The 144,179-nt window shown below is 30.7% G+C and overlaps 2 protein-coding genes across 11 annotated transcripts; one reads left to right on the top strand and one right to left on the bottom strand.

Annotated features, from left to right (window-relative positions):
• Positions 1–19,112: 19,112 nt before the first annotated feature.
• LOC129616354 (uncharacterized) lies at positions 19,113–19,992 on the bottom strand. The gene is made up of 2 exons (XM_055531976.1): positions 19,263–19,992; positions 19,113–19,195 (listed from the first exon to the last, which is right to left on the bottom strand). Exons 1-2 carry the CDS (start codon positions 19,990–19,992, stop codon positions 19,113–19,115), a joined length of 813 nt encoding a protein of 270 aa, XP_055387951.1.
• A 38,104-nt stretch (positions 19,993–58,096) lies between these two features.
• LOC129616356 (uncharacterized) lies at positions 58,097–144,050 on the top strand. 10 transcript variants are annotated; one of them, XM_055531980.1, is made up of 8 exons: positions 58,421–58,584; positions 58,718–59,087; positions 74,947–75,005; positions 82,681–82,777; positions 82,855–84,348; positions 117,247–117,386; positions 136,642–136,817; positions 141,540–144,050. In XM_055531980.1, the coding sequence occupies exons 5-8, from the start codon at positions 82,987–82,989 to the stop codon at positions 141,776–141,778; spliced, it is 1,917 nt and encodes a 638-aa protein (XP_055387955.1). In that variant the 5' UTR covers positions 58,421–58,584; positions 58,718–59,087; positions 74,947–75,005; positions 82,681–82,777; positions 82,855–82,986; the 3' UTR covers positions 141,779–144,050. The 10 variants fall into 10 exon arrangements, with proteins under 10 accessions (XP_055387954.1, XP_055387960.1, XP_055387953.1 ...); XM_055531979.1 differs by lacking the exons at positions 58,421–58,584; positions 58,718–59,087 and adding an exon at positions 58,097–58,413; XM_055531985.1 differs by lacking the exons at positions 58,421–58,584; positions 58,718–59,087 and adding an exon at positions 58,097–58,413 and having other exon boundaries at positions 82,681–82,795.
• The last annotated feature ends 129 nt before the right edge of the window (positions 144,051–144,179 follow it).

Below are 144,179 nucleotides of genomic sequence, written 5' to 3'. Positions count from 1 at the left end.
ATAAGAAAATGTTGTTCTATTGCATTTAACTTTGTACAGATAGCGAATTTTCAAAAAAATATTTTAAATGGAAACTCGCTGATATTGATTTGTAAGGGTGAAGCTTCTTTAATATAACTTTATAATATATCCTATAAGAATATAAGACGTATTATAAAGTTTGTGTTTTTGTTGTTATATTGTCCGTCCGTCTGTCCGTGTATCTGTTTACAAAACTTCTACACTCTTGAAGATAGAAAGCTGAAATTTTACATGTGCATAGATCTTTACTAGAAAGAGAATTTTTACCTATCTCCCCCCTCTAGGAGTTCTACCCTCCCAAAACCCTAAAAATGGCCTTTTTTAACTATTTTTTACAGAAATCATAAGCATTTGTGAAATTTTTCAAACGTAGAGGGGCAGTGGGTTGCTCCCTCTAGTGCAGTATACTATAGTTAAACTTTAGAAAAACAAAATGGCCGTTCAAATATACCGTTATCTAAAGTCCTTTTTTTCCAAATTTTTGATTTCGTTTTTCTTCTAAACCCCAGCCTGTAGAGCTTGAAATTTTATGGGCTTTTAGACATTAATAAATAGTTCATTTCGCTAAAAGAAAATTTTTTTTCATCTTCACTCCCTCTCAAGTTATCGCCTCTTAAAATTTGTAAAATTTCAATTTTTGACACATTATATATCCGAAACTGCAAGCTTTTTCAAACATTTATAACCACAAAAAGCTAACTGTAACTTCCATAACATTAAAAGATATAATTATTTTTCTTAACTTACACAATTAACCCTTAAAATCGAGCATTATGTTAACCCCACTTTATATTAATTTTTGCTTTATTTCAAAGACTGCATAAATCGCTCATCCTAACTATATGCAATTCTAGAAACAATTTTGTATATGAATGAAAGTAATTTCAATAGTGTGGTATACAAAGAAAGGAAAAGTGCTACAATACAAACCATTGGTTTGACTCAACTTTCTTATAATATTGCTATCATTTTCACTCTGCAATTTTATATTTGTTTAAAAGTTCTGTGACATTATTGTTACGTTATATTTTCTTTACGAAACTTATCATCCAGCTTATCTGGGTTCAACTAAATTTTTAAAATTTAAGCAATCATCATAACAACAAGTTATAACGTTCCAGTCTTTTATAAACCGACCGAATTATACCCTGCACGTTAGCAATCTGAGTTTAAAATTTGTTTTTGAAATATTTAGAATTAGTTCTCATTGTTATATACCAAGTATTCGAACCTGTCAAACCACTGTAAAGAAACTGCATGGATATGTCCGACCTATAATTGGAAACACAACTGCCAACCTAGTTTCATGAATCTTACTCTATTATTTTTTGGAATATTTTAAATTAGCTTTTGGAGTTTCATGGCAGCTACTCAAACCTGTTGTGCCATTCCATCAAAACTTCAGGGGTATGTGTGGACTGATATTGGACACACGACTGCGAAGTTTCATGAATCTAATTGATTAAAATTTGCTTTTGGAGTTGTATGGCAGCTACCCGAATCTGTCAAGTCATTCCAACAAAATTTCAGGAATTTAGAAATAGCAAAAATGACGCTGCGAAAACTTGGAACTGCATAAATAAAATTTTGTATAACTCAGTGAAAAATTATAATGTATTAAAATTGTTAAGAGACACAATTGAACTAAAGGCTGTAAATATAATTGAAGAAATTAACGTACATTTTGCTGCAGTGGCAGAAAAATTAATTAGTAAAATCAATAAAGAAATATTGTATGAACAAACCAAAACTGCCAAATTATTTAAATGTCAAACCATAAATAAATTTGAAATAACTCGCATAGTTAACGCATTAAAGAAAAAAAATTCTATTGATTTACATGATATGAAAACCTTTAGCGACGATAATCAACAAGTCACTTAATGAAGGTATAGTTCCTAATGTGATTAAAAAAGGAAGAATCGTGCCAGTTTTTAAGTCTGGGGCAAAAAATTATTTTAATAATTATAGGCCTATTTCAGTAATATTTAAGAATTTGGAGAAAGATGTCTATTAGCAAATAACAGAGCACCTACGCAAACATAATTTGCTATCGAAGAAACAATATGAGTTCACAAAAAAATCTGGCATTGGTAGGGCAATAATTGATATATTGACTAAGGTACAGCTTTTGAAAGATAACTCTAAAATAGTACCTTTGGTTTTATTGACCTTTCAAAGGCTTTTGATATGGTCAATCATACCATTCTGTTAAATAAACTGTTTGGATTTGGATTAAAGGGTATTGAATATAAATGGTTTAAATCATATTTGGAAAATCGTTCGCAGTTGATTCGAATTGATTCTTTCGAAAGTAACTATAGCAATGTTGATAGTGCCACAGGGTAGTATTCTAGGACCGCTTCTTTTCAATTTATCAATTATTAATATTAAAAAAACTAAATTTATGGTTATTGGAACAATACAGGCTGAATTGAATGTGTATCTTAACAATCAAATTCTTGAAAAAGTATCAGAGCACAAATATCTAGGACTATGGATTGACTGTCAACTGAGATGGAAAGTTCGTATAACCAAATTAAGCAAAAATCTTTCTGGTGTAGCTGGGGTATATTAAAGAATATCGATACTAATTTCAAATAAAATCGGTATATTATTAGTGGTTCAATAGTCATATTAATTATGGAATAAAGTTGTGAGGTACGTCAACTAATGAAATGATTAACTTGCTTCAAACCATACAAAGTAGAGCCATCAAAAATCTTTTTAATTATAATTGGCGTGAAAGTTCAGTGTTAATACATCGTTTAAATGGTATACATGTACATGAATTAAGTAAATCGGAAATTCATTCTGCAACTAGATTAGTTCGAAGAAATGAAATCGATACGATAAATACGAGAAGTTGAAATTGTATACAATGGAACCGTAAAAGTACAGTATACTATGGAACGGCAACGCCTGTGCCTATGCGAATTACTTCTTAATATTTCTCAAAACTTCTTAATACTTTTGAACTTAAAAAGGAATTATTATATATATATATAGCTACTTGTGAGGTACCAAAAAGTACAGGTACTTCTAGAAGGGCTAGAGACATGGAACAAAAGGCATTAGATAGGATTTTGCCTCCAGTGTCCCAGAAAAAGCTGCCATTAGTCCTATTTTAAGATTTTCTGAAAAAATTTTTGCATAACAAAAGCACCTTTTTCTTTTATACTTTATACTACTAGAAACGCAAACCAACAAATAAAATAATACATTTTGTTATTAGAAACACAAACCGAGAACGAGAAATAAATAATATTCGAAAATATAATGATCTCACATATATTTTAAGTTCGAAAAATCGAAATAAACTTAAATAAATGTCAGGTTTTATAAAAGACATCAACTGTTTTGTGGCAACTGAATATTAATGCTTCATTTGTTATTGTTTTGAATATTATGTTTCATCAGCAAGCTTTAAAAAAATATACGTACACAATTTATGTACGTATGTTATGTATCTACCTAAAATTTTATTTTTATTGTTCGAGCGAAAAACTGTGAAATGCTAAATTCTAATACATTCATATGTACATACACATGTTTGAATAAAATTATTATTTTGTTTTTGCCTAAACCTTTTCTTTATTTCAAAAATTCAATCCTATATGTTCACCCACAGTTTTAAAAAAACAGGTATACATTCATAATTATGTATGTTTGTATTTATAATTTTATTTCTAATTGTTCAAAAAGAAAATTTCAAAATTTTCAATTCTAATACATTCATATGTACATACGTTCATATATGATACGTATTACTGTAGTAAACGTTACTATACGTATACATACGTATTACTGTAGTAAACGTTCATGTTAGAACGAAAAATTATAAAATCTTCAATTCTAAAACATTCATATATACATACATATGTATATGTAAATAAAATTATTATTTTGTTTTTCACTAAACCTTTTCTTTATTTGAAAAATTAATTTTTGTACGTTTACCCCCATGATTTAATAATTATGCGTTTAAAATTTATTTCTATATAGCAAACCACAGTTTTGAATATTATTCAATTCATATAGAAAGTTTAAAAAAAAATACTCAGGAAGCTTTAAAAAAAAAATATACATACATACATATTTATGTACTTAAAATTTTTGTGAATTTTTCTATTAACTATTATAACAATATTTTTTTGGAAATGTTTTTTAAACTTTATGATAACATTTATCTGTTATATATTAAAAAAAAATAAAACAAAAAATTTAAACAAAATAAAAAAAAAATTTAAAATAATCCAAAAAAACATAAATACGACAATATCCAGGCAAGAATCGATCTAATAACCTTCTGGCTATCAGACTACCACGCTAACCAATATCCTACGCAGTACCTTGAATTTCCTTTTATAATTCTGTTTTTTATTCATATTTCATATAACTCTTCAAAACCCTTCCTATTTTACATTAAATATATATAGCTACTTTTCAGGTGCCAAAAAGTACGGGTACTTCTAGAAGGGCTGGAGACATGGGTCAAAAGGCATTATATAGGGTTTTGCCTCCAGGGTCCCAGAGAAAGCAAGAATTCCACCCGCGCTCCCCCTTCACCCCGTCCCATGATGCTATGATTGTTTACTTTTGTTGATATAAATATTGTATGTAAATTCATATTTGGAAGTGTGAGTTATAACAAAAAGTGAACACTTTCTTTAGAAAATTGTAGAGTGTATATTAAACGTCTTGACAATATATTTTTTATAAGAATATGTTTTTTAATTCTATTTTGTTAACCTTTTTGCAAATAGGGTATTTTCAAAAAAAATATTAAGAACGGAAACTCGCTGATATTGATTTGTAAGGGTAAAACTTTTTTAATTTCATTTTAAAAAAATAAAATAGTCAATAACAAAAAAGTTCATCTGGCATATCGCATATTTGAGTTTCCGAACTTGGGACTTTTTGCATAGAAATCGTATGCTATACGCATACCTGTATACTATTACACTATATGGAATTAGTATTAACTAATTATATTATAAAATGCAAATCCATACTTGCATGGATTTTAGTAGCGAATTATTTTATGCGTATGCGGTAATTTATCGCTTAAAGCGCTTGTTGTCAGAGGTATTTTACGATTTTTTGCGACATAATTCAAAGCGAGATTCTAAAATAAATTACTCAAAGATATTAGATCTCAAAGGAAATAATTATTTGTTTAATTATGTACTTTTTGGTAACTATTTTTAAGAGCATTTCTTACTTTAAGTTTTATCATATAAAATATTAGGAAAAAACATATCTATATAATGTATTACGGGTGTGTTTTTTAAGAAAAAAAGTAAACTTAAAATATCTCACACTGAATGAAACACAATTTTAAAACTACAGACATAATACTTGCAAGGCTTGTATTATGTCTGTAGTTATATAATAGAAGATTAAAGAAATATTTTGATCCACAGACTCATGGAATTGTAAATTTTATTTTTCTATATTTTATTTGAACTATTGTTTTTTTCTGTACAGAACTAATGTCGTTAAATATTTTTTGTTTTGGTTTTATTTTCTATGTTTAAAGTTTTGGAGAAGTCACACTTAGAATTAATGTTTTTCATCAGAATGATAATTTGTAATTAATTGCTTCTAATAGGAAAAGAAAATTGAATATGTTAATTACTTCATCTTGTTTCTTTTTATTTTTACTTTTGGCTCTGCATTATATACTTTTTTTTTGTTTTTTTCTTTAGAGGTTTCTACTTTCCTATATTATATAATATTAAAATTATTAAATGTATAGTTTTTGAATTTTATAATAAATATATAATATATAAGCAGCATTACATTGTATGGATAATCTTAACATAAGAGCAAATAAATGCGTTCTCTTTTATAATAATAAAAAAAAAATCTGATGTGGTCAGCACATAACCGATCGCATTGTGTATTGTCTAGTTAAGTGAAAGTGTTACGGAATATTATAAAAATGTCTGCTAAATATTTCTTTCCAATTTTTAGGGCATTAGTACGCTTATAGTTAGCATACCTAGAAAAATGTAAATTTGGCTCTTAGTAGAGTTTCGCTTTACCGAATTTCGGTAACAACCAGAACTCAAATATCAAATTTCAAGAAATTCCATCAATTCGTTCCGTAGATATGGTGAAAAATGTAAAATCGGCCCGCAGATCAGTTTTTGAGCCCTGATCTTTCCAAAAAATTTAAATGTTCATCGTTTTAATACGAGGAATTCATATGTTAAATTTCAATGAAATCGGTTTATTATTTCTGTTTATATGCACAAAAATGTATATTTGGCCCGTACTAAACGTCTAGTTGCCGATGCCTGATTTCTTCCAAAACATACGAATTTTTGCGGACGGTCGAGCTGAGCTTATATATAAAATTTCAAGTAAATCGGTTGAATATTTTCTTCAAAATATTCAAAAATGTAAAACAGGCCCGCTAAAAGGTGCAGTTCCCGAGGCCTGATATATACCAAAAGTTGATCAATCCGTGCCATGGTGGAAATAAACTTACATATAAAATTTCATCAAAATCGGTTCAGCCGAACTTGAGATACACGCGTGCACACACAGACCGACAGACCGACAGGTTGCTAAAAATAGTTTATTTACACTTCCCTACTATGGAAAAGTACGTTCCCACCGAAAACTCGATATGCGAAATTTGTTGCCATCACATAACCTACCTATTGTTTACACAATACGGTCGGTAAAAAAAAACAACAAAATATGTGAACAACAATTGGACACATGACTGCCAAGTTTCATGAATCTAGCTTTATTATTTTTGGAGTTATATGGCGGACCAGTGCAGCCATTCCATTAAAACTTTCAGAACATATGTAGAGTGTTATTGGACACATCTTTGCAAAATTCGATACTGATATCTGCATTAGTTTTTGAAATGTTTAAAAAAACCTCTTTGAGTTTCATGGCAGCTCCCCGAACCCGTTGTCCGAATCGGCCCAGTAACAATAGCACCCGTCGTTTGCGCAAAAGAAGCAACTTCTGAAAGTTTGGTGCCAATTGCTTTATTCGTTTTTGAGTTATCGTGCGATCGGACGGTCAGACATGTGTAAATTAACGAATTTTACGCTGAGCAAGAATATATATATATATAGGTCCATACCGCAGACGACTCCTTCAAATAGTTACAAACTCCATACCAAAGTTAATATACTCTTCACAAAATGCAGGGTATAAAAAATGATGTTTGGTATAAATAAGCAATAAGCAAATTCACAATCCTTAAAATCAAGGCAACTTGTATGAAACAGCTTCCACACCTACCATTGCCAAATATAAACATATTTGACTTTTTGCACATTTCAATAATTTTTTTTTTTAAATTATACGAGTAATTTTATTGTTCAAATTTGCAAAAAATAACAAAGAAGTCAAATTTAAGTGAAATAAATATTTTTTGTGCTTTTGTTCTTTCTTTCTTTCAGTGGAAATCAAGAAAAACAATTTTAAGAAATATTTTGGAAGAGGATACATAACTTCCTTCTCGTTAAGCCTGATGTCCTCATCACTTTTTCCTGATACGGTTGGTATTGGCTATTACTTAAATTTTTAATTCAGTGCATTTTGATTTCCTTTGTTTTACAAAATATAAAATTATTACGATCAATGTTATAGTCATAAAAATTTATAAATCAATGTTGTAGTCATATAAAATTTTATTATTATTTTCATATAACATTTTTATTTCTTCAATGTTTCTATACCCGTACGAACATATGTACGAAGGATATACTAAATTTGTCTTACCGTTTGTAGCGCTAAGAAATAACGGTCTTAAATATAGATTCAAGTGTATGTTTTTGATCAGCGTCTGAGTTGATTTAGCTTTATCTGTCCGTCCGTCCGTCCCAACGATAACTCAAAAACTAAATAAGCTAAGTTCACCAAATTTTCCCAAATGATTTATTATAGTAAGTGCCAGAACCCTATGTAAATTGGACATGATTGGCTCCTTCTGGTTGCTGCGGTACAACTTCCAAAGTTATTTGGCTATATCTCAGAAAGTATAAGAGCTGTAATATTGATATTTCACACAAACGTATCTTGTATTATTATACAAAAATGAATTAATTTTTCTTAAACTCTTTTTTTATAACGAACTAAAAAACATAAAAACATTGTGTATTAAATATCATAATAAATTAATGTAATGAATAATAACATGTGCTCACATGTATGTATGTATGTAATTGTATAATTCAGTAAGAGAATTAATTCTGATTAAAATAAAATGGACTTAAACAAACTAATGAATCTGTAAATTAGAATAAATCTTTGAACCTTATTTAGATCAATTGAATTTTAAGAAAATGCAAGCAATAATTATAATAATTCGATTAGTACAAATATCATTGTAAAATATTTGTAAAATTAGTGTTAATTGTTATTCTGTCTTAAAAAGATATCCAAATAAGTCTCATGTTAATTATATTATAAGAATAATAAATCCAGTGCTTTAGCAACACAACTATTGTTTTTTTAAGCACTTTTCCAAAAAATTTTTGAAAGAAAGTGCTTATTAGTTCACTCTGCCCGTTCGCCCATCCGCCCGTCCGTTCGTACGACCGTGTGACCATTCGTGGAGATGTTTACAAAACTGCTACACCCTTGAAAATAGAAAGCTGAAATTTTATATATACATAGATCTTTAATAGAAACTTATTTCCGTAGAAGAAAATTTTTATCTATCTCTTCTCCTCTAGAAGTTATACCCCCCTAAACCGCTAAAAATTCCAGTTTTTTACTATTTATTGCAATGGAACTATAGCATTTTTAAAATTTTGCAAACACAGAAAATCAGTGGGTTGCTTCTTCTATTACGGCATACTATATTTGAACTTTAAAGTTAAAATTTACGGTAATCTAAAATCCGGTTTTTCCAAATTTTTGTTGTCGTTTTTTTTCTAGACCCAAGGTTATAAAAGTCTGAAATTAAATGCTTTTAGGCACTTATAAATAGTTCATTCCGTTAGATGATAATTTTTCCCACCTCCACCCACTTCCAATTTATTGTCTCTCAAAATTTGTAAAATTTGACTTTTTGGAACCTTATATTTATCAAACCACAAGCTTTTTCAAGTTTCTATAAACGCAGAAAGCTAACGGTAAGTTCCATGCCATTAAAAAAATAATTGTGTTTCTTAATTCACACAATTAACCTTCAAAATCGAGCATTATGTAAAAAAACTCTTTAACTTTATTTTTCCTTTATTTTCATAAATTATTCAACCCAAATGTATGCAATCCTTGAAATAGTTTCGTATATGAATGATAGAAATTTTTATAGTGGAGCAGGTATACACAGATTGTTTTTAAAAGCGGTATTTTCACTTGTTAAAGGGAAAATTGCTACATTTCAAACCACTGGTTTGACAAAATTTTATTATTCATATTTTAAACCATAAGTATTAACATTCATATTTTTTAATATCAAATAATTTTTGTTTAGTATAAAAGTTATATTATTCTTCTTCTTTCTTAGCTTCACAGTCCTCGATGGACCTGGGCTTCCGCTACAATCCTTTTCCACTTATTACGATCATTCGCCAACTGTTTGTAATTATTGATGTTCATCGCCTTCAAATCCTCTTCTACTGAATCTATCCATCTTCTTTTAGGCCTTCCCCTTCGTCTATTGCCTTCCATTTTATGAAGGAATATACGTTTTGTTGTCCTTGAATCAGGCATTCTGAGGACATGACCCAACCATCTCAATCTTTGTGATTTAATAAATCTTGTTATACTTTTTTGATCTATGAGGCTCTCAAGCTCGAAATTGTACCTTGCTCTATACGTTCCATCATTATTTCTTATTGGGCCATATATTTTTCTTAATACTTTTCGCTCAAAGATCTCCAGTTGTTTGCAATCGGATACTTTTAGAGTCCAGGATTCACATCCATACACTAACACTGGCCTTATAAGAGTCCTGTATATTCTGAGCTTAGTATTCTGTGACAAAATTTTTGAGTTCATAAGTTTAGAATACGTAAAAAGATATCTGTTAGCCGCTTGTATTCTTTCTCTGATCGCCAGGGTTGTGTCCTCGTCTTTGCTATATTCTACACCCAAGTACTTAAATTGTTTTACTGCCTCAAATATATAATTTCCAACCGTCAAATCCTGCGATGATACGTTTGCTTTACCTTTTACGAAATATTTAGTCTTATCTTGATTTATAAGAAGGCCTATTTCTTTTGCTCTATTTTTTAAGAGAGTAAATGTCTCTGTAAGATTTCTTACATTCTTTGATATTATAACAATATCATCAGCAAATGCACATATTTGAATAGATTTAATGAATATTGTCCCACCGGGATCTATATCTTTAAGTACGTAATGCAACATAAGATTAAAAAGAAGAGTAGATAGTGCATCGCCTTGTTTGACGCCTGAATCGACAGCGAAAGATTCCGTGAGTACTCTATGGATCTTTACTTTTGCACTTGTATTTGTTAATGTAAGCTGTGTGAGTTTTGCTAATTTATGTGGAATATCCAATCTCAACATTATACCATATATCCTTGATTTATCAATACTATCGAATGCCTTCAGGAAATCTATGAACAGACAATACACATTTTGCGAATATTCACTAAATTTTTCTAATATTTGACATAATGTAAAGCATTGATCTGTAGTGGATCTGTTGTCCCTGAAATCGCACTGATAATCACCAATCACCGTCTCAGCTATTTGCTTGATACGGCCATATAGTATATTAGAGTATACCTTGTACGCGACATTTATGAGAGATATACCCCTATAATTATTGCAGTCCTTTTTATTACCTTTTTTATGAACTGGTATTATGACACTCTTTTGCCAATCATTTGGCATAGTTTCTTCATTCCAAACTGATCTGATAAGCTCATACAATTGTTTATGTAAATCTTTGCCACCATATTTTATTAGTTCGGCTGTTACGTTATCTTCTCCGCTGGCTTTTCTATTTTTTAATTTTTCAATTGCAATAATCACCTCTTCCATCGTAGGATCTGGAATGTTATTTTCCGCCGTATACATTATTTCCATTTCTTGGTTGTTATTACTATGTGCGCTAATGTTATTAAGCAATTCATTATAGTATTCTCTCCATCTCGTCATTATTTCTTTTTCTTCAATGAGCAGTATTCCTTGTTTATTTAAACATGCGTTTATTTTCGGTTGATACGATGATGTTTGTATTTTATATTATTGTAAAATTTTCTTACATGTCTTATAGAATCATTTTCGATTTGTTCAATTTGATTGTTTATAGCACTCCTTTTCTTTTTTCTCAATAATTTATCTGCTTCTTTTCTTCTCTGTTTGTATATTATTTGGTTAGCTCTTGTGCTTTGTCTCAACAGCTTATTTCTTGCTTCATTTTTCCTTTTAATTATCTCCATGCAATCTTCATCAAACCAATCATTTCTTCTATTTTCATTTGCCTAAGTATGACTTCTGTTGCTGTAGAAATCAATGCTTGCTGTATTTTCTGCCATTTTGTTTCAATGCTGCTTTCCGGATTAACTGAATTTTGCAGCTTTTGTGTCATCACTGCTTGATATGTTTGGCGAGTATTTTCATTCATCAAAAGTTTTTCTGTTTCCCATCTTTTATTTCTGGCCCCTTTTTTTATATTTACTACAGAGATTCTTTGTCTTATTTTGGATCTTATTAAATAATGGTCGGAGTCGCAGTTTGCGCCCCTACAATTTCTGACATCTAACACTGAGGTGGCATGCCTTTTATCTATCAGTAGATGATCTATCTGATTAACCCCCCTTTGTCCTGGAATTTTCCATGTTTGTTTGTGAATGTCCTTATGCGGAAACGATACGCTACTTATCCACATATTATGACTTGCAGCAAAACTAATAAGTCGCATTCCGTTTTCATTCGTTTGGTCATGTAAAGAATGATTACCTGCCACTTGCTTGGTAAAGTTTTCTTTTTGTGCATTAAAATCTCCCATTACGATCACCATATCATGTTGTGGTATTACGCTGCATGTTCTTGTTAACAAATCATAGAAAGTATCTTTATCTTAATCTGCGCTAATTTCTGTTGGAGCATATACAGATAATAGCGTGATATTTTGGAATTTACCTTTGAGTCTGATCCAGCAGATTCTATCGCTAACTGGATTAAAAGATATAAAGCTTTTATGTATTGTTTTATTAATATAGAATCCAGTTCCACTTGCTCCTGATTTCTTACCTCCACTATAATAAATATAGTAATCTTTTTTTCTTATGACACTTTGATCTTTATATCAAAGTTATATTATTAGTATAAATATAGTTATATTATTAGTAGAGGTTTTTACAGTTAGTTTTCTGCATTTTTACTAATACAGTGTTTTACGATGTTTCGATAATGTTTGAAATTTTTTCAATTTTTTTACTATATTTATTAATATTAGAATTAATTTAATTTTGATTACATTATCAGCAATTTTTTCATATTTTAACATACAAGCTATTTTCATCAATGAAAAGTTTTTTTGTGTGTAATGAGATTCAAATTTATTAGAAAATTTCCTCAAGTTAGGTGTTTGTAAGATTTCTCCATTCTGAATAATTCCAGCTCGATCATCATTATCCATAGTACTGAACAACCATTTTAACGTAGAACCCACAAAATTAATGAAACCTCTTTTGTTTTGTGTAAAATAAGTGCTTTTATGTAATGAAGTTTTATTTTGATTTAATTTGATTTATTTATTTGATTGTTTCATTATAAGGTATGAATTCTAATATAAATTACAGAAACTAATATAAGTCACTTAAAATTAGTTAAAAATATATAATAAAACAGGATAATGCTCAGGGAATATGTTTTAATTGTATCCACTTAAATTGCTACTAACGATTTAGTCATATCAATAAATAAAGCCGCTGTTATCATATTATTATTGAGACCAACATATATTTCTTCACAAAAATTTCAACAAAGCGTCTTTCGTAGATCTACCTCTAAGAAACTCAAATTGACGACAACTAAAAAAATTGATCTTATGAAAGAAAGACTACCCGGCGGATAGGACCACGAAAAATCCGCAGTAAGGTATGTTTGTGACAAGAGTTCACTAAAATCCAAGTAGAAATCCAGACACGACGGACGGCTCTCACAATGAGTGGTTCTTTGGTCTGCGACTGAGGGACGGCAGAAATTATGTGTGAATTGCACGAGGAAATTATTCTCAAAAGCTGAGAAAAAGTCTAATGGGTTTGCAGAAGACAAAAAAATGAAAATATAAGAGGATATTACCCTCTTAGAAGGCATCTTATACAGGAGAGTAAATTGGATACTCAGGACTCGAGAATAACTGAGTTGGAGAGTCTTTGTAAGGTGCTACAAAATCTGCAAATTACAGGCAGAGAATGTACATTTAAAAAATCAAATAAAATCTGCATCAACAGAAAAGAAAAACACAAATGCGGAAGTTATTGTTGTAGAGGAAGAACTGGCTTGAGAAACTGACTGGATCTTAAAACCGAATAATGCAAAGAAGCGAAAAATGGAAAAGTCTCCTGAAATAAATTCAGAGAGGGCAGTTAAAAAAAATTATGAAATCAGCCCTAAAATAAAAATGACGTGTCAAACTATTGTCCTATAGCTAAACTGTCGGCAATCCCTAAGGTTTTTGAGTTGATGGTATATGACAATATTTATTTCCATTGTATGCCATTCATTAGTGCTCGTAAGCACGAAACCACGACAGTTTTCTCAAATAATATGAAAAATGGGTATCAGACGGACGTAATTTACACTTTAGCAAAGCCTTTGACATACTAGCACATGAAAATATTATTTTAAAATTGAAACTATTAGAATTCCCTAACAACTTCTTAGCCTGGGTAAAGTCATATCTCTCTGGCAGGACCTACAGAGTCCTCTTTCGTTCAGCAATTTCCTCGCCTCTCTCGTCAAATTCTGGTGTTCCCCAGGGTAATCACTTAGGTCCACTGCTGTTCATAATTTCAATTAATGATGTTGTTTCCAATTCTAATGCAGAGTGAGGTACTAATACATGCTGATGACATGAAAATTGAAAAAAAAAAAAACTCTACAAATGTTGTCTCCAGAATGATTTTAACCGCTTCTACGGCTGGTGCTCATGTAATACCCTAAACATCAATGTAAGTAAATGTGCACAAATGTGCTACTCTAGGCAAAAACGGCCATGTTTTACAAACTATACTTTGAATGGCCAAGCTCTTAGTCGAGTTGAGTCAGGGGCCCAAAACCGCACTGTCAGCTCCTAGTGGTGGGCCCCGGTAATGGCGGAGGATAAAGGGGTGATTGAAACGATCAAAGTTACGTTCGTGTCGTGGTCATGTCTCGCGGCGAGCCTCTTGCTTATCTATACGTCAGCTGACGACAGGCGTCCCAAGTCAAGGTGGAACAGTATATGCCGATGACTGCGTGGCTAAGGGGGAGCTTAGTCGTTAGTATGCGGACTCTGAATACCAGGCGCCCTCCAGTTTAAACGAGCCTTCCCATGGTATGCCGGGCTCTGCCATGGGTGACTTTACTTTCCCGCGCTACTCGTGGGACCAGAAATGGGAAACAACAACAACGATAACAACAGTGGCAGTTGCAACAGCAACGGCAATACTAAGGACAACATACAACCACTTAGTGCTCAAGGGTCTTCGGAACCAGAGCTTCTCTTGACTGACGCAGAGGAGGAACTCCTTCTCACGCCAGTGGAGGAAAAGGCGGCGCCTCCGATGGAGACGGATAATCAGGATCCTCTTGGACCTATTATCCAAAAAACTGAGGAGGACCTGAAAAGGTTGGACATCAGGGGAAAAAAACAATATTTCTCTGGTGCATCCAAGCGGCGTATCGCGGCTTATATCAGGGATGGCATGTCCCCAGAGGAAGCTCGCAGATATGAGAAGGAAAGGCTGGAAAAGCTGAAGGCCTGCGGATCGGGTGTTGTGGCCGACCATCGCCAAAAGAGGGAAAGGTCGGAAAGCAACACCCCTGATGCAGGGCCCTCAAAGAAGAGGTCGATGAAGGGCAATGTTGAGGAAAAGGTCCCTGGGAACATTCCTCAACAAAACCCGAAAATGACTTCTTATCGGGATGCAGTAGCACAGGTCAAGGTGGCCATCACTCATAGACTGCATCCAGAGGAAAGTCTATCCGAAGTCCAGATGGGGAAAATCAAAGTAGCCATCATGGATGAAATGGATAGGGTTGTGGACTCTCATCCACAATTCACTGCAGCGTTGAAAAGGGACGGATGGATATCCGTAACATGCAACAATCAAAACACCAGGGAGTGGATTATGGCTTCCTGCAGTATTTTGGCAAGAAGACCATTTTATATTTTTATTTTATTAAAAATCGCAATGATTTTATTTTAAGTTGTAATGTTCTTTATTATTAATTTAGTTTTTAATTATTAATTAATTTATAATTATTATTATTACATTTCACGTATTTTTAATATTCAACTTGAAACACTTATAATTATTTTATTTTAAATAACACTTGTTTTATTAAAATTAACTTAACTGCACTGTGACCATTTATCGAATAGGAATATAAGTATGGAATTTCAAATCATTGGAATATAATGAGAGAAAAATGAGTATGGAATATAATGAGAGAAAAATGAATTTTACAGTTAATTCATTTTTCGAAATTTAACTAAATTACTAATGTGTAAGTGAATCATTATGTAGGTAAATTAAATATATATAATTAAGCCAAGTTTAAGAGAGTATGATAATATTCAAGAAAGTGTTTTTCAAAAATTTAAAAATCAAGTCAGGAGTGTAGAACCTTTTGTGAGAAAGATCTCAACATCACCCTCCCCCGAGATTTAACGTATTTAAAATGAGATAAAAAAAATTTAATATGATTCGAATTAAAATTTGTAGTATGAAATATGAAAATTAAAAGTAAAAAAAATGATAAAGGTAAGAAAAATTTATCTATCTCCAAGAATTATTTAAACTCAACGTGACGTGGGTCTCTGTGACTATTTGATTCCGACGCCAAAATGCTAAATGCAGGCTTCAAACGGTCAATTGAAATAGAAGAATTTCGTCCGTTAATATCTATCACAAAATGTTTTCTAAATCTTCTAATGACCTTGAATGGTCCGTCATAAGGAGGTGTTAATCCCGTTTTTACTTTATCAACCCGAACGAAAACGTGTTGACAATTATGTAAATCTTTTGGAATGAAAACTTTTTGTTCCGCCTCTCTCGGTGCCGCTGGAATTAGATTACGCACAGTTTCGCGAAGCCGCGTTATGACAGTGTCGCAGTCGTTAACATCTGGTTTTTCATCGACAAAAATCTCACCAGGTAAACGGAGATTTTGTCCGTATACCATTTCTGCTGGGGAACATCCCAAATCTTCCTTAATTGCGGCCCGAGATCCTAAAAGCACGATTGGGAGCTCGGAACTCCAATGCACCGTGTTACCACGGGCCTGTAATGCAGATTTAAGTTGTCGGTGAAATCGTTCTACCATTCCGTTCGACTGAGGATGGTAAGGGGTCGTGTGAATCTTTTGAATACCGAATAAACTCGTTAGTTTTGCAAATAACTTAGATTCAAATTGTGAACCCTGGTCCGTGGTTATTCTATATGGGGTTCCGAATCGCGGAATATAATTTTCGGCGAAAGTGCGCGCGACTGTCGACGCGGTCATGTCCCTGATAGGGTAAGCCTCAGGCCATCGCGAAAAACGATCGACAATTGTTAAGATGTATGAATTGCCACAGGAAATCGCTAAAGAGCCTACCAGATCCATATGCATATGCTCGAATCGGCCCGAAGGTAGGTCAAATTTCCCGAATTGTGATTTCGTATGTCGTTGAATTTTTGATCTTTGGCAAGCCAAATAAGCTCTAGTCCATTTCGCGACGTCAACATTCATCCTCGGCCAAAAATACTTATTCGTTGCAAGCTTACGCGAAGCACGAATTCCCGGGTGAGAAAAACTATGTAAGTGTTCGAAAATACTGCGACGTAAAGGGCTTGGAATGTAAGGGCGATATCGCGAGGTAGAGACCTCGCAATACACGTCCAAACCAGGAAGCGAAATTTTTTGAAGTTTGAAGCTCGATGACGAGTCAGAGAGAAGGGTTTTTAACTCCTCGTCAGTCTCCTGAGCTTTGGAAAACCTTCCAAGATCGACAATGAATTTGCTGGAAGAAGAATCCAAACTATCTATTCGCGCTAAACCATCAGCGGCAACGTTATCACTACCACGAATGTGACGTATATCCGTCGTGAACTGCGAAATATAATCTAAGTGCCTGGCTTGCCGCGGGCTTCGCTCGGTTTTGGTGAAAAGAGTCGTTACAAAAGGTTTGTGGTCGGTAAGTATTGAAAATTCACGTCCTTCTACGAAATACCGAAAATGTTTTATAGCTAAATAAATAGCAAGTAGCTCGCGATCGAAAGCTGAATATTTTTGCTCGGCGGGGATGAGTTTTCTCGAAAAGAATGAGAGTGGTTCCCAGTTGTTATCACGCTGCTGCTGCAAAACAGCGCCGACGGCAATATCAGAAGCATCCGTAGCGATACTAAATGTTCCATTCGAAAGTGGGTGTGCCAAAAGAGTGATCTTGGCAAGAGCGTCCTTAACTGCCGTAAACGCGTCATTGAGACTTTCAGGCCAACTAAAGTTTTCAGCAGTTTTTGGCCTCCTAAGTAACTCAGAGAGATGAGTGTAAATAGGAGAAAGTAATTTAGCAAGATCGGGTACGAACCGATGGTAATAGTTAACCATACCTATAAACCGTTGTATTTGGCGGACTGAATTAGGTACCGGGAAGTTAACTATCGCCTCTACGCGATCCTGTGCAGGAAATATACCAGCACTAGAAATCTTGTGACTCAAGAAATCCAATTCCGAAACACCGAAGACACACTTAGAACTGTTAATCTTAATATCATATTCGGACAGACGCTTAAAAAGGATTTGCAGGTGTTGCTTATGCTCAGATGGAGTAGAACTGGCGACCAAAATGTCGTCGATATATACAAATAGGAAATCGAGACCGCGAGTGACCTCGTCCATAAATCGTTGGAAGGTTTGAGCGGCATTTCGAAGTCCGAAAGGCATATGACTAAATTCGAACATGCCGAAAGGAGTAGTTATTGCAGTTTTATGCATGTCGTCTTGGGAAACAGGGATCAAGTGATATGCCCTAACAAGATCGATTTTTGAAAAGATACGCTTGCCAAATAAATTCATGGAAAAGTTTTGAATGTGAGGAATAGGATAACGATCTGGCACCGTGACAGCGTTCAGACGCCGGTAATCGCCACACGGCCGCCAATCGACGTTATTTTTCTTCCTAACCATATGGAGTGGCGACGAAACGGATGACGAAGAAGGTCTACATATCCCAATGCTGACCATGTATTCGAATTCTGTTTTAGCCGTTTTATGACGCATTGAATCAAGTCTACGTGGAGAGGAAAAAGAAAGTTGTCCCTTGCTTACGATGTGATGAACGACCGAATGTTTAACAGGTGCGGAATAATCTGAATCCTGAGTAAGGGTTGGATAATTTTTAAGAATTTCGCCGTATTCACTTTCCACGACATAATGCAAAGGTGTAACAACGTCCACATTAGCCTGCGAAACTTCAACCGACATATTTGTGCTTTGATCTACATACCAATCTCTTGTTCTTAAGATCGACCAATAGCCCGAAACGTTCCAAAAAATCTGCCCCTATTATAGGTCTACCTACTGATGCAATGATAAAAGCGTGTGAAAATTGCCTGCGCAATCCGATGTTTAGTTGAAGTAGTTTAGTACCGTAAGTTTGTATAGGAGTGCCGTTTGCAGCAGAAAGCAAGAAGTCCGAAGGCCGATTTTTACATCCAATGTTTCCCCGATTTGGTATAACAGAGACGTCAGCGCCCGTGTCGACAAGAAATAAAATGTCGTTGTTGACGTCTCTTACAAATAAGCGGCGTGAAGAGTAATTCCCATTATTAGCCGAAACAATAACGGGGCGCTTTAGTTTGGGGAGTTCGTTTTTGTGGAAGTAGCATTCGCCCTATGAAAGGAGGCAAAGAATCTACACCGTCCTACACATTTCAACGCGTCACGCCCGTATTTTTTGTGGTACCAACACATGGGTTGTCTAGAGGCGGACCTATTTCGACTGGAATTCCGAATTCTAGAACGACTTCGAAAAGTTGATCCCGTATTGAGTTTTGCTAACATTTCTTCAATCCTCGACAAACGGTTTTCAAAATTAGACGAAGTGTCGGTGAGTTTACCCGAAACTGGAGAGCTAGCGCATATATTCGCGTTGTTCGTTTTCGAAACTGCATTTAAAAGCGCGGATTGAGAAGCCTCATATATTTTATCTGCTAAAGAAGTGAGCTCATTCATAGGCTTATCACACACGGCCAGTAAGGTGATGTAAATGTTGCGCGGTAAACGACGAAGCCACAAGTTTCTGATAATACTTTCATTAAATGAGCTACATGCTAGCATCCGCATGGACCTAAAGACTTCGGATGGCCTACGATCACCGATATCTTCTCGATCCAGGAGAGATTCCAATTTTTTAATTTCGGAGAGTGAATGTCTTTCTATGAGAGCCCCTTTTAGAGTTTCATATGGCTGCGAACTTGGTGGATTATTTAAAATATCGATCACGGAATCTAGAGTATCTGGAGGTAATGCAGACACAGTTAGACAGTATTTGGTATCACTACTGGTTATTCTATAAACCGTAAATTGCGCTTCCGCCTGAATGAACCAGGTCGCCGGGTTGGCAGACCAAAATGGGGGTAAACGAACGCGCACAGAGTCTACCTCGTGTTTTATCTCGGTCGCAGGACTGAAAGGGTTTGAGTCGGCATTTGTTTCTTCCTCCAAAGCACTAGGATTCGCCCGAAAAAGGTCGGAAGCCGGAGGCATCAAAGGATTTGTAGAATGGTTCTGTTTTAGGTATTTTCTCGTCATTCGACATATTTAAATTGATTTTATGAAATACAAAATTTAAAACAAAGAAAAATTTGTATCAAATTAAAATGAAATGTTTAAATGAAAAAAAAAAAAAAAAAATTTCGGAACGGTAATCTAAACTACGAAAAAAGAAAAAAAAAAATTGAAGAATTTTCAATTGAACTTTGATATTAAATAAATATTTTTAATACTTCTAAAAATAAACGAATTGTATTAACAGGGCTCAGTATACACTTAATAAGTCGGTAAGTGTATAAAATGGTAAAATAGTTAAATCATAAAAATTTAATAGTATCGATGCAAAAATAGCTATTGCAAATTCAAAAATCTCCTCAAAATAATTTCATAAAAATATATGAATCCTCGAATCATAAACTTAAAAAAAATTTTTAAAATGGTAAGAAAAACTTGGTTTAATTTAAAATTATTTTCATTTAAAATTCATTAATTAAATTAGCGTTCAATAAAAAATGGTTTTACTGTATTCACCGAAAAATGAAAAAAAAAGTAAATGTATGATCACTTCAGGTAAGAGAAAAAAAAATATATCAATATGAAAGGTCACAATGCACTTAAATTTTACAATATATATGTGCATACCCCAATGTACATATATGCGTGTTAAAATTGATATTAAAAAAAAATTTCGATATTAAAAAAAAAAAATTAAAATTCATTAAATACAATTCCTATATATGCGTATGTAAGTATGTACTTAAATGGGAATATGTAAAAAAAATTTTTAAAGATGTAATTTATATTTAATAATTTTTTTTTTATTTTCTTAGATATTGTTAGAACATTTTTCATATTAAAAATTTTTAAATTTTTAGAAGTTAAAATTATAATGTATATGTTATTTTAAAATTTAATTAATTAAATAAAATAATATTTGTATCACTAATTAAAAAAATTAATTAACAACCGAACATTATAATTGAAAAATTTTGATTTTATGTCTTTATGATGCTAGGTAAACGTCTTTTTGACCTAGGTGTATTTTTGAGAAAAAAAAAATTTTCTTTCAAATAAACAAACATACATACAAATGTTAAAGAAAATAATATATTTTTAATATATTCTAACTATTGCAAAATTTTAAATGAAATAATTAGATGTAATATACATAATTTGATTTTAACATTATAGTATTAAAATCATATTAAAATTTAATATATTATATACATACGATATATCTTGTGTTATGTATTTATGTATGCATGCTTTTTTAAAAAAAAATTATTTTAGTTTATTATCTAATATAGTAAAAAAATTTTTGAATTAATTTAAGTTTAAGTTTAATTAAAAATAAAAAAATGTAATGATTTCGGTTGGTTAATTAGTGAACTATTAAGTTTACTTACTATGTAATTCTTTGAAATTTTAATTTTTATTCTTAATTTTTGAAAAACAAAAACTTTTTTTTAAAAATGTATTTTAATTATTCTTTTTTTAAAAATAAGAAATGTAAGAAATAAGGAAATTAATAGAACTTATCTTAATATTCATGATGCTTTCTGGTTGATGAAGTGATGGATAAGTATAGATGATGTTGATTCCGCTTGATGTTGATGAATGATTAGTTGAACGCAATTGAATAGTTGAATGGTTGAATGCAGGCGCGGTTCTGATGTATTCGTCGCCCTAAGCGGTTCCTAAAAAGTGCGCCCCCCCCCCCTTCAACCTTTTCACCTATTTTATTACTGTGAACAAAATTTAATAGGCATTGCACATTGTGCATCATAAAGCAGTTTCTTGTAACCTTATTGTGCTGAATTATAGAATTAAAGTCTGGAACTAAACTTTCAATTTTTTGTTTTATAAATTCAAAAACAAGGTAATTTATTTAACTGTACGTTTTTTTATGAAGTTATGATTAGATTTATATCAATCACTTAAACTTGATTTTTTGATTTTAACAACCAAAAAATTTACTTTTTGACGTAAGTGAAACTTATTGTAAAAGGTTCTATGAAAATTATATCAAATAAACTTTTTCAAAGCTTATTTGAATATGAAAAAAAGTAAAAAATTATTTTTATTTTTATTCGTAATTTTATTTTTATTTTTATTCGTAAAATTTGGCTTTTTATTTCACAAATCGCCTGAGAAATGAAGCAGCGTATAAAAAAAGTTTCGACTTGCATTCAAAAATTTAAGGAAAATCAAAGTTTCGTTCTAAAATTTATGACTTGAAAACTAAGCTTTTTATGAACATTGGTACAAGCTTTTATGCTGTTCATTAAATTTTTTTGATTTTATTAAAATAAATCCATTTTTAATTTTGGAGTTAAATGTGTGAAGCAAATTATGCGCCATTTCATTTTACTCTTATTTTTTGGATGACTTACACTACATCAATTCAGCATAAAAATTCTTAACATTCACTTGATTATTAAACAACATTTTTTCAATTCAATATAAGTAGTAGATTTTATCAATTAAAATTTAATTCTGTGATTGATAACAGTTTTTTCAAAAACGAAAGCAGAACATAGTAGTAGAAATTCATAACGATCATGTAATTTTAAAATTCATTCAAAATTTTTTGTTGTTAAACAAAAACAAAATATTGGTATACACAATCTCAATATCAAGCTATGCTTTCCATCATTTAAGAATATTGCTCTCATTCTCTTTTTCTAATTTCTTTCTATTCTCATTCTTAATTTGTGTTTTTTTTGTTTTGTTCTTGTTGTTTACTAATGCAATAGTATACAGAAAAGTAATACATTATAATAATGTGTTTGTTTGTTTGGTGAGTGGGCGACAACTAAGCAAAAATAAAATTTTGCATGTATGAAACAATTTAAATATAATGTGTACGAACGAGTGTAGCCACTAAGCATAATAAAAACATTGCTTTGTGATATAATTATATGTGTACGAGCGAGTGTTGATAGGGAGCAATCTCAACAAAATAAAAATTTTGCTTTATGAGATAATTATATGTGTACGCATGAGTGTTGATCTTATTCATATTAGACAATATAAATTATATGTACATGTGTATTTTTGGATATTTTTATTTGTTGCGTACATTGCTTCTATATATGTATGTATATTATATGAGACGATTTCACTTATATATATGAACGATTGAATGTATACAGCTGTGTGAAATAATATTCTGTGTTTATAGGCATATACAGTACATAAAAAATAAGAATGAAAGAGTAGTGTAGAGTAAAGAAATGTATGAGTAATTTTAATTCTGTGAACATTTTTTGTTATATGGTGCAAATAGAAAATATGTGTAGGAACAAAATATTATGTTTGCATGTAGGTAGATTTTATTAAGTTAATTTCGCTATAAATTGATGTATAAAAAAAAACTTGGAATCCTTTTTTTTGGGTGAAAATTTTTTTTTTTTAAATTTAGGGGTTTTTTAAGTTTTCAATGGCGCCCCTATTTTTTATCGCCCATTGCAAATGCATACTTTGCATGTATGATAAATCCGGGGCTGGTTGAATGTGCAATTGTTTGAGAAATTATATATGATTTTGATGATGTTGAAAATTCTAACATTAATTTTAACTGCATGTGAAGCACAGCAATGTATGTCCAATAAAAATTTTTGAAATTTTTGATCGCTGAGTTGTTATAGCTGTTTGTTTTCAGCATAAGAAAAATCCAATTTTTGAAAATTGGATGCATATGTATAGTTCCAATATATATATACACAATATTTTTATGTTAACACAACATTAAAATTAAGTTTAACAATTATATGATGATTATATTTTTTTGTGTTGTAATTGTTTTATTTATAAATTTTATATTAGCGTTTTGATTACTATTAATATTAGTGAACTTTTATTTTAAATACAAAATTTTATTGTAATTCATTTAAATTTTTTTGAATGTGTAATAAAACATATATTACAATTTTAGTTTTAATAAAAACTTTTAACACATTGTTCAGTAGGGGTCACCAATATGGCTTCCTGCAGTAATTTGGCAAGAAGACCATTTTATATTTTTATTTTATTAAAAATCGCAATGATTTTATTTTAAGTTGTAATGTTCTTTATTATTAATTTAGTTTTTAATTATTAATTAATTTATAATTATTATTATTACATTTCACGTATTTTTAATATTCAACTTGAAACACTTATAATTATTTTATTTTAAATAACACTTGTTATACCCTGCACTTCGTGAAGGGTATATTAACTTTGGTATGGAGTTTGTAACTACTTGAAGGAGTCATCTGCGGTATGGACATATATATATATTCTTGCTCAGCGTAAAATTCTGCGTCGATTTAGACATGTCCGTCTGTCCGTCCGTCCGTCCGTCCGTCCGTCCGTCCGTCCGTCCGTCCGTCCGTCCGATCGCACCATAACTCAAAAACGAATAATGCAATCGACACCAAACTTTCACAAGTTTTTTCTTTTGTGCTAAGGACGAGCCCTATTGTTATTGGACTAATTCGGACAACGGGTTCGGGTAGCTGCCATACAACTCAAAGAGTTTATTTTAAATATTTCAAAAATTAAAAAAGCTATAAATATAAAATTTTGTATACATGTGTCCAATTATATTCTACATATGCTCTAGAAATTATAATGGGATAGCTGCACCGGTTCGGGTGGCTGCCATACAACTCCAACAGCAAATTTTTTATATTCGGCAAAATAATAAAGTCAGATTCATGAAACTTGGCAATCATGTGTCCAATTATAGGTCAAATATACTTCTGAAGTTTTAGAGGAATTGCTTTACAGGTTCGGGTACCTGCCATACAACTCCAGAAGCTAATTTTAAATATTTGGGAAAATAATAAAGTCAGATTCATGAAACTTGGCAGTTGGATGTCCGATTATAGATCAGATATATTTGTGAAGTTTTAGAGGAATTGCTTGACAGGTTCGGGTACCTGCCATACAACTCCAGAAGCTAATTTTAAATTTTTGGAAAAATAATAAAGTCAGACTCATGAAACTTGGCAGTTTTGTGTCGAGTTATAGGTCAGATATATTTCTGAAGTTTTAGTGGAATTGCTTGACAGGTTCGAGTAGCTCCCATACAAGTCTAAAAGCTTATTTTAAAAATTTGGAAAAATAATAAAGTCAGATTCATGAGACTTGGCAGTCGTGTGTCCAATTATAGGTCAGACATATTTCTAAAGTTTTAATAGGATTGCTTGACAGGTTCGAGTAGCTCCCATGCAAGTCTTAAAGCTTATTCTTAATATTTGGAAAAATAATAAAGTCAGATCCATGAAACTTGGCAGTTGTGTGTCCGATTATAGATCAGATATATTTGTGAAGTTTTGATGGAATTGTTTGACAGGTTCAGGTACTTGCCATACAACTCCAAAAGCTAATTTTAAATATTTGGAAAAATTTTAAAGTCAGATTCATGAAACTTGGCAGTCGGATGTCCAATTATAGGTCAGACATATCCGTGAAGTTTCTATAGAATGATTTCACAGGTTCGAGTAATTGCTACACAATAACGAAAGGTGCAGGGTATAATTCAATCGGTTTATACCGACTGAAACGTTTTTACTTGTTTTATTAAAATTAACTTAACTGCACTGTGACCATTTATCGAATAGGAATATAAGTATAGAATTTCAAATCATTTATACATATTATAATGAGAGAAAAATGAATTTTACAGTTAATTCATTTTTCGAAATTTAACTAAATTACTAATGTGTAAGTGAATCATTATGTAGGTAAATTAAATATACATAATTAAGCCTAGTTTAAAAAGAAGTGATTCAAGAAAGTGTTTTTCAATAATTTAAAAATCAAGTCAGGAGTGTAGAACCTTCTGTGAGAAAGATCTCAACAGATAACCAGTGTCTGCAGGAAGATAAAGCCTTGGGACGGTTGCGATGTCGTGGTATTGGATGGCGACGGCATGCCCAAACAGCATGTCTGCGTAACCTACGTACCAAAGGACGAGACAACCGTCAGTCTCTCCAGGGACAAATTTCTAAGTAGGATAGGGAAGCAAAATCCCAGCCTCAAGATAAGTTCCTGGAGGGTGCTGAGGATGGATAAGGAAAAGGACGGGGCTGCTCCATCACCTTTTCCGTGGATGATTCCGGATTGGAAGATCTACGGAAAGCGGAGTTCCGACTTTTCCTGAATTTCTTCCGTGTTACCGTTCGGGTTAAAGGAAGAAAATCCTCTCAAGGTGCTGGCGGCAGGGCAGAACAAAATAAAAAACCAGTGCCCACCGCGACAACGACGAGCACTTCAGGCCAACCAAAAGAGCCAAAACTCATTGGAAAGTCTGAAGTCGCTCCGAAAATGGCGGCAAAGGAAACGGAAGGACCATCGACCAGCACGCCAAATACAAGCATCCCGGGGGAACCAAAAGGGCTCAAGCCCATTGGGAAGCCCGGAACTGCTTCCGTATTTGCTGTTGGAGGGGCTAGCGTGGCACCTGGGACGGCAAAACAGGCTGTGGCAGGGCAGGCGCCCACCAAGATGTGTAAAAAGGCGGCAATGGGAGGTAAGGCTCATGTAAAGCCTTTGTCTAAAGGGCCAAAGCCCATAGACAAGAGCCGGAGGAAATAATATGGCTGTGAGGTGCATCCAAATAAATCTACAGCATGCTAGGGCATCTACTGATGTTCTGGCTCATAGATTTATGAAGGATCACCTCGATATCGCCCTTATCCAAGAGCCTTACATAGTGAAGGATCAGGTTAAGGGCCTAACAGGTGAGCTATTGTATGATAATACAACTGGGGGCAGGCCTAGGGCTTGCATCTTGTTTAGTAAAAGGCTAACGTATTTTCCCATTCCAGATTACTGTTCTAAGGATCAAGTAGCTGCGTTGGTGAAGGTGAAGTCCTGCGGGGGCTGGACAGAGTTCATTGTGTGCTCATCCTATCTCCCGGGGGACTGTGCCCACCCGGACGAACAACTGAAGGATCTAGTGGACTTTTGTGGAAGGAGGAACTTCCAACTTATAATAGGAAGTGATGCCAATGCCCACCACACCGTCTGGGGAAGCAGCAATATAAACAAAAGAGGTGAGTGCCTACTTGAATTTATATATAGCAATAAATTAATGATTATGAATGAGGGCAATAGGCCGACATTCATAAATGCAATTAGGGAAGAGGTCCTTGACATCACCCTTTGCACTGAATTTATCGGCAGTAGGGTTGGTGGATGGCATGTCTCAAATGAGACATCCATGTCCGATCATAGGCAGATTAGGTTTGATATCATGGTCTCCGGGGGCCTGACAGAAGAAATTTATCGGGTGCCCCAATCCACAGATTGGAGTCAATTCGAAACGCTCCTCATGGATGGGATTAGATCCGTTCCTGCTTCTGTCAGAACGGTGATGGATATCGAACTAGCCAGCGAGGCCCTGACGGCGGCTATTACTAATGCCTATCACGGGAGCTGCCGTGCTAAGCCGAGGCGGAGCAATAGGAAGTGCCCGTGGTGGAATGAAGAGCTTTCAAGGCTTAGACTAAAGACCAGAAAGCTATTCAATAAGGCCAAGGCGTCAGGTTCGTGGGAAGAGTATAAGGACTCACTCACAAAATACAATAAAGAAATTAGGAAAGCGAAGAGAATCTCGTGGAGGGCGTTCTGCGAGGGCATTGATGAACTCCCTAGCAGTGCGCGTCTTCACAGGGTGCTTTCCAAAAAGTATGCTAGCGGGTTGGGCCTAATGGAACGTCCTGATGGCTCCATGACTGAGAACGGAAAGCAGACGTTGGAGCTTATGGCGTCAACGCACTTTCCTGACTCGGAGATTCTTCGGAATCACTCAAATGCAGTCATCGAACCAAGGGCATCCTGGCCCAGGAGAGATGACTGGCAACGATCCCGTCTAGTCTTCACGATGGGCAGGATTAGATGGGCTGTTTTCTCTTTCAGGCCCTTCAAATCTCCAGGTGATGACGGGATATATCCTGCATTTTTGCAGAGGGGTGTCCAACATATCACTAGAGCACTGTTGGAAATTTTCCGTGCCAGCTTTGCGTGGGGTTACATCCCTCAGGCTTGGAGGGTGGCTAAAGTGACGTATATTCCGAAGGTGGGTAAGCGACCAAGCAACCACCCAAGGTCTTTCCGTCCAATCAGCCTTACTTTTTTTCTATTGAAAGCAATGGAAAAAGTGATTGATAGATTTATACGGGACGATGCACTGGGAAGCAATCCCTTGCATGAATCTCAGTACGCCTATCAGTCGGGAAGGTCTACTGTACTCGCTCTGCAGAGTCTGGTGGGGGTCCTTGAAAACTCACTGGAAGTGCGGGAGGTGGCAGTTGGCTGCTTCCTTGATATAGAGGGAGCTTTTGACAACACCCCATATCATGTCATCTGTGAGTCGTTGCACAAACGAGGGATTGATGCGACGACTAGCAGATGGGTTAATCGGATGCTACAGGATAGGATTATTAAGTCCACCATAGCTGACGATATGGTCTTCATTTCCGCTGCAAAAGGATGTCTGCAGGGCGGGGTTCTTTCGCCCCTCCTGTGGTCCATTGTAGTGGATGATCTAATCGCTGCTCTCAGGTGCTCCGGGGCGCGTGTCTGGGGATACGCTGACGATGTGGCCTTCGTCGTGCGGGGAAAATTTGAGAGCACTATTTCTGATCTTCTACAGCAAAATCTACGTGTTGTGGAAAGGTGGTGCAAAGGCGTTGAGTTAAATATAAATCCAAGCAAGAGCACTTTGGTCGCCTTCATCAGACGCAGAAGCAGGGACAGATTAACGAGCCCAATTCTGTTTGGTGAACGTATTAGTTACTCGAGGGAGGTGAAGTATCTGGGGGTAACCCTGGATGATCGTCTCTCTTGGAATACCCATATCGATAGAGTTACCGGGAGAGCTACGGCGGCCTTGTGGACGTGTAGGAGCTTCATCGGGGGGACCTGGGGAATTAGTCCCAGAATAGCACTGTGGCTATATACGTCCCTTGCTAGGCCCATCGTCACCTATGCGTCGATTGTGTGGTGCCGTAAGGCTCATCAGGCGGGTGTGCGGGCCAAACTGGAAAAGCTACAGAGGCTGGCCTGCCTGGGAGTGACCGGGGCGATGCGGACGGCTCCCACCGCTACATTGGAGGTGATGATCGGATTGCCGCCACTGCACCTCCATATATTGAAGGAAGCTCGGCTGGTGACTTACCGACTTCTCTCTGGCGAGGACGGGGCAGGGCTAAAGTTGGCCCACAGAACTCACAGAGACTTCATTGAGGGCGATCCGATTCTAAGAATAACCATGTCAGATACCTGTTTGCCGCGGTACAACTTCGACCACAAGTACAGGGTTCTGTTTCCCGATCGATGGACGTGGGATCGGGGTGGTTCGGTACTTAGCTCGGGTTCGAGCGTGTGGTATGCGGACGGGTCCAAAACGGAATCGGATGTGGGTTCGGGCGTATACGGACATAGACATTCGTATATATGCGACCCTTGACCCGCATTGCACAGTGTTCCAGGCCGAAATACATGCAATAGGGATCTGTCTGAGAATCAATTTGGAAAGGGGGTATAGAAACCGCACCATCTATGTGTTCTCAGACAGCAGGGCTGCGCTGCTGGCGCTCCGTTCAGCTCAGGTTACATCCAAGCCGGTCTGGAGCTGCCTTGCTGCACTTATGGAATTGGCATCGGAGAACAGAGTGATGCTCATTTGGGTGCCGGGCCATAGTGGTCATGCGGGCAACGAAGTTGCCGATGAGTTGGCGCGGAGGGGATCTGCGGCTGCCTTTGTGCAGCCGCTGCCTTTCTGCGGTCTGCCTTCTTCCGCCGTGGGGGCCAGGCTTGCCTGCCTACTCGCGGCGGAATGCGGCCGTCACTGGCGGGACACGAAAGGGTGCCGTCATGCGAAGGTGTTTCTTCCGGCGTGCTCCGGCGGATTCGCCGCGGAGTTGCTGGGGATGAGCAGGAGCCGGGCTCGCACTATTGCGAATTTCTTCACGGGGCACTGCCCGGTGAAGTACCACCTGCATAGGCTGGGGAAGTCGGGCTCCCCCCTGTGCAGATTTTGTGGGGGTGGCGATGAGACCGCCGTGCACATTCTCTGCGACTGTCCGGCACTGGCTGTTCGGCGCCGCAATTGTCTTGGACAGGGGTCCCTAAGTGTTCGCAAACTGTTGTCCAACTCCCTTAGGGATATCTCCGGATTTGTGATTGGGACGGGGATATTATAGACGGGAGAGTGGGGTGGCTACAATAAGTCAAAAATGGCTGCGGTGGCTTGGGGGGATGCTCCTGTCCCACTCGGTTCCCTTTGAATCTACAATCTACAAATCTAGTCGAGTTGATTCAAAAATGGACTTGGGTGTTTGCTTCGATAGTAAGTTATCATTCTTAATCACTACAATCATATCATATGCAGATCAAGTTCGATGTTAGGTATCATTAAATGCTGGTCAAAGGAGTTTAATGATCGTTATGTCTTAAAATCGCTCTACACATGCCTGATCCGTCCTCATCTAGAATATCAAGGATTGAGTCTATTCAAAAAATTTTTTTGACGTTCGCTATCCACCTCGTTCCTTGGGAAGACCTTATTATTCTTCCACCTTACGAGCACAGACTCAAATTAATTGACCTACCCACACTGGGTAAAAGACTTGACGTCGCCGATCTGTTATTCATATTTCAGCTTATAAAAACTGAATTAATCTCTCCCGACGTTTCAAATAAAATTGTGATTAACTCCAACCCTAGGTCTCGTTCCCTTGATCTTTTCATGGCTCCTTTTCATAGGATCAATTATAGGAAACATGAACCTGTCAGCAGAATGCTGCGTTTATGTAACAAACACAAACACAGACTTGACTTTGCACTGAAGAAAGACGCGATGAAAAAGCCTCTATTTACTTAAAGTTAAATATAACCCTTTTCTTTATTTTAACAAATTCTTGTTTTAGCTTTTCATTGTTTATATTTATATTTAATAGAGTATTGTTACTAATAAATTTTATTTTGTATAATTTTTAAATTTAATTTTTAAGTCAAAAATTTGTTCTGTCTAAAAAACATGTATCTGTATATGCATTCCTCAGTTTTAAGTTATGTAAAATGTTTGAGCTAAACAAAAATAAATAAATAAATAAAGTGCGGACTGAAAATCCAAAAAAGTACAAGCCTCCTCCGGTTGTATTGAGCAACATTAAAAACTACTCCCACATATGAAGATATTAAAACAAGAAAGAATAAACGTTAGGGTCAATATGATGAATAATGATCAATTAAAAATAAATGTAGAAAATGAAAATAATTACAGTTAAAGTTATGGGTAGAAATCACCATCCATCGTGTGAGCCAGAGGATATAAAAAAAGAGCTCATTAGCAAAGGCTTTAAATGTCTCGATATTGTAAATAAAATCAAAAAGAAAAAAGAAAATGGAAAATATATTTCAGTAAAACTTCCGCTCCTTATGTTATCTTTTGATCATTCGGAAAGATAACGAAGATCTATAAAATAGAATACTTGCAGCACATGAGAGTAAAAATTGAAGCTCTTCGAAGCAGTAAAACCATTCCGCGATGCAAGAGATGCCAGAGATTTGGACACACACAAAAGTTTTGCCAAAGAGAGGCTAGATGTGTAAAATGTGCTGGTAATCATATGACATCAGAGTGCAACAACAAGGATAATTTTCAGCCCAAATGTGCGAACTGCAATGAGGCACACCCTGCTAGCTATCGGGGTTGTTTGGTTGCAAAAGAATTGCAAAACAGAAGATTAAAAAAGAATAAAATCAAACAAAATCAAGTTAAATTTAATGAGCAAAGAGCTCCAAAAATATCCAGAAAAACGACACCTACCAAGGTGTTAAAGGGAGTATCGTATTCACAAGCGCGTCAAAACAAAACCCCACAAAACAGGAAAAATAAGGAACCTGAGAACAAAACTCCACAAATAAATAGAACTGAGATGTAAACGGGGATACCAAAGAAATTAAGAAAAGGTGTACGTAAATGAGGTACGTATAGTAACTTGGAATGCTAATGGTGTTCTTAAAAAGAAACAAGAATTGGAGATTTTTCTCAAAACGAGAAATATGGATATTTATTTGCTGTCGGAGGCTGATTTGACATATTATACGAGCCCTAAAATAAAAGGCTATGATTACTATAAAGTGGTACATCCCAGCAATCAGCCAAGAGAAGGTGATACAATACTAATAAAAGAAAGTATAAATTATTAATAGAAAGTATTATTTCGATAAAAATTAAATTGACTAGACGAGACTTTACGGTTGGCGCTGTATACTGTCCACCAAATTGCAGCATTAAGAAAAATACTTTTAAAGATCTCCTGTACAAACATGGACACACATATCTAATAGGAGGTGACTATAATGCCAAACATACAGATTGGGGTTCTAGAATCACCTCAACTAGAGGAAGAGAGCTAAAAAAAGCTACTCAAGAACTAGGTTGTTGCTATCACTCCTACTTCTTGACCTACTGACACTAACAAAATTCCTGATGTTATTGCTTTTTTTAAACAAAAATTGACTTCTTAACCAAAAAACATCAGAAAATTTTCTAAGCCTTGAAGATAATCATGACTGCTGTCATATTAGAGAACTAAGTGCAAAAATAAATAAAACATATTGGGCGACCACTACAGATTGGGCGAGCTTTAAATACGAAATAATAAACAATATTGACGTAAATATTAATATACAATCAAGAGAACAATTACATCTGGAGTTAGAAGGATTTATTAAAATCATACAAAAAGCAGCATGGAACAATACAAAAATGTCAAAGTACAAACCGACAGCAAATAGCTATCCTGGAGAAATAACTGATTTAGTAGGTGAAAAGAGAAGGGCCAGACGTAGATGGCAACGTTCGCGTCACGCTGAAGATAAAACTGTTTTAAACAGACTTTCCTAGGTGCTTAAAAGAAAAATCCAAGAATATAAAGCTGTAACATATGGAAATTATGAAAAGCACTTGTCAGCTACGAAGGAAACGAATTATTATTATAAATGTTACCCAAACAAATTTAAAATTATTGTTAGCAGCTAATTGCTTAGTTTTTTGTGGAGATTCCTCATATATGGCGTTAAAACATGTTTTATATAAATTTTTATACCTTTGTGTTTGTCATTACTGGTGGTACCTGCAGCTGTAGCTCTTAATTTTGATTTGAACATATTCTTATTACGTATAAATCTCAGCTTGGTCGAGAAAACAATATTCAAAGTGACGTCACGATTTTTCTTAACATGTTTAACATACAGCCTTGAATGTTGCTGTCTACAAAATTGCTATTTCAGAAAAAGCAGAGAGAATTTTTTCATTTACATTGTTTTTTTCAACATCTGGAAGGCCCACAATGTCAATACATGTAGCTAGCTTTCTTTGCTCCAACATATTAATTTTCCGCTATGTTTAATTTATTTAACAAAGATGTATTAGACTATTCCAATATAATCAACCTTATAAAGGGCATCATTATTTACATTTTTATTATTTATAATTTCAGTCAACTCAACGCCATTAAGTTTTTTTCCCACTTCAACCAACTTATTGGATGAAGCTACATTGGATTTTCCGAGTAGTAGCTACATTCTCTACATAACTTTTTTGAATTCATGAATTCAGTATGAAGCATTTCCAGCTTCACATAATTTCCATGTTGTTTGTCCAAATTAATTTGATTAATATTTTTATCTTTTAACATACTGCCACCAATACAATCACCAATACGATTTACGTGCATAGTGCTCCCAACAGCAGTAGTACGAGGAGAATTTATTGGTGTGTTGTCATGAATATTTGGGTTTTTAGAAAAACTAATACATTCAAAGTATTTATAACTTTTTTCAATAATTTCAATTTCTCGCTTTTTAATATTGGCGCATTTTGCATGTACAAACTTTTTGCATAAAAGACATCGGAATTTTCCCGCTGATGTTGTGGGAAAGTTGATAGAGTTGATTCACTCTATCAACTTTTAGTGAACAAAATTTGCATTTCATGATCAACTGTGATGAAATTAAATGAATATTGCAATATCAAAGTAATCGTTCAAAATTTGTACAAAAATAATTAGCAAAAAATTTGTAACAAATCTCAATGCATGTGAACTGCAATAAGGTCAAAATGAAACTGATTTATTTCGGTTTCTAATTATTTGGAAATCCTCCTTTAGTGTCTAGTACATATTATACTAGTAAATAGTGTCTAGTAAATTTATGTACATTCGAGACATTCTTTCAAGATCCCCACTTCTAGAATTTGTTCTTACGGATATGGATAATGATATTAGTTTACATGTTAATTTATTAATTTCAAATTTAATTATTACAGTTATAACGTTATTACAGATCTAAAATCTGTATTCGCTAGACATGGCATTCCAGAGCAAAAAATTTCTGATAATGGACCGCCATTTAATTCAAAGCAATATGAAAGGTTCTGTAATGAGTGGAATATTCATAATATCACTTCAAGTTCTTATAATACAAAATCTAAGGGCTTGGCAGAAAAATCTGTGGGTTAAAAATTTACTAAGTAAGTGTGCTGAACCTAATTCGGACTCATACATATCCTTGTTATATTATCGAACTACTCCTAAGAGTGGTCTCAATTCCATCACAATTACTCATGTCAAGAAATTCGCGGACAAAAATTCCAACAAAACACAAAATATACTGCCTCAAGTTATTAATTATGAAACTCACAATAAAAATTTTCAAAATTATCAGCAGAACTGAAAATTAGCAGTGCCAAACTGGACATTCCATGATCTTATATTGTATTTGATGAATATGGTAAATCGTACCGCCGAAATAGAAATTTGATTAATTAAACCGCTCTCAAATGGAGAAAAACGATAGTCCATTGGGTTCACCACGTGAAACTCCTCTTTCTAGTCCAGAAAGTGGTACCGCAGATGAATTTAAAAGTAGTTCTAGTGCACCAGAATCAGACGGAGCTCAACAGCATGGCTTGATGTCTAGATTTGGTAGAATTTTAAAGCAAACTGATAGATTTAAATTTTATTCACCTAAATTAAAAATTGAAATTAAATTTTCCATTCCCTAAAAATTAAATTAAAAAGGCGAAGATGTTGTATTCATAAACAGTTAGATTATAGTAAATCATAAACACATTATAAACGAAATAACATTTTGGAATACGGGTCTAATTATGTTTATTACATAATAATTTTAGTACTACATTCTATTAATTGTTATATCTACATTCGAATAAGAGATCAGTCTGAAATTATATTTAATAAAGATTACTAGCTATAAATTAATGAAATAAATTGAAATATAAGTTTAACTAGAACATTCTTTTAATTTTACCTGATAACAAAACATTTTGTAATAATTTTTAAGAGCTTTTCTTATTTTAAGTTCTATCTTATAATTTATTAGAAAAAAACATATCTATATGTATATTACAGGTGTGTTTTTGAAAAAATAAACTTAAAATATCTCGCATGCAGAATGGAATACAATTTCAAAATGACAGACATAATATTTGCAATGGCTTGTAATGCAAGCACACACAACTAATCTTATATATATACTTGCTTGACATAATTCCATAGTATATAGTTCATGCCTATATAGGGTTTATTACTTGCCAATATAGAAACCTAAGCAATATATGGTTTATTAGAATTCTAGATTTTCATCAATAGTTTTCTCTATATTTCTTTTCTAATTATACTATTTCTTGTTAAAATGTTCTTTCCATCTGAGCTTAAAATCCAGAGTCATAGCTTTCTATTTCACTGCGTTTTGGATTATAATTGCAGCACCATTCAAATTTAATTAAGGTAGATTGTCATTTATTTGTCTGTTTAATTACATATATTATTGCATGCTTCTGGTAATTCTAATTACTGCTAACATAGCTGTGCCTTGTAAAAGTAGCCATTGTTACATTTCCCAGTTTTGCGAAATTGGTTGAAGAAATTAGGTTTATTATAGGAACCCAAAGTCTGCAATAAATTCTCTAAGTGTAGAGCATTCCTCTTTTTGTTTAATTCGAAAATGTATGATTCAAGCAACTGCATAATATCAATCTCTTAAGTTTAAATATCAAACTCCTATTTATTACATTTATATTTCTAGCAATGTCATGTTTGAACTTACCCAATCTGTGCTGAAGTCGTTTTTGAGTCCCAATCAACATGTCATCTCCTAGTAAGAATCTATTTTCTGTACATAGGACATTCTTAAAAAACCTTTTATTTACATTTTATTTTGCTCAGTCTAAGAACCAATTAATTCCGCATATAACTTTTCAATCGTAGTCGATTATGGGAAATTAAAGAAAATCATAACGGACGATAAATTTCCAATCCCAAGTATGGATTAACTTTTCAAGAATTTGGGCAGAGCAATACTTTACCACTTTGGATTTGACGAAAGGGTTCAACCAAATTTTAGTAGCCGAAAAATATACTTAGAACTTTTCGTATGCCCTTCAGTGCGAAAAATGCTCCTGCTTCTTTTCAACAGGTCATGGACTACGTTTTAAGACACTTAATAAATAAAATTTTCGTAGTTTACCTAAACGACATATTATCTAGACGACCAAGCGACGTATTCTCTACAGAAGAATTTGGAAGCATTAAAAATTGTATTTAAACGACTGAGACAGCAAAATTTAAAAGTATAAATCGGCGATTATTGTAATTTTTTTCGAAACGTACTAAGTATTTACGCCATTCTCTTACCACTAATGGCATAAAGCCTAACGGAATAATGTAAAGGTTATCAAAGAACTTAAACTATCTACGAATAGAGAACTGATAGAAGTTTTGCTTGGCATCTCAGCATGGTACCGTAACCATTTGAAGTTAGAATTCTTTTCGAAATAAACCTTTTCTCCTTCGCGTAAAGAACATTGTTTTTTCAAGCCTCTATTATAATATTCTATCGTACGCTGCTGATAATTTTGAAAATTTTTATTGTGAGTTTCATAATTAATAACTTAAAGCAGTATATTTTGTGTTTTGTTGGAATTTTTGTCCGCGAATTTCTTGACATGAGTAATTGTGATGGAATTGAGACCACTCTTAGGAGTAGTTCGATAATGTAACAAGGATATGTATGAGTTCGAATTAGGTTCAGCACACTTACTTAGTAAATTTTTAATTGTACCCACAGATTTTTCTGCCAAGCCCTTAGATTTTGTATTATAAGAACTTGAAGTGATATTATGAATATTCCACTCATCACAGAACCTTTCATATTGCTTTGAATTAAATGGCGGTCCATTATCAGAAATTTTTTGCTCTGGAATGCCATGTCTAGCGAATACAGATTTTAGATCTGTAATAATGTTATAACTGTTATAATTAAATTTGAAATTAATAAATTAACATGTAAACTAATATCATTATCGATATCCGTAAGAACAAATTCTGGAAGTAGGGATCTAGAAAGAGTGTCTCGAATGTACATAAATTTCCTAGAAACATATGAAACTGTGAGATTATAAGCCTGCAAACGAAGCATAATTCTTTGCAAATGAGGCGGAATACTATCTAATGGTTTATTGAAAATTGAAATAAGTGGCTTGTAATCTGTTTCCACTTTTTTTTTTGACCATAAATATATCTGTGAAATTTTGTGCATCCTAAAGGAATTTTCCAATAGCCCCTTCTTTATTTGAGCATAATTTTTTTGTGTACTAGTTAAAGTAGCCGAAGCAAAAGCAACAGGATTTGTTTCGTGAAAAATTGCAACACCCAGTACATTTTGAGACGCATCGACAGATAATATAATAAGTAAGAATTGGTGAACTAACCAATAATTGCTTTAATTTATTAAATTCTTGAGAACATTTATGATTCCAAGACCAAACAATATCCTTTTTTAGTAATTGACTTAAAATTTCTGTATGACAAGCCAGATTAGGAATATAGGAACCCAAATAATTGACCATTTTCAAAAATCGTTGTAACTCAACCGTCTGGTTTAGCACCACTGGAATAGAAAATGTGACCTAGAGATTTAACTTCCGACTGGCATATTTTTGACTTAGTTATATTAAGTTTTAAACCTACTTCTAAACCATTTCTAAAAGACCATTCCTAAACGCATGTCGTGTTCTGCTTTTGTGGATCCAAAGATTAGAAAACCATCTATATAAATTGTTAGGGCTGGAATATTATTAAAAAGTTTTATTATTTCGGCATGAAAATTTCGGGAGTCCCATTAATTCCGAATGGAAGTCGTAGAAATCTATAACGACCAAAAGTGTTATAAAAGTGCGCAATTTTGATGAATATTCATCAAGAGGAATGGTCCTAAAGCCCGAGTTAGCATCAAGAATTGAAAAATATTTTGCGTTATATAATTGACTTTTAGTATCCTCCAATGTAGGGAAGATATAATGCGACCTTAATATAGCCTTGTTTAATTTACGAGGGTCCAAGCATAGTCTCAACTTTCCATCAGATTTTTTCACCAATACAATTGGATTGACCCATTCCGTTGGTTCTTCAATAGGTTTTATGACACCAAGAGCAACCATTCTATCTAGTTCATCCTTTAAAGGCTTGTATCATTTAAACGGAATACTTCTAGAACACTCAACCAGGGTTTTATGTCTGCATTTAGATCTAATGTAGAATTATTTTTTAGACAACCCAGACTATTAAATAGAGTACTATATTTCTGCAATAATTTATCATTATTATTTTGATTAAGAGAGCAATTTTTTTTATAAGATTCAACTGGATACAAGTAGGCAAACCGAAAATAGTTTGACAATTTAAATCGACAGTAAAGAATTCAATTTCATATTTTAAACAATTAACTATGCACTAAATGAAAGAATGTTAATGTTAGACTTTTGAATATCTTTAGAATTTAATTTTAATCCTTGAAATGTTCTCATTGACATGATATTGGTTTGCACGCCTGTATCCAATTTTACATTAAAATTCTTTTTATTTACTGGTACTTGAATATACCAAGAATTTTTTGTAATAGCATTTATTACTCCAATAAATAAATTATGGCTAACTGGACTGTTATTTGCTTGTAGTAATCCATTTTTTTTCGATTTACACACACTAGCGAAATGAGGTTTACCATTACATTTGTAACAAGTTACTCCAATAGCCGGACAGCGCTGACGATGCACCTGATCACATTTTCCACCTTCACTATTTTGATTAAATTTCCCTGTATTTTGATTATGTTGAACAATTTTATAGAAATTTTTTGATCCTTTATTATTAAAGCTTGTCTTTTTATTTTTAAACGCATTATAATTTTGAAGCGTACCAACATAAGGCTCATTTTTATTTTGCTGGTTCTCTAATTGTTGAGCCTGTGAACGAGTTACTCAATAGACGTAGCAATGCTAATAGTTTTGTCAAGAGTTATATCTCCCTCATGTAATAATTTTTCTTTAATGAATCTGAAATTGTCTGTTAAACTGTAGATGAAATTATCTCCGACTAAATTTTCTCGTAAAGTATTAAAACAACAATTTTGATTTGATTTCAATTTGAGGCTCAGATTTTTTAACACAGTGACATATTCTTCAATTGATTCGTTTTCACCTTGCGTCGAGTAAAAAATTTATGGTGTTCCATTGCCACATTTGTTTTTGGTACAAAATAGTTTTCAAACTTTACAACTAAATCATTGTATTTCACTGAATCTTAATTTAAAGCGAAAGAATTAAATACCTGAATACTTTCTGTACCCATGTGATGCAGTAATAATGACACTTTACGACAATCACTTTGAGACTCCAAATCAGCAGCTCTTATAAACATTTTAAATTGATCCATCCGCATTTTAAACGCGATTGGAAGATTAGAATTTTAAAATTAAGCGGCTTCATCATAAATCGTAAGCTAGATGATGAGCTATTATGATATTATGATGCTTTCTTCTTTTTTCGACATTTTTATAGTTAAATAATATAAATGCTGTGTATGACAAATTATCAAACACGTGTTTGGTTTTGTATAAAAAAAATTTTTGTTTTAAATTTCTTTTACCGGACTATTATTTTTGTTCACTTCTGACACCATGTTTTGTTATCAGGTAAAATCAAAAGAATATTCTAGTTAAACTTATATTTCAATTTATTTCATTACTTATAGCTAGGTAGTAATCTTTATTAAATACCATTTCAGATTGATCTCTTATTCGAATGTGGGTATAACAATTAATATAATGTAGTACTAAAATTAATATTTAATAAACATATTAATTTTAGTATAATACATTTATAACTTTACAATAAGCACTTTAAGCGATCAATTACCGTATGCACATAAAATAATTCGCTACTATATTCCATGAACGTGTGTTTTTGGATTTTAAAATACATGCGAATAAAATGCGTGAATCTATAATTGGTTAATACTAATACCAGAGACTTTTTTATAGACTCAGCAATTCATACAAAAAAACATGAACATTTTATTTTTCTACTTTTCAGTTTTTTTGGATGGGAAATTTTTACTTTTGAGTTTTTAAGAAAATTATAAAATATATGAAAATTATAATTTCAAATATTAAAATAATAATTTCTTATGTGAACCAATATTCTTTTTATAAAAACTGAAAAATAGAAATTTCCGTTAAAAAAATTTAAAAGTGTTTCTATGTGTGCGTATATTTATGAAAAATACAAACGCAAATACAAATATTTTTGTTAGAAATACACATCGCCACATACTTATAATAAATAAAGCGTACATAATAATTCAAAAATTTTCAAAAAATTTAAAAATCTTTAAAATCTTAAAATTATTTTATTCAATTCATATGATTTGATTTTCAACATTTTTTTTCAAAAGGACATTATGTTTTTTTTTAATATTAAAAGTACTGACAGCATTAATATGTACACATTTTGTCATAGTATGTGTAGACATTCACACATAGATATTTGTTTTTTACTAACAAAATAAATTATTTACAAATCGAAAAGATTTCTAATTTCTATAGCTAACAAAATTAATAAAGTTGGTTAAATTTAGATGGTTTGTAAAATAGCAATTTCCCAAGTGAGAATACTGCTTTCAAAAAAAATGGAAGCGTTAACATAATTCTCGAACTCAATGGTTGATTGCGTCATATATTGTTAAATTTCATTCTTAGAAATTTGAAAAAACTTGCAGTTTCGGAAATGTATGTTGCTAAATATGCGACTTTTACAAATTTAGAGAGGCGAAACCCTGCGAGGGGGTGTAGTTGAAAAAAAAAAAATTTTTAGTATTTAAAAGTTAGAAAAGTTTAAGACTTCTACAACCTATTTTATTAAAGAAAACCGATATCAAAGTGCTAAGTTTCGTAAGTTCTATTAATATATTATAAAAAAAGTTAAAGTGGTAAGTTCCTAGTAAAGATCCATTAATATATTTCGAAATTTCACCTATCTATCTTCAATGGTGTAGAAGTTTTGCAAACGGGTCCACGGAGGTATGGACGGACAGAGGGAAACTATAAACAGATGTTTTCAAAATTTTTGAAGAGTCCTAAAAAATTAAATGCAAATAAATATAAAGTTGGGTCAAACCAATGGTTTGTATTGTAGCACTTTTCCCTTCAACAAGTGAAAATTTTGCTTTTTAATACAGTCTATGTATACCTATAACACTATTAAAATTATTTTCATTCATATACAAAACTATTCCAAGGATTGCATATATTTAGGATGATGCATATATGCAGTCTTTGAAATAAAGCAAAAATTAATATAAAAAGGGGTTAACATAATGCTCGATTTTAAGGGTTAATTGTGTGAGTTAAGGAAAATAATTATATTTTTTAATGTCATGGAATTTACCATTAGCTTTTTGCGTTTATAGAAATTTGAAAAAACGTGCGATTTCGGAAATATAAGGTGTCAAAAATTCAAATTTTACAAATTTCAAGAGGTGATAACTTGAGAGGGAGTGGAGATGGAAAAAAATTTTCTTCTAACAAAATGAACTATTTGTTAATGTCTAAAAGCTCCTAAAATTTCAAGCTTCTACAGGCTGGGGTCTAGAAGAAAAACGACATCAAAAATTTGGAAAAAAAGGACTTTAGATAACGGTAAATTTGATCGGCCATTTTGTTTTTCTAAAGTTTAACTATAGTATACCGCGCAAGGGGAAGCAAGCCGCTGCCTTTCTGCGTTTGCAAAATTTCAAAAATGCTTATGGTTTCATTGCAACAAATAGGTAAAAAAGACCATTTTTAAGGTTTTGGGGAGGTATAACTTCTAGAGGGGAGGAGATAGGTAAAAATTTTGTTCTACGGAAGTAAGTTTCTAGTAAAGATCTATGTACATATAAAATTTCAGCTTTCTATCTTCAAGGGTGTAGAAGTTTTGTAAACAAAAAAGTGTCCACGGACGGACGGACGGACGGAAGGACAGAGTGAAACTAATTTTTTTAACTAATTAATAAGCACTTTTTTCAAAAAATTTTTTGGAAAAGTGCTAAAAAGACGAAATAATCAACATCATTAGCATCAAATTCATCAACATCATTTTTAAAATTATTTAAATATATTTAAATAAAATTTGAATTTTTTTTTTAAGTTTTTTAACGTTTTGTTTTTATTGCTTTTGTATTTATTTTGTGCCCAAAAGAAAAAAAGCCCGTTTTTAATTTTCATTTTCTCAAAAATGTGATTTCAATTCAGTATCTCTTACTTATTTCTGCTAATACTATATAGGGTAATGTATATAGCATACGATTTTTATGCAAAAAGTCTCAGGTTCCAACCCTGAAAAATGCGATTTGTCAGATGAACTTTTTTTTATTGATAATTTTATTTTTTTTTTGTTTTTATTTTGAAATGAAATTAAAAAAGCTTTACCCTTACAAGTCAATATCAGCTAGTTTCCGTTCTAAATATTTTTTGAAAATCACTATTTGTAAAAGTTTAATGCAATAAAATAACATTTTCTTATTAAATTTTGTCCTAAAAATATAATGTCAGGAAATTTAATGTACACTTATGTTTTGCTTACTAATACATTTTGCAGATCGCCAAAAGAATTCATAACTAAATGCGCACCTCTATACTTATTATGAAACAATGTATTAACTTTAACAATTTTCTTGAGGAAGTGTTCTCTTCTTAGTATAATTCACACTTCCAAAACACAATTTATACAGAATGCTTACACTACCAAAAGTAAATAAAAATTAACTCTTCAGGATATAGTACCATTTTTTAAAAAGCGGTCACAAGGCATCTTGAAAGGGATGAAGGGGGAAAGTGGTTGGAATTAATGTTTTTTCTGACCCTAGAGGCAAAACCTTACTAATGCCTTTTTTCCCATGTCTCTAGCCTCTCTAGAAGTACCCATACTTTTTGACACCTGAGAAGTAGCTATATATATAGATATATAATGTAAAATAGGATGGCTTTTGAAGAGTTATACGAAATAGAAATAAAATATAGAATTATACAGGCAAATTAAAGGTGCTGCGTAGCCTGGTGTGTAGTCTGATAAGCAGAAGGTTATTAGATCGATGCTTAACTGGATATTGTCGTATTTTTCTTTTTTTGAATTATTTAAAAATTTTTTTTTATTTTATTTCGTTTAAATTTTTTGTTTTATTTTTTTCTTAATATAATATAACAGATAAATATTGTTATAAAAGTTTAAGAAAAATTTCCAACAAAATATCGTTTTTCATAGTTTGGAAAAATTCGCAAAAATTTTAAGTATTTAAGCATATACGTACGTATATTTTTTTTAAATTTCTTAACTAATTAGCACTTTTCTAAAAATTTTTTGAAAAAAGTGCTTATTAGTTTCACCCTGTCCGTCCGTCCGTCCGTGGACACTTTTTTGTTTACAAAACTTCTACATCCTTAAAGACAGAAAGCTGAAATTTTATATGTACATAGATCTTTACTAGAAACTTACTTCCGTAGAACAAAATTTTTGCTTATCTCCCCCCCTACAGAAGTTATACCTCCCCAAAACCCTAAAAATGGCCTTTTTCAACTATTTGTTGCAATGAAACCATAAGCATTTTTGAAATTTTGCAAACGCAGAAAGGCAGCGGCTTGCTTCCCCTAGCACGGTATACTATAGCTAAACTTTAGAAAAACAAAATGGTCGTTCAAATTTACTGTTATCTAAAGTCCTTTTTTTGCAAATTTTTGATGTCGTTTTTCTTCTAGATCCCAGCCTGTAGAAGCTTGAAATTTTAGAGGCTTTTAGACATTAACAAATAGTTCATTTTGGCAGAAGAAAATTTTTTTCCATCTCCACCCTCTCTTAAGTTATCGCCCCTTGAAATTTATAAAATTTGAATTTTTGACACCATATATTTCCGAAACCGCAAGCTTTTTCAAATTTCTATAAACGCAAAAAGATAACGGTAAATTCCATGACATTAAGAAATATAATTATTTTTCTTAACTCACACAATCAAACCTTAAAATCGAGCATTATGTTAACCCCACTTTATATTAATACTTGCTTTATTACAAAGACTGCATATATGTATCATCCTAAATATATGCAATCCTAGAAATAGTTTTGTATATGAATGAAAATAATTTTAATAGTGTGATAGGTGTACATAGACTGTATTTAAAAGCAGAATTTTCACTTGTTGAAGGGAAAAGTGCTACAATACAAACCATTGGTTTGACCCAACTTTATTTTTTTTTAGGCTTTCTATATGAATTGAATAATTTTAAAAACTGTGGTTTTGCATATAGAAATAAATTTTAAACACATAATTATTAAATTATGGGAGTAAACATACAAAAATAAATTTTTCAAATAAAAAAGTTTTAGGCTTAAACAAAATAATATTTTTATTCAAATTTATGTATGTACATATAAATGTATTAGGATTGGACATTTCAAAATTTCTCGTTCGAACAATTAGAAATAAAATTTTAAGTACAAACATACATAATTATAAATGTATACCAATTTTTTTAAAGCTCCTAACGAAACATAATATTCAACTTTGTGTGTGAACTTATGGAATTAAATTTTTCAAATAAAGACAAGGTTTAGGCAAAAACAAAATAATAATTTTATTCAAATATATGTATGTACACATAAATGTATTACAATTTAGCATTTTAGATACACAATTATGTAGCACGTACATAAATTGTGTATCTATATTTTTTTAAAGATTGCTGACGAAACATAATGTCCAAAACAATTACAAATGAAGCATTAATATTGATGTCATAGAACATCTGATGCTTGATACAAGCTGACATTTATTTACGTTAAGATTAATTCGATTTTTCGAACTAAAAATATGTGAGATCATTATATTTTCGAATATTATTTATTTCTCGGTTTGTGTTTCTAATAATTAAGCGTATTATTTATTTCTTGGTTTGAATCTATATGTATACATATATAGCTAGAAGAGAAGTAGCTATACATATATAAAATACACAAACATTTAAGAACAAGATTATTCGTAAATGGTGGTTGCCCCCTGGAATGTAGGCAATAGTGCCATTCGTAAGGATTTGGGTGTCCCTGAAGTAAGTGATAATATAAGAAATAATGCTATGAAACATAGGAGAGGTTATTTGGATAGAATTTATAGAAATGTCGAACCTGATTTAGATTTTAATTAATAAAAACTGTCGTTTAAACAAACTTCGAATTAATACATCCATAACAAAATATTAGCAGCAATTGCAAATAATGGATAACAAATGAAAAAGTATAACAATTAAATATCTTGGCCTGAATAAGAGATAGAAATGAAAGAACTAAGTAATACATAATAGCATGATACGTAAAAACCTACCGAAACGATAAACGTCAGATATTATACTTCAGTATTCAGGTTACATTAACTCCAGAGGATTCCTCTCCTCATTAAATGAATAAGTCGTTACAAATTCTCAGGAGGCCACGAGCTTTTGTCGAACAAAAGTTGTAGAGATTTCGAAGACCTTCTTATCAATTTGATTCCTCTACCGAAAACTTGTACTGGATATATCGGTTCTAATAGGCTAATCTCTCTAGTTTTTAATATCGATTTGCGTGCACGAAAATTTAATGAATCTTGGCCGAATTCCCAGCCTCTAAAGCGTTGAATTCTTAGATGAGCTCTTCAACATCAGAAGTCGTTAAAAATTGAATATATCCTTTATAATATATAGACGCGTATCATTACTATTCTTACCCTCTAATCAGTACTTAAAGTATTATGAAAAGCTTTACAATTTTTTTTTGGAATTCAGTTTTGGAAACTGAAACTTTGATAAATTCTTAAATAGTGGAAATCTCACTAAAATCGGGCCTCCTGGAAAATGTAAGGGAAAATACAACTCAAGTATTCATATGCATCTTATATATAAATATGCCGCGCAGAATAGATTCTTTACTTTAAAATAAGTTTATGAAGTTTAAGTAAAATTTTATAGTATTAAAGTACATAGTCAACTTTTTGAATATGCAACATAGTGAAACATTGATATATAGAGATATTCAATATAAAATTAAAGTTTATAATAATAAAATAAAGTGTATAGTTTATTAGAAATAATTTTGAGTCAACTTACAAAATATTAAGTCCTCACACCATTTTTTTTTGGGCCACGAAATATCTGCAGTAAGGTATGCTTGTGGCAAGAGTCCACTAGAAATCTAGATACGACGGGCTCACAATGAGAGAACCTCTGGTCTGCGACTGATCGCTGAGGGACGGCAGAAATTATATGTGCTGCCTTGCACTAGGAAATTATTCTCAAAGGCTAGGAGAAAAAAACTCCGAAATAAAACAAAACACATGCAATTAACAAAACACAAGTATTGTATACCCCAGGTAGTAATCCAGTAATGCTGGAAAATCCACACTCTTCGGAGGCTGGTCTCATGGATTCTGGGGGAGACAACTTATTGCATAATAGATCAGCGTTGATGAACCCATTTTATTTTTATTTTATTTTATTCAATATATAAACTCAAAAAGAGCGTTAGCTCGCAAAGAGTGTTTACATTGTTCTACATTTATACAATGTTAAATAAGATAAAGAAATTTAGTTATGAAAATTCAAAGTATAAAGCAAGTTAACTAACTAAAACTAATTTTTTGTTTATAAAAAAAATTTATAATTTATAAATTTAAATAATATATAAAAATTTAAAGTATTAAAATATAGATGAATTCATAATTCGGACAACGGGTTCGGGTAGCTGCCATACAACTCAAAGAGTTCATTTTAAATATTTCAAAAACTAATATAGTTGTAAATATAAAATTTTGTATACATGTGTCCAATTATATTCTACATATGCTCTAAAAATTATAATGGGATAGCTGCACCGGTTCGGGTGGCTGCCATACAACTTCAACAGCAAATTTTTTATATTCGGCAAAATAATAAAGTCAGATTCATGAAACTTGGCAGTCATGTGTCCAACTATAGGCCAGATATATTTCTGAAGTTTTGGTGGAATTGCGTGACAGGTTCGAGTAGCTTCCATGCAAGTCTAAAAGTTTATTTTAAATATATATTGAGCAACATTAAAAAGTACTCCTACATAGTTAAGATATTAAAAGAAGAAAAAATAAACGTTGGAGTCAACATGATGAATAATGACCAATTGAAAATAAATGTGGAGAATGGAAATGATTACAGATTGCTAAAAAAAGCTATAAATATGGCTAAACTGGAGTGACACACATATGAATATAAACTGACAAGGCCAGTTAAAGTTATGGCTGGAAATCTCCATTCACCTTTGAGGCGAAGGATATAAAACATGAGCTCATTAGCAAAGGCTTTAAATGTCTAGATATTGCAAATAGAATCAAGAGAAAAATATGTTTTGACCATTCGGAAAAGGTAACCAAAATCTATAAAACAGAATACCTATAGAATATGGAAGTAATAAAGTTGGGTCAAACCAATGGTTTGTATTGTAGCACTTTTCCCTTCAACTAGTGAAAATTCTGCTTTTAAATACACTGTATGTATACCTATCACACTATTAAAATTATTTTCATTCATATACAAAACTAGTTCTAGGATTGCATATATTTAGGATGAACGATTTATGCAGTTTTTGAAATAAAGCAAAAATTAATATAAAGAGGGGTTAACTTAAGGCTTGTTTTTATGGGTTAATTGTGTGAATTAAGAAAAATAATTATTTTTTTAATGTTATGGAATTTACCGTTAGCTTTTTACGTTTATAAAAATTTGAAAAAATTTGCGGTTTTGGAAATATAAAGCGTCAAAATTTCAAATTTTACAAATTTCAAGATGCGATAACTTGAGAGGGGGTGGAGATAGAAAAAAATTTTCTTCTAATGAAATGAACTATTTATTAATGTCAAAAAGCCCCTAAATTTCAAGTTTCTACAGGCTGGAGTCTAGAAGAAAAACGAAACCAAAAATTTGGAAAAAAAAGACTTTAGATAACGGTAAATTTGAACGGTAAATTTTGTTTTTCTAAAGTTTAACTATAGTATACCGCGCTAGGGGAAGCAAGCTGCTGCCTCTCTGCGGTTGCAAAATTTCAAAAATGCTTATGGTTTCATTGCAACAAATAGTTAAAAAAAAAAAATATTTTTAGGGTTTTGGGGAGATATAACTTCTAGAGGGGGGGGGGGAGATAAGTAAAAATTTTGTTCTACGTAAATAAGTTTCTAGTAAAGATCTATGCACGTATTAAATTTCAGCTTTCTATCTTCAAGGGTGTAGAAGTTTTGTAAACAGACACACGGACAGACGGACGGACGGACGGATAGACGGACGGACGGACGGATGGACGGACGGACGGACGGACAGAGTGAAACTAATAAGCACTTTTTTTCAAATATTTTTTGTAAAAGTGCTAAAAATTGAAGCTCTTAGAAGCAGATAGTCTATTCCGCAATGGAAAAGATGCCAGAAATTTGGATACACACAGAAGTTTTTGCAAAGGGAGGCTAAATGTGTAAAATGTGCTGGTAATGAGAGCAGTGTTCAGCAACAGAGATAATTTCCAGCCTAAATGTGCGAACTGCAATAAGGCACACCCTACAAGTTATTGAGGTTGTTTGTTTGCAAAAGAATTGCAAAAAAGAAGATTAAAAAAGAATAAACAAAATCAAGTTAAACTTAGTAAACAAAGAGCTGCAAAAATAGCCAGGATAACAACACCTAGCAAAGTGCTAAAGGGAGTAACATATTCACAGTCACGTCAAAACAAAACAGGATATAAGAATGACAATAAGAAACGTAAAATAGATAATTTGAGGTGCATACGGGAACACCAAAGAAAATAAGAAAAGATGTACGTAAATGAATTACGATACATGTAGTAACTTGGAATGCTTAATAAAAAATAAGAATTAGAGATTTTTCTTAAAACGAGAAATATATACGTAGATACTTGTTTGCTGTTGGGGGCTTATTTCACATATAATACGGGCTTTAAAATAAAAGGTTATGGTTGCTATAAAGCAGTACATCTCAGCAATCAGCTGAGAGGTGGTAGTACAATACTAATAACAGAAAGTATAGAACATAATGAAGAATTCAAGATAGAAATAGTTGAAATTCAACTTATTGTGATGAAAATTACATCTACTAAACATGACTTTAGCGTTGGTGCTGTTTACTGTCACCAGATTGCAGCATTAAGAAAAATACTTTTAAAGATCTCCTGTACAAACATAGACATAGATATCAAATAGGAGGTGAATATAATGCCAAACATTGTGGTTCTAGAATCACCTCAACTAAAAGAAGAGAAATAAGGAAAGCTATTCAAGAACTAGGTTGTTGCTATCACTCTTACATATTGGCATAAGTAAAACTTATTGACAAATAGCGCTTCAGATTGGAAGACCTTCAAATACTGAAACTACAATAAAATATTGACGTAAATATTAATAAACAATCAAGAAAACGATTACAATTTGAGTTAGGAGAATTTATTGTATGTTAATCATACAAAGAGCTGCATGGAACAATACAAAAATGTCAAACTACAAACCGATAGCAAATAGATATCGCAAATAAATAACTGATTTATTAGCTGAAAAGAGAAGATACCCTGACGATAAAACTGTTTTAAACAGACTTTCCCAGGTGCTTAAAAGAAAAATCCAAGAATTTAAATCGGCAACATATGAAAATTATATAAAGAACTTGTCAGCTATGAAGGAATGAATTATTTCTTATGGCAAAGAGCAAAAAAAGGTCGATTAAGCATGCCCCACCACTGATAAAAGCAAATGGCAGTTGGGCGAGGAGTAGTATAGAGAAAGCCGAACTATTTAGTATTTAGATTTTAGTAGAATCTATCGGAAATGAAGCAAGAAACGTAGATCCACATACTCGCGCGAGAGAGAAGATCCCTGAAGTTGAAAAAATTGCCAGGTTTTGATCTTATTACTGCGGATGTACTGACAGAGCTGCCAGAAGAGGAATTGAAGCATTTGATGAAAATCATGAATGCAGCTATAGATTTTGAGTATGTTTCTTGTGCTTGGAAATTGGCAGAAGTAATTATTGCGCGCAAACCCGGCAAATCCTTGAGGAAAACAAAGTCTTACAGGTCCATTTCACTGTTACCAATATCGTCTAGACTTTGGCGATTGAAGCCAATAATAAAAAATAGGGGCCAAACCATCACTTTGGATATAAAAGAAACCATTCTAAAATAGACCAGATCCATAGAAAAACGAATATTATAGAAAAAAGTTTAGAAAGTAAAGAAATCTGCTCTTCTATACTTTTAGACGTACCACAGGCATTCGATAAGGTATGGCACAAAGCCCTTATATTTAAGAGAACAAATTGTACCATCACCATTTGTAGCGATTTTGGAATCTTACTTAACTGATAGATTATTTAGAATAAAACAAGACGCTGAACACACCATGCTAAGAGAAATAAACACAGGTGTGCCGCAAGGCAATATATTGCGCTCAACGTCGTATTGGTTTTACACGAGAGTTATCTCGTTAACTTCAAATAAGGGCAATTCGAAAGACGATACTTCATTTCCGCCATCTTTCTTTTATAAAGTTTAATAAAATTTTCCATAAGTTAAAATAATGCCATTTTTTCTCAGAAAATAAAATTTCATAACATTCCTATTTTTGTTTTTTTTTATTAAAATTCCTCAATATCTAAAAGCTCAAAATCAACAGTAATGATTTTCACATAAAATTATTTTCAAATAAAAATTAATATATTGAATTACTTAACAAAAAATAAATAACACACTTAAAATAATTACTGCTGGCCAAACAGTTTTATACTTCCAAGTAACTAATTTTAGTAAATTAATATTAAGTCAATAAAAATTATTCTTAAGCTAAACTTAGAGTCATTAACAACAAACTGTTAGCCCGAAGAATAAAGTTAATTAAAATACAGAATTTAAATTTTTATTACGATAAAATAACTATAACGTAATTCGAGTGATCTACTTTATCTGACGATAGTGCAATATTGGCAGCAGGATCGAACATTGATCATTCGACAAAAAAATTACAGGAAGCAAGCAAAAAAATAAGCCAGTGGACGAAAGATTGGAAAATGAAGTTGAATGAAGCAAAATCGGTTCACATAAACTTCACCAATCGAAAAATAGTGAATCCATCACAAATTATTTTAAATGGAGCGAACGTAGCGATGCATAACTCAGCAAAATACCTAGGAATGACTTTAGATGTGAAGCTAGGGTGGAAAGAGCATATAAAGAAGAAACACATAGAATTAGAAAATAAATATAGAGAAAATTATTGGCTCCTAGGTCGTAAGTCCAACTTGCCAAGTGATAATAAAATATTGATTTATAGCCAAATCACTAAATTAATATGGCTATATGGCGTTCAACAGTGGGGTTGTGTCAAAAAGACAAGACAAGAATAAAGTGAAGACATTCAAGAATAAAGTTATACGGGACCAGGTAAATGCGCCATGGTATATATGTAACAGTGACATCCACAGGCACTTAGGAATTCCTTTGGTTGTAGACGAAATTAGGAATTGTGATAGAAAACTATTAGTAGTTCGTGTTAGAAGCAGCTCGGCTGCTAGACACTGGAGTTATGGCAAAGTATATCTATTAATATGTAATTCGACTCATTCCATTCCGTTAGTTTTAGTTTGCATCTTGCTTCCAAATTCTTAAAATATTCCATTTTGTTTTAGAAAGAGATGGTAATAAAAGTTGTGTAGGCGAGAAAGAAACAAAATATTGTAAACAAACGAGTGTATAAAAAACATTGAACTGAAATAAAATTAAATTAAGTTAAGTAAAAATTTTGTTATTTTTATTTTGATAATAACAAAATTTATTTTTCATTTTATTGAAGTTAGGTAAAAATTTCGAATGTATGAAAGCAAAAGAGTTTGAAATTTCATGTATGAATGTACACATGCATGTACCTGGTACAGTATATACACAGTATCAGGTAGTGTAGTGACATAGAAATAAAGTAATTTATAAAAAAAAGGTGTACGCGTACTGGATTAATACTTTATGAAATATAATTATTGCCGATTCATGGGAAATATATTCTAAATTTATTAAGATTGAAATAAAAATAAAAAAATTTAAAGATAATTTATATATTTTATTTATTAATAATTATTAATTACAAATGCTTGACATTATATATTTAAAATATTTTCAAAAGTTCATATTTACCTCTCCACATCTTTTGGCAACAAATGAAATTTTCGTGTCGGCTATTACTTATCCTAAACACTTCAAATAATGTTTACCCATTATTATAAAAAAAAACTATTTTTTTCACAACTATTTAAATTTTTTTTTTAATATTATACATACGTCTTTTCAAAATTTATTTTTATTATTTTTCAAAATTATGTTATATAAATTATAATTTTTTTAAACACTTTTTTTCCGCTTCGCTTTTATAGAATGAATACACATTTTTTGCCACCTTGTACTGGAATAAGTTACAAAAATAAAACTCCCGCCTTTAAAATTGTTAATATTATTTCCTATACTTTATATAGGGAAAAATAAATAACTCCTGCTTTTAAAAATACATTATAAAAAAACAGGAAGATATCTATTGCGTACTCTTTTCCTCTCCCAAAAATTATTATGTGTATAAAAATGCAAACAAGAAGGTATACTGCTTAACTCTTTTAGCTAAGAGAATTTTTCGTATACAAATATTGGTGAGTGATTGCATTAGTGTGATGTAAACGGAGAGTCGAACTACTTATTAGTAGATATACTTTGGCGTTATGGCAGAAATAGTTAAACGAACAAGACCTTTTATTTAAGATTTTAAGTAAAAGGAAGATATTAACACCAATTTCCTTATGGAAGTTATTTAATTTCTGTACGGAAAAACCAAGTTAGCGCAGAGGTAGATGTAGGACCAGTTTTATTCGTTTAGAATTTAGATGATTTTTTAGGGTAGATATCACGCCCACTGTTGGAGGAAAAAGGCAGGTAGTGCAGTCCTTCTTCGTCTTTCAGGATTTTTTCACCTAGTAGAAAAAAAACGCCATTTTTTTAGCAATTCAAAAGCACATTATATTACTATTAATATAATTCTCTTGCTACAACTTTTTCATTCCATAAATTTAAGAAAAAATTAGAATAACCATTTCTAAACAATTTATAATAATGTAATAATGCTTGAAATTTATCGCTCACAAAGCTATTACAGTGATTAGGATATAAACTTTAAAAAATCGTTTAAAAATCTCTACAAATTATAGTAATTCTTACTGCAATTAATACATTGTAGAATATATCATTAAGGAAAAAATCATATAAAATTACTGCAGTATATAGTGATTTTTCTCTAAAAGAGAATAATTCTCATATATGAAGTTTAAAATTACTTCAAATTAGAGTACAAATTACTTTTTAAAAGTGGTTTTACTTATTTGGGAAGTATTTTTTGACATATTACTTTTTTTTATTTATTAATTTAATAGTAAAATTTTTTGACAAGTCATAAATTTTAGCACTTTTCCAAAAATTTTTTGAAGAGAAGTGCTTATTAGTTTTACTCTGTCCGTCCGCCAGCCCGTCCGTGGACACTTTTTTTGTTTACAAAACTTCTGCATGAAAGCTGAAATTTAATACATATATAGATCTTTACTAGAAACTTATTTCCACAGAACAAAATTTTTACCTATCTCCCGCCCTCTAGAAGTTATACCCCAACAAAACCCTAAAAATGGCCCTTTTTAACTATTTGTTTCACTTAAATCATGTGCATTTTTGAAATTTTGCAAACGCAGAAGGCAGTTGCTTGCTTCTCCTAGCGCGGTGTACTCAGGCGCGGTCCTCATGTATTCGTCGCCCTAAGCGGTTCCTAAAAAGTGCGCTCCCCCCTTCAACCGTTTCACCTATTTTATTGCTGTGAACAAAATTTAATAGGCATTGCACATGCATCATAAAGCACTTTCTTGTAAGCTTATTATGCTGAATTATAGAATTAAAGTCTGGAACTAAACTTTCAATTTTTTGTTTTATAAATTCAAAAACAAGGTAATTTATTTAACTGTATGTTTTTTATGAAGTTCTGATCAGATTTATATCAATCATTTAAACTTGGTTTTTTGATTTTAACAACCAAAAAATTTACTTTTTGACGTAAGTGAAACTTATTGTAAAAGTTTGTATGAAAATTATATCAAATGAACTTTTTTAAAACTTATTTGAATATGAAAAAAAGTAAAAATTGATTTTTATTCGTAATTTTAAATTTATGAATAAAATTTGGCTTTTTATTTCACAAATCGCATGAGAAATGAAGCAGCGTATAAAAAAAGTTTCGACTTGCATTCAAAAATTTAAGAAAAATCAAAATTTCGTTCTAAAATTTGTGGCTTAAAAAATAAGCTTTTTATTAAACAACATTTTTTCAATTCAATATAAGTAATTACCAATTAATATTTAATTCTGATTGATAACAGTTTTTTCAAAAACGAAAGCAAAACATAATAGTAGAAATTCATAACGATCATGTAATTTTGAAATTCATTCAAAATTTTTTGTTGTTAAACAAAAAGAAAATATTGGTATACACAATCTCATCCATTATTTAAGAATATTGCTCTCATTCTCTTTTTCTAATTTCTTTCTATTCTCATTCTTAATTTTTGTTTTTTTTTGTTCTTGTTGTTTACTAATACAATAGTATACAGAAAACGTAATACATTATAATAATGTGTTTGTTTGTTTGGTGAGTGGGCGACAACTAAGGGCATATATGAAACAATTTAAATATAATATGTGCGAACGAGTGTAGCCAGGGAGATCACTAAGCATAATAAAAATTTTGCTTTGTGACATAATTACACGTGTACGAGCGAGTGTTGATAGGGAGCAATCTCAGCAAAATAAAAATCTTGCTTTATGAGATAATTATAAGTGTACGCATGAGTGTTGATCTTATTCATATTAAACAATATAAATTATGTGTGCATGTATATTTTTGAATATTTTTATTTTTTTGCGTATCTTGCTTCAATGTATATTATACGAGACGATTTCATTGTTGTTGTCAACATGTATATGTTGGATTGAATGTGTACAGCTGTATATTTTCTGTTTAAAGGCATAATATACGAATTTATTCTAGTATGTACGTAAAAGGAAAAATTAATAATTGCAATTCTGATGATTCATACATTGAAAAAAATATTTTGTGTACATTCGTACAATAAATAAAAGTAAAAGAGTAGTGTAGAGTAAGAAAATAAATCAATAGTTTTCATTATACGAACATTTCATTGTATGGTGCGAAATTAAAATATATGAAGATCAATACTTAGTGTTTTGCGTAACTGACCGTTCTTTTTCATGTAAATTTTTTATATTATTAGGAATAAAATATTATATTTGTATGTACGTACATTTTATAAAGTTAATTTCGCTGTAAATTGAATTTAAATTTTAAAATTTGTATTAAAATTTTTTTTTTTTAAATTTATGGTTTTTTAAAGTTTTTAACGGCGCCCCTGCTTTTCTGTCGCCCACTGCAAATGCATACTTTGCATATATGAACCGTCCGTCCCTGGGTATACTATAGTTAAACTTTAGAAAAGCAAAATGACCGTTCAAATTTACCGTTATCTAAAGTCCTTTTTTCCAAATTTTTGATGTCGTTTTTCTTCTAGACCCCAGTCTGTAGAAGCTTGAAATTTAGGGGCTTTTAGACATTAACAATTAGTTCATTTCGTTAGAAGAAATTTTTTTTCCATCTCCACCGCCTCTTGTAAAATTTGTAAAATTTGAATTTTTGACACCTTATATTTCTGAAACCGCAAGCTTTTCCAAACTTCTATAAACGCAAAAAGATAACGGTAAATTAAACATTAAAAAATATAATTATTTTTCTTAATTCACACAATTAAACCTTAAAATCGAGCATTATGTTAACCCCCCTTTATATTAATTTTTCCTTTATTTCAAAGACTGCATAAATCGTTCATCCTAAATATATGCAATCCTAGAAATAGTTTCGTATATGAATGAAAATAATTTTAATAGTGAGATAGGTATGATAATTTGAATAAATTTATAATAAATATAACTTGCAATTTTAGAGCAATCTTTGAATGAAAATATGAAAAGCTTGAATTTATGAATGCATTTGAATATATTTTAAAAATATTTTTTAAAAAATTGAAAAAAATGAAAAAAAATTGCTACTTTTTATGTAAATATAAAATTTATTAGAAGCCTCTAGTGCAAATCGTACTCATTTCAAATATGTCGAAAAATTTAAAAAAATAACACGTTGAGCTCCTTGAACATAAAACAACTTACGGTGAGTTCAATTGTGTGATCGGTGAGCACATTTAGAAGGGTTCGTAAAAAAAAATTCATTATAATTCTCTATATTACAGGTCCAATCCTTCAATTTAAGGAAACAAAACTTGGACAAGTAGAAATTTCATGAAGATTCAAAAAAACTCGTTAAAAATTTCCGTATCTCGGAAAACCTTGAGATTTGGCACCTAAACCGGAACAAAAGTTTTTCCTATTCCAGTGGGTATATCTAACGTGTGGTATATGTTGTTACATATCTCTCTGGCTAATCCTATATATGTAAAAGTTTTATACATATACAGGATATCTTGTAACAAAGCTCACTGTTATATTCCATTGTATTATATCTCATGAGTTCGCAAAATTTTTGTATGGAGACGATGTTCACAGTTTAACATATTCGGAATTATAAGGGCTTTAAGTCAATTTAAACTGAATTTTTTACTTTTTCATATTTTAACTATAACTCGGTACCTGTGTCAAATAGGCGCATTAGTAGATATGATTTGGAAACCTCAGAAAATTGCTTTTTTTAAGGAATATCTAAATTAGTTATAATGTGTTCAGATTTTGGAAAAACATAATTTTAAAATTGAAGAATCTGAAATTTTAACTTTCCACTTTTGAAAAATGTTAATTTTCTGCATGACTACGTATATTGTTGTTATATATTTCTGAATAATAAGGAAGGCAGACAAAAATACCTACTATCTGTAATTAGAGAAAAGCTTTTAAATATAGTATCATATTTTTTCACTATGTTCTTCGTCAAGGTTGTCAAAGCTCTGTGCTTTGTAAAATCGACATGCAACACATATATTTAAAAAGGTACGATATATTAGAAAATTCTTTTGAAATTTTATTGCACCTCTCCTGCCGTTATTAAAAAGAAAAAGAATTCCTTAACATCAGCTAAAAATGGATGATGGGTACCACCAAAATATTCTTTATTTCTGTAGATTTCTGTAAATATTTTTTTATGTTTTTATATCATAATTTATATGTAGCTGTAATCATAATTTCAGGAAATTTGTTTCTAAAGAGTTTTTAAATAAAATTTTATATTTGTGTATAAACATAAATATGTTTATGTAAGATTTATGAACATAAATATATGCACTCATATAAAAATATGATATTTTTATTTTTATATGAAATGTATTATTCTTAAAATAAATGCTTGCGTTCTAAGGTTTGTTTATTATCTATTACTATTCAGTAAAAATGTAGTAAAAAAAACACCAACATAAAATAACGAATATAGCACAACGAAAGCTTTTATTTGGTTGTCATTTAATCGGAAGTCAGTAATTTGCCAGTGTGATTTTTTAGACAAAAGTGATTGGAATTCTGCTTGTGAAATATTTAGTTTTTATAAGCTTTTGAACTATATAGCAAATATTAAAAGGATATTTCATATACAGAATAAAATAAAAAAATTATCGATATTGAAAAATTTGAAAAATTTTATTTTTTAAAATATTTATAGCTTAGTAAAAAAGAAATTACTAAAAAATTTAGTGAAAGTTGAATGCACAAAAAGTATTTAATTAAACTTTGTACAAAATGTACCGCAAATTATACATACAATTAAAGGACTAAATGAAAGAAAAATAACAAATTAGAACTAGAATGGAAAAAAATAAAAAATTTGTCTTTAAAAAACCTAAAAGACTTGTCTAAATATAATACATAACACATAGGTACATATATACGAGTACATATATACATATGCATATATATATATATATAAATATATATATATATACATATATATATTATATAAATATAAGTATAATAGTGTATTTAAGTACCAACTTAATATATATTTAATATAAAGCTCATCAAGCTAAGTAATAAAAAAGAGCAAAAAGGTATTATTTAAGTTTTTTGATTACTAATATGCACTAACTTACAAATAAAGAAAAATTAAACCGAATTTATAAATTGGCGTTAAAGATATATGAAAAAAATTTCAATGGAATATCTTATTGAACGCTATTTCAGATGAAGACGAATATATACATCGAAATTAATTTTTAAATTTTTGTGCAGATTTTTATTAGTTATATAATGAAAAGGTCCTGGTGGATTGAAAGAAAACAGAATATACAGGGTGTTTCGCATAAGGACATTTTCAGAGATGATTCTTTGATCAATTTCCTGCAAAAAATTGTATGGGTGGTGCAGATATATTCGTTTTCGAGCTTCAGCCTGCTGAAAAAAAAGGCACCAGATTTCTTCTGCATACAAATAAATGCTTATAACTTTGGAAACATGCAACATACTGTTATCATTGTTCGCTTGTTTTATAGGCGATTGATCGTTCCTTATTTTTGTGCTTACAATTGAGTTGATTTGAGCTATAGTTTTCCAGGTATGTCAGAATTTTTGTTTTCTTTTTGAAATTTTCTTAAAAAACTCAAAATTTCTCGAAAATTTTTGTTATTTTTAACGATTTTCGGCAATACGATAAAATCTAAAAGTTAATCCATATATATAATTTTCCTCCATCTCGCATATTTTTTCCAGTAAAACGTGTTACACGTGCTCAAAAACATGCGAAAAATCCATTTGAAAATCTGGTACCATTTTTTATCAACAGGCTGTAGCTCGAAAACGAGTATTCTATACTCCGACACACATCCAATTTTTTGCTAGAAATTGATCAAAAAATTGCGCTTGAATTTATTTACCATCTTATGTGAATCACCCTGTATAGATTATTGCTTTTTGAAATTTGTTTTCATACCACACAATATATCGTTTTTGTAATATATGTATGTGTATTCTAAAAAGCAGCGGTGCATCAAATAAAGTGGTGGCTCTAAGCGGTAAAAATATCTGGACCCTTATAATCAAATCATACAAAAAGTAAAAAAGTTTTCCTGAATCAGGTGACCATAACTATATTACGGATTTATTATATCACATTTAGAGATTCCCAAAAATATGAAAAAAAAACTCCATGTTTCCAGGTTTATGTAAAACAATTTATTCAAATTTTGGTTTTTTTAAATAAAAAATTTAATTCTATATTTTGCATAAAATTTAGTAAAAGGTAGTTCATTTAGTAAAATTATTCAAAAGTTGATAACAAAATAATACAGAAACTTGGCAAACCAATTTACTTGAATCTCGTTTCATTTACGATTGAAACGTAACTTTAAAAGGTTAAACTAAAGAAGCTACGAAATTAATAAAATAACGATTTTTTATATAAACTCTTTTTCTAAAAAAAATACCTTTCAGAAATATAAAATGTGCACAAACATACACATTACTTAAAAACAAAACAAAGGAAAAAACAAACATTTTAGAGCACAAAAACTTGTATGATATATTTAGATTTGTATAAAATCGCTATATCATTTAATGTGTCTTCTCCCATAGTATTTCTTAGGCAATTTTTCATACGTTTCAGTAAAAATTTATTATGATTTTTCTAACTTAATTTTTGAAAATTTATTTACTGAGAATAAAATAATTTACAAAAAATTTGTATTTTCTATTTTGCAAAAATTATGTTTTTGAAAATTAAATATGCAAAATTAAAAATGTTATAAAAAAAGATACAAAAAACCAGAATGCAAAAATAGACCTGGTATTCAAATACAAATTTTAAAAAAATTTAAAAAATTTGTTTAAAAATAAAATCCTTAGCACTAGAAAAACCTTCTCGAGCCCCTAAAAGCTTGGGAACCCCCGCGACCGCTTAGTTCGCTTATCATATAATCCGCCTCTGTATATAAGTTTTACTTTTGATTTTTGAACATAAAAAAGCACATATTTTAATATGTACAAAAGATTTAAAAACATGTAAAGAATAGTGAAACAGTTGAACAATTTTTAGGATTTTTCAATAATAAATTAAAAGTATCAGCGTGCAATTTAGTTCAAAGAAATATAAAATTTTTATGTATGTTTCTCCATAATTTTTCGCTCACACAAATATCTCTTTTTGAAAAAGAAGAAGGATAAAAAACTTTTTTTGTTTCTTTTATTTTTCAAATAACAATATTCATTTATTCGACACGTATAAATGTGTTCTACTTTTAATTACTTAAAATATTTTTCCAATTATTTTTTAACTTCTAATAATTTTTGTGTTGTGCAGTAGTTGAACTTAAAAGTAATGTCAACATAAATATCTTCAATTTAAATGAGAATAAAATTCTTCATTTCGTTTTGTCAATTTTACGTTATTGTTGAACGATGAATAAACAAATCTAAATATATCATACAAGTTTTTGTGCTCTAAAATGTTTGTTTTTTCCTTTGTTTTGTTTTTAAGTAATGTGTATGTTTGTGCACATTTTATATTTTTGAAAGGTATTTTTTTTAGAAAAAATTATACAAGAAATAAGAAAAGTTTAATAAAAAGGTGTTTTTAATACAATATGCTTTCGCATTTCTAATTTAGAACTTAAATAATTTAGAAAGAAAAGGCGCATCTACAAAAGTTACAAATTTCTCGTTATCATATAAAAAACTTTTACTTGTGAAAGTCTAAGATTGTTCAGTTGTGGAAAATTTGACATTGTTTTTTATTTTCTTTAATTTATTTGCTTAATAACTTTTTGACTCATATAAGACATTTTAGACATAATCGTGCTCCGCGTTATCATTATGCCTAAACTTAAACTGGTTGGCTAAGAGGATTTAATTGATTCAGTTCGGTAAATGTTTTGTTGTACGTTCAAAGGTGAAGCTTTAACATTTTGCGTATAGAAATGGTATAAATAACGTACACCACGAAATGCTTTTGAGAAAAAAGGGCAAAATCCAATAATTTTCAATTATTTTAAATAACCAACTCTTTAACTTTTCTGCAAAAATAAGACTTCTGTTGGGCAGGATACTGATTTGGGTTATTTCTAAAACAATCCGAATTTTGATTGGTGCTATTTCGATCATATTATTCAATATGGCTATTTTGGCCATTATTTATTTTGACTAAACCAACTTTTTTGTTAAACTTTTGTACGAAGTCATTTTGTTAAATTTTTGGTTCAATTTTTGTTTTTTCAAACTTTAAACTTGATTTACTAAAATTTGATTTTCGATTTCGGTGCTTGGTTTTTTTAAGTATTTATAAGATTGACAAAATTTCAAATAAAAAAATTTTTTAAACCACATGAAATGAGATTACGCGGGTTATGTTTTTATGATCTTATTTTTGTTAAATTTTGTTTTGTTTTTCCTTTTATTCACTTTAAAATTTTTTATTTTCTTAGTGAAAATAAATTTTTTTTTAACTGAATTTTGATTTATTTGTGTTAGAATAGTTGAAAGAAATAATATTTGTTCCATTTTTTTACTATGTTTAAGTAAAACATTTGTTGTTTTATATTTTGTAGAATGATGTATCTTTACGATTTGAATATTTTTCTCAAAATATAAAATGAATTAATTCGCAATTACAAAAATTTACTAATTATTAACTGAGTTCTGGGTTGCCGTTTGGTTTAAGACTTTTAAAGAACAGAACACATAGGGCTTTCAAAGACCTCCTTGGTGGGTCAATGCGTGCAGATATGTGCGGTCACCATAGTGTCAAACTTCTTTCGGTCCCGGGAGACCATAATACACCGGGAAATGAAGGGTGAATCAACATCTAGCCAGCTCATCCATGGACATTTCCGTGGCGGAACTGGTTTTCGATCTCATTGACACAGTAAAAACGTAGATATAGAGATGTTATTTATCATGCAGCGACCGCAGGTGGAAAGCCTTGCCCACATGCGCGTCGATAAGAAAAATGTGACCCAAAATGTGTGAAATCGGATGGGCTCCTGGCAATGTCTCGGTGGGATATTGCCAGTCTAATGGCAGTCTACACAGGACACTGGCCATTGAGGCCAGACCGGCTGGGCTAGGATTGACTTTCAACACAACGTGTCGCAGCTACTAGGAAATGGATAAGGAGGAGACCATTTTTCATTATCTGTGGCATTGAGGATTAAGATAGTTTCCTCAAGAGAACCGGGTGCCTTAGATAGGCCCTCTGTAATCGTACCGTCAATGATAGCCTAGTGATCACGGGATAGGGGTAGCAACGGCAACGTAATAGCAAATTAGGTTGCGGTGGACTTGATGCACCTGCCACGTGAATCAACCAATTATGACGGTGTCCAGCGTTAAATTAATGTTGGTTAAACGATAATTGTCATCCACCGCGACGTTGTTTCATCCCCTGCAAACCACTGCGATTAAAATAGTCAGATTTTTTGTATGAATAACTACAATTAATGAACCAAAATATGCTAAACTAGTTTTTCTAATAATTACTTAAAACCAATCAATTTTCCAAAAAAATTTTGAAAAAAGTGCTTATTAATTTCACTTTGTCCGTCCGTCCGTGTGTCTTTTTACAAAATTTCTACACCCTTGAAGATAAAGAGCTGAAATTTTATTTGTAGATAGACCTTTACTGAAAACTTATTTCCGTAGAACAAAATTTTTACCTATCTCCCCCTAAAATTGCCATTTTTTAGCTATTTATTGCAGTAAAAGCATAAGCATTTTTCAAATTTTGCAAACCCAGAAAGCCTGGGGCTTGGTTCTCCTATCGCGGCATACTATAGTTAAACTTTAAAAAACGAAATGGGCGTTCAAATTAACCGTTATATAAAATCGGTTTTTCCCAAATTTTTGATGTCGTTTTTCTGCTAGACCACAGGTTGTGGGACCCCGAAACTTTGGCAACTTTTAGACAATAACAAATAATTTATTTCGTCAGAAGAAAATTTTTCCCATCTCCACCTCCTCTCAAGAGAAGATCTCCCGGAATTTGTAAAATTTGAATTTTTGGCACTTTATATTTCTGAAACCGCAAGCTTTTTCAAATTTCTATAAACGCAGAAAGTTAACGGTAAATTCCACAACATTAAAAAATATAATTATTTTTCTTAACTCATACAATTAATCCTTAGAATCGATTATTATGTTAACCCTTCTTTATATTTATTTTTGCTTTATTTCAAAGACTGCATAAATCGTTCATCCTAAATATATGCAATTCTTAGAATCGATCATTATGTTAACCCTTCTTTATATTTATTTTTGCTTTATTTCAAAGACTGCATAAATCGTTCATCCTAAATATATGCAATCCTAATAATCTTAGCAAATCTAGCAAATAGTTTCGTATATGAATGAAAATAATTTTAATAGTGTGGTAGGAATACATAGACTGTATTTAAAAGCAGTATTTTCACTTGTTGAATGGAAAAGTGCTACAATAAAAACCATTGGTTTGACACAACTTTATATATTCCAATCTTAACCTACTTTCTTTTACATTATTTATAAAAAATGAATCACGCTAAATTTACTTGAATGTTAATCTTAAACAATGAATTACGTTAAGTACAAAAATATGCAAACTAAACAAGTTAGTATTCAAAGTTAAATAAAAAATATTTTACTAAGATTTTGATATTACGTGCTAAATATGACTGCAATAATTATATGAGCGAATATGATACGGAATACATTAATACGGAAATTTAAATTTAAATTATGTGATAATGTATGATAATGACTTATAATAAAGGTTTTCTTACGTAATTGGTTTTTACTTTGTTTATTATATGTTTGACTTTTTTTGCACTGAACATTCTCCCCGGCGTTGAGGCCAACAGCACCAAGAAAAAAGTTTTCTGTCTTAAGGGTTAGTTTAATGTCAAAATTTTGTGTAAATTTAGTTTAATTTTCCCATATTCTGTCGACATTTGATGAATTTTTCCCAGATCTTGTTGACATTTTTGACAGGCTCAATTTTCTTTTCCATTTCGGAATTATTAATGTTTTGTTGCTCTGATTGTATAGATTCTGAGTCTAATGTTTCGATGGGTAATACAGTTATAGCTCTCTTATAGATTTGTATAGCTCTTATGGATTCCAGTTGCGATCTTCACTGTACTCGAACTAGTCCGTCATATACCTTGATGACTTCTTCATTTCTTCATCCATTGACCATTTAAAGGGGAGGTTTTTATCATTCTTAATGATAACCATCATCGTTGGGTAGACATTTTTAATAGGTGTGGTTCATTTATTTCTTTGGTGAAGCTGGGTTAAATATTCCTTTGGCCAGTATTTACAAAATTCTTGACGCACAAATTGTTGATAACTGAGTCAGATTTTTGATGATTCATTCTATGGACTTGGTACTGACTTGGTTCTGCAACCAAAAAATGCCTTGGAGTTGAGACTGCTTAGTTGTTTGGACTTTATGACGTAGGTGTCAAAGATCTGCAGTATAAAATCGCTTCAGACAAAAGTGTCAAAGTAAAATCGCTTCTGCAACGATAGTACGTAGTCCTTCGAGTTTCAGTGATAGCGAAGTCAAATTCTGTTATAACAACTTCTTATCTGTAACTACTCATTGTAAGTGCTGCCTCCCAGTATTCCAAACTGAGGGAACCAAGGTGGTATAAAATGAAATTGGACTCGTTTTGTAGTACAAGTTTTTATTATTCTTTCTTTTTCCTCTTTAGCAAACAGAAACTTTCTAATTCTTTCAGCTTATTACTTGCACCTACAAAATGTGCTGCATTATCACAATACAATTCGTTGCACAATTCCTCTCTACGAGCCATAAAATGTTATAAAGTCAAAATAAATGCATCGGTTGTCAGATCAGAAACTACTTCCATGCGAATAGCTTTTGTTCGAAAACACACGAATACTGCTATGTAGCTTTTTGCTGGTCTTATGTCTCTAAGATGATAGTGAATCCAAATCAGACCACAAAGGTGATAAGCTTTTGAGCTTATTGCTCTTCTCAACTTACATATTCTTTTTTTATTGGTTGATTTCTTCTTTGAAATGTTTGCATTGATTGTCTTTGACGATTTCAACCGTTGCCGAGTTAAGCTCACTCACGAATAACCATTTTTGTAGCAATTTTTCTGTCCTTTGTTTTTTAAGCTTGTTTATTGCTCTTTTTAAGTCTGCCTATTTACATTGATCTCTGCAAAAATGTGAAGGAATTATGATGTTTTATTCAATCAGTAATACAACCTTCTTTTCTCAATCATGTAGTCTAAGAAAATCAATTTCTCTACTTGGTCATTCTTTCAAGGGGAGTTTACTTCTGTCCTATCGGGACCCTAGAACCATAATTCCGAATTTGGGAATATTCCTCATGATATAAAATAAACTTGATTGTCTTTCGATTTTACATAATTCCATTATTTTTCTTGTCTTGAATTGGCTATCCTATTAGCGACAAATGTTTCAAAAACAGCGGGTTCTCCATTATTCCAGGATAAAATGACTAAGGAACCGCTTCACAAATAAACTTTTTGCCTTTAATGTATTTGTTTCCTTTTCTACCAGCTCAGTTGCTAGAAAAGCAGCACGATGTTCAGCAGTTGGGAAGAGTTAATACCTTTGCTGGAGCAATCGGTTTAGAGCATAGTAACTTCAAGATTATATTGCCTCCTATATATTAGAAAATGAATTTATTCGAAAATGATGCGTTTTTCCTAAATGCGTTCTATACCTAGCGGGTACGTAAAGTAAAAGTATATTGGGTATCGAAAAAATCGAGAACGCTTTTCTTATTTATGTCATAAAATAACTAATTAAATAAACAAGTAATTTCAGCAATAAAGTGCTACTTATTAATTTTTTTTTAATGCAGCATAAAAATGCTGTTTTTAATTAATAGGTAATAGGTAACCTTAGCTTTAAAAAGAAATTTTCAAACAAACGTCAGAGTATGTATTATTATTGTAAAAATTGTATTCCAAAACGTAAAAGCTTTAGCAGCTTTTTTACAATGCAAAGGTATTGAAAGCTCTGAGACGGTAGTACAATCGTATTAATACCGTAATTAAACTTTGTACAATGTATTATTGAAGTCAAGGCGACTATTTTAATATGTATCTAAAAGTTCGAGAATTTTTCCCGAAACTTGAATAATTTTTTTTTTGTGGTTTATATTCGTTTTGTTGAATTATGTATCTCGAAACTCGAATTTAGAATATTAGGTTCGATAAAAAAAATTGCAAATGGTGATATATGAAAATACAATAAAAATTAAAAATGTAAGTATTTTTCGATTTTTTTTGTTAAAATAAAATAAGTAACAATATTAAAATAAAATGTATGGTTATGATAAAAGACATTGGAAATAATTAAATTTTATTTGAATTTAGGGAAAAAGTCGACCTATACTAAAGCAGTTCAGTTTGGAATGATGGATGTTTCATCAAGTTATCTAAATGCTTCTTTATTTCATCTCAAGTTCTTTATGAAGCTAGAAATAAAATTTTTGCTAACATTAGAAACAATGTATTTATTTTATTGGCTATACTTTCCTCGGTGCCATTTTAAGGTTAATATTATCACAACACTACCCATTTTAACGTTAATATTATTTTAATATGAAAATTGTATAAAGATACTACTACTGCTTGACAATTTAAATTTTGAATTTTTCACGTCTCGATTTTCGAGTACAACTCTCATTAAAAAGGGGTGGGTTTTTTGGATTCAAAAGTTTTACATAATTTGAATTTTTTTATGCGAATATGATTTTCGAATCGATTCGAATTCGAATAAGATATATATAATAGGTCACCTGTATCTAAAGAGATAGCCGCTTCTCCAGGCCTTTTCTTTTGCATCTCCAAATGCACGCAACTCAGTACGTATCGTGGGATGAATTCCAAATATGTGTCTATTAACTTTAAAATTGTTTACTTCTATCAAATCTTCTTGGAAATTTCTCTGTTTTGATTTTAGATTTTCATTTAGAACATCATCCCAATCTATCTTTAATTTCCATAATTTTTTCATTACGACCACTGGATTGATCAGGTTTAGTGAATCGAAAAGTTGAGCTGCTTCAGACACAAACTTTCGCTTTGTTAATTTTTCGATATTACTTGTCATTGCTGTTTTCAAAGTGAATCGATCGGTAGTCGGCTGTCATACTAAACCTAAAGTTTTAATGTATTCAGGTTTCTCCTACTTGAATATTTTTTTTTCTTTTCTGTTTTTTTCTGTCATACCTGATTTAATTTTTTCATGATTTGAACCCCATTTTCGTAATTTGAATTGGCCGGATTGTACCAAGCCCATTAATTGTTTTTTATTTCGACAGCTTCTTTCAAAGAATGGGCACTTTTTATGATTACATCTACATAAAATCTTTGATTTCTAGTGGATTTTTGGTCTCCTTATCAGCAGCTAACTAGATCTCTTCAAGTTTATCATCTAGCGATTCCTATGTTAAACCAGTAAATTTGTTCTCTTTGTGCGTATCTAGAGAGGCCTTGCCAATTACTATCATATTAAACATTCTTTTTTGTAGTATTGGCATATTTGGGTTCAATCTAATTTGTACAGCTCTCATCAGTTCACCGAACTTTTCTGCTATATCAACTTTTTGTGGCTTTTTGAAGTTATGGTCAGCTAATTAATTCATTTCTGCTTTTTCTGGCCTCTATCTGTTTAGAAAAACTTGATTTAAGCTCGACATGAACTCTATATTTCAGTTTACTTGGGTTTCTCCTATCTCCAATACTTGCATTCTTTATACTCTATGTGTTCATTTAAATTTTTTACTCAGTTTTTCTGTTTCAAATTTATTTGTAAACCTAAATCGAGGACCATTCTACAGGTCACGGCTCCACTATTTTTTCCCAGAACGGTTCCCAAAATTATCCTTAGGAATACATAAGCACATTTTGTTTTGTCTTTAACCAGGTGTTATGATTTTGAAAGGTTCAATTTGTCAGAACTCTGCTGCTTCCAGTCTGGATCATGTAGTAAACTAAGGTGATTGTCCCTACATTTTTTGCGACCTTTTGATTAAAATTTTGCCATGTGAGGGCCATTTTTTAAACATTCAAAACATAAGACCAATCTTTTTGCTTCTTTTTTTCGTTCAGCGTGTCATAGCCCCAAAAATTTCCAGAACTGTATATGCCATGAACCTTTTTGCATATGACACAATTTAGTTTCGTTGAACTAGATTCTCAAATGTTTACTTGTATACATGATGCCCCTCTTGTAATATTTATTTTCCTTTTGTTATTAGCGATTTGCTGTTTTTTTCAAGATACTCTAAAGATTGGTATCTTTGCTCTAAAAAGTTTATAAATTCTTCTAGGGACTGTAGTTCTCTTGACGTTTTCAAAGACTGTTCCTAGTATATATGGCAGTTTTTATTTAATATCTTTAGATGAAGATGTAAAGTAATTAAATCCCATTCACTATCAATATTTTCAGCATTAAAATGTATTCTCTTGTTGCGTCTTGTAATTCTAATCGCCTGCTTGTCAACAGTTTGGGTGAATGAATTTGGGTCATGAAATTGTTTCCATTTTTTAAAACCCACGCCAAATCTTGGCATGGTAATGATTGGCAGCTTTCATTGTTTTAATTGGGCCTTTGGCGTCATTCTGCAGCTGCGAATTCACTTGCTTTTCTTTTAAAGTTATAATTATATTTGCGCTTTAAAATTTATTTCTTGTGCTGCCGAAATATCATAACCGCTCACGTGCGAGTCTTCTTTAGCCATAAATATTTCGATATTCAGTTGTTTCTATATTTTTGAGCTCAATTTCTATTCTGTTTATTATTGCTTCAAAAAATTGATCAGACTGTTTAACGTCTTTGTTTTCCTTTAAAAATCAATCCCTTTAAATTCTCTTCATGGTTTTTTACCTTTTTGATTGACATTTTGAATTCCGTATTTTTCTAATTCTTCTACTATTGTGTTTTTGTTCAAGCTATTTTCTTGGCTGGTAAGTGCTTTTTAGTCTTTTGTGCAACGTGTCCTTCAGTTGCGTATATCTTTCTTCCACTTGTTATATTATTTCGTTGACTTACAGTAATACGGAAATTTAAATTTTAAAATATATTATAATGACAATGTCTAACAATAAAAGTTTTTATACATAGTTGGTTTTTGCTTCGTTTATTTTATTTTTAACCTTTGTTGGACTGAACAGTTATTATTACTGTAAATTGCTTATTATCTAATTTTAGAATACAACTTTCGAGAACTGATTTGTTTTGTTGGTCAACCTACAGTACTGAAATTTTGCACAATAAAATATGGTAAAATAGCAGCTATATTCATTAAAAGTTGTTGAGATCTCAGATCTAAGTTGTTGACTGGTGATAGCTGCCATACAACTCCAAAAGTTATTTGGCATTTTCAAATCTATACCTCAGAAATTATTAAATCTATAATATGGAAATTGCGTGAAACAAGTGCATTATTAGGACTGTTATGTGTGATAAAAATGGTTGAAGCTTCTTGATTCCTTGTGGTAGCTCCTTTAGACAGCTGTTGCATATTTATTCGACAATAGGATAGCAAATTCCTACGGGTATTATAGAGTTGACACGGTCAATATTTTCTCATTTTAATTGTAATATTGGATATTAGGTTGCTAGTACTTGACATAATTTTCAAAGTTATCTGAACAGGCCTCTGAAGGACCAGTCGCATAACCACTTTACCATTGGTGAAGTATGATTCTTCTTAAGTAGTAAAGTTATACCAATTTGTAAAGTGATTTTAGAATTTTTTTCCTGGTATGTGAGATGTTAGAAATTCATATATATCGCGAGTTGTGATTTATAGTGTACTTTTTTGCAGTATATGGAAATATTAAATGGTTATTAGTTTACAATACGAGTATGTCTATAGTTTTAAAATTTTTTCCACTTCATGTTAAATAGTTACGTCTGTCCGTAAATGAATGCAATTTCGCTTGCTAACTTAAAATTGGAAATAAGTGATGTTTCATTTTTGCTCTTTATGGCAACTCTTGTAAATGTCAGACCTAAACAAATCACAATGTATATGGTTCATATGCTTATTCTTATGGAAAACCCTACAAATTGGTTAAAATTGGAAAAGTAACAAGTTTACAAGTATGAATAGTATCAATTTACATAGGTCAAATTTAGTATTATAATATTTAAAATGCTTTTATAACCACCAGAATATACCGAATAATACCAAATAAAACCAGCATTAATTCACAGAGCTAAATTTTTACACCTCGATAATAATAATGATAATTTTTGCAAAAATAGTAATGATTTTTTGTAACTTGGCAGGGACTCCAATCACAAAATATGTTGACAGTGAGATGTCAAGCAAGCATGATTCAAGAAAGGTATTCTTTGATTTTGTCAAAGAAAAGTACAATAGTTAAAGACCCTGCCCTAAAGGTAGGGTCCATAAGAATGGTGCCACCTTTTGGATTTGTTTTTTGTTTTTTAAATTCATTAGAGGATCAAGGAGTACGCTTTTGAATGAAGTCGATAGTTGGGTTCCAAAGATGTAAGAGCTCCTCTAGGAAGGACAAATTTCGCATATAAAAATTTAAATTTCTACTGTAAGTCCACTTTTGCATAAACAAATATGTACTAAATACTAATAAATATGTACTAAATTAATCGGGTGTTAAAATAATTCCCTTCAATTAGAGTGTATTCAGTTACAAAATATTTTTGCTGCGCTTTCAATACTTCTGCTAAAAATTAATTGATACACAAATTCTGCATCGTCAGTATACAGTGAATTTCGTCAATATTATCGACAAATTTTCCGCTAAAAAAATCGACAAATATTGTAATGACTGCGCGATTTCGTTTTGCTGAATGTGATTGCTTTACTATACTGTAATAATTTTGTTAAAGACACTCAGCACTCATCAATTGGATTTTGTGCCTTTTTAATTCTTAATAAAACTTACTGATCTCTTTTAACGACGATCAATTTCCTTTTTTATTTAGGGGAAAAAAATTCCTTTTTTTTTTCTAAAGTTCACTTAAAATTGTGTATTTATTAATTTTTGAATTTTGCTGTTAGGGATAATTCTTACAATTTATAAAAATTTCGAACTCTTTTTTTTTAATTTCGCATGCTCGTTTCATTTCTTTTTTCATTCTGTAAGACATCCTATCCATTTCTGCGATGAATATTGTATGTAATCAGACTAAAAATAAATTTTTGAATTTTATTGCATAACTAAAAATTCGCAATCAGATTATCTTAAATTTTAATTATATTTAATTTAAATTATTAATTAAATTGAAATTGTCTTAAAAAATTAAATTCAATAAAAAAATTAAAATCAATAATAAAACTAATCGAATACAAATCGCTAGATACACAATACTCGTATTTCGCAGTTAATAAATTATTTCAAACTTTTTGCAAAAGATTAGTAATTTCATATTTTTTAAAGTTTTTAATTTTTCACGCCATTTTCTCGATTATGATATATGCACTCTTTAATGAAAATGTGGCAGTCAGTGTAATTTTTAGCACTTTTCCAAAAAAATTTTGAAAAAAAGTGCTTATTAGTTTCACTCTGTCCGTCTGTCCGTCCGTCCGTCCGTCCGTGGACACTTTTTTTGTTTACAAAACTTCTACACCCTTTAAGATAGAAAGCTGAAATTTCATACGTACATAGATTTTCACTAGAAACTTATTTCCGTAGAACAAAATTTTTACCTATCTCCCCCACCCCCCCTATAGGTGATATACCCCCCCGAAACCCTAAAAATGGCCTTTTTTAAATATTTGTTGCAATGAAACCATAAGCATTTTTGAAATTTTGCAAACGCAGAAAGGCAGTGGCTTGCTTCCCCTAGCGCGATATACTATAGTTAAACTTTAGAAAAATAAAATGGCCGTTCAAATTTACCGTTATCTAAAGTCCTTTTTTTTCAAATTTTTGATTTCGTTTTTCTTCTAGACCCCAGCCTGTAGAAGTTTGAAATTTTGGGGACTTTTAGACACTAACAAATAGTTTATTTCGATAGAAGAAATTTTTTTTCCATCTCCACCCCCTCTCAAGTTATCGCCCCTTGAAATTTGTAAAATTTGAATTTTTGACACCTTATATTTCCGAAACCGCAAGCTTTTTCAAATTTCTATAAACACAAAAAGCTAACGGTAAATTTCATGACATTAAAAAATATAATTATTTTTCTTAACTCGCACAATTAGACCTTAAAATCGAGCATTATGTTAACCCCACTTTATATTAAGTTTTGCTTTATTTGAAAGACTGCATATATGCGTCATCCTAAATATATGCAATCCTAGAAATAGTTTTGTATATGAATGATAATAATTTTAATAGTGTGATAGGTATACATAGACTGTATTTAAAAGCAGAATTCTCACTTGTTGAATGGAAAAGTGCTACAATACAAACCATTGGTTTGACCCAACTTTATTTCACTCTCATTTTATTTCACTTTTTTCACTACTAAATAGAGTAAAAGTCTGTTACATGACGTCATAATAGAGACATACCTTAGTTTAGTTCATTGGATTAGTTGGGCGAGTTACTAGCATGCCGAAGGTTTTTCTTTTTATTATATGTATATTGAAAGTTGTCTACACAGTTTTTTTTTTATTTAATTTTGTTTTATTATTGTAATATTATGAGCATACAGCAATTATTATACCCGTACGAACGTATGTTCGAAAGGTATACTAAATTTGCCTTACCCTTTCTAACGCTGAGAAATAATGGCCTGAGATATGGACTTAAGTGTATCTTTTTGATCAGCGTCGAATTCTCAGTCGATATAGTTTTGTCTGTCCGTTCGTCCTTCCGTCCCAGCGATAACTCAAAAACTAATTAAGATAAGTTCACCAATAATTTATTGTAGTAAGTGCCAGAACCCTATTTAAATAAAATGAACATGATCGGGATACTGATTCGGGTAGCTGCCATACAACTTTAAAATTTATTTGAGTATATCTTAGAAACTACGAAAGTTGGGGTATTGAAATTTCGTACAAGTAAATATGTTAGCATGACCAATGTGTTTTACAAAAGTTGTTGAAATTGCTTGGATCCTTCTGGTAACTGCTATACAACTTCGCAAGTTATTTGGCTATATCTCAGAAATTATAAAAGCTGTGATATTGAAATTTGCCACAAACGAATATATTAGTAGGACCAATGTGCTTGATAAATGTTGTGCTTGACAAAAGTCATTGAAATTGTTTGGCTCCTTTTGGTAGCTTCCATTAAACTGAAAAAGTTATTTGTCTATATCTTAAAAAGAGTTCAACCTACAGTACTGAAATTTTGCAAAATAAAGTCAAGTAAGATAGCAGTTTTATTCATTGTTGAATATAGCTGCTATGAAATTTCAAAGTTGTTGAGAACTCATGGGCACTTGTGATAGCTGTTACACAGCTCCAAAAATTATTTGGCATTATCTCAGAAATTATTGAATCTGTAATATAGAAATTTCGTGAAAACAAGTGTATTATTAGGGCTGTTATGTGTGATAAAAAGGATTGAAATTTCTTCATGATTCCTTGTGGTAGCTCCCATACAACTTCGGTAGTACTTTGGCCATAAAAATTAATATAGATAATACGGCAATTTAAAGTCATAGTCCGTCCTTGAGTCAGCTATGGCATATTTACTCGCACATAGGATAATAAATTCGTACGGGTATCACAGAGTTGACACGGTCATTTTTTTCTCGTTTTAATTGTAATATTGGATATTAGGTTGCACATACTTGACATAATTTTCATAATGACCTGGACAAGCCACTAAAAACTAAACTCAAGACCCTTCGTCTGAAGAACCAGTCGCATAACCACTTTACCATTGCTGAAGTATGGTTCTTCTAAAGTAGTAAAATTATACTAATTTGTAAAGTGATTTTACAATTTTTTTCTGAAATGTGAAATGTTAGTAATTCGTATATATCGCGAGTTGTGATTTAAAAAGTACTCTTTTTGCAGTATATGGAAATATTAAATGGTTATTAGTTTACAATACGAGTGTGGCTATAGTTTTAAAATTTTTCCCACTTCAAGCTAAATAGTTACATCTTTCCGTAAATGAAAGCAATTTCGCTTGCTAACTTAAAATTGGAAATAAGTGATGCTCCATTTCTGCTCTTTATGGCAACTTTTGTAAATGTCAGACCTAAACAAATCACAATGTATATGGTTCATATGCTTATTCTTGTGGAAAACCCTACAAATTGGTTAAAATTGGAAAAGTAACAAGTTTACAAGAATAAATAGTATCAATTGAGCTCAAATTTAGTATTATATTTAAAATACTTTTAGAACCACCAGAATATACCGAATAATACCAAATAAAACCAGCAATAATTCACAGAGCTAAATTTTTACACCTCGATAATAATAATGATAATTTTTGCAAATACAGTAATGATTTTTTTTAATTTGGCAGGGACTCCAATCACAAAATGTGTTGACAGTGAGATATCAAGCCGGCATGATTCAAAAAAGGTATTCTTTAATTTTGTCAAAGAAAAATACAATAGTTAAAGACCCTGCCCAAAAGGTAGGGTCCATAAGAATGGTGCCACCTTTTGGATTTTTTTTTTTGTCTTTTAAATTCAGTAGAGGATCAAGGAGTACGCTTTTGAATGAAGTCGATAGCTGGGCTTCAAAGATGTCAGAGCTCCTCTAAGAAAGATAAATTTTTTATCTAAAAATTTGAATTTCTATTGTAAGTCCACTTTTGCATAGAAAAATATGTACTAAATAAGTTTATACTTATAAATTTGAGCTAAATGGGTTCGAATTATAGTAGAAAAATTAATTTTTACGTTTTAATGAAGATTAGCCATTGTTAGTGAAGTTCTAATTTCTAAAGAACCATAACTCCTTTCAACTTAACATACCCTCAAAAGTGACCCACGCCAAATTTTCAAATTTTTTTGGTTATACTTAAATTATTTATTAAAATACAGGAATGCGATTTCGAATCACGTCTGTCCAACTTCTGATTTCTAAGATTTAATAAATGATGGTACTCTTCTTTGTTTTTGAGTACCTAGTATAAATATGATTGAAATGAAGGTTTTTGTCTGTTTTCATTTTAATAAAAAATTTAGTCAAACCTTAAAATTTCTCGTCGAAATTTTGGAAAATTATTAAAAGTTCAAATTTCAACTCGGAATTGAAGTTATGATTATTTTTTTTAAATCTATTGTTAAGTCTTACAAGATATACGGAGAACTAAGAGCAACAAATGACTATACACAGAATAAAAAGAATTGCTTTTTTTTATACTTTTTGCATACACAAATTAAAATAAATTTCAAAAATTTTTTTTTGAACTTGAACCACTCCGCAAAAGTTAAGTTTTTAATTACTAAAGATCTACATTGTATGCAAAAAAATATTTTTAAGGTTTCAGTTCGAAGAACTGAATATTATAAGAATTTCATTTTGATTTCCGTATATTATAGAAAAAGGAGCAATTTAATTAACTTTAATTGCTCATTTCTCTTATAATATACGGAAAAAAATGAAAAAATATTAAGTAAACGAAAAGGACCTAATAGTTCAATAGTTTTTTTTTTCAAATTAAAAAATAATTTCCATAGAACATAAATTGAGTAAAAAATACGAGTTACATCGAAGTTGACCCGATTGAATCATTTCGAAAAATTTATTTAGGGCCACCGCATTATTTTAATTTAGAATTTAAGAAAAATTAAAAAATTTTTTCCCTCGAACTGGACTCGAACCAGTGACCTACCGCTTTCTTTATAATTGCAATTATAAAAAAAATTTAAAGCTTTGAATTTATCATTAAAAAATTATAACCAATATTACTATTGTATATGCATCTATAACGATCTAATTTAATCATCTACTATTTTATAAATCGTCACTTAAAATCATTCCCAAACCAACAGTTTAAATGTATTCGCAATTCATATAAAATATATTAAGGGGCTAAAGGGGTTTATTGTTTTAAAATTTAATTAACCTTATTTTATTAATATTGTTTTTTAACAAATTGTATTTAAGGTCGTTAGCATAAGGTAGCCAATAATTTCAGAGATGATTCTTAAATCAAATTTTACAGCAAAAAATTATATGAGTGGCGGTGCAGATATACAATTTTTTGATCATAATAATCTACAAATTATTCTTAATTGATTGTTTTTAATTTTCGGTTCTACAATCGGTATGGTCTGTGTGATATAAGTATATATATTAGTAGTACTTGAAATTATCACAATAATGTTACACTACTGTATGGTATGCATATACTCATACCTATCTTCCTCTTGCTATGTTAAGGTACTTTATTAAGCTGGACGAAAGAATGATATAAAAAACAATACAACAGCCTTGTGCCTATCATGATAATGACAATTGTTAATAAAATTACAAATCATTATTCCTTGAATATAACGGTTGAAAAAGTAACATTAAATAAAAAAAATTTTCCTTTCGGTCAAAGTAATTTAAATCTTTAAAGATTTGAATTTTTATTATTGTTAGAATTTTATGAAAAAATTCCGTGAAATAAAATTACTAGAAGAATTATGAAAATCAAATTGACCACGTAGAAAACCGAAGAAGTGTTTAGCATTTTTTATAAGCGGTAACAAGAAATATATTAAAAAAGTGGAAGAGCTGAAAGTAAAGGTGGTAATCTGGGTGAAAATTAGAAAATTTTCGACCAGAGCTCTACAATATTTCCGGCAGCAATTGCATTAACATCAAAACGTGCAGCGGTCCAAGTAGCCATTTTCCTGAATGCCTGCGGATCATTTGTTGTTGAGGTTTTAAACACATTCAAACTGACCCCGGATGAAAAGAAAACCCTTTCAAAAATGCAAGAAGCATTTGAAAACTTTTAATCACTGAAAAAAAAAATGAAGTGTAGCAGACGTTTTTTTTTGGAACAGGTGTCAAGGAAGGTGAGCTATTTAACGAGGTTTTGATGAACATCAAAAAATTAGTAAAATGATGACAAATATAAAAGAAAGCTTCGCGATACAATTATATTGGGCGTTAACAGTTACAAACAGGTTATAAGAAGGAATTGGAGATACAGTTAATAATCTACAAATTCCAACAACATCAGAGGTATATTTGCTAGAAAATAAAAAAATTATAACAGTAATAAAAAATATAAAAATTTTTGGCAATTATTTTAGCATAAGCAATAATAAAAATGCGAAAATAACTAATAAAATTGACTGTGAATACAGTAGCCGAAATCAAGATTATCGTAAATTCCAAGCGTTAAAATTCAAATTTAGCCACCAATGTCAGCTTTTCTCATAGAGTTAATTAGAATGTACCCGAAAAACTGGTGGGAGATCTGTTATACGAGCTGTCTAGAAAATAATTAGAAATTAATAATAAATGTACCAAAATTAAGTCACAAATTTATCCAAACGTAGAAATTTATATACAAGCAGATAGGAGCAAGGATGAAACAAAAAATGATCCATTATTAGCAAAGTCAAAATAAATTGTATTATTAGGATGGCAGTATGTTGCATAATTTAAAATCATTTAAGAATTAACTAATGATGGAAACTGATCTCGTTTTCTTTAATAAAAAAATTTTTATTCCTTTTTCTTTACGATACAATATCCGTGACTTCAATAATGCACTTTCGACGCAAACTTTACAAAGTATCACATTCTAAAAAATTTAACAAAAGCCCTTCACATTGTACATTTTTCCTAAATGCGTTCTATACGTAAAAGCAAATTTGGTATCGAAAAAATCGAAGATATAAATCTTATACAATGTAAAGGTATTGAAAGCTCTGAGACGGTACTGCAATCGTATTAATACCGTACTTAAACTATTTATGAAGAATTATTTAATTCACGGTACGTTACAGTCCTAAGAATAGGGCTAAACAGTTTTACATACCAGGTATTAATATTCTATTATTTAGTTGCAAAATGGAAAATTTGTTAATCATTTAGACGTATACTACAAATCGTAAAAAGTTAATTTACAAATCGTAAAATAGGGACGGATACTTTAAGTTCAAGAGAAAAGATTATATAGTCATAATAGATTATTCCTCAAAATATTTGAATATTAGGTCTTTAAAAAATAAAACACCTAAAACCATTATACCAATTTTAAAGGCTTTTTGTAAACAAAAATATTAAAATTTTAGTTATTTGTCCGATGGTGCATTGGCAAAGGTACCGGCCCTTCAACCAAAGGATTCCGGGTTCAAATGCTAGGCAGGTCATATCCAATATCGAATAATCTATAAAATTAATATTTAATAAAAAAATTTAAAAAATATCCAATATTAGTATAACATGGTGACAAAATAAAATTACCTTGGTAAGTCAAATTTTAATAAGAACGTGATACTAATAACCAATAACAATAATTCGTCTCGTATAAGAAAGTTTTAAAAAACTTTGAGAACTTTATAAATTTTTTGAATGCGAAGGATCTTTTTGAACAAAAATGAGAGAAAGTGAAGTTTTCATTTTCTCAATGTTTAAAGTTTTTCAAGTTTTGTAAAGCAAAATTTAGTGCTTTAAAAACTTTTAAAATCTTACAGCTGCCGAAACCTTTGTTTTTTTTATTATGTCTTAAGGTTCAATTTTTAAAAAATAAATTTTTTATTAACATTAATTTTTTTTCAAAACTTTTCAATTAAAAATAAAAATACGAACAAAATGGGTTCACAAATGTATGTTATAAGTTTCACACTTATTTATAACAAAAAAACCAAAATTTTCGGTTTTTGATATAACCAAACAATATTTGATTATGTTTGATAAACACTCTGAAATTTGACTTTTATTATATATTTATAAAGTTTTTAAAAGTTTTTTTCAAGTTTTTCCTCTGGTTTATTTTTTTTAAATGGGATTTTTTTTGTTTTTGGAAGATATTACGTCACTGTTTCTCTTTTTAAAGTTTTTTCAAGTTTTATCCCAGATAACCCCAAAACAATGATAAGAAATATAATATATGATTACCCACATCCGTCATGGCAGTACATAGTTGTGTTGTATTAATCAACCTCGCAGCAATTGCAACACGCAAAAATAATTGATAAGCCTATCTACTTGCCGATAGCTGCCGCTAGAGCAAAATATTATTAGGCATCGAATAGAAAGCTGCACTGGCCAATCGCTTTTTTAACGAGTATAATAGATTCATGAAACCAACACACAATCATGGATAAACAAGGAAAATACTGTAAAGACACTCGGCATGATGCGTAGGGTAAGAATGAGCCAAAAAGCGTCGAGATCTTAATCTTGGCTCTAAATCAGGTAGAGAGAGAAACAAATAGGTATTCTCGAAATAAGCGAAGTAAGATGGTTTGAGTATGGCGAAATAGTTACATCTTCAAGCAATATACTGAAGGAATCAAGCAGGAGTGAAATCTCAGGAAAAGTATAGAGTGGGTTTCATAATTTGCAAGAAGTTTAAGAGTAGTCTGCTATTATAGAAACCTATATCAATTGGAATAATAATAAATAGATTCAAATGTAGTATTAGTATCAGTAGCATAAGCATAGTACAATTTTACGCCCACACTGAAACATCAAGTGAGGATGCGAAAGATGAATTCTATGAAAAACTTCATGTGTAGAATCTCTAGAGGTGATATAGTTATTCATATGGGCGACCTCAATGCTAAGATGGGAATTAGACCAAGCTGGTCGATGATTGCAGCTCACGGGCTTGAAAGCAAAAATTACAACAGAGGAAGACTTGAATCCCTGTTTGAACAGCAGGACCTGGTCATTGCAGGGTTAATGTTTTCCCACAAAAATATACACAAATTGGCCTGGGTATCTTCAGATGGCCGCACTCAAAAAAAGTAGACTATATTTGCATAAAGCGTATTTTAAAACGATCTGTATATGAGAAAACGAGATGTTAAAACGTGGAGGTGGGCATATGCGCAAAGCGATCGTGTGCTAGTCACAACAGATATCTAGATAAAACTGGTGGCTATCAGGAACATCAAAACTAAAAAAGACGCCTAAACACGTGCAAGTTACAGACAGAAGAAACAAGAAGAGAATTCGTGGAAAAACTAGGAGAAAAAGCAAGAGAAGGTCCTACAGCAGAATTAAATATACAAGACGTATAATGAAAAGGAAAAACAAGGGAGCAACTCTTGGGGACAGCAAAGCCAAATAGAAAAGAAAGCACTATTGAACTAAGCAACCAATTATGAAAAAAAAATTTTACAGATGAAAGTATGGCAACAAGATATAGGCACAGAGAAACATGTAGAAAGGTTAAGAAAGTGGCCATAGGAGATAAGAGGGCATACTATAGCACAATAGTTACCCGGGATGAACAAGCCACTGATTGAAGTGATATTAGAATGCTACTCAGAGAGATCGATACCCTATCTAAAGTAAAGAAGTTATTTTCAGTGTTTGGCATTTGGAGTAGGAAAAGTTTTACCAAAAACAAGCAGGGCGAATTACTAAAAACAATACAAAAACAAATAAATAGATGGGGAGAATACTTCGAAGAAATAAATCAATCTAATGAGCCTATTGAACAGAGCAGCAAAATAACAGAAGACAAAACCATAAATCAGAGATTTATCATCATATCAAGGAGAGGAATAAGTGATGCCATTATACATTAAGAATAATATTAAAACAAACAGTCAGTACATTAAGATTAATATTAAAACAAACAGTAGAAGAGACAAAATATCGACCGCGCTCAGGCGAAACAGGATTCCCATATGAATTCAAAAATTGTCAATACGATAAAGGTACTCTATCACAACCAACGTGCAGTTTTCGCCCATTAAAGTTGGCGTAAGACAAGAATTCATCACCCCTCTAGATGGGTGTATGTGAAAAGTAAACAACATACATAACGGCATACTATGGCGGTTGATAGCTAAGCCGCAGGATCTGGATTATGCAGATGACATAGCTTTGCTCACACACTCTGTATTAAATATGCAAGATGCGATAGCGAACTGAAGTAGTAGGCCAGAAAGACAGGACTCAACATAAATAAAGAGAAAACCAAGCTAATGAAGGTAAACACAACAAGCCAAAACCACGTAAATATATATATAGATGACACGTCAACAGGAAAGGTAGATAAATTGAATTACCTATACAGCATTATAACAACCAATTGCGGAACTAAGTGCAATGTTGACAGCAACGTATCTAAGGCTAGAAGTACATTCGCTGGGTTGTGGCCACTGTAGAAATCAACCCACATTACCAGGCATACAAAACCTAGAATCTACGACGCGTGCCTTAAATCTGTGCTGCTATATGGAAGCGAAACCTGGTTAACAACAAAAGCAACATCACAAAAAATACAGGTTTTCGCCAACAGATGCCCTAGAATAATATGTGGGATTTTCTAGGCGAGAAGGATTACAAATGCAGAGCTACAGCGTATGGCACAACAAGATCCGACACGTGTCAAAAGAAAAGTGGGAAGACCAAGAATGACTTGGAAAAGATCGATGCGGAAAGAAATAGAATGCACGAACAAAAGTTGGTCAGAAATTAAGAACATGGCCCAAAATAGAATGAGGTAACGCGTCTATGTGAAGCCCCTATATTCCCCAATATTATAAAGAAAAAAAAATTACAGTTACTCTAAGATATCCCCGTTTGAATGGATTCACTGAAAGGGTTGTACAGTTGAAAAAATAAATAGAAAAAAAGTACAGTTATAAATTTTCGACAAATTTCGATTTCTTTAAAAAAACTTCAACAAGAAAACAAAAATTCTTACTTTGACGAGCTTTATTTGGAAAACTATCAGATAAAATTGATTGCAACACTGAAAATAAAGAACAATCAATTGCGTGCCAAACAAGACCTCGAAAACTGTATGTTGCGTGGTTCCGAAGTTATAACCGTTTATTTATATACGACACAGATCTGGTACCCTTTTTTTCAACAGTACAATTTTTGACGGAAATTGATCAAACAATCATCCCTGAAACTATTTGCATCTTACATCTATTTGAGATGTAAGATATTCTATTAAACTTGAGATGAAAGTCCAACGCTTGTTTGATCAATATATATTAATATTTTTAGTCCAAATTTACACAAAATTAATAGGTTTGAAAAATTAGCAGCATTATTTTCTCTCATTTAATATACAATAAATTAAAGAACTTTTCTTTTATGTTTTCAGACTGCAGAATTTCTTCTTAATTTAGACTTTGTCATTTTGTTCTTCAATCAAGTTACGGAAACATCAACAATATAAAATACTTGTGAAGTTATAGCAGGTATTCTTTTTTTTAAATGTACACCATTTTTAAAGTTTTGTACATATATGGAATTTAAAAAAAAACTTGTGTTGCAGATTAGCATTCGCATTCCAATAGTGGTAGTGAAATAAGGCACTCTCATGATATACAAACGTTTAAAATATCGTTATCGACTTGAATTTTTATTCTTATTCATATTATGTGTTTGTACATGAAATTTGCGTGCTATGTTTGTGATGCTGCCTGTTCTTTCTCAACATACCGTTTATGAACGGCTAAGAGTCTTAAGGACGACAAATATTATAACTGTTTTATCAACAGCACTTACAACAGACAATACATCGTTCAGGTTAGGAAAAGTTGCAACGGTAAATAGAAACGGTATTTTATTAAAATTAAGAATAATTGTCCAATTGAACCAAAAGCCGTCATCAATTTTATCTTCCTCTATACTTCAAAATGGATGTAAAAATTTAAATACAGTGTTAATCACAGAAAATAATGTGAAAATCTATTTCCAAACGATAGTTTTATCGAAAAATTGTGAAAAAATTAATAAAATTGATAAAACTTTGAGAGATAACGCTATTAAAAATGTTTTGTATCGAACAAAATATGATATTCTGAATGAAAACTTTTCACTACAAATACCGCAAGGAACAAAAGTGAATATTTTTGAATTCGTAATTAACTTGGATCTAGTTATATGGTTTGGCTGCAGGGATTATAACAACACTAAGATAAACATTTTAGTTTATTACTTTAATACAAAAACTCATGAAAATTGCAATGAATTTATTATAAATTTTAAGGCAGTTGCACTAGTGGAATCTATTTTGGAAGTTTCCCGATATTATCAAGATTTTCGATGCAAAAGAAACAACAGCGATAAAAATAATTCTAAAATTTATAATCACGGTTATAATATTAATAATATTAAAATTAAAACGAATATTGATAGTAACTACAAAGATGTAACATGCAATATCATTTGTTCTATAAGAAAAACTATCGAAAACAAGTATTACTACAAAAAAGATATTAGAGAAGATATTCATAACAGTGTTAAAAAAAACATTTTTTATAACAATCTTAATAAAAGTCGATATAATATTTGTGGTTTTAGTAATTTTGACAAACAGAAAAACGGTCGCTATAGTGAAATTCTTTATCAGAGCAAAAAAAAATGCTTCCATGTGAATTGTGCTGGATTTAATATCAAAATTAGTAATAAATTAAAAAATGTTGATTATAAAATAACTAAAATATACTGTCAAATACTTAAAAATGAACATTTGATAATATTTTTGAAAATTAGTTTAAATGATATTCGCATGTGGAAAACAAGACAATCTGAGAAAATTAACGTGCAGTGCATAAATAACGAAAAATTAAAAATTCTTAAGCGATATAAGGTTAACGATTTCTACTTTTCAATAACGAAAGAAAAAAAAAATATAAAAAGCAATAGAATCGCTAGTGATTGTTATTTCTCATTTTATAACAAAATAGTAACAACCATCAGGAATAACACACAATTTTTTCTACCCGAAAAATTACATTATCTTAAAAATATTTGCGTTAAACAGGTACTAAAATTAATGGAAATGGTGTTTGCATGTATTTATTTATTACATTATTATAATTATTTGACGCAGTTTAAAATATGACACTAAATAGCAAATATCAGGGAATTCAAATTTGTTTTACCGCATTTTAATTTCTCTAAGCTTCTACATACTCCGTTTTATAGACACGCTGTTTTGAAATCTTTGCAACTTATACGTACATATAATGATAAACAATTGTAGTAAACAATTTATTGACACTTCTAACTAAAATTAAAATTATTTGCGTTCAACTTACTCGATCAAACTAGTCATAAGTAACCAAAACTGAGCAGACTATCTCGAACAAACACGTAGATTTATTGTGTATACAATAGGTAGATTATGTGATGGCAACAAATTTTGCATATCGAGTTTTCAGTGGGAATGCACTTCTCCATGGTAGGGAAGTGTAAAAAAACTATTTTTAGCAACCTGTCGGTCTGTAGGTCTATCAGTCGGTCGGTCTGTTGGTCTGTGTGTGCAGGCGTGTATCTAAAGTTCGGCTGAAACGATTTTGATAAAATTTTATATGTAAGTTTATTTCGACCATGGCACGGATTGATCAACTTTTGGGATATATTAGGCCTCGGAAACTGCACTTTTTATCGGGCCTGATTTACATTTTTGACCAATTTGAAGAAAATACTCCACGGATTTACTTGAAATTTCATATAAAGCATCGCTCGACCGCCCGCAAAACCTTCTAACCTTTGAAAGAAATCAGGCATCAGCAACTGAACGTTTACTCCGGGCCAGATATACATTTTTGCGTATATAACGGATAATAATCATCCGATTTAATTAAAATTCAATATTTCAATTCTTCGTATTAGAACAATGAACGTATAATTTTTATAACGGACCAGATATACATTTTTGCGTATATAACGGATAATAATCATCCGATTTAATTAAAATTCAATATTTCAATTCTTCGTATTAGAACAATGAACGTATAATTTTTTTGGAAAGATCTGGGCTCGGAAACAGGTCTGAGGACGATTTTACATTTTTTACCATATCTACCGAACGGATTGATGGAATTTTTGAAATTTAATATTCGAGTTCAGGTTGTTACCAAAACTAACCGGCGAGCACAAACGGGTACCAAAAGTAAACGTGTAGCACAAAGCGAAACTCCACTAAAAGCCAAATTTACATTTTTCTAGGTATGTTACCTATAAGCTTACTAATGTCCAAAAATTGGAAAGTATTTACAGACATTTTTATAATATTCTGTAACACTTTCATTTAACTATGTGTATTGTACATTGCGGTCGGTTATGTGCTAACCACATCAGATTTTTTAAGTTCAGAAAATTCATAAAAAAATGGGTATAAGAACTTTTAACTAAAACTAATTTTATAAACTATTTTTTTCTAAAAACCACATTGTTTCTTCAGTTTCTAAAATTTTTTTCATATTTTTTTGACCTAATTTTGAACTAATTTATTTTCTTACAACTCTTGATATTATTCGATAATGTGTTAAATATCCTTATTGCACTGCACTTTAAGCCTTTTAACTTCATAGATATATTATGAATTTTACTAATACAACATCATAGTTGCGGAATTAATAAGAATGTGCTAATTACACTAATAATTTAACTTAATAGAAATTTCTTCATGCAACTGCAGAGCAGATGGATGACGTAATCAAAGGAACGAGTTAAAGGCAGAAAAATTCATTAAAAAATTTTTCTCCTCGAACTGGAAATGAACCAGTGACCTACCGCTTTCTAGGCGGACGCTCTACCAACTGAGCTACAGAGGCATGAAGAAATTGCCGACGAAATGTTCTCTACATTGCTTTATACTGTAATTCACATGATTACTAAGTATTTGTTTTGTTCACATTGATTTCTACATACAATCTACTATTGAAACACACAATAATAAGAACATATATATTTATAGGATTGTGCCTATTCCACTAATTATATTATGAATTTTACTAATACAACATCATAGTTGCGGAATTAATAAGAATGTGCTTATTACACTAATAATTTAACTTAATGGAAATTTCTTCATGCAACTGCAGAACAGATGGATGACGTAATCAAAGGAACGAGTTAAAGGCAGAAAAATTCATTAAAAAATTTTTCTCCTCGAACTGGACTCGAACCAGTGACCTACCGCTTTCTAGGCGGACACTCTACCAACTGAGCTACAGAGGCATGAAGAAATTGCCGACGAAATGTTCTCTACATTGCTTTATACTGTAATTCACATGATTACTAAGTATTTGTTTTGTTTACATTGATTGCTACATACAATCTACTATTGGAACACACAATAACAAGAACATATATATTTATAGGATTGTGCATATTCCACTAATTATATTATGAATTTTACTAATACAACATCATAGTTGCGGAATTAATAAGAATGTGCTTTTTTGGTTTTTAAAATATCAAATAACTCGGCTTTTAGCCATTTTTACAAAGGCCATTATAGTTTAGCTACCGTGATATCTTTGCTTACCTTTTTATAACCTGCACTTGATGAAGGGTATATTCACTTTGGTATGGAGTTTGTAATCATTTGAAGTAATCGTCTTCGGTATGAACATATATATATATATATATATATATATATTCTTGCTCAGCATAAAGCTCTGCGTCGATTTAGACAGGTCCGTCCAATCGCACGATAACTCAAAACTGAATAATGCAATCGACACCAAACTTTCACAAGTTTTTTCTTTTGTGGCAACGACGGCTGCTATTGTAATTGGACCATTTCGGACAACGGGTTCGATAGCTGCCATACAACTCAAAGAGGTTTTTCTTAAATATTTTAAAAAGTAATAAAAATATTAATATCAAATTTTACAAAGATGTGTCCAATTGCATTTCACATATGTTCTAAAAATTTGAATGGAATCGCTGCACTGCTTCGGGTAGCTGCCATACAACTCCGAAAGTTAATTTTAAATCTTTGGAAAAATAATAAAGCTAGATTAATGAAACTCGGTAGTCGTGTGTCCAATTTTAGGTCAGATATATTTCTGAAGTTTTGGTGGAATTGCTTGACAGGTGCGGGTAGCTTCCATACAACTCCGAAAGTGAATTTTAAATGTTTGGAAAAATGTATTACCTAGATTGATGAAACTCGGCAGTCGTATGTTCAATTTCAAATCAGATGTATTTCTGAAGTTTTGGTAGAATTGTTTCACAGGTTCGTGTCACTGAAATACAACTAAGAAAGTTATTGTCCAATTTCAGATCAGATGTATGTCTGAAGTTTTGGTAGAATTGCTTGACAGGTTTGTGTAGCTGCCCTACAACTCCGAAAGTTAATTTTAAATATTTTAAAAATATGAAAGATAGATTAATAAAACTCGGCAGTCGTGTGTCCAATTTCAGGTCAGATGTATTTCTGAAGTTTTAGTAGAATTGGTGGAAAGGTTCGGGTAGCTGCCATAGAGATTCGAAAGCTAATTTTAAATATTTCGAAAAATACTAAGGCTAGATTCATGAAACTCGACAGTCGTGTGTCAAATTACAGGTCAGGCATAGTGTTGGTGAAGTTTCCATTAAGCAGTTTGACAGATTCAAGTAATTGCCACTTAGCAATAAAAGTTTTCTCTAAATATTCCAAAAACAAAGTTTTAAACTCAGATTGTCAAAGTGCAGGGTATTATTGAGTCGGTTTATACCGACTTAAACGTTTTTACTTGTTTTTTTCTAATTCACTCATTGTTTTTATTTTTGATATGAAGCTTTAATTTCAAAGATTCATAACGTATAAAATACAATTATTTCTTTCATATAAAATACAATAGATTATTGATTTCATTTTATGTAAATACAAAAATTGTCCTAGTAGAGATCCCTATGGTACACCCGCGTTTACGAGCAATTCAGCGCCTTTCGTGATTTTGATTCACACACTGTGCATTCTAATGGCTAAGATCAATACGTAATGAATTATTAACCTAATCGCTTGCACACGATTTCCTACTACTTAAGTATACAAAATAATAGTTTCATAAACTTCTTCAATTAATATATCTATATATCCAAATATATTAAAAAAATATTTATACTAAGCGTATTATTTTCATTCATTCCGCAATAGCAAATTTTATGACTTATATTAAAAATATTTCCAATTTTAGCTGAATTTACCAAATAATTTACGATATTTTTTCGTTGACTTGTACATTTTCTGAGTTTTTTTTAATATATCATTTACGGTTTGCCATTCCAATAATTTAGAGTTACCCATATGTTTTGAAAGTTCAGAACTATAATAAAGATTTTGCGCCTATTTTATATTATTATTCAGTTCCCTGCAAATATCTTTAAAAAGAGTTTCTGAGTTTAACATTTTTGAGCTGATTCACTAACAACTGACTCTGTTTAAATTATTACATTGTACTTATTACATTGATTGTACTCTTCGGAGCGCCTAATCTTTAGTAATTGTAAGAGCAATTCACATAAGGGTAATTACTGCTAGACCTCATAATCTTATAATTGGCATGCCTTTCGTAGTTATTTTTTTATTGAATTCTATTTTTGGCTATTTGCCTGCACATTTTAACATAATTGATGTTCTAACTTTGGGTATTATTTTAACGCATCTTTTTCAATTCGGCACTTACCATACCAGATTTATAATGATGCAGATATACACATATTATCATAAACTTTCGAGTTTTCAAAAAAAAATTAAAAAACAAAAGCAAAATTTTGTCTTTGACGAGCTTTATCTTCAAATCTATGCTAAGATCAAATTGATTAAAACAAATTGATTAAACCGAAAATGAAGAACAAGCAATTGTTTGCTCCTCAAACCGGAGGCTTGTTTGCTTGTTTGATGGTTATCCAATGTCGTATGCTTCCGAAGTTATAAGAAGGAAAAATTTGGTATTTTTTTTCTGGTATATTGAAACATGAATATAGCATATGTAAAGTACCAAAAATTTACAAGGTTTTGAAGTGCATTACTTTGCACAAAGTACATTACGTATTTGCTGTGACATACTCGTAATATAGTCAATTTAATTTCCTCAATAAAAAAATATCATATGCCAGAATATTCTGTCACTGAATATAATTATATCTTTATCTATGAAATAATTTATAAATAAAGATAGAATTATTCATACAATTGTTGAAAATGAATTCTTGTTGAGTTAGATTTTCAAAAATATCTGGTTTCTTATTTAAATTTTAAATAAGAAAACGTGTTTAGTTCCCTATTTAAATTTTAGATGCCAGTTTTATTAAAATTATTTGTTTTAAAACCTATCGTTTCAAGTTTGGCTCTTGAATAGATTGTACCGTTTTAATAGTTAATTATCTTGATGTCACTAATACCCATTTTTTTACCTGGCGTTGCTTAGGTGAAATCAATACTATTTTCTAAATTTGACCGCCTCATGTACATACAATACATCTTCACCGTCTGACACTAATTTCTCATTCTTTCAAAAATTTTGCATTCTTCTTTAATCAACTCTAAAGCTGAAATACAACTAATTTTTGAAAAAAATGAGTTTTTTGTTTCGGATACCAGATGCCTATGTGAACTATATCATTATATTTTTTGGTATTCCAGAAATTTCAAAGGGTATTTTAAGTGCCATTCTCCTGCGTTCAGCGTTTTTTACACATCACTTAGTTATTAATTATTTTTGTTATTTCTGTTAAAGTATTTGAGTAACAATATTTTTTTGCTTGGAAAATTCTTCCGTTGCACCTTTATGATTTTGCATAAATGTTCTAATGAATTAATATTCAAGAGTTTTTTTTGTTCTCGGTAATGTCAATAAATTTTATCGATTTTAAAATCTCAACATTTTTGGTCGACCAAAAATACTTTAATGTATTTCAATGAAAAATCTTGAATTGAAATGAACACGAAAAAAATAAAATATAATTCTATATATGCCATGTCCTTTTTTAAATCCTGTATCAATATACTAACGCTTTGCAACAATACATTTTTATTGAAATAAGCTACTATTTACTTGTTCTATTCACAATTTATTCTATATAGAGTGATTCAGCAACAACTGAGGGCTCATACACTCGGGCAAAAGTTTAAAAATGAGTAAAATTTTTGCTCAGAACATAGTGTTAAATCAAAGCCAATTTCGATCTACAGGAATTTTAAGAAAATTGGCGAAATTTTAACACTTCTAAGTTTTTTGCCGACCGCATTCCATACAATAAAGGAGGTTGTGATGGCAACAAATTTTGCATGTCGAATTTTCGGTGGGAACGCACTTCTCCATAGTATGGAAGAGTAAACAAACTATTTTTAGAGAGGCGTCGGTCTATCGGTCTGTCTGTGTGTGTAGGCGCGTATCTCAAGTTTGGCTGAACCGATTTTCATGAAATTTTATATGTGAGTTTGTTTTTTCTATATTACGGATTGATCAAACTTTGGAATATATCAGGCCTTAAAGACTGGACTTTCTTTCGAGGCAATTTTAGATTTTTACTTATATAAGAAGATTAGATCTTAAATTTGTTAAAACAATGAACATATAAATTTTTTTGAAGGATCAGAGCTCGGAAAACAAACTGGGGACCGATTTTACACATTTTACCATATCTACTGAACTGATTGATGGAATTTCTTGAAATTTGATTTTTTAGCTCTGGTTGTCACAAAGCAAAACTCTACTAAGAGGCAAATTAACATTTTTCTAGGTATGTTAACTAAAAGCTTACTAACACTAAAAATTAAAAAGAAGTGTTCAAAAGGCATTTTTATAATTTTCTATAACACTTTCACCTAACTAGACAATACAATTGCGCTCGGTTATGTGCTGGCCACATCAATTTTTTTGTTTATAATAACGTAATGGCAAAATCAACTGTTTAGTATTTTGGAAACAGATAATGAAATAAAAACCACCTTAATTAAAATTTGCTAGCATAATATAATGTTGCACTAAGTAAACAAGAAGAATAGAATGGAGCACAGTTACTATACTTTCTCTTCTGGCGCTAACTCCCATTGTCAAATTTGGCCTTCTTTACAATTTGCCTTCATTATAGTCTGTTTTCTGCTTTTCTTTTCAATTCGCGAACTCCTAGTGTCCGTAAATCACTTTCAAAGCCGTCCAACCACCTAGCCCGTGGTCTGCTCCTTCCTCTACTTAACAATGGCTTATACTCAAAGATTTGCCTTTGTTTGCGGTCCTCAGTCATCCGTGCTAATCCGTGCTTGTGCTAGCCCATCTTATTCTTTGTAATTTGATGTGTTTTACAATATCTTCACCATGCATAAACTGATTCATTTCTTCGTTCGTTCGTATAAGGAATGTTTGATCTTCAAGTTGCTTGGGACCAAAAATCTATTTAATATTTTCCGTTCGAATATTCTTAAATTATTTTCGTCAACCTGAGTTAAAGACCATGCCTCGCATCCATATGTCACTATCTATAAATCTGTTAAAGATAATATTAGCACAATAACTATAATAGCTACATATCTCTTTGCCTGATCATGCAATATGTCTAATTTTTAATTTTTTTGTTGTTTTCTGTCACCTTATTTTGCTTACTTTATTTATATAATGTACATGTCGGCTGAATGCATAATTCGGTTAAACCAACTTTGATGAAATTTTATATGTAAGTTTATTTTAACTATGGCACGGATTGATTAACTTTTGGGATACATCAGGGCTCGGGAACAGAACTTTTTAGCAGGCCCGTTTTACATTTTTGATGATTTTGAAGATAATATTCAACAGATTTACTTAAAATTTCATATATAAGCTTCATTTGATCGTATGCGGAACGTCTTAAGAAATCAGGCGTCAGCAACTGCACGTTTACTACGGGCCAAATATACATTTTTGCGTATATAAAAACAAATAATCAACCAACTTCATTGATATTGAAAATTTAAACTCGAGTTGTTAAAACAATAAATCTATAAAATTTTGGAAAGATCAGGACTCGGAAACTTTTTACCATATCCATTCTAGAAGTTCAAATCAAGCAAAGAATTGAAGTAAAATGAATGAAAAACGCATTCCTGAAAAATTATTGTTTATCTTAATGCATATATCTTATTTTGAATTCTATTTTTCCAACACAAAATTCTCATATTTTACACTGAAAAAAAATTTTGCTGCAGTAGCTATATTTTCGCCATGCTATTTGCAAAAAAAAATAGCTCATATCGCGATAGTGGCGTTAAATACTAGATTTTGCTATAATTTATAACTTAAAATTATTTTAAAAATTCCTAGTAGAAAATGTGTTTAATTCTTATGTAATATATGGAATTTTGCAACATTTCTTTCAAATTCTAAAATATGTCATATCAAACACTACCATAAATTACATTAGAAATATTGACATATAAAATATAATATATAATATATTAAATGATATGAAAAAAAGTTGAAAAAACTCACAAAGAATATATTAACTTTCTCAATTATTATTGTTTATTTGAACTTTATAACATCATCAAATTTGCCGAGTGAAATTGCTACTTTTGCAATGTACTTATATTTAAACGTAAAAAAATATATTAAATTTTGGAATAAGAAAGTTTATAATTGTCTTCTGCTATATAAAAAAATTTATTAAAAGGAAATGTAATTTTTGCAAACTTTGATTCTAAATTGTGCTATGTCGCAATAGCTTTTATTCATATTTTAAATGTGAAGTTTCAGTAAGAATTGAAATTAAAGTTGAAAGTAGATTGGAAATTGAAAGTAAAATTCTCAACAAGCTTTCAATTAATATACGAAAAATCACTTAGGGAATACTTAAAATTTCACAGAACTTTTTTATATACCTCAAGAACGCTGAAAAAATAAAATTTCAAATTGAAAGTATGCATATATATTTTTAAATCCATTTATTTAATATTAAAAAAAGGTGTTTATTTTATTTATTACATACAGATCTCAATTATATATTATCAATTAATTATATCTATATCCTAATTTTATTTATGATTCAATAATTTTTAATATAATAATTTTTTAACTTATTTATTTAGAAATAAAAAAAAAGTATTGCTACACAAAATTAAAATTTGCTAATTAAAGAAAATTTTGTAATATTAAATTTTCATTTTTAAATTTAATTAAATTATATAGTTTTACATAATCATTAATTAAACAATTGTTTTTTATTGTTGTATGCTCAAAAGGTTAATTTTTCGAAATCGCGGGTACTTTTCATCAGAATCTAAACATTTAAATATCGAGCCAATTGAAATTTACCTATTTATAAAATTGTAATTTGTCGGAATTTAATTTTAAACAGTATTGTTGAGATATCTCAGGTAATGATAAACTGGTAAAACTACATCTCAAAAACAAAATTTAACTGTTTTTATTAAATATAAAAATTGTTTAAATTGAATTTATTGTAAAACAACTTAATTACTTATAAATTCACGTATTTAATTTAAATATTTTTAAGTTCACTTTAACTTATTTTTTTTCACTTACTTTGAAACTATTTTAATCAACACTTTTAAATAATAAATTCAAAAATTTTTCAAACGTCTGTTCGCAATGAATTCCCAAACAAAATTGTTCTTACTAGCTCTGAATTTAATACCGCAATGCGTTTATACATGTCAAACTTTGAAAAAAATGTATAAGTTGACTTGTTTTACATAGCTGAATGCGTTATGCAATATCACTAAAATTCTATTATGAATTTACAAAATGATGTACATACAAAACTTTGCTATAAAACATAGCTAAAACTGCCATTTTTGCTGCACAGGATTTGCTATTTTATAATAGCAAATATTATCATGTAATTAACTGATTTACTACTATAAAACATAAGAACACTTAATATTTTAATGTGGGAAAATTTACTACGTAGCAATGAACGGCACGTCATCTACAAACAACACAAATTGCGATACTAAAATGCTGTTGTAGTTATAATTTTTAAGAAAATTTACCATAATTTCTAATAAAGTTGGGCCAAACCAATGGTTTGTATTGTAGCACTTTTCCCTTCAACAAGTGAAAATTCTGCTTTTAAATACAGTCTATGTGTACCAACCACACTATTAAAATTATTTTCATTCATACATAAAACTATTTCTAGGATTGCTATATTTAGGATGACGCATATATGCAGTCTTTGAAATAAAGCAAAAATTAATATAAAATGGGGTTAACATTATGCTCGATTTTAAGGGTTAATTGTGTGAGTTAAGAAAAATAATTATATTTTTTAATTTCATGGAATTTACCGTTAGCTTTTTGCGTTTATAAAAATTTAAAAAAGCTTGCGGTTTCGGAAATATAAGGTGTCAAAAATTCAAATTTTATGAATTTCAAGAGGCGATAACTTGAGAGGGGGTGGAGATGGAAAAAAATTTTCTTCTAACGAAATGAAGTATTTGTTAATGTCTAAAAGCCCCTGAAATTTCAAAGCTCTACATTATGGGGTCTAGAAGAAAAATGACATCAAAAATTTGGAAAAAAAGGACTTTAGGTAACGGTACATTTGAACGGCCATTTTGTTTTTCTAAAGTTTAACTATAGTATATTGCGCTAGGGGAAGCAAGCCACTGCCTTTCTGCGTTTGCAAAATTTCAAAAATGCTTATGGTTTCATTGCAACAAATAGTTAAAAAAGGCCATTTTTAGGGTTTTGGAGGGGTATAACTTCTAGAGGGGGGGAGATAGGTAAAAATTTTGTTCTACGGAAATAAGTTTCTAGTGAAGATTTATGTACGCATGAAATCTCAGCTTTCTATCTTCAAGGGTGTAAAAGTTTTGTAAACAAAAAAAGTGTCCACGGACGGACGGACGGACGGACGGACGGACGGACGGACAGAGTGAAACTAATAAGCACTTTTTTCAAAAAATTTTTTGGAAAAGTGCTAAAAAGGGGTTACATAATGCTCGATTTTAAGGGTTAATTGTGTGAGTTAAGAGAAATAATTACATTTTTTTATTTCATGGAATTTACCGTTAGCTTTTTGCGTTTATAAAAATTTGGAAAAGCTTGCGGTTTCGGAAATATAAGGTGTCAAAAATTCAAATTTTATAAATTTCAAGAGGTGATAACTTGAGAGGAGGTGGAGATGGAAAAAAGTTTTCTTCTAACGAAATTAACTATTTGTTAATGTCTAAAAGCTCCTAAAATTTCAAACTTCTACAGGCTGGGTCTAGAAGAAAAATGACATCAAAAATTTGGAAAAAAAGGACTTTAGATAACGGTAAATTTGAACGGCCATTTTATTTTTCTAAAGTTTAACTATAGTATATCGCGCTAGGGGAAGCAAGCCACTGCCTTTCTGCGTTTGCAAAATTTCAAAAATGCTTATGGTTTCATTGCAACAAATATTTAAAAAAGGCCATTTTTAGGGTTTTGGGGGGGTATAACTTCTAGAGGGGGGGAGATAGGTAAAAATTTTGTTCTACGGAAATAAGTTTCTAGTGAAGATCTATGTACGTATGAGATTTCAGCTTTCTATCTTAAAGGGTGTAGAAGTCTTGTAAACAAAAAAAGTGTCCACGGACGGACGGACGGACGGACGGGCACTATAGGACTTTTAACTATAGGTTACGTTAAATTTAAGCAACTAAAATTATAATATGAAATACGAATAATTTTGGATTCTTTTACATAATTTCTTTACATAATTTTGGGTTCTTTTTAACTAGTAGTTACGTTAAATTTAAGCAACTAAAATTATAATATGAAATACGATATTCTTTTATATAATATAGCTAAAATTGTAATTTTATCTAGACATAATTAGCCATTTTTTATTAGTAAAAATTACGCTTCCGTAACTGGGATTCCACTAGATAAAGACAACAACGCCTAATATTTTACTATGCCAAAATTTGCAATGTTATAAGGAATATCGTGCTACCAAAACTTATTAAATTGCCATATGTGACATTTCAAGTATAATAAATTAACATAAGTTGTGATTTAAAATTGCTGTTTCAGCTATAACTTTAGTGGAAATATAAGTATATTATTTATTTTCTGAAAGATTGATTATTAATTTCAAATTTTCTTTTAGAAATATTACAAATTTACGTTTTTTTTCAGAAAAAATATGATTTTTCTTGTTATACAATGTCATTATCGTTTTGTAATACATTATATTGCAAACTAATAAAAGTTAAAACTTTTCATGCTAATATTCTTACAATTTTAGTTTTAAAAACAGTGAAAGAATGTTGTAATCGCATTTGGATTTTTTATTGCAAATTCTGTAGATGATTTTTTTTCAGTGTATCATTTTATCAGTTTTATTTATAATATATGTATAGTTATTACGAAATAGTTTTTATTATATGCTATCATCCGCAATCCTATCATACTGCAATATTTACAAAAACAAAGTTTTTGATGTGTATGCTACATATAGTTAAATTTTACATTCATGCCGTACTTTGTAACATTACTTGAGATGAATGAATTTTGCGTTAATAAAAACTACAAACTTGCAGAATACCAATATGTAAAATAAATAACGTACCTATCAAATTAAAAAAAAATTTTGATCTTGAAAAGTTGACATGCATTTTTCGCATGTTTTTGGAATACATTTAACGTTTTACTGGCCAAACTATGAGCGATAACTTAGCCTGATGGGTAGCGTGGTAGTCTGATAACCAGAAGGCTATTAGATCGATGCTTGCCTGGATATTGTCGTATTTTTCTTCTTTTTTGGATTATTTTAAAATTTTTTTTTATTTTGTTTAAATTTTTTGTTTTATTTTTTTTTTTATTAAATTTATAACAGATAAATATTGTTATAAAAGTTTAAGAAAAACTCGCAAAAATTTTAAGTACATACATACATAAATACATAAGTATGTATGTATATTTTTTCTAAAGGTTCCTATCATAACCGTCTTAATATAGAAATCAATTTTAGACAAATACAGAATTAGAATTATGTGAATAAGCATATAGAATAACTTTTTTCAAAAAAAAGTTTAGGAAGAAACAAAATATTAATATTATTCAACTATAGATATGTATGTACACCTATATTTATATTATACAAGGCAAATTCGATGACCCAACCACTGTGTTTTCGCTTATATTCTTCATCTTCAGAAGAGTAACATTGAAGGAGAAAACAAAAAAAAAGTATTCTAAATTCTCCCAACATTTTAGTTATGTGTATCATATTATAAATTTTATTTATAATACATATATATTATATAATAAATATAATTAATAATTATAACAGATTTCTTGCAGAACTTTTTTATTTTTCGTGTTATGTTTATTTTCCCATTAGTTTAATAACAATGTTACTCAGCAGAAGAAGCGATAACATACATTTATGTACCATTTAACCTAATATTAGGTCTGTTTGGTATAAGAGAGTTTTTTTTGTGTTTGAAAAACTTTAACAATCTTACAGCTGTCGAAAAATATATACATATGTTCGTATGTATTTTACTATTTCAAACTTTTTAATTTAAAATAAAAACAAGTAAAAACGTTTCAGTCGGTATGAACCGATTGAATTATACCCTGCACCTTTCGTTATTGTGTAGCAATTACTTGAACCTCTAAAATCATTCTATAGAAACTTCACGGACATGTCTGACCCATAATTGGACATCAGACTGCCAAGTTTCATGAATCTGACCTTATAATTTTTCCAAATATTTAAAAATAGCTTTTGGAGTTGTATGGTAAGTACCTGAACCTGCCAAGCAATTCCACCAAAACTTCACAAATATATCAGATCTATAATCGGACACACAACTGCCTAGTTTCATGAATCTGACTTTATTATTTTTTCAAATATTAAGAATAAGCTTTTAAACTTGTATGGGATCTACTCGAACCTGTTAAGCAATTCCACCAAAACTTCAGAAATATATGTGACCTATAACTCGACATACAAATGCCAAGTTTCATGAATCTGACCTTATAATTTTTCCAAATATTTAAAAATAGCTTTTGGAGTTGTATGGTAAGTACCTGAACCTGCCAAGCAATTCCACCAAAACTTCACAAATATATCAGATCTATAATCGGACACACAACTGCCAAGTTTCATGAATCTGACTTTATTATTTTTCCAAATATTAAGAATAAGCTTTTAAACTTGCATGGGAGCTATACTTGCTGTCAAGCAATCGCACCAAAACTTTAGAAATATGGCTGACTTATAATTGGACACACGACTGCCAAGTCTCATGACTTTGACTTTATTATTTTTCCAAATATTTAAAATAAGCTTTTAGACTTGTATGGGAGCTACTCGAACCTGTCGAGCAATTCCATCAAAACTTCAGAAATATATTTGAGCCATAATTGGACACATGGTTGCCAAGTTTCATGAATCTGACTTTATTATTTTTCCAAATATTTAAAATTCGCTTCTGGAGTTGTATGGCAGGTACCCTAACCTGTCAAGCGATTCATCTAAAACTTCAGAAATATATTTGACCTATAATTGGACACATGACTGCCAAGTTTCATGAATCTGACTTTATTATTTTGCCGAATATAAAAAATTTGCTGTTGGAGTTGTATGGCAGCCACCCGAACCGGTGCAGCTATCCCATTATAATTTTTAGAGCATGTGTAGAATATAATTGGACACATGTATACAAAATTTTATATTTATACCTTTTTTTGAAATATTTAAAATAAACTCTTTGAGTTGTATGGCAGCTACCCGAACCCGTTGTCCGAATTAGTCCAATAACAATAAGGCTCGTCCTTGGCACAAAAGAAAAAACTTGTGAAAGTTTGGTGTCGATTGCATTATGCGTTTTTGAGTTATCGTGCGATCGGGCGGACGGACGGACAGACGGACATGTCTAAATCGACTCAGAATTTTACGCTGAGCAAGAATATATATATATGTCCATACCGCAGATGACTCCTTCAAGTAGTTACAAACTCCATACCAAAGTTAATATACCCTTCACGAAGTGCAGGGTATAAAAAATAAACAAAATGGATTCTCAAATGGTTTTTCTAAGATTCTCACTTTTATAAACCAAAGTCAAAATTTTTGTTTTTTGGTATAACCAAAAAAAGTTTGTTGATGCTTGATACTTTTAAATTTGATGTTTATCAGATAGTAAAAAAATTTTAAAAGTTTTTTCAAGTTTTTCTCCTGCTTTATTTCGTTTTTAAATGAAGATTTTATTCCTTTTTCCAAAAAATTACGTAATTGCTTCTTTTTTAGCACTTTTCCAAAAATTTTTTGAAAAAAAGTGCTTATTAGTTTCACTCCGTCCGTCCGTCCGTCCGTCCGTCCGTCCGTCCGTCCGTCCGTCCGTCCGTCCGTCCGTCTGTCCGTCTGTCCGTGTGTCTGTTTACAAAACTTCTACACCCTTGAAGATAGAAAGCTGAAATTTTGTACGTACATAGACCTTTACTAGAAACTTATTTCTGTAGAACAAAATTTTTACCTATCTCCCCCCCTCTAGAAGTTATATCCCCCCAAAACCCTAAAAATGACCTTTTTTAACTACTTGTTGCAATGAAACCATAAGCATTTTTGAAATTTTGCAAACACAGAAAGGCAGCGGCTGCTTCCCCTACCGCAGTATACTATAGTTAAACTTTAGAAAAACAAAATTGCCGTTCAAATTTACCGTTATCTAAAGTCCTTTTTTTCCAAATTTTTGATGTCGTTTTTCTTCCAAACCGCAGCCCGTAGAAGCTTGAAATTTTAGGAGCTTTTAGATATTAGCAAATAGTTTATTTCGTTAGAAGAAAATTTTTTTCCATCTCCACCCCCTCTCAAGTTATCGCCTCTTGAAATTCGTAAAATTTGAATTTTTGACACCTTATATTTCCGAAACCGCAAGCTTTTCCAAATTTTTATAAACGCAAAAAGCTAACGGTAAATTCCATAAAATTAAAAAATATAATTATTTTTCTTAACTCACACAATTAAACCTTAAAATCGAGCATTATGTTAACCCCTTTTTATATTAATTTTCGCTTTATTTCAAAGACTGCATATATTCGTCATCCTAAATATATGCAATCCTAGAAATAGTTTTGTATATGAATGAAAATAATTTTAATAGTGTGGTAGGTACACATAGATTGTATTTAAAAGCAGAATTTTCACTTGTTGAAGGGAAAAGTGCTACAATACAAACCATTGGTTTGACCCAACTTTATTTTTATTTTAGTTCGAGATGAAGAAACTTTGTGTATCAAGATGACATAAAACACTTCGAAATGGAGAAAATTTCGAGTTAGAGAGAGGTTCGAGTTAGGAAGACTAAAATATATGACAACAAATTTCAAAATGCTTAGGAAACATAAATAGTTCGTGCTAAAGAGAAGTTCATCTTATAGACAGTACGTGATAGAGAAGTTTGACTGTATTTGAAAAAGTATTTTATTCCAAATAAAAGGAAGTTTTCTTTTCATACCAATAAAAAAAAATTATATTTCGGAAAAATTATCAACCATTGAAGAAATTTTTTGAATTTAAAACATTATTTTTTTTATTCTCTTTACACATTTACAATTTGTTTAAAAAAATTAAATAATTTCAATATTTTCAGGCATATTTTTATTTGAATAAAATACATATTATAACTATTTAAAAACTATTTAATATTACCTATAACTAAAACATTTTACAAGAATGAAAAAAATGCAAAACAAAACAATAGAATAAGCTCTACATATACTTAACTTATATATTTCGATTTTAAAATTGTAACTTATAAATTTATATATTACTTCAAACACAACCTTAATCTGATATCTCTCAATTTCAATTAAGAAAAAATTTAAAAATGATAAAAAATAATAGTATGTTAAAAAATACTTCGTAAAAATGAAAAATCACTTCCACAAAGTAAATTTTACTCTACTTTGAAGTAGTGTTCAACTTGATATATTTTTATTACTCTCTTTTAAAGTAAAATCACTATACAGGATTAATTTTGCTCGATTTTGTCCAATCGAGTAAGATTTAATATGCCTTAGCGTATATACTGCATTAATTGTAGTAAGAATTATTCTATTTTTTAGCAATTTGGCATAAATTTTTACAGTGTGTTTAATCATTTAATTTTTAAAAAAAGTTTAAAAAAAAAAAAATAATTAGTATTACAGTAAATATTACGTACCGTGAAGTCTTTTTTTTAATTTTCTGTTCTTTATTGTTGAGTGTTAGACAACACCGGCGGCAGACACCTTTTTGTTGGTAGTGATAATGGTAATCTTTTATTATGAGTTGTTCTTATGTTGTAGCTTGTAAAAACCGCTTTGCTTCATGTGATGCTTCTTTGACTCTTCTTTGATAATTATTTTTGAAAAATTTTTTCATATGAAAAATATAATTTCTGAATAAGACAAAAAATTTTTTTGTAATGTTTAAAAAGTCGTTGACAATACCTTGACTGACGAAATTATGTACATATATTTTTTCTCCTAATTTAAAAGGTATCACCTATCTTTTTGAAGTCAAGTTAATCAATTAGCCAGTTAAAGTTTGAAATAACCAAACTTAGGAAAATTCGTCGACATCAGCAGATGAATTATGTTTGTATAGAATTTTTTCAATAGAATATGCATTTTTTAAATTAGAAATTTTCAAATTTCTATAAACGCGGAAAGATAACGGTAAATTCCATGATCATTAAGAAATATATTCATTTTTCTTAACTCACACAAGTAATCCTTAAAATCGAGCATTATGATCATTATAATCCCTCTTTAAGTTAATTTTTGCTTTATTTTAAAGACTGCATAAATCGTTCATCCTATATATATGCAATCCTAAAAATAGTTTCGTATATGAATGAAAATAATTTTAAGGGCAATTAGGAATGTGCTGGTGTGCTCAGATAGGACTATCAAGATGGATTCGATTGGGTCATGCATTATCTACAAAGAAATACCTGTTCGAAGGGGTTTCCCCGCCAGAATGTCCTTTCTGTGGCGAAGTCCTTTCGATGAGGCATGTCTTTTTTGCTTGCGGTAGAACACAAACAATACTGCAAAGGTATTCACTAACGGTGTGGGAAGTCTTAATTCCGACCACTGGTAATATTGCAATAGTAGAGGAAATTCTTAGAATCTATAATCCCTGGCATGGTATTTAAATTAAACGGCGTAGAGTTCGATTTCGAGAGTTCATTCGAATTGTTGCAATTGTTTCTCTCTTGGTATTAATGCAATTAGTCTCTTCTATAAAATTTAAATAATCATTTTCATTAAAAACAATATCTGTATAACGATTAAAACAATAACTTAATTATTGCATCATTTTTTAGATATGACTTTATTATATAAAGATAAAAACCTATATATATTATGTAACCTCCACTATTTTTCTTATGGTTATTCAAAATTTATAATGTGCATGATGTTATTTTTCTAAGCCCAGAATGGCCCTAGTAGCCGAGGGTGTAACTAATATATCCATATTTATAAGTTATATTACTCGTAGATGTAAATAAATAAATAAATAACAATTTTAATAGTGTGCTAGGTACACATAAATTGTTTTTAAAAGTAGTACTTTCACTTGCTGAAGGGAAAAGTGCTACAATACAAACCATTGGTTTGACCCAACTTTATTTAAAGTTTTTCCAAATTTTATCCCAGACAGACCTATTTCAGTTTTGTTATACATTTTCTGCAAAATGAATAAAATCAGCAAAGAAATATAATTCGAGTATGAATCATAATGATGCGTATGAAATAAATAAAACAGAGCAACACTTTCACTTTGTTGCTCTAGAGCTAGGCAGACCCCTTACATATTATAGAATATATTTACGTGCTATGTAGGTACATTGATTATATTTATATATTATCGCGTCTTGTTGCAGTTTTTACTATTCGCATTACATACAATCGGTATATGGTCTACCTGTGCAGATCTGTATCTCAATTTCAGCTGAACCGATTTGTATGATTGTAATTCAAATCTATTTTTACTTCTGTTATGTCACAGTTTTATCAATTTGTAGAACATGTCAGGTTTCGGGAAACGGATCTTTAACATACTGTTAAAATTTAAAATAGATTTTCTTGATATATCAATATATAAGCTTCGTCTGATAGTACGAGAAGGAATCAAGTATCAGCAACAGGACTTTTAATACTTTTAATAAGTTTACATTTTGGTGCATATAAAGAGAAATATTCATTCAGTTTCCGTGAAATTTAATATTTACATTCAGAGTGTTAACACCATGAATTTATAAATTTTTTGGGAATGTCAGAACTTGTAAATCGAACCAAGGGCCTGGAATTAATTGATGGAATTTCTTGAAATTAAAAATTTAAATTCTGCTGGCTACCAGAACTAACTGACGAACTTTTTTTTGGTTAACATAAAGTGAGCCTCTGATAAGAGCTAAATTTACATTTTTCTAAGTATGTTAAGTGAAAGCTAAACTAAACACGCACATTACATTTTATATAACATGAATTACATTTGTGATACAGGGACATTTGTGATACAGGGACAGGGACTTAAATCACTCACAGGTGATTTGCTCAAAAGTTCCACGATGGAACTAAACGTAAGTATTTTTTATATTTTTTATAGTCATGAAGCTATTATATAGAATATTTTTTATAGTCGTGAGTGTTAATTTTGTTTTAATGTTTTCAAAAATATTTGAAATTAGTGCGATTCGCACTAGAGAATCTAACATTTTAGAATATTTTGTTTGAACACTAAAAATGAATTTTTAAGTACATAAATACATGTGTATGTAAGTATGTATGCATTTTTTTTTAAAACTTTCTAACGAAACATAATATTTAAACCTGTGGATAAATATATAGAAATATAAATAATTTTTTAAATATAAACGAGGTTTAAGCATAAATAAAATATTAATTTTATTCAAATATATGTATGTTCATATATATCTACTCTAAATCGATATACATCGAAAAACATCTGGTGTGTTTGACAAAAATTAACATTTATCTAACTTGTTCTGGTTTCATCCCAAAAATACGTTATGTAAGATCACTATATTTTCATAATAAATATAATTTTAAAATAATTTGATTTTTTGTTTGTGTTTCTGATAATATAAAAGTATAAAAATAATATGTGTTTTTGTTATACATATAAAAATACGAGTATACAATAATAAATATAGTCGGAAAATGTTTGAAAGTGAAAAAGATTTTGGGGGAATATTTTATTTCAATTATCCTTTTTACCGACCGTATTGTGTATACAATAGGCAGGTTATGTGATGGCAACAAATTTTGCATATCGAGTTTTCGGTGGAAATGCACTTCTCCATAGTAGGGAAGTATAAATAAACTATTTTTAGCAACCTGTCGGTTTGTCGTTTGTGTGTGCACGCGTGTATCTCAAGTTCGACTGAACCGATTTTGATGAAATTTTATACGCAAGTTTGTTTCGACTATGGTACAGATTGATCAACTTTTGGGATATATTAGGCCTCGGGAACTGCACTTTTTAGCGGGCCTGTTTTACGTTTTTGGCAACTTTTAAGAAAATATTCAACTGATTTACTTGAAATTTCATATATAAGCTTTGCTCGACCATCCACGAAAATTCCTAACTTTTGGAAGAAATCAGGCATCAGCAACTGGACGTTTACTACGGGCCAAATATACATTTTTGTGTATACAAAGAGATACATTTTTGTGTATACAAAGAAATAATCAAACGATTTCATTGAAATTTAATACTTGAATCACTCGTATTAAAACAATTAACATATAAATTTTTTGGAAAGATCAGGGCTCGAAAACTGATTTGCGGGCCGATTTTACATTTTTCACCATGTCTACGAAACGAATAGATGGAATTTCTTGAAATTTAATATTTGAATTCTGGTTGTTACCGAAAATAACTGGCGAGCATTTTAGGGAATTCGGGTAGCACAAAGCGAAACTCTACTAAGACCCAAATTTAAATTTTTCTAGGTATACGAACTGTAAGCTTACTGATGCCCTAAAAATTGGAAAGAAGTATTTAACTGACATTTATATAATATTGCATAACACTTTCACTTAAATAGACAATACACAATGCAGTCGGTTATGTGCTGATCACACCAGATTTTTTTTGATTTTTATAGGTTTTTCGAATATGTGAAAAAAATGGCATTTATGCGTTGTTCATATTATAGGTGAAATTTTTTTTATTATTTACTTATAAGACAGATAATGCAAAAATAAAGATATGGAAAATATTTGAAAAAATGTGGTAAATAAAAAAAATGATATATTAAAAAAACTTTTTTCTATAAATTGTATCATATGAAAAACACTATTGCACATAATGTAAAAAATAGCTATATAACTAACTAGTCGTGTTTTTTAAATTTCTATAAACGAAAAAATCTAACGGTAAATTCCATGACGTTGAAAAATATCATTATTTTTCCTAACTCGCGCAATTAACCCTTAAAATTGAGCTCTTGGTATTAATTTTTGCTTTGCTTCAAAAACTGCATAAATCGTTTACCCTATAAACGATTATAAATAGTTTTGTTTATGAATGAAAATAATTTTAATAGTGTACTTGTTGAAAGGAAAAGTGCTACAATACAAACCATTGGTTTGACCCAACTTTATTTTTTTTAAATCGTTTTAAATTTCGTTTTCAATTAATTCGACATATGTACATATATTAGCCTTTTGTTATTTTTTTCATATATACTTCTTCTTTATGCAGTACGGGAGGACAAAATGTTTCTTTTGTAACTTCAACACGTTTTATCAACTTGATTTCGTTCATTATTAGTCAACACTTAATCCACTATTTCTTCATCATTATATTCATGAAAAATGAAAGATTAAATTCAATCCCTACTAAACTATCAAATTGGTTTCTCACGAAATTTACAACGATTTAAAAAAAAAAAATATACAATTGAAAATCTTCTGGAGCCTATGTCCAGTAAATTTATTATTTGTAGGTTCAAGTTCCTAATCGTCATCAATTTCTTTTAATATTTCAATTTTGTCTTTTGCATTTAAATTTGTTCACTCTTTCTGTCGTAAGACATTTTTTAAACAGCTGTTTAAAGTGAAGTTCAAAATTCAAAAAATTCTTCAATAGTTGATAATTTTTTCAAAATATAAATTTTGTTTTAGGTGTATGAAAAAAAACTCCATTTTATTCAGAATAAAATACTTTTTATTTTTGCTAATATATTTCATGCGATACATACGCACTTCATCAAAGCTGCTTTTCTTCTAATTGAGACAACAAACAATAAAATTAAAATCTAGTAAAATTAGAAATATTATACCTGACTTAATCTAATTTTCTACCTGACCTAATCTAAAATTTAATTTTTCTTTGTTTTTTTTTTCTTTTAATTATTAATTACAAACAAAAATTATACCCCTTTTAATCCTTAAAACTGCTCAAATAATTATTTTAAAGAATTTATCTTCGTCCTTGTTCAGTAGGCAGTCTTTGTTTGTCCTGTGTTTTCTTTTCACCTCTCTTAATACTTTTAAGTTATCTTCTGTAATTATGTGATCTGTTTCATAAATGTGTTTTGCAACCATTGAATCGAAATTCCTGTTAAATCCTACTCTCCTTGCACATTTTAGTTCACTTAAATGTTCCTTAAGTATTGTTGTAACAGATCTCTTCGTTTGTCTTATATAAAATTTGTCGCAATTATTGCAATCGATTTTGTACACACCGTATCTTTCATGTTTCTTCAATTTATCCTTAGCCGAATTTGACAAGTTCTTAAGTTGGTATTTACTATTGGTATGCGATGTCCGAATATTGTGTTTCTTTAGTTGCTTATTTATCCAATTTGTAGAATGATGATCATATGTTAAAGAATCCCATGTTGTTCTTTGTTCTTCCAATAACCTGTTCTATTTAAACAACGTGCTCCTGAAGTTCAAAATTTATTATGTCGAACAAATTTCGTTTGGTGTAACATATTATTTATAACAGTGTTAGCACATTTGCCATTTTAGATGACATTTCATATTTTACAAAAAATAAAAAAATTAGGCGCAAGTATTTAAAAAAAACAATTCCCTCTTGCGTTCTAAATTATATTAAATTTTTCCTTTTTGGGCAAAATATTTATTTAAGAAAATCATTTTATTCATTTATACGTTTTTCACTTTAGCGTTTAGTTTTATAACAAAAATCAAAAAAAAGCTTTTGGGCCGAAAAAAAATTTCACTTATAGGATTTTTTCTCTTAACCGCTTTTTACTTATTTGTTTTCGACTACATGTATAGTATAATACAAAATGATATGTGTATTACATTGCCAGTGTTGGAATTTTAGGTCGAATAAATTGCGCTAGATTAACCAAAATACAATACTATTTTAGGCTAAATTTCAAAATCTTGGTGGTTTAAAGGAGTTTAATTAAAAAACAAACAATCTTATATGGCGTGTCTTTTGTATCTAATAAACAATGGATTTTGCAACAAAAGATTTCATGGGATCTGTTTAAATGCTCTTAGAGGGTGGTACTCCTCTTTTCTGGCGCAATATTTTGTGTGTGAGGGATGCATGGACCATCATTCTAAACTGGACGACATGTTCAAAGAAATCAACGTATCCCTCAATAAGCAAAAGGATGAGTACATGGGACTGGCCACGAAATGTATAAACATAATTAAAAGTAATTTGGTATCGTTCAATGAAATGGCCAAGGATTACGAATCCCTCAACTACACTTTAAGCGAACTACCCAGAAATGAGCAGGCATCATCAGTAGATCTAGAAGAGATACAAAAGACTGGAGTTTTCCCTCAATGATAAACTTGCGCAACGTATGCGTTAAGGTAGATGCCAGCCTTGATACATCTTTTGACACGTATAAATTCAACCAGACTTATATAAGTTTAAACATGAAAGATGCCTGGTGTCAGACCAACGAACCATGGCGTTATGAGTCTTTTCTGGGATCAACAGTTACTCTGTGGCCTGCTATTTTAAAGCCAACAGTTGGCAAAGATGCATCTTTGCAAAATGAACTGACCTGTCCTGAGCCTCCTGCAAGTTCCAATATGTCCGTCGCTGCTGAGACTAACTGCTCAAATGAAAAATCTTGCACTAATTGCATCAGACTTTTCAAGTAATCAGCCGCTAGATTTCCTCAACTCTTCACCACTATGCTCGAACCACGACAGTATGTAGCCTTAAGTTGTTATTAATTAGTAAATTCAAGTGCGACAATGTAACCATGGCTAATATCACTCCAAATAACTTAAATATAAGTCCAAATATAAATCTTTCAAAGTTACTGTACCTTCTTGCATAGCTGACGACATAATTGGTAATAAGTTTTGGCGTTTGGGTGCGGTGATTCAGTATTTTAGGGATTATAACTCCATTGGTATTGATGTTGGCTAATGCCTCAATGCACTCTAAACTTAAATCCCTACTTAATAACCCACTTAATAATAAGAAGAACAGGAAACAGGTTCTTTTCCAAAATGCTAACAATATGGACAACTCCCAACGCACTGATTCTTCTCGCATAGGCAAGCATACTTGGGAGCTTCTTTCCCGTAACAATGAATTTGAAGGCTACAATAACAGTATTAAAAAATGTAAAATGAAAAATTTTAACAATAATGTTAATAACGGTAATAATAAAAGTAACAATGATAATAATAATAACAATTACAATAATAAAAAAATAAAGATAATAAGAATAATAGTAACAGTACTAATACTTATTGTAACAATAAAAATAACTTTAATAATAATAATAACAATTATAACTACAATAATAGTAACAATGATAATAATATTAAAAATTTTTAGTCTTAAAAGAAGAATTTATATATTAAATTTCAATGAAATCGGTTTATTATTTCTCTTTACATACGCAAAAATTTGTATTTAGCCCGTAGTAAAAGTCCAATTGCTGGCCCCTGATTTCTTTCAAAAGTCATGAGGTTTCGCGGACAATTGTGCTTAGCTTAATACGAAATTTTAAGTAAATCGGTTGAATATTTCCTCCAAAATGGCCAAAAATGTAAAACAGACCCGCTAAAAATTGCAGCTCCCGAGGCCTGATATATCCCAAAAGTTGATCAATTCGTGCCATGGTCGAAATAAACTTACATATAAAATGTCATCAAAATCGGTTCTGCCGAACTTGAGGTACACGTGTGCACAAACAGACCGACAGACCGACAGGTTCCTGAAAGTAGTTTATTTACACTTCCATACCGTGGAGAATTGCATTCCCACCAAAAGCTCGATATGCAAAATTTGTTGTCTTCAAATAACCTACCTGTATACACAATACGGTCGTTAATAATAATAATAATAAGAGTAATAACAAAATCAAAAATAATTTTAATAATAATAATAACAATAAAAATAATAATAATGATAATAATACTGACATAAATCTCGAAACCAAATACCCTCAATTTCATTCGTGGACTGAGGACTAAAACTAACACTGTTCCGTTTAACTCTTCTCTTCTTGACTGCGATATTTATACTGTAACGGAAACTAGGTTGACATTTTTAAATTTTCAAATAAAATTACGATTAACTCTAACTTTAGGTCTCGTTCCACTGATCTTTCATGGTTCCTTCTCAGAACCAATTATGGGAAACATGAACCTGTCGGTATTCAAACGTGTTGCGTTTTGAATGCTGAAGAAAGACACGATGAAAAAGCTTCTATTTACTTATAGTTAAGTACAATCATTTTTTCGTGAACGGTATATTAACTTTGGTATGGAGTTTGTAACTACTTGAAGGAGTCATCTGCGGTATGTCCGTCCGTCCGATCTCGAAAACGAATAATGCAACCGACACCAAACTTTCGCAAGTTGTTTCTTTTGTATTAAGGTCGAACCCTATTGTAATGGGACTAATTCAGGCAACTGGTTCGGGTGGCTGCCATACAACTCAAAGAATTTATTTTAAATTTTTTAAAAACTAATAAAGGTATAAATATTATAAAACTTTGTGTACATGTGTCCAATTATATTCTACACATGCTCTAAAAATTTAAATGGGATGGCTGCATCGGTTCGCGTGGCTGCCATACAACTCCAAAAGCAAATTTTTTATATTCGGAAAAATAATAAAGTCAGATTAATGAAAATTGGCCGACGTGTGTCCAATTATAGGTCAGATATATTCTTGAAGTTGTGGTTGAATCTCTTGACGGGTTCGGGTACTTGCCATACAACTCCAATTTTAATATTTTATATAACTTGTTAAGCTAATTTTAAATATTTGAAAAAATAACAAAGCCAGATTCATGAAACTTGGCAGTCGTATGTCTAGTTATGGGTCAAACATATCCGTGAAGTTTCTGTAGAATGGTTTCACAGGTTCGAGTAATTCCTATACAACAATGAAAGGTGCAGGTGTAATTCAATCGGTTTAAACCCACTAAAACGGTTTTACTTGTTTAATTTTTCAAAGATTCCAAATCACCATGAACATTTCTATTTTATTCAAAAGTATGATGATTCTCAAGATGAATAATTGTGTATTGTGGAGTCTTACATAAGGATGTCTGTGATGTGACCAAACACACTATTCATATGACAAAAACACATATGTTTTTTGTTTTAAAAATTAAAGTTAAATTCTTCCAACTTTTACTAAATTAAATAATAGTATTTGAGTAAATGTATGTATGCACAAAAATTTTTATCCTATAGCATTATTGTTCAACTCTGTGCATTCAAATGTTATATATCTAATGGTCAAGAACTTATCACTTTTGCTTTCATTGTATAATTATAGGATCACATTTGTAAAAATAAAATATAATACAGGAATTCCTCGATTTAAGTGTTTTTTGGGAAATTTTTCGCTATATATCAGAACAACACATATCGAAACTAGAAAATAATACCCATTGAAAAATTTATGTGTGGATTCTAATGTTAATGAAAAAAATATTTAAAACGTTTTTTAACGTTATAAAAAGATATTATTTTGGAAATATATGTTCTATATTTTAAATTTTTTGAATAAACATTATAAGTAATTACGAGTACGTTCAAAAGTTGTCATTGTTACATCTCTACAATAATCTACAATCTGTTTTTGAACCGTCTTTCTTTTATCCATATGTAATTTGTTGTATACATCAGCTTTCCATACGTTTGAAGTTATAGATTGTGCGCTATCATCATTAGAATCATATTCTTCAAAAATACTTTTTGCTGTGCTAAATTTTATAGCCCAGTGTTTACCTCTATTTCCCATTTAAACTTTAAAAAATTACCTGAAATATAACTTTTGTATACGTTATACATAAATTAAATACAAACGTTGATGTGAAAATTTGACTTGAAAAAAAACATAAATCGAAGCTGAGTAACACATAACGAAGACTGGTATCAAAAATTTGACTGACATATTCCGAAAAAACATAACGAGGTTAACATACTCGTAAATCGAGGGACATCTGTATTTTCCATTTTTAGCACTTTTCCAAAAAAATTTTGAAAAAAAGTGCGTATTAGTTTCACTCTGTCCGTCCGTCCGTCCGTCCGTCCGTCCGTCCGTCTGTCCGTCCGTCCGTCCGTCCGTCCGTCCGTCCGTCCGTCTGTCCGTGTGTCTGTTTACAAAACTTCTACACCCTTGAAGATAGAAAGCTGAAATATTGCACGTATATAGATTTTTACTAGAAACTTATTTTCGTAGAACAAAATTTTTATCTATCTCCCCCCCTTTAGAAGTTATACCCCCCCGAAACCCTAAAAATGCCATTCTTTAACTATTTAGTGCAATGAAACCATAAGGATTTTTCAAATTTTGTAAACGCAGAAAGGCAGTGGCTTGCTTCCCCTACCGGGGTATACTAAAGGTTAACTTTAGAAAAACAAAATGGCCGCTCAAATTTACCGTTATCTAAAGTCCGTTTTTTCCAAATTTTTGATGTCGTTTATTTTCTAGACCCCAGCATGTAGAAGCTTGAAATTTTATGGGCTTTTAGACATTGATAAATAGTTCATTTCGTTAGAAGAAAATTTTTTTCTATCTCCTTCCCCTCTCAAGTTATTGCCTCTTGAAATTTGTAAAATTTGAATTTTTGACACCTTATATTTCCGAAACCATAAGCTTTTTCAAATTTCTATAAACACAAAAAGCTAACGGCAAATTCCATGACATTAAAAAATATAATTATTTTTCTTAACTCACATAATTAAACCTTAAAATCGAGCATTATGTTAACCCCTCTTTATATTAATTTTTGCTTTATTTCAAAGACTGCATGTATGTATCATCCTAAATATATGCAATCCTAGAAAGAGTTTTGTATATGAATGAAAATAATTTTTAGAATGTGTGATAGGTATACATAGACTGTATTTAAAAGCAGAATTTTCACTTGCTGAAGGGAAAAGTGCTACAATACAAACCATTGGTTTGACCCAACTTTATTTATTTTCTTTTTGGCGGAAGTTGATAATCAAGGAAACGAATATAAATTTATAATTATTAGATATACATATATTTATCATATTTAGCTATTCACAACAATAAATAAAATCTACGTCGTAATAAATAAAATCTACGTTTTTTAAAGGTTTACTATTTTATTTAGAATATTTAATTGCGACAGACTAAATTTTTCTAAATTACGTTTTCAAAACCGTTTAAAACTTATAGCTTGGAATTGCACAGGGTCCTACTTTACATTTTCCTTTGAATAATTAATTTTTTTCAAGAGGCAACATTTTTTTTATGTTCTTAAAAGCATCATTTTTTAACAAAAATGGAAAACAAAATTCTGAAGATTGAGAAATAGAAGGAGCACTAGGGGCCCCTGTGGTTTGCTTATAAGCAGCATTATCTGTTGTAAAAACAGGATTGTGGCAATCAATTTTAAAATAAGTTTAGAAAAATTTGTACATATTATGGCATACATATGCAGGTATATACTTGTATATGCATAAATATCATATTGGTTTAAATACTAATGATAAATAAAAGTAATGGAAATATTTTTAATTTAATAAATTTTAAGATGTAATATGTGTCACTGTTAATTACATAGATATGATTAAAATTCAATTTAAGAATTAGTTAACAATTAAGAACGAAAAATTTCCTTATAAACAACGTTATCTGTTAAAATATTTCCATCATCGATTTTTCCCTGACGAACCGTATCTTTGACTTGAATTTTTAAAGAATTGGAGTCTATGGCTCTTGAACATACTGTGTATAATTGCCCATGCGAAAAGCACGGCTGGGGGAGATAGAAGCCAACCTTTTCAAAAGTTTGCCCTTGGGACTTATTTATAGTCATGGCATATGCAAGACGGATGGGGAACTGATGCCGAACAAAATTAAAAGGAAAAGTACCTTTTACGCTAAACTTTAAAACCAAAGTAAATGTGAATTAATAAAAAATCAATGCCTCTTTTCTTTATACAGACCTGACTTGGCTACTTACTCAATTGAAATTTCGCAAGCACACGAAGAATAATTGCCTTAGTACGTAACGTAACGTTATTCGTGTTCTTATATCTCTCACAATTTTTAGTTTTATTTTTTTTAATTCCATTCCATGTTAAATACAACAACAAAAAATTATTTTACTCTTACTTAACTCATTTAAAATATTTCGCTTCCTTTTGCTGTTTATTTTTGTTTATGGTAGTAAAGCAAAAAAACAAAAAAAATATTACTACCCTTTTTTTATTCTCTTTCGCTTTTCGCTTTTCGCTTTTCATTTTTTGTTTTTGTTTTACAGTATGTATAATCAATTGAGTAATGTTTCTACCCAGTATTCTCTTTTGCTATTTTCATTTTTTTGTTTTTGTTATTTATTAGATTATATGTATACCTGTTCATGAACTGGAAAAATCTTGTAAAATATAATATAGATTCAACACTTGTACATATAATACCCACTTTAGATTATTTCTAATCACAAAACAAACAAATACCCACTTCAGATTATTTCTATGTACATTAGTACATAAATGTATCGAACATACAACACATCATGCAAAACCGGAAATAGAAAATAGAAGTTTTTTTAATAATTTGAAATTTCATTACTTTTTCACACTTTCCCAAAAAAAAATTTTAAAAAAGTGCCGTCCTTCCGACCATGTAAACATGTCACTTTGTCCGTCCGTCCGTCCGTGGACATGTTTACAAAACTTCTATACCCTTGAAGAAAGAAAGCTGAAATTTTATGAAGATCTTTACTAGGAACCTATTTCTGTAGAACAAAATTTTTACCTATTTTCCCCCTCTTAAAGTTTTATCCCCTAAAATCCTTAAAACGGCATTTTTAACTATTTTTTAACTATTTATTGCAGTGCAATCACAAGCATTTTTCGAATTATAAAAACGCAGAAATATAGTGGGTGACTTCTTCTTAACTATTTTTTAACTATTTATTGCAGTGCAACCATAAGCATTTTTCGAATTTTAAAAACGCAGAAATATAGTGGGTGACTTCTTCTGCAGCGGCATACTATACACAAAATGGAATAGATCATATAAAAAATTCAGATTTTAAAAATTTCGGGTTGAAAAATTGGGGGCGGAAAAAAATTTTCCTCTAACGAAGCTCGAGGTCTTATTAGTGTTTTAATAGCTGAGAAAAAATGTGATAAAAACTTATCTTAGATTAATTGTAAGAGCCACTGTGTCTTCCGCATTCATATTTTTCATCAGATGTCGTTATTTTTCTGCGATTGGGGAAATTGAAAAATCTTTATCGTTTCGTTACAATAAATAGTAAAAATATGACACTTTTAGAACTTTTAGAGTGGGAAGGCGATTTTCTTCTACAGAAATAAGCTTTTAGCAAAGATCTAATGTCGAATAAAATTTCAGCTTTCTATGGCAAAGGACGCAGAAATTTGTAAGTAGACACACGGACAGTCAGACGGAGGGATGGACAGAGTGAAGCTAGTAAACATTTCTTTCCAAATTTTCTTGTGAAAGTGCTTAAAAAATTCACTAAAAACGTATTTCAAATTTTAAGAGAGAATGTTACCTCCCGCTAATAAACAGAACTTAAATACTAAATGTAAGAATTTTTTAAAAACTAGGGGTTGTTGGAAACTTTATTTTACTAGAAAATTTTGGGTGTTATTTTAAAATTTTTTTGAGGTTTCATTTTTAATCAGATGTTCAGGAAGCTTATTTTAAATAGAAAAATTTTGTTTCCTTATCTTGCCCAAAATTTTTCAGTTTAAAAAAGTAAGTTTGAAAAAAATTAATAATTTGAAATGTTTCATTTAACATAAATTTAAGACTAATTTTCTTTATAGTCTCATAAAATGTTTAAAGTTTACTTGCTAAGGAATAATAAGTTAATACATATAACAGTAATAAAATAAGATGAGAAATAATAAAATTTTGGTAAAAAAGTAAAATTTCTATTGCATTTAAAGTAATTTTTCAAAAATAGCAAAAAAGCACTCATAAATTTTTTAAAAAACTTATATGAAAATTTGTTCCATAAGCCAACGATTTTGTATATGGATCAAAATGCATCCCAAATCGAATTTTAAGTGGCGGTGGATTAAAATGACATCGGCGTATCTACGAAACTAAATGAGATAGCGAAAATCTGATTACATATACTGAAAGATCATCTTCGAAAACCTATGAAAGTGGTCTTAAGTCAGAAATTTCGAAAGTGGCGTATTAATCAAAATAGCACTCAGACGGCGATATGTAGATACACAAATGCTTATATATGAGCAGATACACTCGTTTTCTAGCTACAGTTTGTTGAAAAAAAAAGGATCAGATTTTTCCTACATACAAATGAAAGCTCATTACTTCGGAACCATGAGCAATCAATGGCCTGAAAAACAAGTCGATGGTTATTCTATGCCACATGGTTTCGAACTAATAAGCGTTTTTTTATATACGGAAAAAATCTAGTAGCTTTTTTGTCTACAGGCTCTAGCTCGAAAAAGAGCTACACCTGTAGAAAAAAAACCTACTAAAAACCATTGTTTTAAACTGTTGGAGTCGGCCTCCAAGACGCTATGTAGGTGAGACCAACTAATCCACTCGTTGACAAAAAATAAAGATTTTCAGAAAGAAGGCCAAAGAATGTGTCAAAACAGCTTTGACATTTATATTTTTTGAAAAATGAAATTCATATATTTTGCTATTAATTTGAAGTCAATAAACATTATTTTTTGAAGTCGAACTTATTGATTTGAATCAATAACGATTCCATATGTTTTTAAGTACTGAAGCACTATAGAGTAACATAAATATTTATAAACGATTTTTTTATTAATTAAAAATTTTAATAAAATCATAAAATGTAAAATTTTATAACTTTTGTAATAACTTCTCATTTTGAAGTAAAATTTTTAAGTAGTTTTCCATTTTGTTCAAAATATTCAAGATCTCTAAAACTTCATAAAACTGCAGAATTTAATTTAAAAAATTTACCAGGATTTTGGTTGAATGTGAAATATACGAGTATATAATATTCCAGGGTTATTTACACGTGAGATTTTACTTCTGAATCCCTTTTCTACTACTTACCTATAGACCATATTTGAAAAAGGATTTTCTACCTAGTGTCAATAAAAAGCAAAGATAAAATAGTCCGGATACCTCAAATGACATGATACTAGTTCTACCCAATACTGAACCTATAAAATACATTTAATTTACTATAATTTACTATATTACTATAATTACAAGCAAAAAGTTTGAAAAAAATTGTAGTTTGAAGCGTTAATAGCTTCAAAATAAAGTTTTAAAATCAACAAAAATCAAGACGCAACAAACATTGAAAACATTTATCTTATAGACTTTTTTAATTTTTCTCAACAAATGTTTTAATTAGATTTAGCTTACAATGAACTTTAAATTCCTCTTTTATTTCAATAATTTAATAATGTGTTTTGTTAATATACTAAAAAATACACTTAACTTTTTAAATTTTTTTTTTCATGTTCCTTCAAAACTGTAGATCGAGTTTGCTGTTCTATTCAACAATCTAAAAACTGTGAGAACTATAATTGGCATATATTTTAGTAAAAGTAAAATTTCTATGAACCCTATGAACAACAAAGGGCTTCCAAGCGATACGCCGGACATTAAGGCCATGCGGTGAGTATTCCTATTAAGAAGTATAATTTTGTTAAGGTAGTCATATATCGTGGTTTATCGTAACGTTTGAAGTATGTGCATACATTACACATATGTCTTTTAGATTACACAGGATCTTAAAGAAGTTTTATACCAAAATATTCTAAATGCTTAAAATATTCAACTATTTTATTAAATATTTTTGTTTAGGTAAAAAATATGTACATATATGTACAGTGTGTTTGCATAATTTCAATGATTATTCTTTAATCAATTTCACGAAGATCAATTTTAGGAGGGGGTGTCGATTTACTCATTTTCGAGCTACTGGAAAAATCTGGTACCTTTTTTGCACTTTGTAATGCTATGTTTTAAATTTTTCTGATAGATGACAATGAGATTACTTGAAATTATAGAACGTAAAAAATTTTTTAAGAAATTATTATTTAGAACTATCAAGAAAGAATATCCTTTAAAAGAGAACAAAACAATTTCCCTTAGTTTTTCTCTGTTTTTTCTATAAGTATGGACAAATATTCGAAGAATATTATAAATCTGAAAAATATTCGTGTGAAAATATATATACCACCACTCAACGTAGACTGAGTGATTTAGCTATGTATGTCAATCCGTTTGTCCTAGTAATAACTTAAAATCGGTAGAGTAATCAAGTTTCCAAAGATTGTTAACAGTAATTATTGCAAGAGCCCCGTTCGATTTGGGTTAATTCGAAAAAGTACTTTGAGAAGCTACCAGTCATTCATATAATCATGTTATATTTAAACATACTTTAACCCATACACTTCTCATATTTTATTAATAACGTGGTCTTCTGTTAGTTACCGAAAGATGATTTCTTGGTTTTTGTTTTAGGAAAAAAGGTTGTTTATTTGCTTAATTTATATTGTCGTAAGATGAAATTTTATTCATTATTGTCTAATTCCGTTTTTGTTGAATGCGCCATATTCACGAAAACCCCAAGTGCAGTAAGATTCAGTAGAGCATTCGGTTGATTTGCCCTGAGGAATACCGAAGCTTGAAATGAATGCATATTATTGGACATATCTCTTATATTCCACTTTACAATCTTTTGAGAGCCTTAAAAATTAAATGACGACACCCGTTTCCCTATTGGCCTCCGGAACGAAAGCCACAAACTTCTCCCTTGAAAACTTCGACCTGCCGAACAACGGGCATTGTCAGACGAAAATGCGATTGCAGAACCATGAAAGTGTAGCTTCACCGAAAGCTACAACGTTTCCTCCTTACTTTCTGTATAAGTACTATCTGGTCTTACAAAGAAGCACACAGTGTTAAATGGCTCCTTTGGGAACCATTGTCCATGTATTCTTTCTGCGGGATTCTTTTACGAGACGACTCATTTACCGCTCGAGAATAACACTGTCAACTATCACACGTTCGTTTTTTCGCCCTCTTAAAGAGCCTTCTGACTCTTGCCCTTAGGTCAGAAAAATGCTTTCCCCCTTTGGACACTCCTGTCGCGAACCTAATCCGTAACAATTTAAAATCCATCAAAAAATCTAACCACAATCACTATCGGGTCTAGTCGCTATATTCCAAGGATTTGGTTATATTCTATATTATTAGTTAATCTATATTCTATATTATTAGTAATTAATAATAATATTAGTTAAGTAATAGTTATTTTAGTATCAATAATAAAGTGACTAAAGTAAAATATCAGTTATATCCAATAACTATGAGCGGTGCTGACTTACATCATTTTCGGTGCTGACATACTTGGTCGGCGGAAAATACTTTCGTCACTCAGATTATTTCGTTCAACGAAGTTTCTGAGCAAATTGAGACTTATTCACATGGCTAGTTTCAATTTTTGCAATCAGCGCATGTTATCGAAAGCTTTGGTGGATGTATTTACATTCTGTATGGCATCGATGGATGCACCTTCATCCTCCCTTCTCTTAAAGAAGTTATTTGTCTTCAGGCAGTTAAGTCTAGTTCATGCGATAACTCTAGGAGGCTAGCTCCCATTATTTGTGACCTCTGCCGACAATAATGGGTTGGTGTGTTCAATGCATATACAAGTTGCTATATCTTCTTCCATCTTTTTTTTATGGTCTTTGTTTTCCTTGTTACTAATTTTTCAAACGAGAATTGTGAAAAGAATTCGTCACCCGTAACAAAGGCCCAACATAATGGCAAGTTTGACTGATTCGTTATCAATTAAGCTCCGTTAGTATGGTAGCACCACTATATTGAGGGTGGGCTTGCGTTATGAAGTGTATTGGTTTAAAAGATCGTTATGACAACAAATAAATAAATATCGTAAACAAAATTTTTGAGTAAACAAATAAAAACGATATCACAACATAGAGTTATTTTTAAAAAAAATGCGTTATTTTGTTAATTAAATATTAAATTTTCCAAAAAATTTATAAAATTTCATCAAAATCGGTTGAGCCGAACTCGAAATACACGCATGCACACACAACCCGACAGACCGATAGGTTGCTAAAAATAATTTATTTACACTTCTCTAACATGGAGAAGTGCATTCCCACTGAAAGCTCGATGTATTAGTGTTCTTCTTTGAGTATTAAATTTCTTTGCTGATTAAATGTAGATTGCAAATGCGAGTTCAACCACGGATTGCACAAAATGTATAGTTACATTATAAAAAATCTGATGTGGTCAGCAAATAACCGACCGCATTGTGTATTGTCTAGTTAAATGAAAGTGTTACAGAATATTATAAAAATGTCTGTTAAATACTTCTTTCCAATTTTTAGGACATTAGTAAGCTTATAGTTAACATACTTAGAAAAATGTAAATTTGGCTCTTAGTAGAGTTTCGCTTTGTGCTACCCGAATTTCCTGAAATGCTCGCCAGTTAGTTTCGGTAACAACCAGAACTCAAATATCAAATTTCAAGAAATTCCATCAATTTGTTCTGTGGATATGGTGAAAAATGTAAAATCGGCCCGCAAATCAGTTCTCGAGCCCTGATCTTTCCAAAAAAGTTATATGTTCATTGTTTTAATACAAGGAGTTCATATATTAAATTTCAATGAAATGGGTTGATTATTTCTCTTTATATACACAAAAATGTATATTTGGCCCGTAGTAAACGTCTAGTTGCCGATGCCTGATTTCTTCCAAAACATACGAATTTTTGCGGACTGTCGAGTTGAGCTTATATATAAAATTTCAAGTAAATCGGTTGAATATTTTCTTCAAAATGTTCAAAAATGTAAAACAGGCCCGCTAAAAAGTGCAGTTCCCGAGGCCTGATATAATACCAAAAGACAGACCGACAGGTTGTTAAAAATAGTTTATTTACACTTCCCTACTATGGAGAAGTACGTTCCCACCGAAAACTCGATATGCAAAATTTGTTGCCATCACATAACCTACCTATTGTCGGTAAAAAGGTTATGTCCATATGTAATCGCTGATGGTGCATTATTATTCAACTTATGAAAATATGAAAATAACACGAAAATTAACAAGTTGTGCAGAAAATCGGTATACATTTTATGCGATATGAATGCGATATAATAGGTATCTAGATAAAATTTTAGCCTTTTTTCCGGAGAAATCAAATTCATCTCTGCGTTACTTGTAGTTGCGTTAGTTATTCGTATGTTCAGCAATGACTCAACGCATATTGGTTTTTTAAGTATGTTCACCAGTTTTGTTCACCATTTTTAAAAATCACCATTAAATTTCACGGAAATAGGATGATTTCCTCTCTATATATGCACAAAAGTGTAAACTTTGCCCTTATTTTTTATTTTATTTACTTTATATTTACATTATATTGGATGTGTCGATCATCGCACCGCGGATGTAACAAATTGAACCCTAAATATTATATACATATGTGCACATTTACATATACGTTGTTTTCTATTATAACATAATATAAATGCATAAACACTTTTTTGGCTACTTACGTTGATGAGTAAAAAAATACATAAAACCTTTTTTATACCCTGCACTTCGTGAAGGGTATATTAACTTTGGTATGGAGTTTGTAACTACTTGAAGGAGTCATCTGCGGTATGGACATATATATATATTTTTGCTCAGCGTAAAATTCTGCGTCGATTTAGACATGTCCGTCTGTCCGTCCGTCCGTCCGTCCGTCCGTCCGTCCGTCCGATCGCACGATAACTCAAAAACGAATAATGCAATCGACACCAAACTTTCACAAGTTTTTTCTTTTGTGCCAAGGACGAGCCCTATTGTTATTGGACTAATTCGGACAACGGGTTCGGGTAGCTGCCATGCAACTCAAAGAGTTTATTTTAAATATTTCAAAAACTAATAAAGGTATAAATATAAAATTTTGTATAAATGTGTCCAATTATATTCTACACATGCTCTAAAAATTATAATGGGATAGCTGTACCGGTTCGTGTGGCTGCCATACAACTTCAACAGCAAATTTTTTATATTCGGCAAAATAATAAAGTCAGATTCATGAAACTTAGCAGTCATGTGTCCAATTATAGTTCCGACATATTTCTAAAGTTTTGGTGCGATTTCTTGGCAGGTTCGAGTAGCTCCCATACAAGTCTAAAAGCTTATTCTTAATATTTGGAAAAATAATAAAGTCAGATTCATGAATCTTGGTAGTTGTGTGTCCGATTATAGATCAGATATATTTGTGAAGTTTTGATGGAATTGCTTGTCAGGTTCAGGTACTTGCCATAAAACTCCAAAAGCTTATTTTACATATTTGGAAAAATAATAAAGTCAGATTCATGAAACTCTGCAGTTGTGTGTCCGATAATAGATCAGATATATTTGTGAAGTTTTAGTGAAATTGCTTGACAGGTTCGGGTACTTGCTATACAACTCCAAAAGCTTATTTTAAATATTTGGAAAAATAATAAAGTAAGATTCATGAAACTTGGCAGTCGGATGTCCAATTATAGGTCAGACATGTCCGTGAAGTTTCTATAGAATGATTTTAGAGGTTTAAATAATTGCTACACAATAACGAAAGGTGCAGGGTATAATTCAATCGGTTTATACCGACTTAAACGTTTTTACTTGTTGAGTGTTATTTCATTTCATATGCGTTTATATGATTCATGAATTATATTTACATGCACGAATTATATTTCTTTATTGATTTATTCATTTTGCAGAAAATGATTAACAAAACAATAATATTAAGAATAAATTATACAGAAACAAATGTTATAGCCGCTGTGCTGCGCAACAGGCTTATTGAGTTTATAAGGAAATAAACATAACACAAAAATAAAAAAGTTCTGCAACAAATCTGTATACAATTTATAGTATGATATTGATATATGTACCTAAAATGTTCGCAGAATTCAGAATTTTTTTTTTTCGGTTTCTTTTTCTATGTTATTCTTCCGAAGATATAGAATCTAAGCGAAAATAATCGCTGTTTGAGCCATCGGATTTTGTTTGTATAATATAATATAGATATAGTAAGTAACCATAGGTCGAACTGAATGACGAAAAATTTTTTATTCTCTTCTTCTCATATACAAAATAAGTATAAAAAAAATTAATTGTCAATATTTAAACTTAAAAGTTTAACTAAAAATCAAAAGTATTTTTAGAGTTAATAAGAAGTAAAAAAACAAAAAAAAATTTTAGTAGAAAATAATCACAGACATTTTTATCTTCAGGTAATATACATATAAATTACAAAAAATAGTGGCAAGTGACATTTCAATGAAAATTAAATGCATTTCCAAAAAAAAAAGTACAATTCAAAAACAAATTAAAAATAAAATGTATGTAAAAATAAAATTAAAAAAAAAACAGAACTTCATTTTCTTTTTAAGGTTGTGTACAATAACAAAAAAAAGTCTGTGGTCAGCACATAACCAATCACATTGTATATTGACTACATTAGTAAAAAAAGTATTCCAGAAGATGATAATGTATATTTTGCATTAAAAAAGGATTAACTATATTGTTTATAAGTTTCAATTTTTTTTAATGATTTTTATAAAATTTAACAACTCAAAATATAACATTTCATTTTAAAAAATAAACAATAACAAAAAAACAAACAGGAACAAAATTTCTTTTGAAAAACTAGCAGAAAAGGTCTGCGTACAGTATCTGATTCTCAGAAAAGAGTTCCCTGAAATGTATTTTCAGTTGAGTTTGTAAAAACTAAATGTTACATAACTTTGGTTTAAAGTCAGAAATACTGCGCCAAACTAATTTTTGAAATTGGCTGTTGAAAATAATTCAAAAATTTTTAACATAAGCTTAAAAATAAAAGAAATATCCGTAAGAGAAGAGGAAATTATACTAAGTTTCTGGAAAGAGGGTAAAAATTTTCCAGAAATAGACAATATCATAAAGAGAACCACTCTTCTATAAAAAAAGTAATAAATAATTTTAAGGACTCTAGTCTCTAAGCCCCGTTCTGGTCGCCCATCTAAATTGACGCCTAAAGAGAAATGCGATATAGTCAAAAGTATAAAAGTGAATCCAAGATTGGCAGCTTCTCAAATTGCAAAATAGAAAGCCATTAATATTAGAGTAAATCGTTTAAAATGTAAAGAATTCGTGAAAAGGCATATTAAAGGCGTATATTAAATTTGCCTTACCGTTTGTAACGCTAAGAAATAACGGTCTTAGATATTTCTTAGACTCAAGTGTATGTTTTTGATCAGCGTCAAATTCTGAGTTGATTTAGCTTTGTCTGTCCGTCCGTCCGTCCTTCCCAACGATAACTCAAAAAACTAATTGAGCTAAGTTCACCAAATTTTCACAAATGATTTATTGTACTAAGTGCCAGAACCCTATTTAAATTGGACATGATCGGGGTACCGGTTCGGGTAGCTGCCATACAACTTAAAAAGTTATTTGACTATATCTCAAAAACTATTAAAGCTATGGTATTAAAATTTCACACAAGCCAATATATTTGGAGGGCCAATGTGTTTGATAAAAGTTGTTGAAATTGTTTGGTTCCTTCTAGTAGCTGTCGTACAACTTCAAAATTTATTTGGCTACTTCTCAGAAACTATTAAAGCTATGGTATTGAAATTTCACAAAAACGAATATATTAATATGGCCAATGTGTCTGAAAAAAGTCATTGAAATTACTTGGCTCCTTCTGGTACCTGCCATTCAACTTCAAAAGTTATTTGGCTATATTTCAGAAACTATAAAAGCTACGGTATTGAAATTTCACATAAACGAATATGTTAGTAGGGCCGATGTGCTTGACAAAACTCGTTAAAATTCCTTGGCTCTTTCTGGTAGTTGCCATACAACTTCAACAGTAGTTTGGCACACACAGTATTTTGAAAAACACATTGTACTGAAATTTTTCATAAATTAATAAACGGCAACTCCATAGTCAGTTATGGCATCTTTATTCGCACAAAGGACAACAAATTCGTACGGGTATCACAGAGTTGACAAGGTCAACTCTATTTTTTTCTCGTTTTAGTTGTGAATAAGGTTAGAATTGTGTTTTGTATTATTAAATAAAAGTAAATAAATAAAGTTAAAGAAAAAATATAGAAATTATTTTTTTATGTTTAAATTCGATTACGTACATAAAAGTGGCGTATTCGGTAGGATTCGTTTCTAAAGTATAAGAATTCAAAGATCGAACCGAAAAAAAATAATATAAGCGCTTATTAGACTTTAATAAACTTTTAACTAAAAGAAGCAAAGTAACATTAAAACATTTTTTTACGTAGAAACGAAATTAGTTAAATAAAAGGAAGAAGAGAAAAAACTCTTATGCCAAAACAATTTAAAAATAAAGAAATTCAACCTTATAGTGTAAAAACAAGAACAATCAGTGAAGACACTTCAAATATGTTCAAACAAACCAACACCATTGAACCTCAATTTTTGTTACTTCAACCAGAGGAACAGCAGGCTAAATCTCAAACAGAAGCACAAGTACAAGTTGAAACGAGTTCTTTACAACGACACGAAGCAATGACGAAAGTATTGGTACAACAAGAGAATGAACTCACACATTTAAGGAAAGAAAGATCTTTTGATTACATTAGAAAGGAAGTACACTATTTAAAACCTTTCAACGGAGAAGATGGATATTTTATCAAATCATTTATTAGGAACATCGAAGACATTATCATCGTCATCGATCCAAGTTCATCAATCTACAAACAAGTAATAAGAAACATATGTAACGAAAAAAATAATATTGGAGAAAGCTAAAAGTGAAATTCTGGACATCGAAGGTACAAGCAACTGGAACGAGATAAAACAGCGTTTGAAGAACAAGTACAAACCAAAAGTTCAGCTGATAGAAATATCATTAAGAGCCATTTATTAGTCAAGAGTATTATGTCAAGAGTAAGTAATATTGTAGAATTGGTATTTGAATTTGATAATTTAAGATGTCAGGCCCACGAATTTTATTATTATTCAGGGAAAACTAATATTGAAATAATAGATCATATTGAAAAACTGAAATAATAGACCATATGCTAATATTAGCGATTAAAAGAATGATAGGTGGCATTGGTTGTAGTTTTATAAAGAATATTTCTGAATATCCAGCTCTTAAAAACTAATCAATTGAATTAAGCGAATGATATTATTAAAGAAGAATTAAAAAAAAAAACTAGTAGGCGAAATAAAAATAATCAATAGAACATTTATTAATCAAAATACCTCAAATAACAGGGGACAATTTAATTATAGAAATTACCAAACCAGTAACCAAAATTATAATAACCAAAACTATGTTTTAAATCAATTTAATAACAGAAATTTTACCCAAAACACAAACCAGTTAAGAGAAAGGAGTGGCTCTGACGGTTATTATAGACATTTAACCAAAACTCAGGATAATTCAGACAAAGAACCAATTCAGGGCAATTTAGAAATTATAATCAGGAACAAAATCAGTTAAGACCTAGAATAAACTATGCAATCTTTAAATCTAAAACTTTATTTTAGTTAAAGCCTCCGGAAATAGGCTCCCCAAAGCATTATTAAAAATAATTAAAAAACAGATAAGGGGTCTAATAGATACGGGATCAATTATTAGTATAATACACACTAACAGCTTAAATATCCCAGAACAAAAATTAGAGAAACCAATTATGTTTTCTACCATTAGCGGATCTAATTGGGTAACGAATAAATTAGTTTCCCCATTGCCGTTAGAATTCAGGAAAGGGGATTTTATATAATGGAAAGTAGTAAATTTACCAAAAAGAACATGTTGAATGAATGAACAAGTTTGAAAGCAAAAATTAATTTAGAAAAGAAATTCGCCGAGATAAATGGAAATAGAACAACATTAATTGATAATGATTATCTATTTGAAATTGAAAAAATATTTAATATAGAAATTACGAAATCTTGCATTCAATTATTGAAAAATTTTGATTTAAACCACCTTAACAAACAAGAAACATACTTAATAGAAAATTTAATAAAAAACTTTTCAGATTTATTTTTTAAAGAGGGCGATCATTTCACCGCCAAAAATGAAGTAATGCAAGAAATTAAAACTATGATACTATTAATTAACAAATTAATGCAAGGGTATATAGATTCAAGGGTATATAGATAGAATCCACGAAGAAAAAATAAAAAGGCAATTGAAAGAGATGGAAGAGCAGAATATAATTCAGAAAAGCAATTCTAGATATAATAGTCCTTTATGGAGAGTTTCGAAAAACTTAGATAACTCAGGGAAGAAAAATTAGAGAATAGTCATAGATTAAGAAAATCAAAAGAAATTTCAATAGATGATAAACTTCCTATACCTAACATGGTTGGTATAAGAAATTTATCATTTATTAAAAAAACTAAGTATTGCCTAATATTTTACCACACTCGATTTAGCGAAGGGTTTCCACCAAATATTAGTTAAACTAAAAGATTGGGAAAAAAACGCGTTTCAAACACCATTAGGTTTTTACGAATTTGTTAAGATGCCTTTGGGACTGAAAAATGCTCCATCGACATTTCAAAGACTAATGAATTCAGTACTTGGAAAATTTATAAATAAAATATGCGTAGTTTATCTAGACGATATTTTGATATTTAGTTCGACCCTTAAGGAACACGTTGAAAACTTAAGAAAAAAATCAGCACATAACCGACCGCAATGTGTACTATCTAGTCCCATCAATGCGTTCCGTAGATATGGTAAAAAATGTAAAATCCGCCCTCAGATCAGTTTTCGAGCCCTGAACTTTCCAAAAAATTTATAGATTCATTGTTTTAATACCTCGAATTTAAATATTAAATTTCAAGGAAGTTGGTTAATTATTTTTCGTTATATACGCAAAAATGTATATTTGGTCCGTAGTAAACGTCCAGTTGTTGATACTTGATTTCTTTCATAGGATGTTTCGCGGACGGTCGAGCAAAGCTTATATTATATATGAAATTTCAAGTAAATCGGTTGAATATTTTCTTCAAAATGGTCAAAAATGTAAAACAGGCCCGCTAAAAAGTGAAGTTCCTGACGCCTTATATATGCCAAAAGTTGTTCAATCTGTGCTATGGTCGAAATAAACGTACGTATAAAATTTCATCAAAATCGGTTTAGCCGAACTTGAGATACACGCGTGCATACATCGACCGACAGGTTGCTAAAAATAGTTTATTTACACTTCCCTACTATGGATAAGTGCATTCCCACCGAAAACTCGATATGCAAAATTTGTTGCCATCACATAACCTACCTATTGTATACACAATACGGTCGGTAAAAATTTAACAAACTTAGAGAGAAGGGATTAAAAATCCAAATAGGATAAATGCAATTTTATGAAAAAGAAAACTGAATTCCGGGGTCGCATTTAAACTTCGGAGGGGATTGAACCAAATCGCAACAAAATAAAAGTTATTGGAGAATTAAAAATTCCCACCACACAGAAACAAATTAAATTTCTAGAAATCACAGTATTATATGAAATTCATAAGCTCGCAAAAGTAGCTCAACCAATAACAATATACTTTAAGAAAGATACCAGAATAACTAAAGACCCGAATTACATTAATGCTTTCGAAAAACTTAAAGATTTGATAACGGAACATCCAATTCATAGATAACCAGACTTTGAAAAAAATTTTACTTTAACTACGGACCCAAGTAATTTTGCGATATGGACACCCCACTTGTTATGCTTCCAAAACGCTAATTGATCATAAAAAAATTAATTCTACTGCGGACAAAGAACTTTTAGCGATAGTTTGGGCAACCAACTATTTCCGACCATACCTTTAAGGTATGCAATTTAATATTTTCACAGACCATCAATCGTTGAAATATCTATTTGTTAAATATAAAGGTAGAGATATAAGCCCCAAACATCAAAGACGGCCTTTAAAGTTAGGCGAATACAAAATTAAAATGGAATATATCAAGGGAAAGGACAATAATGCAGCAGACTTTTTAAGTAGAATGAATAGTGACAAAAAAGAAATTAACGTTATAACAGAAAACTTTACTAATACCAATAATAAAACAATCTCTCAACAATTATCAGAAATTATACTTAATAATAAGAAATATGACATTATAAATATTAACGAATTATTTGACAATGATAAACTTGAATCGGAATCAGTCGACATGCAAACGATACATTCCGCAGAAGAGGATGTAAACAACCATATACCAATACTAGAAACTATAGTTAATCGATTCAAAACACAAATAATATTTATATAGAATTTATCTTAATGGAAATTTCTTCATGCAACTGCAGAACAGATGGATGACGTAATCAAAGGAACGAGTTAAAGGCAGAAAAATTCATTAAAAAAATTTTTTCTCCTCGAACTGGACTCGAACCAGTGACCTACCGCTTTCTAGGCGGACGCTCTACCAACTGAGCTACAGAGGCATAGATGGTTATTTGGTAGAAGGAACGAGGAAGACAGAATTATACTAGAAAAACATTTAAAAATTTTAGATTTAAATAAACCTTATATCAAATTTTAATAAACAAATTAGTATAAACTATAATTTTAATAAAACACATATTCAATTAAAGGATTTCATTCTAAAAGATAGAGATTTAATTAATAAAAAACTAAATATAAAAGTATATAATATTATGACCAACTTTTAGAAACACAATTATTAAAAGAAAAAGTAAGTTGCATTCAAGATAATTTGTCATCGGCAAAACATGGTATATTACACCCCAATATTTTAACAAACAAAGAAATAGAAAAGTATGAAATATATTTTTACAAACTGAAATGTACAAAATTGGGATTCACACTATTTAAAGAAAATTTAATTATATTCGCAATTAAAATCCCAAAAATATTCGCAATTGCTCAACTAAAGCGAATCATTCCAATATCGAATCAAAATAATAAAGAAATAGATTATGTTCAAGAAACTATATTTACCTTTAATAAAAAAAATTATAAATATAAAGAACAAAAATAATTAACAAATTAGAAATTAAACATTATATCTACAAAAATAATTGTAAATTGATTAAAAATAATTCAACAGAAATGCAATTGCTAGATGAACAAACAATAATAATAAAAAATGCCAAAAATATATCTTTAAAACAAACATGTGACAAAAGGAACATTGTATTAGCAAATAATATTTTAATACATTTTAATAACTGTACTTTATATATTATAAATGAAGTATTTTCAAATATAGTAGAAAAAACAAAAGCAAAAATTCTATTATCCTAGCAACATAATAAATAACTTTACAGATAAAATAATCTTTGAAGATTTTTTTTAAATTACAAAAAGAATTTGGAAGAAATAAAGCAGACAAAAGTTTACGAAAAAACAGAATCAATAACAATAAATGTAATCTTGATAATTTTAAGTAAATATATGTAGTTATATTTTTGACAAATTTGTATTAATAAAAATTTGCATAAATACAAAATGTACAAAATTCAAACATTCAGAGAATAATTCTGGTAACTTAGGTAGTGTCATAAAATTAAAAGAACTTCCGCCATCATTTAATAAAATTAATTAAATAGTAACAAAAATTCAGGAGAATTTTAATTATAGGAAGGGAGAAGTTATACATATATTACAACAGCAAAGAAAGGAAAACATAAAATCTGCTTCCTTCACATAAAACAAGAATCGACATGTTTGCTTAAAAGAACAGTAAAAGAGTTAATAAAAGTATAACTGATAATAGTATCAGGCAGAAACATGTCTATTCTCTGTTATTTACAATTAGATAAAGATTAAAACTTGTTACAGTTTTTGTCTTATTGCATTTTAATCACTAAATAAATTAAATAAGAAAAAATGATTAGTATTAAGAAAAAAAGTATAAAAACATTAATTTTTAAGAATAAGTAGTGCAGTTTATATAAAAATTTCATAGTAACGCGAAATCACTGTCGGTTTATATATTAATAATTTTAATTGTGAATAAGGTTGGCATTGTGTTTTGTATTATTAAATAAAAGTAAATAAATGAAGTTAAAGAAAAAAAATCTGATGTGGCCAGCACATAACCGACCGCATTGTGTATTGTCTAGTTAAATGAAAGTGTTACAGAATATTATAAAAATGTCTGTTAAATACTTCTTTCCAATTTTTAGGACATTAGTAAGCTTATAGTTAACATACTTAGAAAAATGTAAATTTGGCTCTTAGTAGAGTTTCGCTTTGTGCTACCCGAATTCCCTGAAATGCTCGCCAGTTAGTTTCGGTAACAACCAGAACTCAAATATCAAATTTCAAGAAATTCCATCAATTTGTTCTGTGGATATGGTGAAAAATGTAAAATCGGCCCGCAAATCAGTTCTCGAGCCCTGATCTTTCCAAAAAAGTTATATGTTCATTGTTTTAATACGAGGAGTTCATATATTAAATTTCAATGAAATCGGTTGATTATTTCTCTTTATATACACAAAAATGTATATTTGGCCCGTAGTAAACGTCTAGTTGCCGATGCCTGATTTCTTCCAAAACATACGAATTTTTGCGGACGGTCGAGCTGAGCTTATATACATATAAAATTTCAAGTAAATCGGTTGAATATTTTCTTCAAAATGTTCAAAAATGTAAAACAGGCCCGCTAAAAAATAATTCGAAATAGAAATTAAATTGACAAATAAGCAAAATAAAATTTAAGAAAAAAGAAAAAATTAAGTTTAAAAGAAAAAGCAAATTTAGGAAATAAGTAAATTAATAAACATAAGAGGCAAATTAAAAAAAATTAAAACAAATTCATTTATAAATAATAATTATTTTTATTTCTTACTTTATAAGAAATTATTAAATTACGCTAATTTATGCAATATTTTGCAATAAGCTTTCAATGTCATCATGAGAAAATTGAAAAAGCCATGACTTTATACTTCCTGAAAATTTATTAAAAATTCCCAGTGATCGTAAATTTTCCGGCAACCTGTCGAATAATCTAGCGGACATGACAGAATATGAATTCCTACAGTTTGTTTTGTGAAAAAAGGGAATAATAACCAATGTGTTGTGTACACTTCTTAAATTATAGTTATGCTAGATTCAACTAATCAAATACCCACTTCTTTCTTCATAAAGGACACTCTTAATCTCTTCATAAAGGACACTCTTAATACTGTAAAATAAAACAGATGCCGTACCGGCAAAATTCTTAATTTTCCACTTAACTTAAAGGTAGGATACCCACGTCCTTCTTTATAAATCTTCAGCGATACACATTTTCGCAAAACCGGTAAAGGTCATTATTATTAATTACTAAAGTAATTAGTGAAAATTTAAATTAATTACTAAAGTAATTAGTGAAATATGCTCCATCCCAGCACGTGATTCCATATTGTAATATAGAATGAAATACTCTGAAGTAAAATTTCCTTAAAACTTTCATCGAACATATTTTTTTCAAATTATGAAAGTTCCTAAGGGTATAACGTAAATATGCCCTCACTTGTACGCTCCATCCACTCCATATGTTCGTTAATCACCACGCCAAGATATCTAAAATAATTATTATAGTTAATTACAAAACATTCTGAAACACAAACAATAGAATTTTCATAAAAAGCGTAGTCAGAACAATTTAGAAATTTACAACGCACAAGTTTGAAGTGCTTGCATCTAGAAGAATGATAAATAACATCAGGTCTATCAATTGTTTAACATGTGAAACTAAAATCAATTAATTTAGTCTCAGAGCTTATCATCAATTTATATCGACAGAATTACTCCTTTAGTATAAACACATCACGATTTATACCAGTATAAAGGTCTAAGGGACTCACAGATTCATAAACGAGAGCTTTTTTCGAGCTTACTCCAAACGAAAGAAAACGAAGGATTTTTATAAATCCTATTTGAGATACTGGCAGCACCACATGTATTAGAATTCTCAAATGAACCTATAGTCGTAAGCAGATCCGAGGAATAAATTTGTTCAAAGAAAAATCTATGTTCAGTGCTTCCCTCACCGATGTGATTCATTCCAACTCTTGAAATGAAAAACTCGTTAAAATTATCAGCTAGTTCCACAACTAGTCACAATAGAGTCACCCCTGGACACTACAATAGTGCTGACCCTGCTAGAGGATCTGTTTAAAATACTATTGACCATGTAACATCGCTTTTTTAAATTGCGTCCACATCTCAAAAATTCATTTTTATAAAATTGCGTACGATGCAGTGCTATTTCCTTTTTGATCTTTTTTTTTTCTTTTTGATTCTTCTTTTTTCATTATTATTATTATTAATAATTATAATATTAATAATGATAATAACGATAATAATAACAATAATGATAGTAATACTGATATAAGTGTCGATAGCAATAATAACAATAATGCTGAAATTAATGAAAAAGACCATAGCGACAATACAAATATTAACAAGAACAATAATATTGACAATGGAACAAAATACCCAAATTTCATTCAGGACAAGACATTCACAGCTAACACCCAATTTTCTATATCTATACCCAACCCTCACAACCTTCCCAATGCTCGCTTATTGCAAACACATCCGCCTACTAACTTTCTAGGTGCGCTAACTCCTCCGATCGTTCGTATGACCAAAAGGTAAGTTGAAGATGGCGATAGTACTTATGTACTATCCTTCAGAGACCGGACTGTATATGAGAATGTTAAAATGTACTTGCCATATCTTCGTGACGCGGCGGAAAATATCCTCGATGGTAAAACTAGATTAGGTGTTAAGGCTTTTATTGAAAGTGAGGGCCTTTCCTCTGACTATACCATTTTACATAACTTATTCAAAAGATTTCATGACACCTTAAATATATCTGCCGCCAGTGTTGATAAAGATTTATAAATATTTAGGAATTATATGAGGAGCAAATTGAATGACTATTTACAGAGAACGAGGGAAGCAAATAACAAGTTTTTTTCCGTCGACCTCAGCCCAATTTTCCAAATTGTTTAAGTATCTTTCGTAACAATAATACCTTGGTCCAATCAGCTAGTATTGGAAATAGAACTCGAACTTGTTTGTGCTCCTCCTTGAATAATGTAACTCTTTATTTTCTGTTTTTAGAAGGGACCGATATGGACTTCTCTTGCAAGGATACAAACCAAAGGGAGGTGGGGTACTAATCGCTATTGAAAGCTAGTATTATTAACATCAAGACTCCGATGACCTTATAATCATTGCAGTTAAAATTGAGCTGAATTCCAAAACGCTTTTCTTAGTCAATTGCTATTTACCGCCTAACTTAAGTAATAAGTTATATGCAAAATTTTCTTTGGAAATTGATTATGTACGCAATTTTCTTAACACGGAGGATTGGGTTTTTGTTTTCAGACATTTAAATCTCCCCAAAATTAGGTGGATGACTCATGATGGGGAACCGTTTTTGATTCCAATCGACTGTTCTAGTGAGATGGAGTTTTATAGCTGCCTTTCACCTAAATAATTTGCAACAAATATCCTCAATAACAAACCATCAATCGAAGCAACTGGATCTAGTTTTTACTAGGTATAATTGCTGACCTGCAACTGTCCCAGATCCTTTTGTTAAGGTTGACATCTGCCATCTTCTGATATCGTTCTCTTATTGCATTGACGACTCACCATTTATTGACGATCCCTTTTTCTATCGTTTTGATTTTAAAAGGGCGAATTTCGCAATGCTAAATGCTTTCTTTTTTCCTTACGACTTCTCTCCAGTATTTATTTTTAGTGATATTGAGTCAATGACGGGTAAGTTTTACAAAATAATTTTTGCGTTTGAATTGTTTATTCCAGTGTTGAAATCTAAACATACTGGCTCTGGCCCTGCATGGTTTTCACAATAGTTAAGGGAACTTCGCAGCAAAACAAATAAGCTGCGGCGCAAATATATCTCCACTAAAGCGGCAGTTTCCATAAACCATAAGAGGAAAAGTGATAGTTATCCAACCTTCTTGGAATTCAGTGGGAATACAAGTAATAATTCCCAAACTATTTTCGAATTTTTTCGTAACTTTTTCGCAAATCTAACTCTTTTTCATATTTTCAACTAGATGTTGACGACTTTCGATAAATTTATAACTATTCTAAAACTTCCTTTACAAATTTTGTCAAGAACCCTTCTGCGGTTGAAAAATATCTTTCCAATTCGGGATCTAGTCTTTCTCCAGGACCAGATGGAGTTTCTGAGATTATTTTAAGCAGGTATTGTTCTTCTCTGTCAGCCATCTTAACCATAATTTTTAATAAGTCTTATTCTTCTGGTATTTTTCCTTCCGCGTGGAAGGAAGCTTTCATTCTCTGTTAGGAGTCCTCTTTCTTTCAGCGATTTCTGCGCCTCTTTCGGCTAATTCTGGTGTCTCCTAAAGTAGACACTGCTGTTCATTATTTCAATTAATGATGTTGTTTTCACATTGACGCCCAGTGTGGTATTGATACATGCTGATAACATGAAAATTCTCAAAAAAATAGGCAAATGATGCGACGTATCTTGACGACGATATTAACCGCTTTTACGGGCGGTGCTCAAGTAATAACCTAAAAATCAGTGTGAGTAAATGTGCTACTCTAGGCAAAGACGGCCATTTTTAACAAGCTGTACTTTGAATAGCCAAGCCTTTAATCAACTTCATTCAATTATGTACCTGGGTGTTTGTGTCGATAATAAGTAATCACTTAAAAATCACTACAATCATATCATATGCAGATCAAGCTCGATGTGGGGTCTCATTAAATGCTGGTCAAAAGAGTTTAATTATCCATATGTCTTAAAGTCGCTCTGCACGTGCCTTGTCCATCCTCATCTTGAATATGCTTCGGAAGTATGGTCATCCTGTTACGATATACATATTAACAAGATTGAGTCTTGTTTCATAGGACCAATTATGGGAAACATGAACCTGTCAGTAGAATGCTGCGTTTATGCAACAAACATAAACACAGATTTGACTTTTCACTGACGAAAGACACGATGAAAAAGCTTCTACCTACTTATAGTCAAATATAACCTTTTTTTTATTTTACCAAATTATTGTTTTAGTTTTTCATTGTTTATATTACATATTTGATGGAGTATTAGTAGTAGTAAGTTTTATTTTGTATAATTTTTAAATTTAATTTTTAAGTTAATAATTTGCTACGGTCTAAAAAAATGTATATATGCATATGCGTTCTTTAATTTTGATTTTTGTAAAATGTTTCAGCTAAACATAAATAAAAAAATAAATAAATAAGTTGTAGGAAAAGTCATTAATAGACAATTGCAATGTTATCGCGAACAAGGTAAAACCTTATTTAACGAGCAACATTCTTACGTAATTTACTTGTTTCAAATCATAAATTTTGTCATTAATGATTAGAATCGAGCAAAATAAAATAATCCGGTAGTTACAGTAGTCTTCAAATGTGCGAAGCAGTTGAAACTAATGTATAAGACATTAAACTAATGTCTTATACATTAGTTCAATGACATAATTAGAATTAGACATTAACTAATGTATAAGACATAACGGAATTGAAGCAATATTGTCTTCAAAGATAATCAAATCTGCTAAACTACAGGACTATATTTAAAAATTTTTGCTGAAATATGGATATATTTGTTTTTATTTTCTATTATTTTTATGGACTTTCTTTTTTATATTTCTGGGAAGAAAAAAACGTTGCATCCACTTAAAAATGTTATATGAAATGCGGGAAACGTCAGGTCTGAATTCAAAGTTCAATTTGATGCTTTTTGCTAGTATTATTATAATATATTATTAAGATTATTATATAAATTTTGATTGTTTATTTAGGTTGTTGATTGTTGATTTAAAAAAACAAGGATTCATAACAACTACGTGTTTAATTTTTTTATTACAACTTTCAGGTATTATAGATTGTGGATATACACTTGCAATGCCGCTCTGCTTTTGGGTGTAATTATATTCTGTGGTGCTGCTGGAAAAGTATTAATGGCGGAGTATAAAAGATTATTAATAAACGATTTAAACTTAGGTCAACCAAGTTTTATTTATGCGTATTTAGCACTTTTGATGCAATCTGGTATGTACAATGAAATACATAATTTTACAAGTACTTTTTATGTTTCGTTATAACATTTTTTATGTGAATGAATTTTATTCCAAATACTAATCAAAATTTTATTAAAAATTTATAAATGACATATTTCCTTTTAAAACGTTCAAATCTGTCTATAGCACTTCACTTATTAAAAAAATGTTTTGCTTTTATTATTCTCCGAAAATTAAGACCTTGTTTTATTAATATTAGAAAGGGCAATAAGTTTGAAAAAAGTATTCTAATAATTAACGAACCTTTGCTTGTGAGTTTCTAAAAAAATAAATGCGGAATATAAAGGCGAAATATAAGATAAATTAGTTTACCGTTTTGGAATAGTCAGCTCTATCATCATTTCCCCTCGTAGAATCATTTAAAGTATGCATTTGAATGATCACAAATTCCTTTCGTAGAGATTTTGAATCAGCAATGGCAGCACAATTGTTCGGGTGTCCAAATCAATATTTTATTTCAACCGTCAAATGTTTATTTATATTTTATTTGTTGCTATTTGAGTAACAATTTTTAAAAAAAAGGATATTTTTAAATTATTCTTTTGCAAGAAATTTTACAGCTTTTTTAGCTTTTGAATATTTTTGAAAAGTGGAAAAAAAATTTTAGCGAATAAGAATTAATTTCCCTTCAAAGCTGTTGCGTTAGATCAAGAAGAAAACAGACAATTTTTAACTTTAGATAAAAATTTAAAGCGACCGTTATTTCCACAGGGGAAATTTATAAAAAAAAAAAAACCGATTTATGTATTAAATTGCGGCTTGAATTTGAACGGGCTGTACGAGTGAACGAAGTCTTAATTAATAAGTATGTATACAATATTTATGATTTATATACGTATTATACAAGTCGTATATTTGTGTATGTTAAATAAAGATACATATTAGATTTTTTTTAGGCTTCATTAACTATAAAATTAAAAAAACGATATTATGTTTATTTTTTATTTTCTCCGTACTCGATTTAATTTTAATTTTTTTGAAATTTTATTTAAATTTAAATCTAGAGAAATACGAAAAGAAAAACTCTACCAAAAGTAGAGTTTAAAGTTTGTGATGCAGTGCGTGGCAGAATACACAAAATTTTAAAATGCAAACCAAGTAAAGGAAAATATAAACAAAATAAAAGTAAATATTCTCCTTCTTTCTAAGCTAGAAGATAACATGTTTCTAATTTTTACTTTGTTTGTAAGCTGATTTCTAACGCTTGCTCTTTTCTGTGACTCTTTTAATTTACTAATAGTTGTCAATTTTTGTAAAAGGTATTTAATATTGTTATAAGGTTTAATTATAAAATTTTATACTTTGATTTGTGTTGAAATTCATTGACATTTTTTGTACTCATATCTAATTGTAGTAAATTTATTATATCAGTAAAATAAACCTTTAATTTTATATAGATTAAAGCATTTTAATTGGACTTTCGACGATTATAATTTTTTTAAGAGGCATATCATAACTTTTTTCATATTTGCAAAAAGAGTCCAAGTGTGCAAGCTTTGCTACGTTTTTCTAGTTAACCGCTTCAAAATACATATTAGTAATATTATCAATTTAAATTGTGTTTTTTTTTGGTTTAAATAGTCTACATTTTTGAACTAAACAGTATTTCTTAATGAGCCAATTCAGTTCAATTTTTTTCCACACAAGACGTCTAATTTTAATTTTCTTCGTTCATCATACCCAACTCTCTTATGAATTCAAATTTTTGGTCGGATTTTGACCCCGGTTTTTCTTGCATTATCATAATAAATTGTCCACTGCCCTGGTAAGTGTAAGACCATCGCATAGAGAGATAATAGTTATTAAAAAAATTTACATATAGAGTTTATAAATTATATAACGAAAAGGAAATTATCACCGTCCTTTTATATTTTAAGTTCTGAATATAAATTTTTTTAAAACCTACCACGGTATCAGAAGGGTGAGTCTCGAGTGGTCTTGTAGGGCTTTGTCCTGCATCTAGTTGGAAGCACAATAGATCTATATTTTCTGGCTGCGGTGCACTGTTATCCCTTCTTTGCAATCTACGATTCGGTTTGTCGATTCGCGCGTTTTTTTATTACTTTCGCAATTTAAATCTATTTCTTTTTACATTTTTATAGCAATCGCGATAATTGTTTTGTCAGAAACTACTCTTTGTTGAAATTTTATGCTTCGTTTAACAAATAATTTCTGAAAATGACAAATTGAGGTAAATGTTCAAAGCGTATGCACTTCTTTCTGTTCTACATACATACATATGTATGTAGATTAACAGAGTACACAAACAAATTTTTCTTCATTCACAGGAAAAGTACGTTTGAGGTTAAAGTTCCAAAAATGAAAACGGTATTTCTAAATAAAAGTTGCTGACTTAAAAATTAAGATTTATTTAGAATATGAAAAAATTTATTTCTGAAATTTATTTGTAATAGTTTTAAGTTTTCATCCTTGTATCATTTTTGAAAGATTTTAAAAACTATATAAGCAGTAATCAATCAAGTCCAAAGGGGAATGATTTCGCATTTTATAATGTCATATTTGAAATTAGATGAAATAAAAATATACATCAGATAACTCTTTTGTTATAAAATTCAAACGGTGATGCACCATCGTCTAAGAATGTTATTGTTACGTTACTCAACTAAGAGACTTAGGCTAATTGCTCATGTTGAAAGGGTAAAAAAAGTACGGGTTTTCCATTCTTTTTTATATTATTTGATATAAATTTTATATCAAATAATAAGCAGTCTTTTTGTCAGTACAATCGACGAGGATCATTTTTAGTCTGAAATGAACACAACACAAAAAGCATGATGGCATAGTCCACGTTTCAACCTTCTCAATCTGCACCCCTCAATCATACAACTTTTTGCTACAAATTAATCAAAGAATCATCCCTGAAATTATTTACTGCTATATGCGAAACACCGTGTGTACTAATACTAATAATAAAATTTTATAAGAATCCCCCATCATTTCTTTGGGGCACGAATCTAGCAGCAAATATGCTAGCGAATATTTAAGATTTAGTGACTAACATATGTTTGAATGTATAACTTTGTGCATCTAAATAATTTAATATGAAATGTATGATGTTTTATCTCTCTCTTGACATGACAATAATATCAGTATTTCTGACAGCCGTGGTATACCCTAAAAATTATTCGGACTTCATAATTTTTTATTGTTATTAACATGGTTATGCAGCCGTTCGTTTTGCAGAAGAAAAAAATGAATGAGAGAGAAACAAATGAATGAACAAATTTTAGGATTTTACAACTATTATGAAATTTGTAAACAGTAGATCTGTCTGATATAAGAAAGTTTTTAAAAATTTTATAAAACTTGTAAAAACTTTATAAACTTTTGCACGCAAGTCTTTTTGACCAAAAATGAGTTTTTAAGTTAAATAAGGTAAAATTAGTGTTTTAAAACTTTTGAATCTTACAGCTATCGAAACATATATTTATCTTGGCTATATCACAAGGTTTTATTTTCCGAAAACAATTTTGTCATCAAAAATAATTTTTATTTCAAAAAGAAACAAAGAGCTTTCTAAGCTTCACATTTGTAACCCGAAATCAAAATTTTCTGTTGCTGGTATAACTAAAAAATATTTGTTTTTGTTTGACAAAAACTGTGAAATTTAACGGTTATTACATATTTATAAAGTTTTTAAAATTTTCAGTCTGTCTATTGTTTTTCTTTTTGCAAAAATCATTGTTTCTCTATTTAAAGTGTTTTCAAGTTTTATACCAGACAAACATAATATGAAGCAATACAACCTGCTAAAAATTAAGATTTAATATTTTACCTATATTAGAAATTAGTTAAATTTTCAATTAGTTAAATTTTTTTGAACATGTAGACCAACATTTAGATTACTTTATGATCCTCTGATGGAAGTCAACAATCAGCCATGACCAACCCACCGCAATGTAACTATTTTTTATTTCGAACTCTTCTTAAATTTCACAATTGTCTTCTTGAAACTAGATATGTATATTGTAATTTAAAAAAATGTTAGGTTAAGATGCAGTTCTCGCATCCCATAACTTAGTTTTGAATCCTAATGAGACGATCTAAAAATTTGTAGAAGAGCAGAAATCAAAATCAAATTAAAATATATTTTATATTTTATATGCAGCTACTTTTGAGGTGTCAGAAAGTATACGGGTACTTCTGGAAGGGCTAGAGACATGGGATAAAAAGCATTAGATAGGGGTTTATTTGTGCGGTCCCAGAAAAACCTGACATTGAAACCGAAATTGCCCTATTTTAAGATTTTCTGAAAAAATTTTTGTATAACAAAAGCACGTTTTTATTTTATACTTTATATTATTGGAAATAAAACCGAGAAATAAAGAAATAAAGTATTATTAGAAACACAAACCAAGAACGAGAAAAAAATTATATTCGAAAATATAATGATCTCACATATTTTAAATTCGGAAAATCGAAATAAACTTAAATAAATGTCAGCTTTTGTCAAAGACATCACATGTTTTGTGGTAACTGAATATTAATGCTTCATTTGTTATTGTTTTGAATATTATGTTTCGTCAGCAAGCTTTAAAAAATATACATACACAATTTAAAACAACTTAAAATTTCATTTTTATTATTCAAGCGAAAAACTATAAAATGCTAAATTTTAATACATTCATATAGCAGGAATAAACAATATGCTAATTCTAATACATTGCTGCAGGAATAAACAATATGCGTTCTCTGTACAAAAACATAAGAACGCTATCAAATAATCCCAAGAAGCGAAGTCAACCGATCAAAGGCAAGGAAGGTCGGCCGCTCCCATCCACGCAAGAGCAATTACAAAGGGGAAGTCAACAATGGCGAGCAGCGATACCAGCAAGAACAGCAAACACAAGAAAACAGCGGCAACGCCAACAGAGTAAATCTGGGCCCGCCAAACAAAAGAGAAATAATTGATGCCATCCACAAATTGAAAAACAACAAAGCAGAAGGTCTCGGTGGAATACCAGCAGAACTCTTGAAGGCGGGCGCTAACTCAATAGCGAGATTATCCGTCTGATACTCAACACAATATGGTGCACGGAGAATATACCAAGAAGCTGGAAAAGTGGCATCATAATAAAAATTCCAAAAAATTGTGACGTATCTGAATGTCGAAATTGGGGAGGTATTACAATATTGAACTCTGTTGTCAAACTGTTAGCACTCATAATCTACACATGAATAGAAGTAGAATAGAAGTGGGCCTCAAAGAGGAACAAGCGGGCTTCAGAAGAGGGCGAAGCTGTGTTGATCGGGCTAACACAGTAAGAATAATCATATAACAGTCAGTTGAGTGGACTTGTACGTCGCTTCGTGGACTTTGAAAGGGCCTTCGATACGATTGACCGAGAAGCATTGTGGCGCTCCCTAACAAGTAGGGGAATTCCTCGAAAGATAACAAGCATAAGTAGAGCACTATATGAAGATGCGGAATTGGCAGCTCTTCATCGTGGGCGACTGAGCGACCCAATAGGAATAAGATGGACCCTCACAAATAGATTGGAAGATCTGGGATATGATATAGTTCTTCTCACACACACACACAGCGAAATGCAAGAAAAAATAAGAAGCCTGGAGTAAAATGCTGCGGAAGTAGGTCTTTGTATAAACACAAACAAGACAAAATGCCTAATTAATAATTAAAGAACAATGATCCCTCTGCAGATAATTAACAAGAACATAGAGGATGTCTCCGAGCTCTGCTACCTGGGTAGTATAGTTACTAGAGATGTGGGTGCTGAAGGAGGTATAAAGAACAGATTTAGGCTTGCTAGGGGGGCATTCGGGAGACTGTGGACGGTTCTCTCCTGTATGGCAGCGAAACATGGTTAGTTGAGAAGATTTATATAGATTAGATGCAGACCTTCATAAATAGATGCCTACGAATATTATGCGGAATATTCTGGCCGAGAACTATAAGCAATAAGGATCTCTGGGAACTAACGGGGCAGGAACCAGTATATGCCCAGATCAGACGAAGGAAATGGGGCTATATAGGCCACACACTCCGGAGGCCAGTAAATAGCATTCCATGAAGCGCCCTTGAATGGAATCCGCAAGGTAAAAGGAGAATAGGCAGACCCAAAGAAACATGGCGCAGATCAGTAGAAAAAAAGGTGAGGGGCCAGTAAAACATGGTCCGAAATAAAAGAAAAATAGAGTCAGATGGCGAAGATTAATATTCTGTTCCTGCTTAAACCATTTCTTATTTTGAAAATGTATTCCTGTATGTTTACTTTTAATAATATTCAAAGCTGTTTGCAAACATATCGAAAGCCTTAAAAAAAACTCGTTAGGAAACTTTGAAAAAAATATACATACATGCTTATGTACGTATATGTATTTAAAATTTTCGCGAATTTTTCTTTTCTATTGTAACGATATTTTTTGAAAATTTTTCTTAAACTTTTAAAGCAATATTTATCTGTTACGTTATATATTAAAAACATAAAATAAAAAATTTAAACAAAATAAAATAATCCAAGAGAAAAAAAATACGATGATATCCAGACAAGCATCGATCTAATAACCTTCTGCTTATCAGACTACCACGGTACGCAGTCCCTTGTATTTACTTTCCTAATTATTTATTTTATTCATATTTCCTATAACTCTTCAAAAATCTTATTTTTTTACATATATAGCTACTTGTGGGGTGTGAAGAAGTACGGGTACTTATAGAAGGGCTAGAGGCATGGCACAAAGGGAATTAGATAGGGTTTTGCGAGTAGGGTCCCAGAAAAAGCAAGAATTCTCTCCAATGATGCTTTGTGACCACCTTCTTCCACACTGATACTACATCTCATGGGGGTAATTTTTATTTACATTTGGTAGTATAAATATTCTTTATAAATTGATTTTTGGAAGTGAACATTTGATGCATACTCAAATGTATTAGTAAGCAAAACATACATTAAATTTATTTACAATATTTTTTTAAGACAAAATTTAATAAGAAAATATTATTTTTTGCATTAAACTTTTACAATAAAACAATATTTAGGGGCGGAAACTCGCTGATATTGATTTGTAACGGAAAGATTTTTTTAATTTCACTTTAAAAAAGAACAAAAAACATTAATCTGACAATTCGCATTTTTCAGGGTTCGAACCTGCTATACGTATTAACTTATATTATTATCTACGTATTACATAATTAAATCTAAAAGAAGCTAATTATTTGTTTAATTAATAGGACTTTTTTATAATCATTTTTAAGATATTTTTTGTTTCAACTTTTATCTTAATATTCAATAGGAAAAAAATATATATATATATATAGAATGGGTGTGTTTTGAAAAAAAAAGTAGACTTA

The sequence above is a fragment of the Condylostylus longicornis genome, unplaced genomic scaffold (genome assembly GCF_029603195.1).
Source record: "Condylostylus longicornis isolate FDR11 unplaced genomic scaffold, ASM2960319v2 ptg000185l, whole genome shotgun sequence".
NCBI classification, from domain to species: domain Eukaryota; kingdom Metazoa; phylum Arthropoda; class Insecta; order Diptera; family Dolichopodidae; genus Condylostylus; species Condylostylus longicornis.
The sequence above is the reverse complement of the archived record's forward strand: the minus strand, read 5'-3'. Positions and strand labels throughout refer to the sequence as shown.

Bases quoted from the DNA above. Each gene is read 5' to 3' on its own strand.
- LOC129616354 (XM_055531976.1), bottom strand. From the start codon at position 19,992: ATGACGAGAAAATACCTAAAACAGAACCATTCTACAAATCCTTTGATG. The intron at 19,196-19,262 runs GTTTGTCGAGGA...AAGTCGTTCTAG, and splicing joins TTCGTCTAATTTTGAAAACC to AATTCGGAATTCCAGTCGAA.
- LOC129616356 (XM_055531978.1), top strand. From the start codon at position 82,987: ATGTTTGTGATGCTGCCTGTTCTTTCTCAACATACCGTTTATGAACGG. The intron at 84,349-117,246 runs GTACTAAAATTA...TCAAAACTGTAG, and splicing joins AAAATATTTGCGTTAAACAG to ATCGAGTTTGCTGTTCTATT. The intron at 136,818-141,539 runs GTATGTACAATG...ACATTGCTGCAG, and splicing joins AGCACTTTTGATGCAATCTG to GAATAAACAATATGCGTTCT.